Source organism: Micropterus salmoides, unplaced genomic scaffold (genome assembly GCF_014851395.1).
Source record: "Micropterus salmoides isolate LMB-PRFRI ecotype aquatic unplaced genomic scaffold, ASM1485139v1 Ms_hic_scaffold_20, whole genome shotgun sequence".
NCBI classification, from domain to species: domain Eukaryota; kingdom Metazoa; phylum Chordata; class Actinopteri; order Centrarchiformes; family Centrarchidae; genus Micropterus; species Micropterus salmoides.
The window spans coordinates 6,403,425-6,506,141 of NW_024041151.1; the positions used below are offsets into that span (position 1 = coordinate 6,403,425).

General features: G+C 39.1%; 1 protein-coding gene across 1 annotated transcript; it reads right to left on the minus strand.

The window, feature by feature from the left end:
• Positions 1–39,149: 39,149 nt before the first annotated feature.
• On the minus strand, positions 39,150–89,132 carry zswim6 (zinc finger, SWIM-type containing 6). The gene is made up of 14 exons (XM_038734037.1): positions 88,616–89,132; positions 61,578–61,934; positions 58,926–59,074; positions 58,692–58,842; positions 55,740–55,919; positions 54,008–54,184; positions 53,327–53,473; positions 52,280–52,426; positions 50,210–50,470; positions 47,293–47,428; positions 45,665–45,822; positions 44,354–44,517; positions 44,193–44,274; positions 39,150–41,934 (listed from the first exon to the last, which is right to left on the minus strand). Exons 1-14 carry the CDS (start codon positions 89,040–89,042, stop codon positions 41,072–41,074), a joined length of 3,399 nt encoding a protein of 1,132 aa, XP_038589965.1. The 5' UTR covers positions 89,043–89,132; the 3' UTR covers positions 39,150–41,071.
• Positions 89,133–102,717: the final 13,585 nt, after the last annotated feature.

The following is a 102,717-nucleotide window of genomic DNA, read 5'->3' on the forward strand; positions in this document are numbered from 1 at the left end:
ATTATTCATGTTGACTAGTAAGAATGTGTTGGTATTTATGTTTCTGACGACAAGATATAACAGAAGCTTGTGTGAGTGGCAGTTCAAAATGTGTGAAAAGTCACAGTTGAGACTCAATTCAATAAATATTGTCCCCCAGAAGAGCAATTCTGGTGCAGCAAAAAACACAGGAGCATAAAACATAAAAACATATTGTAAATCCGGCAGCAACAACTCATCTAGTTAGTTACAGACTATGCAGTTTTACTATGACATTGTGTTATTATTCCAATAATTATTCCTTTATTTATATTATTACATAGTTGAAAAGTTAAAATGACTTTTTCTCAATATATGATGTACATATGAAACTTAAAGGTGTCTTCACTGCTTCATTTAAAAGTTTAATATGAGTTTAAGAGTAAAATTTGCCTCAAGCAACAACTAAATCACTCAAAGTTTGCTGAAATTTCCCTTGTGAGTGTTTTATTATTGTATATTGGATTATTATTACTAATGCGTTCATGTGTAATTTACATTTTACTGTTGGTCGTGGTGGAGCTGATTTGATTTTTTTTTAATACTGTGGTCATTTCACAGACTGTAAAACTTAAATTAAGAGCCTAGTCCCAATTAGAAGCCTGGTCTTGTTTTTATAGAACATGTATAAAACCTCTCAAAGCCCACCGGGTCACCTGCTTGAGCCAGTTCATATATATCTTTTGTCAGTATGGTTTTCTTTCTATCACAATGGAGATGCTACACATCGTAAGATCAGTTAGATATTCCACAATACAATCATTCAGTTAATTTTATGGAAACAATGAGCACCAAAGTATAATGCATTAAGATTTACCGGTAAACGTGAGTGACCAAATTTTTAAAAAGCGATGACTCCCGACCTTTGAAGAGGTCTTTCAGTCCGAATATGTGTCCATTCCTTGATCATTTACACTCCTTTAGTCGGTAAGGATCCACCAATCAAAAGAATCTAAATGGTTTTTCATAAACATTATAACAAGTTTAAATAACTACAGTAACCTTTGGCTTTCATCCTTTCTATGGTAGGCTACCATAGCTATCTCTCACTCTTTATCTCCTAATTTTAATGTTCATACAGGTTGAAATAAACAGTTTGATAGTAGCCTACTGCCAGTCTTTGCTGAGCAAGAGTTTTGTATGAAAGGATTTAAAGGCCTGTTGTCATGTCTTATTAGTTCTTCATATATTTTGTACCGAAAATCTTAGTCTGCAAAGTAGTAGGGGAGACCGGGCATGGTTGTAACACTTCTTTCTTCAGCAGTTATAACTGGCTGAATTTTGTAGCTAGAGTTCTCAAATTCTTATACAAAGTACCCACATTTGTTCACTACAAATCACAGACCTCGTGAATTGATGTCAAATGCATTGTGTTTTCTTGTTACAACCTACCCAAAAAGGTTGTAACACATACTGGGGTAATTTGTAACAATAAGACAAAAGCAGAAACAATAGATGCCACACTATATGATATGCTTCAAAAATATAAAAGAATAGTTATATAAAAGTTATATAAAAGAATAATGTTTCTCTCTCACTGTAACAGATTATGTCTGACTCGCACGCATGTACAGTATGTGTATGTAAATGTATCTATAGAATAAACTTACTTAACAGTGTACTGTAAATACTACTAAAATGTACTTAATTAAACATTTCTGTCCTTAGTTCTAACAAATAAGAGGTGTGTGTCTGTGTGTATTGTATTGTACTATATAGAGTTATGCCGCATTCAGACCAACCACAAATTTTGGCCTTGTGATGCTTTCCTCACATGAGTACATTTGTTGCAAGTGTTCACACACAACGTGAGAAGGCGATTTTAATGCGATAATGTGAATAAACACAACTCGCCATTACTACAACTGTATGAACCCAAAGTAAACATTTTGCTATGATTAAATAGCAAAAACAGATTAAACTGATGCCGAAATAACTACAACATGATGCAGATTTTTTAAACATATGAATTCATGCTTTGTCAGGTCTGTCAGCAAGACAGCAGGACAACAACTTAAAATGTTTGTTTTCTGAATGGAGTTTGGATCGGGGCTATGCTATGCTAACTTGGTCACAGTAAAGTACAATGATAGCTGGAATAAAGTTACAGACACATGTTTTCTGAATTCACCAGGTAGTTCAACCTCCTCGCTTTCTTTTCTCCCAGCAATGTCCAGTTTTGTCCGGTTTTTACATAAATATGAAGTCATAGTCCGACAGAGCTAACGACGCTAACAATAACACTGGAACCGGATATGCACGGAAGCTAGCTGCTGAGAAGCTCCGGTGAAGATAAATCAACGTTGAAATCCCAAAAACTAAAGTAAAAAAGCTAATCTAATAAAAGCAGTTAACTCCGAGCTCCTCCCGCGAGTAAACAGCGTAGTTGTCAGAGCAGAATCTGACCGACTACAGGTGTTTATTTGTCCAATGGTTGCAGCGCTGCTCCCTGCTCCTCATTCGTAGTAATCGTACAGGAGTGAAAAGGTTGATTGTTATCGTAAACGGGTCCCTGCTTTTGCAAATTGTTATTATTTAGCTCCAATGGTTCAAGAAGTATTCAGAAGTAAAAGTAACAATACAAAACATTGTAAAAATACTCAATTTCAAGGAAAAGTGTTTCATACAAATAAAAGTATTAGTGTCAAAGTAAAGTAGGTACCTCTTTGAGCATTGAACAATTAATGAAATGCCTAATGAAGTGTCTGAGCAGTTTATAGAGAAAACGTCTGGTGGTGATTATACAAATATTGTTAAAAATGAAAAATAATGATAATAATATTAGGACTGATAATAATAATTGTAGCAGCAGCTGTTGAGCAGGAACATCGGGTCAGCAGGGAGCCTGCAACCACAGATCCAGACCCCACTGCTCCAGAGGCAGAAACACCTGCAGAAAGCGACAGAAGGAGAGAGGAGAGGCACGAGGAAGCACAAAACTACAGGAGAGGGAAGAAGTGTTGTTAGTAACATGTAATCATTGTCAAATCTGAAGAAGCAGGACTGAAAGGTCTGAGCGGTGCACTGTGAGGACAAAGGAGGCAATCAAATTACCGTCCATTTTACTGATTTCATTTCCATGGTGGAGGCCGTGGCAGTGGAGCGGCTTCAGCGGGTAATGGTTTCTGGCAACGATGGGGCCCTTAGTCCTGCTCACTGGAGCTGCAACATCCCCCCAGGGCTTCATTGGCAGTTAGGGCTATCGTTTCTCTTCTCTTGATGTAATTTAATGAAAGAAAAAAAGTTATGCCTGTCGTTAACCCCATACACTGTTCTTTTTATGCATAAAAAAAATGGAGGCTTTTGTACATCTACTCGGCTGTCCTTCTGTAACAGCGTAGGTCAATCGAATGTGAAATTAGATCATTTAGAATTCATATATGAGAGCTGTGTCTTTGTTTAGGCTACAAATAAACGGAAAAGCTGCAGGACATTCCTGTGATTGTCAGGGAAGAGGCTGGAGATCTTTAATTGGAGGGGCAGAAACTGAGAGGAGGAGGAGAAAGAAGAAGAAGGCAGGAGAGGGAGGATGCTGCTGCAGTATTTCAGGGTGAGAGACTTCTCCGGAGATTGGGTGCTTTACTTTGAAGTGTGTGGTGGGACTGTGCTGCACAACCCCCCCCCCAATCTTTCGTCTATCAGGCTTTCTTCGCTGCCATGTTTGCTCATTATGTTTTCATGGGCTGATTCTAGACGCTGGAGTCAAATCTTTTGGCCCAGGAGAGACAAACTCCGGGGGAATAGGAATGAGGCAGAGATGCTCGTGTATTTTCAGGTCGGCTGTCGACATGGATTGATGTGGTTGACATCAAGAATACTCCTTTGAATCCAGTTGATACCTTGACATGCTAAGAATGTGTTATTGTGATTCTTTGATTGACAAGTCATGGAGGGCTGGCTTATGTGGAGCAAGCTACCTGAATTCAGTCTGTTCTCTTTAAACCTCTCTTTGACTTTGAAAAAGCTCCACATTATATTTCCTCATGTTCATTTTCCCACATTAAATGTTTCTTCTTGGGTCTTCCTGACAAGAGCACTCCTGCCTACTCCTTATTCAAATTATATCAAGCAAATGACAAATGATTAGAAGACGTTTGAAGTTCTCAAACAGTTTTGGACATGGTCTTGATTCTTTGTCTTTAAGTCACCTTTTGGACATGCACAGCGTAATGAGACACAAAGATGTCATAAGATACAGGGTCATTAGGTAATACGCAATAATAACCTAACATCAGAAACTATTACAATAATAATAATAATAATAATAGATTGTTATATGGTATTAAGGGATTTTTAATGGTTTAAGGGATTTTTTTCTTAAAAAAACACTGAAACCGTGCATCACATTATAAATACCATAATATATTGCAATCCATTTATCTATCCATTAATTATGCTGATGTTTGCTGCCCATGTGTGAACCCCTGAATTTGTCCCTGAATAGAAAAATTAGGACTATGAGAACTTTGAAAATAAAGTCCTCATAAGGTACCAATTAAAGGGTTCGTGTTACGTAATTTAAGGGGTAAAAAACACTTAGACTGTACCTATATTCAGTAAAAATTGCCCTCAGGTTTTTTACTGGGCTACTTAGAATGCTGCCTTAGCATTAGCCTCAGACACAAGGGTGGACATTTTATGACAATAAAACATCCTTTAAGTCGCTGAGGGTCTTAAAAAGGTGTATGCTCTGGACCAAACCAATGTGAGGCATTTTGGGGGGGGGCATAGACTTTCAAAACTTAAAAAACACAGTAGACTAGTTAGAGAATGAGAGCTGTTAACCGTTTGTGTGTGTTTGTGTTTTGTTGTTTTTTTAGGTATATATATATTTATTCATAATATAATTTGGAATAGGCCTACAGTTGTTAAATTTAAGTGCTTGCAAGAAGAAGTCACTGTAAATGGAGTTTATTTTGAAGTCAGATACACTGGCTGCTGATGGGTCCCTCTAATGCATTTCTTTCTGACCCGAAACTCACTCTAAACCAAATGTATCTGGACTAACTCTGTAATGAGATGCATTAGAGTCGTGTGGCACAGAAATCCAATACTCCCAGCCATCCTCTCTCCACCAATCCACTATCAACAAGGCCATAAACTGGGTTAAAGTTAGTGGAGTCTTTTGTCTCTGGCAGCTATGAAATCTTATAGTTCTTACTTCTCAGACTTCAACACGTTGAAAATTGATGTCTCGTCAGATGATGTTCGTGCTGTTTTAAGCGTGATTCCATCGATTCCTCTCGGTTATCTGTGGCTTGTGTGCCCTTCCTGTTGCCACCGCTTGTCACTTATTTCAATATGGCTGTTTCATGGCGAGATGATAAAGCCATTATCTAGCCTATTCAAAAACTGTCACACGCTGTCGCCGAGTGGGTAACAATTAATTTTCTCCAGTGACAATGGCTCAGCCGCTCCTTGAATAGAGATTACATATCTTTGTCAATTTTTATTTGAAAATGTATATTTCACAAACGGGTGTGTGCCTTTCACTTGGCACACATCGCTGTGCTCACAACCCATTTGATTCCCCTCAGTGGGGCCCAGAGCTGTCAGCCGGAGAGTCAGCGGGAAGCTATGGATTGTGACAAACAGCAGCAGATGACAGTTGAAAGATGACGGGGAGCGATTGTGCTGCGCTGCTGGCAGATAGAAATTTACCATTACCTGAGTTCTGCGTCACATTTCACAGACATTTAAATGTGTGCATATTTAGGCAAAAGTGAGTTAAGACCTGGATTGGACTTTTTGACATGTTTCTTTTTTATAGTACATTTTATTTCATCCTAACACACAGAACAGTGCAGCAACCACAATTTCAAAGTGATGATCATACAAGATCAAACACAAATAATTAGTACAAGCATTGAGACAGCAAAATGCATTTTAGCATCAAGGAGTACAAAGTAATGTACATATATAGGCCTACTGTTAATAAATAGAATAGTAAGGGGTAGATATGACTACTCATATACTAAGATATTATGAACATTATGAACAGCAGCAGTTATAGTAGGCTAAACATATATTGCAGTTATAGACATTAGAATAAATATTTTTCATATTTCAATAATAAATAAAGAGCATTTTATTTTGTATCATGTGCTGCTTTTGGTTAAGAAGGGTTTTCTACGCAAACAAGCACTTATACCCTTGAAAGTAAGTTTTCATGGCCTGCAGGAAAGCAATCTTGAAAAGGTGACAAACAAACAACAACCCATCATTCCTTTTTAAAAGTGCTTCCTTCATGAGGGTGTTGAAGATTTCTCTGTGTGGTGTTAACACTAAGTGGGGAATCTTTTATCCAATTAGGAGCTTATCAAGACTGTTTATAGTGTGGATGAGTATCCAGAATCTTTTTTAATTTTCACCTTAAATATCCCACTGAGAAATAAATGCACTGAATCCATAAATAATTTTTCATTCCCAGAAGCAGTTTGGTGTCTGGTTCATCATATAACAAGAGACTCTATAGGCATGCCAGCGGCTCTGTGATGTTATGTATGAAGTAAATGTTCACATAAATATTTTAACATGCGCATGTTGATGTTCAGCTGTTTTCCGTTGCCTGATATCAGACAGAAAGTCTGACCCAGGCAAAGTTTAGCATGTTAGCATGCTAACATTTACTAATTGCTTCTAAACAAATTGTAGCCTACAGCTTAACTTAAATTAACATTTAGGACATAATGAAATTCAGACCAGATAATGACACGAGAATTAAACAATCAGGGGATTAAAGTTATTACACATATTCTACACATTTTATGGCAATCCGTCCAATAAGGTATGTAGATCAGTCTGGACAAAAGTAGTGAATCGACCAATAGACGGACATCCTTTGAGCCCTGCCGCTGGCAAGGTTAAAACCCTATATGCCACAGACATCTTCTTGTGAAAACAGGATTAAAATTTTAAGTAACTATAAAACTGAGTTAACAACCAAGCCAAACCACAGTATTTGCAGTCAACTTCACTTCTTGGTAGTCTGTGACATAAAAACAGAAAACCTGGTCAAGTTAAAGCTAGTTACTGAAATATCCACGGTTTGCATTAGCAGAAGCTAAAACTACATTTACTCACTGATTTACCTAACATGCAGTTTGTTATACGTACAATAGAGAGGGCATCAAAGAGCTAAACTAGCTAAAACTAGCTAGTCATGCTAAATATAACTAGCTTAGCAGAGTAGCAGTGATTGATGCAGTTTGGTTTTGTTAAGTTCCCTTAATGTATTAAACAGTATATTAATTTATTATATTGATTCCTACATTAATATTGTACACTTAAAGAAATAATATTTCTCTTTAAATATAATCTTTTAATGATGAAAATTTTATTTTTTTAAACAAACTGATTAAAATTGACAAGAAAACTGTTTGCATTGACAGTTTTCCCCCTGACATTCCCCAAAGATTGTTGAAGTGCAATAACTGGTGCATTTACGCTTAATGTATGAATTATGGCAATGATTTATTACGGGTCGGGTAAATAAACAGCCTAAAAAAACATAAAATCAAGACATTACAACCTTTCTATCAGGCCAGCCTTAAACTTTAAAAAGCTTCTCAAGTTTTAAGAGCTTCTACTCTCTGCCTTTATCGGGTAGTAGCCTACAGTATTCTGCTTATTATAGTTTATGGAAATGTGGGTATAATAATAATAAAATACTGTAAGCTAATGGGATATTCTTTCTGGCAGTGTGATTTAAGCCGACTATGATTAAGTTTATTATTTATGTATAAAAACAAATACTTAACAATAGCAACTCAGATGAATACCTCCGCTTGCTCAAATTTCAACAGATCTCAGTCCCCCTCGAATCCTCAGAGTCCGTACATTGACAAAGCTGGTGGTAAGAAAAACGTTCATTATGAAATATGCATGGTGTAGCCTACACAAAATATGTCACTGCTATCTCACTCAGAATTGGTTTCCATGATCTGTATTTTATGAAAAATGCATGTGTTGTTGTGCCTGAGAACTTGAGCGCAGCCAAACTTCAGTTCGATTAGGGAGAAATCAAAGCGTTGCTCCTCAGTGAGGAATAATTCATCTTCATTGATGTGCGTTTGGATTCCAAAAAAACGCACACATGACATTGAATGAAGTAGAGGATTCCTCTCTTGTGTGAGCAGCCTCCCACATCGTCACGCTCAGCATGAAGATACACAAAACAGGAGCCACAAGCCACAATAAATCTCCCTCAACACTAATAAATCTATAATTACAACACATAGCTAAGGGATAAAAAGTTTGCAGAAGAGCTTTGTAAAGCAAAAACACATACTTCATAGTGTGATTGATAGATATAACTTTAGACAGCGATGCATCCGGATGCTGTGTCCGTCTTTCCTTGAGAAAGCGTAGATTTATAGTGTTAGACCTGCTGAAGGCCTCGTCCTCCACCTCTCAGACAACTATTAATCACCTACACCTGGATTAGAGATGCCTGAATTACTATAATTAATAACCATAAACCTCTGGGAATTTTAAGCAGCCAGTCACATTTGTTTCAGGGGAGACGTTTGGACACTGATGGACAACCACACCTGTAAGACCCTGAGCCAGCCAGTCGCTCTTAATAAATTATCAAACGGTGATGCTTTTCCTCTTTCTTGGCTGCAAGAAACTTATTCCACACACATCTTAAGAAGCAGGTAAAGAAGCGAGACGCTCAACACGCAACTTGTTGCATTTACAGCTTTAAACCTGTGTGTGGTGCTGCCAGCCACTGAACATCCATGAATTAAGAAGCTCTCTGTGTATTCATTCATGCTGACCCCCCAACCCCCTCCCAGCAGACACATACACTGTCCTCCTACAATACATTTCATTCCCTTTATCTGTATTTATTGCATATATCTTTCTCCCAATAATCTTCTTTTAAAAAACAAACAGAAACCACAAATGTAAATAGAATAAATAAGAGCAGAATAACGCTGTCTTGAACCGCAGCTTAATACGTGTTTGCAGAATATTATAGAAAATTGGAATCATACATGGAAATTGAGGTTGTTTTCTGTTATTGTTGCTCTTACAAAGTCCTCTGTTAACTGTGCATACATCCCTGTATTCTACATACCTGTACATAACTGTGAGGATATACAGACTCAAGGTATATATATATCAATAAAAGATAATATGCAGTATCTGCTAAACTTGGACTAACCATGTGCAGAGTATTACCTGCTGTCGTTGGAGTTAGAGTATGGTCCCAGTACTTAGTGTTACTTAGCGTTAAGTTACCATTATGTTGTTATATTGTTCTTTATGTATGGGGGTATTTTCATATCTACCTTTGAATGTTTTGAAAGTATCAGTAAAATGTTCATTAACAACATATTTCATTTGCTTTGCATCAAAATATCTGATCTTGCAATATAACATCTGCTCGTAGTGACTACAGCAGGATTACATTTTTTATGTTTATATTTAGGTAGAGTGCTTGGTAAGGGAAATATTATGGTCTGATTTAATATAGCAAATGTCTGCTGTGAATTGAGACATGTCTTTATTAGCATGTATTGTGAAACCCTTTGTACTCCTACTATCCACCTCGATCTCCTTCCTGCGGGTCTGGTGAGGTGCATAAATATAGCGCTTCATTTAAAACTGCAATAAGTCCGGGCTTTTCTTTGCTTCAATCACTGCACTCACCCTGACTTTTTTTGGGACAGGCTTTTAAATCGTTTTACACAAAACTATCGTTCTTAAAAATTGGAAACAGGCTACCATCAAATTGTTTATTTCAACCAGTATGAATAGTACTTGTAGAAAAACAAGTTGGTTTTTTTTTTGTCTCTCTTGTTACCGGTAAATCTGAATTGTTTCCGTAAAATGAATTGAACGACTGAATTGTGGAGAATCTAACTGATCTTACGATGTGTAGCATCTCCACATTGACAAAGATTTTAACATTTATATTTGTATGCATGTTTTAAGCAGCTTAGAACCAGTTTGAGCAGGTGACCCAGTGCGTTTTAAGAGGTTTTATAGATCCAAAAACCATATCGGGCATCTAATTGAGACCTGCGTTTATTTGTCAAAACATGTAGCCACACCAGGCCAGTAGAAGGTACAGGCGCCTAACTGGGACTCTGCGTTTAACTGAAGTTTTATGGTACACACACACAAAAAAACCCTGTTGCCTCTGAACTTAATCCAGGCAGCGATTTTTTTTTCAGCACAACATAATTAGGAAAACAATATAATACTGAATAAATGTAATTTCTGATACTTCTGAGTTCCTCACAATGACAATGCTAGCATGCTTATGTTTAGCAGGGACTGTAAAAAGGTTCTTCATCATAATTTAGCACACTAACTAAGTAATTAGCATTAAACACAAAGTACAGCTGAGGCTCATAGGAATGCAGGTAAATGTCAGCAAATGCAAATGTAGTTTTGCAGGTATTTGGTCATCAACCAAGGTACTAGACAAATTAGATGAAATTTTGACCTGATGGTGGCTCCAGATGAAAAGTCAGTGGATTAGCTAAGTTAATACAAGTCATGTAGTTGTCAGGACATTTCACAAAAAAATACCTTACATTTAGCTGACGCTTTTATCCAACGCAACTTACAATTGCTATGCACGTCAGAGGTCACACGCCTCTGGAGCAACAAGGGGTTAAGTGTCTTGCTCAGGGATGGGGATTGAACCCAGATCTCTCACACCAAAGGCATGTGTCTTATCCATTGCGCCACCTTAAATGTTGACCTCAAGGTGGCACTGGAGAAAAAGTATGAGGATCGCCAGAATTAGGCTTCTCCGGGGAAAAATTTCATGGTAATCCATTTATCAGTTAGATATTTCAGTCAGGAGCGGACTGGTGGACCGACCGACTTTTCTTTGCAGTATATTACATAATTTTTTGTTACTAGTAACTATTTTTCAGTCACTGATTGCAGATTTTTGCCAATGAAATCAATGGGCCTCTGCAATTCAGATATTACCTATTTATTAGTAACTAGTCACTCTTCGAATAATGACTAGTAACAATTTCCATTTTACTAGTATTTATTATTTAGATACTAGTGCTTATTTTTTAGTTACTAGTAACAATTACATTAGTTACTATTAAAATGTTGCCATCAACAAGCCATTTTATTAGTTAATGAATGACTAATAACCAAAGAAAATTTACTAGTAAGAATTTTAACATTACTCGTATCTTTTGGAATAGTTACTAGGAACTAAAAAATAGTTACCAGTAATTAATGGAGTAGTTAATAGTAACTAAAAATGAAGCACTAGTATCTAATCAATTGTTACTAGTAAAACGGGAATACTAGGAGGTAATTAATAAGTAGCTTTTGAATCGCAACTAGTAAGTTTTAAAGACTAAATGTTAAAATGGCTTGCCATACACATGGTGTTGTTTTCACGTTTAATGTCGCTCTTTGCATAATCAGGAAAAGCTCACAAAACATCCGTGTGCTGCACAGTAAGCCTTTGTTGCGCAGAAATCTCACTGCACTCACAAAAAGCTTTCAAAAAACTGGAGTCACATTCCAGCTTTGTGTTGTTTTGCTTCTGGCCTGCAAACATATGCATGTGACTGCTCCCTGCCGCTTCCTCAGACATTCATTTTTATCTTCTGGCAGCTTTGGCAGCAATCACTGGAATGACCCGGTCTAATGTAGCGAGGAGATCAGTAGACCACGGTGACAATCATCCCTCCCTCACACACATGCGCACGGAGGCAGAAACATCTGCACCAGACTAAACAAAGGACCAGAGAGCTGAGTGTCCAAACGGGATCATCAGCACACTGAGCCAAAACCTGCATGTTTGCTTACAACTGGGCAGCTATCTCTAAATGTTCGCTGTACTGCAGTCCCGTTGTCTTTCTCAATGTGGAATATGGTTCATTAGGAGCCTGTTTGCACGTTCACCCCTCAGACGCTGCTTTGATTTGATGGTAGATGACTGATGCTGTGAAAAGAGCCTGGGGCAGTGTTCTTGTAAGCATTAAATTGTGTGTTTCATCATGACAGCACTCTCCCAGATGAATATTGCAGGCAGAAGGTGGGAAGGCAGCAGGATCTGGTGTTAAAAACAGTAGTCATGGAAGGAGGAGGGAAATGCTTTTTCAGTATGGTGGCCCTGAGAGCTCAATCCACTGCAACTAAAAACACATAATCCTGCTGCCTATTGACAGAAAACAAAACCCGATTAGCTAGAGACTAAGTGTGAGATATAACCTATGGATCTAACGCTCTTTAGTTATGTGTATTTCATCAGTTTATTTGAAACTGACGGCTTATGAGGCTAATGCAAAGTGTGTAGCAAATGTTAGCTATAATATCTGAATCAGAATGTTAAATCAAACTAAATCATTAGCTCATTTTCCAACACCATTAATGTAGTCAACTTCAGTCACACCACAAGTGTCTGTAAATGTAGCGGGTTTCTCTGTGTGGTTGTATTTTCTTTTGTTTTGTGTATTTGTCTATGTTTCTGCATTTGTTTGTGATTCCTTTATGTGGTTGTGGTTTCTGTATTTGATTCTGTTTTGTGTATTTGTTTGTGTTTTATTCTGTTTTGTGTATTTGTTTTGCATATTTGTTTGTGTTTCTGTATTTAGTTGTATTTTATGTATGTGGCTGTGATTCCTGTATTTGCTGCATGTTTCTTTATTTTGTTGTGTTTTCTCTGCAGCACATATATTTTGTAGTTCTGGCTCATGTAATATTGCAACGCATTAAAATTATATAAAATCCGACTAAATGTGAAAATCTATTATTACTACTGCTGAGAAGATATCTGAAAAACGACTGCAAGGCATTTTTTAAAATTTTACCTTACTGTACGACCTTTTGTGAAGCTTCATAATATTAAATTAGAGGATCAAGAGTCCTTTACACAATTCATATCCATTGACATTTTGTGTGCTCACAGGTTGCGCATTGAGCCCCTGTGGAGAAAACAATCGATGGCCTCAGCATTTCTCTGTGGACCGACAGTATTGTGCAGTACAGGGAGTGTGTATTTGCCACACATGACTGGATCGTGTTCCTGTGCAGCCCATGGGAGAGCTGTGCACACAACTCTGTAGATTCACACAAGGTGAAAAGGTGGCCAGGACGCTGCTTATTCTGCTCACGCTTGGACCAAGAAGGCAGCCAGATAAGGAGTGGAGGGGGGGGGGGGGGGGGTCCATCCTGCACAGCTGAACCTCCAAATGTTGTCATGGAGGGGGCGGCACATTATTGCCATGGAAACCCAGCCTCAGTAATATTTGATTTTGATCAGCAGCAAGGCTCTGCTGAGGTCCCTCTCACCTGCTTTCTGCTCTCCAGGTGACTGGATTTTCAAACTTGGGAAGCAACCTGCAACGGATTGAAGTCATTCAGCTGGGATTAGTTTTAACTCTGGTGATAATTGGATTGGGGAAAAGAGGACTCCATCTTCGTGTTCTCTCATTCTCTTTTCCACATGGAGTTCCTCTTAGTCTACACGTTTGTCCCAAGTATCTGTCCATGCAGAAATGCCACAACGAACGGCACAACGAACCTGCTCTCAACCCACAGAAACAAACAGTCCTCAAATGTGCTACTAAATTACATCATTTCCCATCAGCTGAGATACACAAAACAACACACCTGAGTCATGAACCGCATCAGGGTTACTTTATCTAATACCACACAGTCCTGACTGCCTGCAATATGAACCCCCCTGTCTAGACACCCATTACCCGCCTGCACCTAAAACAGTGGAATCAATACCATCGCAGGGAGTCATAATGGCCCAATTACTGTTTGTAGGTTTGTCAATGCCACGTCTCTGAGGACGCCTGCGAAAGGCCACACAAACACGCCGACTGTGTGCAGGAGCAATGCCATACATTGGTAATAACGTGTGTGTGTGTGTTATATATTCTAGCCTGCACCGCGGTGACATTTAAGAGAAAAGCGTGATCGAGCTACGATGTGTTCCGACTTGTGTTTATGTTGTGATGCTGGGTTTGAAACGGCAGCCCAGTTTGGTGCATTTTAATATACGAGCACGTAAGATAAGATAAAGAGTTAGCATTGTGTCATCAGCAAATTGTGTTAACTGGGCAATTAGTAGATTCTATTAATATCTATGTACTTTATACATCATTATTATAAGGTTGTATAATGATAAGAACAGAATTAAATGTATTTTAAAATATGGTAACATAAAATAAATAAAATAAAAATATAACTATGTATTATTTATATACATACAGATATACAAAAATCTGCTATTATACTCGACCCGCTGTGCTTGCTCTATCTTTCTTATATCTTTATGTTTATTTAAGCACCAAAACACCAAAGCAGACGTGTAAAACTACTCAGCAATAAATCTGAGTCTGTGTCTGATATTTAATTAAAGCTGCTATAATCAATATTTTTATACTAACAATGGGTCAAATGATTAGGTGGAATGTAAAAGGAAAAACACAGAAGATTATCAACTGACTATGCAGCTGTTTGTTTGCTCTGTACTGTACGTTTACCTGCTCAGCACACAGACACAGTTAACAAGCAGCTGGTGAACATAGAGGGGAATTTAGCAGCTGAAGAGGTAGATATTTCATGAGTGGCCAAAATAAACTACTACTGCTGTACTTACATCTACTGTGTACATTTTAGGCACATATTGCACCGTCCTCCTGCTCTTCTTGAGATTTCTCGCTCCGCTGCCTCAGAAGGCATCACTTTCAAGTGAAGGCATCTCTGTTGACATTGCTTTCAAACAGCCTTCTAGGGCAGCACTTCCGCCTAATGCTGCGTTCCAGGCAAATTGGAACTGGGAAATTTCCGCCCTCCAACTAGAAAAAGTACTACTAAGTCGGATTTCCTACTTGTTATCTCAGAGAAAATATTTGTACACAGACTTCACGAGTAGCAGCCGAAAGATGTCACACAACAATGGCAGCTCCCATGGAGGCACACATTGTAAATGGTAAACAATAAACTGTTTATATTAATATTATAGTATTAAATTAAAATAATACTTTCTAGTATCAAATAGTGAAACTTGGTCTGCATGTAAATTGATGTAGAAATATTTTGTCAATGTTATTAGTAAACAATCTCTGAAAGCCATCTTCTCTGCCCAAAAGTTAATCAGAAAAATTTTAAAAATGCCCAGAAATGTGAAAACATTTGGAAATATAGCCTCCAACTTTGTCTGACTTTTGAGGATTACCAACTGATGTAGCAAGAAGGATCGAGTAACGTATATTTATCACTTGTTTTTAATAAAATGGCCATCCTTGTAATTAACACCAAGTGCACTGCTGAGGGTTTAACTCTGCATCAACTTGCCAACGAAACATAAGTTTGTCATGGTCAGCCATTTAAATTTCCCAGTTCTGAGCATGTCTGGAACGCGGCATTAGTATCTGCTAACTAGCTATTGAAAAGGCAAACGGCTAACTGACGCCTCAGAGATCACACTGAACAAACTTGGTTGGTTACAGTCACGGGCTGATATGATAGTTCAGTGTTTAGTTCTCACTAGCTTTTCAAAACTCGAGCTGAGAAAACTACTAAAAACTTATATTTGTTCACTTAAAAATGTATATTTGTTTACAAATACGGCTTATTTGTTCTTCATCTTGACCAGTTTTTGAAAGCTGCCGCTGCCGCAGCCGCAGCCGCTCTGGTTTATGGGTAGTAGGCAGCATCAAGTCACCATCGATGCTGACTTCAAAACAGGCATCATACGAGACAGAAAGAGATAGTTCGAGCCGATTAGACACCTTCTGAGACAGCAGTTTAGTTCGTTTCACAGCCAAAGTGTTTTTTAAAGTGTGTGGGCTTGTGATACCTCAGAATCAGTAACACTTATTTATGCTGAACAAGGAATTAAAGAGAAGTGTAATGAAAAAATAGTTGTAATAATAAAGCATAATGTTGGGAGCTGGAATAGATTTAAATCTAAAAATTGCATTATTGAGTGGGTGGGAGACAAGATGTATATACATTCTTAACTGGTCTGACAGTATTGTTGATTTTAGTATGTCACAGATACATAAGTATTGCAATATGTGTTGTATGGAAAGTAAAACAAAATTGCAGTCAAATATATGTTCTGAAAAGACATTTTAATTGGAATTCAATCTGCTGACATGTTATCCTCTAGCTTACATTACAAAGACAGAAACAAAGGCATTTTAGTTTAAACATAAGGAAGAATTAGTCACTGGTGACAGGCTAAATTAAAATCAAGGTACAAATTACAAACTTGTCCATATCAAACTTTTGACATGTAATTTTATGAGCTGCAATTTTACATATTTACTTTACATTTTTGTTGTTGTTGTTCTTTGTTGATATTATTTAATTTGTTGTGATTTGTGGTTTAAAATTAAAGTTAAATTTGCTAGTATTGTTGTGGTAAGTTTATTTCAGGTGCTCCTTGTGAACATTTTATGGGTCCTTATATAAAGTATATATATTCTGTACATCATATTAGCATCAGTATCCATCGGACTCTACTACATATAAAACTGACTTGACTTGATTTATTGATTTGCCAAGCTCACGCTGAATAAGGAGCACACCGGCCATTTTCCATCCATCCACCGAGGCCTTCACCTGACTTCCTCCCGCCCATCTACACATCCATATTACTTCCTCAGAGCCGTTTACTGCCATTCCCTACCTGTCCACCAGATGCCCTCAGACTTCTTCACCAGACCTGCTCACCTGTTCTCACTTCCCTCATCAGTCACTCACTACATATACCAGCCCAGAAGCTTTGTTCCTCTGTCAGGTTATCTTACTTGCAATGTTTTTGCTTTTGCGCTTCTGCCACCTCTGCCTACCTGAACCTGCCTGTAAGCTATTTTGGTCATTAAACCACTCAGCTAATCCTGCTTTTTAACTGTCTGCATGTTGATTCTTCCCCTGTTGCCCCACTCCCTCCCCACCATGACGCAGAGGCAAATATCGTACTTTTTACTCCACTACTTTTTGTCTGATGGCTTTCTATTTTTTTCCTGTCCACTGAAAACTATTTAAACTTCACAGTACAGGCTGTTTTTCTGAGCTCATGAAAAGTTGAACCAGAAACAGCTGTTGTGTCGCTCTCCTCAAAGCTTCCAGATTCCCTTGACAAAAATAGTAATTTTACCTCTCAGTCTACCACTGCCTGGATTGGTTAGTTTGTGTTATTGTGTGACTTTGGTGTATTTAATGCTTTCAAACACCAAAGTCACACAATAAAACAAACAAAAACAAAATCACACAATAATACAAACAAACTAACGAGCCCAGGCAGCTGTATACCAGCAACACGCTAAAATTAATGTTTTTATCAATGGAATTTGGTGGCTATGACGAGAGCGCTATAGCTACTGTTTCTTGTTTAACAAAAAGGATATTTTTTAAGAAACAGGTCTATCTCAGTAGGATTAACATTGTTTCGCTGCTGTTGACCACATACTAGACCAATTTTTAATAACTTCTCCTGGTTAGTCACATAGACACAAACGCATAAACAGGACTGAGGTTGAAAAAATACCGAAGTTACCCTTTAAGTAGTTTTTAGATGCAGGACTTTTTGCAGTGTGGTATAAGTACTTTTACTCAAGTAAAGGATCTGAGTACTCATTCCACCTCTGAGTTTTGTAACATAAAAGCAACTTCTCAGAAGGTCATTGTGAATGTCTTTATAATAGCTGCTATAATAATATATGAATCAGTCATTTTATTTTGTACAGTGCCATTAATTAATGTGTGTGTTTGTGAATTGCTTTCTTTGTATTAGCACTTTCCTGCCCTCCATCCCTCATCAGGACCTTGTTCTCCACCTCCTCCTTCAACCTGCCTGTGAAGAATGGCTCCGTGCGAACTGCATAAATCAGCAGCCTCTGAACAGGTACACACCTCCAACTGAGAGACACAGTAACTAAAGGTGAAACGGATGTAAAGGGGAAAAAGAAAAAAAGCACGCTTCAGTTGAACATATCATTCCCTAAATGTTTCGCGTGCACGTATCTCACCTGTATTTGAGTGACAGCGAGGTTTGGCTGATTTCAAAGGCCCGACCTACGTTGCCCTCCCACCCTGCCAGCCTCTCTCTGGAGGTCTCTGTCACACTGAGGTAAGGGAATTCAATAGGCAGGCTGTAAGAGGCTCCTTTTTGAGACCATTAGTCAAAGGCGAGGACACTATCAGGGCTTTGATTACAATGGTGTGGAGTATTCCCTCTGGGTCCTCTCTCTTCTTCATTCATATTCTGCTCTTTAAACATCCCATTCATCAATTACCACCTCTGCAGCCACATGGTCGCCATTGTTCATGTGCATGTAGACACACTGTGGGTGCACACACATTATGCAGAGTATGCATAAACACCCCCAAACATGCAAGTACATTATCATTTACACAGATGCACCCTTGCATGCACACACACGCAAATGACACATTTAATGATGTAGCTACTTGGGTCCTAACACAAAGAATGTATAGATCTTCAGACCTATGCAGGATTTTTGTGTTTGTTTCCTCTCGCCTTAGTTTTGGGGAATTTAAACATGTTTTAACCATTTTTATCCATGTTTGAGGCGGCTCTTATTGTTCCAGATGGAAATATCTCAACAAATGTTCAATGTATTGGCGCCACATTTTGTACAGACAGACATGGTCCCCAGGGGATGAATGCTGCTGACTTTGGTGATCCCCTACTTTTCCTATAGCGTTGACTTTTTTGCTTTTTCAGTTAAATATCTCATCAGCTATTGAATGGATCATGAAATTTGGTTCAGATATTCATGATCTCCTCAGGGATGAATTGTAATGTCTCTTAAAACACATTTTTTTTTATTCTTAACATAACTGAGAAACAAACACGCCAAGTTTTGACAGAACTTATTTGCAAAATGTTAGCTGACAACAAAACATTTTTATTTACTTTCCTTAAAATATCTGCTGTCGTTATTTGTTTTTTTTTAATGGTTGTGTTTAGACACTTGCAGCACTTGGTCAAAGTTAGTGAAAGATTTCTTGGTTAAGAGTTAAAAGTGAGTTAAAGCACAATAAGACGTTTTACCTTTAATTAACATCCAACCTGACTGTGGATTTTAATATTCTCGGAAAGTAAATCTACAAATATGTGTTTCACATCTGACTCAGAAGGAGCGTGATTATTGATGCAAATTGAGTGCTAACAGTTTTAAAGTACCTTAATAGTCTCTATTAGCTGTGTGTCTATATCTGCTGCTGTTGCAACAACTGCTGCTGCAATAACTCGCTTCCTGTTTTTACAACACCAGCGTGCACCTGCCCCTTTCCCCTCAAACATTATCTCTGCCTCACCTCTCTCCGTCTGCAGCTCCCTTCAGCTTTCCCATGTCCCCCCGGGGGGAGGTGCACCTCACATTTTGAAAACCTCTGGGCTGGATGGATAGAAGGGGAGAGAGACAGACAAAGGCTAACAGACAAGAGATAATCATCACTATTGGGTGCAGACTGGGTCCAGATGGCGACCAAAAGGCGTGCATGGCTGTAGACTCTCGTTACTGCACTCTCATGTGTTTCTCCTCCTCTGTGACTTCCTGTGGTGATCTCGGTATTGGTTCTTCTTCCTCTTTCTAGCCTAATCTGTTGACGGACACCCTCTCATGTCTTCATTTTTAGTTTATTATCAGTCTACATGGCCTCTCGTTCCAACTGCTCGTTCTGATCTTTCACAACCTCCTGTCTGTATCTGCAGTTTCTCTGATTGCATGCATGCAACAGAGCCTTTTTCAGCACCACATCCTCATCTGTCTGTCATAGCCTCCCCTTAGCCTTTCATCCGCTCTGTCCTTCATCTTTTTTTTCTCCCCCCTTGGTGCCTCATTCTCCCCTTGTGCTCTGTTTGTTTGCTATTCAGGTGGGTTGGATCTCAGCAAGTCTCAGCCTGCTCTTTGGAGCTTTGTCTGTGGAGCAGAGATAAGGTTTAGGGTCAGGACTAATTTAGAGTAATAACACAGAGGCTACCTTTGGAAATAGTGTGAGTGCTTGTGTTATCTGCCATGACTATAAAGCCACATTTAAGCCACAACTCACAGCTGATTGACCAGAACTCTATAGAAACTGTTGTTTTGTTGGGTACAGTATATAAATGGCAAAACATGGTGACAATTTCAAAACTGCTTTGCAAATGGTGCTAGCAACAATGTTTATGATGTAGATTCATAAAAGATTTTTGTCTTGTGTGAAGGCATCTCCTCTGTCTGCTAATTTGCGTCCAATCACACCCACTCCCGTCTTTTTTGCAGTCGCACCACTTCTAAACTTTCTCAACACATATTTTAGGATCTGTGCAGGTCGACTGCATTTTGGATCGGATCGTCTTTGGGTGTGTTCAGATCGGGTCTGACTTTGACTCCGGTCTTTTAAAAAATTACTAGATAAAGAAAACATAAAGCAGTTAATGCACGTCAGATTCAGGTGGGTTTTCCAGAGGTATGTTTCAAATCAGGTCCCAGCTCTTGAAGACCTTCAGTTGGTGATAATACTCCTTTCACAACACATATGGCAATTTGACCATAGACTGTATGAAAGAAGAAAATAGCCATTGAGACATCACCCATTGGTTTGTGGACTGCTGTTTTAAAGCCACGTGTTTGGCATTTTGGCCGTCGCCATCTTGGTTTTTTGGAACCAAAAGTGACGATATTTGGATGAGAGGGTGGAGCTCGCTAGCTTGTTTAGTAAGATACATCCGTAATTCACATTAACTGTCATATTTATTGGGATGCAAATTTTCGCTAGTGAATCAAAGGCTTAAAACTAAATTAACTTACCAGAAAAATTAACAACCGACTCAGAATTTGACACATTATCCATTATAAAAATATTGATTAAAGCTGCTTTGAACACAGATCTTTGCGAAACATATTCAGCACCATGTTAAATCCAGAATTTGTTGGACTAATTCACAGTTTACAGTAATATAATATCTACAGTACAACTAATCAACACTTTCTCTTCCGCTTACGTGTCTTCAACAGGAGCTTAATGTCCCCTGCCACGCTTTTAATTAAACTGTCACAGGATAGTTAATCAGTGTGAAAACAGTGACGGAAAACAAAAGCAGAACATCTTGTTTAGTATTTTAGAATTTAGAGTCATGGAGATACAAATGGCACGGTGAATCCACTGAGCAGGTTTTATTTATTGCAGCATAACTTTGTTTATATATCATGAAAAGACAGGCTGAGTAAACCAGTTGAAAGTGCTCATGTGGGTCTATAGGCCAGAAAGACACTTTATAACTTTGAATTATAAATATTTTATAATCATGGAAGACTGAAGAGGGGATGAAATCACATGAAATGTAAATATACTTTATTAAAGTTATAGTTGTTACATTTTTCTGCTGTGTTTGTGTGTATTACTATAATATTTTAATTAATTACTTGTATTGGTCACTTCTCTTGTATTTTGGGTTCCTGGCAGCTCTAAACTTTTGTCAAATTGACAAAATAATAGGTCAGACTTTAAAAATTAAATCATGCAGATGCGGTTCGGAGAGTAAAATCTGCTAAAGATTAATGCACAGAAAGTCAAAATCAAGCAGGGCTTCAGAGGGTTTTAAAGACCTATCACGTTGTATCCATGCTCCCGTCCACCACACCTCTCTTTCATGTCACTGCTCCAAGCCCTCAGGTTCAGGCTGAGTGTCCGATGTTGAGAGGCTCAGAGGGGTTTGAATCACTCCTGAAGGCGGCATCTCATCTTTTGTCTTCTCCCCTGTCACCTTGGCCTTCGTCTCTTCCTCACTTCTCCACATCTGACAGGCTGACACCAAAGCCTTGTTTTATCCCTGCTTCTCGAGCTGCGGATGACACTTCATTCAGGAACATGTAGTGAGCGACGCGTTACTGCTGGAGAACAGAGGACGCCAGTATATGATATGTCATCCTGAGGCAGAGACGTGGCTCAAGGGAGACCGATCAAGACTGGTAGTCGTAAGGTGCAATATAACCAAGCTTAAGATTCCCCAGCAGCAGTGGTGGAATCGAACAGAATATTTACTCAAGTAATTTTACTTAAGAACAAATTTGAGGTACTTTCTACTTCTACTCCACTTGAAAATTAATTGGTAACTATTCTGATAATTGATTTAATCAGTTTTTCATGTTAAAATGGATCCAGCTTCACCAAATGTTAAGATTTTCAGCTTTTTATTAAATTTGTTACATTATTATATTGATTTATTTTTTAAATAATGTTGGTTTGGACTATTTTGGACAAAACAAGCATTGTGACTTTGGGCTCTGGGTAACTGTGACAGCATCTCTTACTATTACTAATTTTTTTATAAACATACAAAATAATCAGCAGATTAATCCATATTGAAAATCATTTGCTGCAGTACAATTCAAAATTCTTCAAACTGAGCAACAGTAAAATGCTGCTTTTACATTTATGCATAAAGAAGAATAATGATATAAGTGCAACAGTCTCATGAGACATTTCTCTTTCTGCATTGAGTACCTTTAGACTTTAAGGATTTTCCTAATTATACTTACTTTTACTTAAGTAGCATTTTGAATCAAGGACATTTACTTGCAACAGAGTATTTTAACAGTGTATAGTTACAGATTTTCTAAGTGCTGCTGCTAATTTGAAAATAATTATAAATGTCTGATTAAGTGGGAAAATACAAAATAACCAGATTTTATGTAAAGCCAAACTATTTGCACTTTTAAAACCTCGTTTGCTGCAACTTTAGATACACATTTGATTTGAATATCAAATATAAAGGCAATGTATTTTAAGACAGAATTTAAAATTATGAAAAACAAATTGACATTTGATAGTTTGACAATGAAGTCAAAATATTTCAAGATAATGTACTATATTGAGAACAAAGTTGTAATTTTACATGAAAAAGTCATATTTTCAGAAAGGAATTATGTTACACTGTATGTTGAGTTGTAATTTGGAAAACTAATTGCAATACAGCAAAAATGAACTAATTATACTTTATACAACAATAAAAGTGTTATATTTTGAAAAAAATGAAATCTTTCAAGAATGACGTAATATTTAGATTATATTTTCAGAATGGAAAAAAAAAAATAGAATAATTTTATAATTTTACAATAATCATTGTGCAGTACCACGTAAAAAGAGGTGGCCATGGTGGATGGCGGGAATGCAAAGTGCAGGTTTATGCAAAAAAAGCTCTTTCACTTTCTTGAGTCTGATAAGAGGATTTATATTTGGGGAAAAGCCTTCAGACGTGGGTGGACAACATGTTGTAAGAACTAGTTCATTTCATGCATACCCTACCTTGGCTTATTATTCTAATTTAATCTCTTTGTCCACTTTATTGTGCTTTTAAATGTGGTTCTAATACATTCCTTTGACTTTTGAAGGGTAGCAAGTTTATGTTTGATTATTTGGAAATCGCTCTACATGCCGATGTAGCCTCTTGCCTGGTTTATTTTATGGCGGGGGCAGACAGACTAGTGGGTGATTTGGTCAAAGAGCAGAAGCAAAGGTCAGACAGCACGACTGGACTTATTAAAACATGCATAAAGGTGAATTTTGGCATGCAGACAAAAACCAGGAAGGCCTTTACTGTACACAGGTAATTACATGGTCAAACATCCGCACCAATCAGCCCAATAAGTTTGAGATAGCAGATATAGTCTGGTAAAACACGTTAATTAACTGCTCCTCACACTCTAATACAATATAAAGGTAATAAATGCCCTCAGGTGAAATTTAACAAAGGCATATCAATTAACTTTAATTTATACATTTTTTCTTTATCGTAAATCTCATACGGTTGCATCGGGTGGTGAGGAATTATTCCAGAAAGGTTATCAGGAGGAGCAATTCTGATATTAAATTCAGGCTGCTTCTGCTCAGGTTGTAATGAGTTTGAGTGAAATGATCGGTTTAATTCTACTGAAAGCTGGGTTTGGGGGCTTGTTAGGTAAGTGAATAAATGGCGACTATTAATCATCTGACAGGGATGATGTGGAAGACACCGCTGAGGCGTAAGCTCTGGAGGTATTAAGTATTTAATTATAAACCCTGGTCATAAATATCAATAAAAGCTTTCACAGATTTTCTCTTGGGAACAGATTCATACTAATCTCTCTGGGAGCCTGCGTCGTGTTTCAGCACCTGGAAATGTCAACGTAATAATTACAATAACTTGACCACACTTCTGTTAAAGACGTCGATCAAACTTTTCAAGCTTTCCCAACTTGTATGAAAATATAAATAAACTGTTTCTTATTCATACACTTATTTTAACTGTTTGTATTATGCTTTAGGACCATTGAATTTTAAAATGTCCTTGTGTGTTTTGAAAGGTGTCCCCCAAATAACATGTATTATTGTTATTAATTTATCTATTTCAACCATCGATCCAATACATTACTTTTCTTTCAACGATTACATACTTTAAGCTAACCATACGATACATTTATTTATTTCAACAAATTATCCGATACTTTAGCTAACTACTCCAACCAAAGACTGTATATAAAGACGGATGACTCGACAGCTCCTTCACAGTAAATTCAAAACATCTGGATTGCCCTCTGGTGGCTAAATGCAGTACAGGTCAGCCAGGTGTATGAGCGGTACTTTGATCCCGCTGCTCAAACCCTATCGGGCGTTCACTACTGCGCAGATGCAAAATGATGTTACCGGCGCAAGATGGCAGCGTCTGTATCCAGGATATTTGGGCTTTTAAATATTTGTACAGTGGGTGAAAATGAAGACACGTTGTCCATTTTTATATACAGTCTTTGGATGCGGTCGAGATGACTGCAGATAACTTTTTCTGCTGATGACTGCAGGGGTGGAGTATAAAAACACTGCAGTCAAGTCGGACACATTCTACTTCCCATAGAGATCGGGCGCTCAGACCAATGACTGACCTGCCTAAGCAAAACTGCGAAATCAGGGAAAATCTGGTTCCACTTGGTGAAGCTCAAGGTGCAAGGTTTTAATGTTATCTGACATAGTGACATTTTGCAACAGCGCCAACATTTCTAACCTGCATGCATCCCGTTAAGTTAGCACTGCGAGACGCCCTTAACGCACCTGGCTGTTCCAATTCTTTATCCTTTTAGTTTACTAGTTTAGTTTTTTAGACTTTTAGAAAACTAGTTTTCATGAGAGGATTTTTTAAGGTGTGACTTTAATTTAATTTCCACCAAAATCAGTTTGCTGGTGAATCATACTTAGTTATCAGCTAGCGCTAACTAGCTAGCTTGGAGTCACCCCCTGCAGGCCATTAGAAATAATGCAGGTTTATGGCACTTCCACATTGGCTTCACTTTTCAGACCCGGAGGTTCTCATTGGGTGTTTTCAGATGATACAGCTCACTCAATATGTGGTTATTTATGTACCTTATGTGGATATTTTCTTATTAAAGTGTAATTTTTATTGGTTCGACCACCAGGTGGTGCCAAAGTACAAATTATTGAAATTCTACGCATAGTGGCTTTAATTACAATTATCAAACTATCACGGTTACCTACTTCACTGTGACTCCGGAAGTGTAATATTAAATACAAGTTAATATAGCACAAAGAAATGATATGGGTTTGTTTTATTTATTTGTTTTTAATTAGTTGTTGCAGGAAAGAACAATGAAAACAAGGGAGAGGAAGCAAGACTTTATTTCTTTCATTTCTTCACTGGCGTTTTCCTGCCACAACTCGCCTCTCACAGGATTTCAGAGCGAAAATTGTCCTCGAGCGAGACTTCAGTTTCTTGTAAAGAACAAAGGGTGTCACCAGGAGTCACTTGTAGGGATCCTTTCCATGATGTTGTCAGACACCTGTTGTAACAGTCTGAGCCAAAAAGAAGCACTTTTTGTGGACGTAATTTTGGCGGGTATAATTGCCTTGAGGGAATACGTTAAAGCCACTGCAGCCGGTTCAGCTGCCGGCTAAAGCATCTACTGCACGGATTCAAAACATTTGAACATACGTAAAAATATGGCCCTGATTTAAAATTACATTTAAAAACACATATGTTTAGCAGTTATACTTATATATGGTATATAGGGTTTATTAGTGTATTTGTCAACAATGATAACTCCTCCTGTGGGCACCCATAATACTGTATATTAGTAAACACTTGAAATGTCCTTACTGCTGCTCAAAACGACATTATTAAATGTGTATTTTATTAAATTGACCACACTTTCACGTTTTATATCTGCAGCACTTGTTAATGCCAATCAACGGGCAGAGAGGCCCCTCTCTGTTTCTAGGCGACTGGGGAAGATATTTTCAATTGGTCCATCTTGAGAGTCTTGATTGGACTGTCATTAGTGGCCGATGGTGTAACTGAGCGTGAGTGTGATTACTCAAGTTTCGTCTTGAGAGTAGCCAATTTTGAATTATGTGAAAGAAGCTGAATAAATTCAGTCTGTACATCAAGAGAAAATATCTTACGGTAATTACACTAATTGCTGAATTGGAAATCATGTAAACCATTATGTTAATTAAGTTGCTGTACCAGTGTTACCAGTTTCTCTCTCCCTGTGTTTCAGTTGTTATGAAGAGGAGGCCTTTCAGGAAACATCTCATTGCTATTGGCTATTTCGTTGGCTGTGACATTTATGAAAACTTTATGGACAGCAATCGCTCCAGCTTGTGACATTTTGGATTCCCTTTAAAGCTGTGAATATGAAGGTTTTGCTACTTTACGGGCCACGGGACTAAAAATGAAAACAACAGCGGCTCCCACACGGAGTCTGGTTGGCACAGATGAAAGAGCGATGACAGAAAAGAGAGCGACGGTGTTTTCATCCTGTAAGAAAAGGTCATAAATATGATGCACCTTGATAGAGACAAAGGTCTTATTTGGTTTGAAAGTGAATCCTATCACAGGTTGTTGAACTCTGCAGGTAATTGAAATGATGAAATAATAAACGGATGTACCAACTCTCAAATCGAAGACACACCTGCTACAGTGAGTGTGATGCTACCTGGCTTATGTTTTGATTTGGATGTGTGAAAAGACATCAGCTCCAGTGAACTGCCCATAGGAAAGCAAAATCCAAGATGAGATCTCATAGTTGTTTCCTTCTTTTCTCCTAGACACAAATGAGCTGCTTTTAATACCAAGGTGAGACCAAAGGCCTTTTCTCCCACTTCTCAAATTCATCTCAGGAGAAACAACCATATAAAACCTCATTTTTGTCTGACTATGATCAAAACAAGAGATCTATAACTGATCTTAAATAATTCTTATGTAAGTGTCATTGCCATGAAATCAGAGAAAGAGCTCAAAGAAAACTCAGCTATGACTCCTAGGATCTCATGATTCTTCTCAAATATGTCTGTTTTCTCATATTGGCCTCAGGAGCAAAAACTAATCTCTATCTTACTCTGATCAAAACAAGAGATCTCTAACTGATCTTAAATAAGTGTAATTTCAGTCTCCAGAGTGTATCAGAGAAAAAGCTCCAAGATATTTCTCAGTTTTGTCTTAGTGACCCCACTTAGGGGTTATTTTACTAAAGTACTTTACTTACGTCAAATGTTGAGGTTGAGTATTTTCTTTTTATGGGGGTTTGTACTTTTTCTTCCCTTAATTTCAAATCCTCATTGTATTTATTGTTAATTATCTGTTACTACAAGTTACTGAGAAAAATAAAATAAATTTTGACATTGAAAATAATGCACTTTCAAATGTAATATTTTCCAATTTGGTAAGGTCACAGCCAGCACCCAATACTTTGACCTGATGTTTACAGATTAATTCATTAAGGACCGAATGGACACAAGAACTGAGATACAACATGTATCTGTCATACAGAATGAATACTTTTACTTTTGATACTTAAGTACATTCACTATGGAAATACTTTTATACCTTTTACTTCAGTAGAATTTTGAGGACTTTAATTGTGGATACGGTTTTTCTCCTCTTTTAAGTAAAGGAAAATTGTGTTCGATTTAAAAACAATCAGTCCTCCATTGTTAATTTTAGCTGGATGGCGCAGCGGCAGTGTTGTTGCCGTTTGAACAACAGGAGCTAGGTTCAAATTCAGCCCAGAGCAAGCCTCTAGCATGGTTCTCCAAGCATAGACAGTAATGTAATACAAACATCTCCTCAGAGCTCCCAACTGCTTTTTAGGAGTAATAAGCAAGACATTAATGAACTCAAAAAGATACATAATGAGATTCAATTCAGTATCCATTTGTCTTACCCAAGTCTCAAAACATCAATCTCTCTTCATCTCATCCTTTTCTCCTAAGGGCTTTTAGGAGCAACAATTCAGATTGGAGTGATCTAAAAAAGATATACTATTAAGATCTTAGTCTTTTCTCAAGAGTTAAAGAAAAATACTTTTCTGAGCAAAAGCTTTTTCCTCTGGGTGGCTTCAGTTTGTCCAATCAAATTTTTCTGCTAGCATGATTCAAATTTTTGCTTGTACAAAAATGAGACAATAACGGTACTTGAATAATGGTATGTTTATGTAACAATACTGTATGCATACATGGATTGACTCACTAGTATGGACAGTATGGTACAGACATTCAGCAGATGAAGCCTACTGAGTTTGGTGGTACCCTGACGTCTCCTCTAGCACCACCATGAGGTTTTTGGATTTGAGAGAAAAATACCTATTGGATTGATAACATTTTAGAGTGGGTTATGTAATTCATGAGAAATCCAATACAATTACAATATATATGATAGAGTGAATAAGCACACAGCAGGTAATGCTAACTACCGTTAAATTGTGGGCATATAGACTCCATAAAAGAAGTGGATGTAGCCACCGTGAAGTCACCCATTGGTTTTGTGGACTACCGTTCTGAAGCCTCAAGTTTGGCATTTTGGACAAGAGGGTGGAGCTAGCTGGCTGGGTTAGCAAAGTGCATCCGCAGTTTCTGTTAACTGTGATTTGGCAAACAAGAAACGGGTTTAAAACAAAATGTATTCACTGGAAAAAATTAACAACCATAATTTACAACAACCAACGATCATTTACTAAAAGAACATCATGCTGTATTAAAGAAGACTTGATTGAGCGATTGAGACCATGAACTCATAAGGAAAGTGTTGAAATGAGGTAATAAATCAGGCGAGTAGGGTCATTTTGCAATACAAGACTCGGAGGTTGCCGCTAGTTGTTGGTTAGCAAACTGTGGCTGCAGTTGCTGCTGCGAAGCTAACATGCAGAGATGACGAGACAAGTCCCAGAGCCAGCACACCGGCTCCAGACAGCGATACTCACAACTTTCCTGGTACTATAGCTAACATCACAACAGCAGCATGTCTTGGCAAAGTAGAAAGTAAGCTGAAAGCCCGTAGGCAAGTCAGTTCATGTTAACTGGCGCACAGATCATTGCTGGAATAGTGATGTGTGGCTCCGTGTGGGCCATGACAAAAATACATGTACTGGATTAGAATCGCTAACCCTACCTTTGAATTTTGTGCAGACTTTCATGGTCATCACAGGATGAATCCCAATGACTTTGGTGATCCACTGAACTTCATGGTGACTTTCTGGTGTCACCATGTGATTTACATTTTTGGTCTTGTTGGTGGTTTTGAGTGGAGGTGGAAGGATTCATCAAAGAAACCTGTCATTTAGTTGATGGTTTGTCATTTTCATTAGGGAGTAGAAACTCTTTTCTGTCACTCACTCTGCAGCACATAGTGAATGACCATAATAGATTTAATCAGTAGTTTATATTTTGGTTGGTCTCATCCCACAAAAATAATTGCTGTGGTCTTTATATAATATATACTAGTACAGAGGAGAAGCAATTTAAAATAAATAGGTTTTCTCTCATTTTATTTATTTTTGGCAGTCAGTTAGCTTAGCTTAGGCAAAATACTTTAAAGCTAAGCTATCTGGCTGCTGGCTGTAGTTTCATATTTAACCAACATGACATGAGAGTGGTATCGAGCTTCTCATCTAACTCCTGGCAGGAAAGGGAATATTTCTCAAAATATTATCTTCTCCAAAGACACACAAAAGAAAGCTAAAGTCGGATGAAGGGCTCTTTGACAGTCATCTTTTTGTGATATTTATTATGCAGATTTATGTGTGGTGTCAATGGGAATCACACAAAATGGCTTCCAGACATCGCCCACATGAGGATTTCCCATGACAACATCAACATCTCTGCATGTGTCTGCATGTGTGTGCTGAAATGGTCTTACTAGTGCCAGACGCCCCGTCTAATTACCTAAGTTGGCGTGACAGTCGTGGTGCATTAAATCAATGGGATTGCGCATAAACCGTCTCTGAGATGGATTAGAAATAGAGCTGCTGAAACCACAACATTTCTCACCGCACCGAAAACTGTGTGGTGACAAACTGGTTAAAGTACTGTTATTCTAATAAGGAAGCTAAATCACTTGTTACCTACCTGCAAATTATGTTGTTGGTCATCAAATTTGACTACACAAACAAATGCCTTTTAAACCCAATTGTTCCAGTTTACATTGCTCTCAGCTGTGTAGCCACTGAGGGCTGTAATCTGACAGCTGATCTGTAGACTGGGACTACTTGTGTTATGGGACAGGTGGACTGCTCTCCCCGCAGTCAACCCACTGTGCCTTTATTTGCATACTGGATCAGATTATCATTACATTATGTATTCCAAGGACGAGCCTCAGCGTGATGGATGATTGGTGCAGCGTAATCTTCACCAAGGTGCTTTGTCCAACCTCGTATTTCTGCCTCGAATCCGAGCAGCAGTGATCGACTGCTCTGCTGCTCCAGGGTCAGACTCTTAGTCCACGGCTCAATTCAGGGATACCTTCAGATAATATCTAAAAACATTGTGCACGGTTTTTAATTTAATTATTTTACAGAATAGATCGCTGTATATGTTTGCACTCACGTTCGTCTTCAGTGGAAACAGTAGATGATGATTGTGCCTGTGAATGGGTGTGTAAAAATAAACTTTTCCTGAAGAACTTTAAAAAAGTACTGTAAAGATAAATTATTAAAAGTAACTCAACTATCTACCAACTAACTAGCCTACAGCTTACAGGATGCTAACAACTTGCTCCACAAGTTTACAACTATCTCAAGCCTGATTTATACTTTGTCGAGTTTACGCCGTAGCCTATGGCGTAAATTACGCACGTACCCATGCATTGGTGTTTGTGTTGTATAATAATCGTGCGGCTCTTATAAACGTTATCAACCAAATTACATTTTATATGATTAAAGCTGACAATGGCATGCTTAAATTGGTAGTCTATTAAGATAAACACATAAAAGAGTAGCTTCTTATTGTATATACTAAAAGTGCTGCATGGGTGTAAAAAGATTAATTGAAAAGATAAAAACTAAACATACAGAGTAGAAAAATGATCTGCATTAGGAATAAATTGTTTTGTCTAAGAAAAAATCCACAGATAACGCAACAGGATTAAAATTTTATGTAGGCTTATATCAGTTTTGGGCACATTGGATTGTTTTTGTATCTGGATTTCCTCAGAGCTCTGACTGAATTTATGTTTATCATCATGAAGCTCTGGTAGCTCTGAGTAACTGGAGATTCTTCCACCTGAAACAAGTATACAGGTCTTTATTTTCCAGATTATTCCCATACAAAAGCGTCCAACATGGCAAGAGTTCTTTTTATTAAAAAATAGAATTACCTCTGGAAAGGTAGTTGTGATATGATGATATAATGTGATATAAGGCAGCCCTGCTAGTAGCCTAATAACACCATGTCCCTTAATCAGAAAGATATCTGTAATTTTACAGCATTTAACGGCACTTTCCTCCTGCCTTTTCTCTTTCTCCTGTGCATTATTTCTCCACACTGGTCGGCCACGCACACTCACGCACTGACTGAACGCTGTCATACTATCAGGTTTAAAGCGACCAGGAGGCCTACAGGTCTACAGGTCTATGGGACTGTTGCTGCCCTCTGACAGATTAAACTTTTATATTCTCTTTGACAAAAGTCTAGATGTCATATATGGCCCGTGCACCCTCATGAGAGATGTTGTGTGGTTTCACCTGCTATTAAAACAAGCTTGCTTTGTCATCCCTGCCACAGGTTAATTTAACGGCAGGCCGAAACAGCACTCAGGCTTCTGACTTCCACTAGTTTAATCTCCACAACTTCTTCTTGTTTACAGAGTCGTTCGTCAGTAGCACGCCAGACAATAGGCTTCACTATTGGACCAATGAGCAAACACTATGTGCAGGTAGTACTCATGGGAGTTGTAGTGTCGTAGTGTCACACTGCAATTTGTTTGTTATTTATGCCAAAGTCCTTATAGGCTAAAATGTCTCTGTTTATGCCCAAGCTGGACGTGAATCCAACGCAGAAGTCCCTTAAACCTGCATTCTATCGAACGGCCAGCAGGGGGCGACTCTTCTGGTTGCAAAAAGAAGTCCGGTTCCATTAGAAATAATGGTAAAATGAGGCTACTTCTCAGCTGATTTATTACCTCAGTAAACACTTTCCTGATGAGTTTATGGTCTCATTCGGTGATTTCATGTCTTCTTCAATACAACATGATGTTCATTTAGTTTATTAAATTATGGTCCCATTTAGAGGAAAATGGACCATAAAGCAGATGCTTCAGGGTGGGATTATCTATGATTGACAAGTTGTTACTGGGGAGTACATTTAGTTTTAAGCCTGTTGTTCGCTAGACAAAGTTATCAGCCCTGTTAAAATGACAGTTAACGTGAATTACAGCAAGCTAGCTAGCTCCACACACGGCCGTTAGCTCCATCTTGTCCAAATATGGTCACGTCCGGTGCCGCTGGTTGCAAAAACTCAACATGATGGCAAACCAACGGGTGACGTCACGATGACTACGTCCACTTCTTATATACAGTGTATGTTTATGCCTTTTTGACAAGAATACAATTTTTCAACACGACAAAGTGTCTAGTGGGAGCGACTGTGATACCTGCCACAGCTGAAATCCACCCACATTCGGCGGGTTGGCGGGTGTTCATGTCAAGCCCTGGTTGTAACGCTCAAAGAAATTGATCCAGCATGTTACAGCTGCTGGCTTGGCCGCTAGTAAAATGAACTTCTACGCACTTGGAGGAAATGCGTGGCTACAGCCGACCAATCACAGTTCTTGCGGAAGTTACATATTTGGGGAGCTGCACGTCAGGCTACGGGGTAGGGTAAGGGGCTACGCGTAGGCTACACTTAGGCTCCGCCTTAGATTTGATGCAGCAGTATAGACGGGTTTCTGTTCAAGGTCATCACAGAGATGCGTATGCAACCAGGGGGCAAAAAGCACCACTCTGTCTCCACGGCAGCAGTGTTGGGCAAATTACTTAGAAATTGTAAGAAGTCACTTTTTACTTATTACTCATTTAAAAAGGTTTAGGGGTTCCTTTACTTATTACTGGGTATTTAAAAGTAAATAGTCACGTTACTCTTTCCGTTACAATTACTTTCAACCACTGCACCCTATCCTTTAAAAGTGACGGGAAACTGAAACAGCGCATTTTAGATATGAATTCACTTTACTGGAACAATAATTAACCAGAGGAGTCAACAACCAGCCGAACTGAAAACACTACAGCCTCTCAGACTAGAGGATGCTGGATCATATAGGCTGTGGATATAGGCTATTTAAAAATAACAAAGCAGGTCCCTCTCGACATTTTCACTAATCGTGTATTCATAACAGCATCAAGGAGTATGATTTTTACGAAACATATAAAGTTTTTTAACACCACTGTCTGAGATATAAAAAATCAAGAAAGTGTCTCAGCTTTTGAACTAACGTTACTGTTTTGCACATGAGTTTCACAAGAGAAGTACTTAGCTGCCAGAGTTTCTTTCTAAGTTTCACATAGCTGTGCTGCTTCAGCAGATGCTTCAATACAAAATTGTTTGCTGTTGAAAGCTTTTTTTTTGCTGGTTGCACAAAGTTTTCAACAGATGACAATGTTATTTGCATCTCTGAGTGACACAGCTAGGCCTAATGGCAGAACTTACAGCTGTGGACACAACGGCTCTCTCCATCGTTCCCCATTCTTCCTTTAGCTTTTTGGCTAGCAGCAGACTTATATGTGAAATTACTTACTTTGTGAAATGAAACACAAACAAACCGATCTGACTCTGAAATGGCAGTTTATTATTAACTCAACAAGAATTTACAAACGAGGCGTTATCTACATTGATTACAGTGTTGACTACATTCTTCTGACCACTTCTACTGAAGTGCTTTTGCCCCCTGGCTGCGCACGCATCCAGTGTTTGTATACAAGAAACCCGTCTGTAAAGCAGACTTTACAACTAACTCAGCTATCTAAGAACTAGCAGTATAATTTCCAAAGATAAAAAGGTTAGAGAAACATCCAGCATAGAAAATACCATTCAGAACAATAGAGCTATTCTTAACAGTTGGCTTCAAAGAGACTTAGGCCTGTTTTTGGATGCATTTTACTTACTAAAATGCAAAGCTTGTCAAGACTTACCTTTCCAGCCAACTCATTGGATATACCCGACAAATTAATTAAGATCAATCAAGATAATTTCAATTTTATATGGAAAAATAAATATCATTATGTAAATAAAAGCGATACAGTGACACCTGCCGAAGAAGGGGGGTTAAAAGCCATTGACTTTGACCCAATGAATGGTACCATCAAATTAAAATGGTTACAAAATTTTATTATAAAATGCGATAATTTCTGATCCCTTCAAAATCTTCAAAACGTTTGGTGGCATACATTTCTTATTAAGATGTGATTGTAACATTTCCAAACTACCTATTAAGCTTTAAACTTTCCATCAACAGGTTCTCCACTCCTGGAAACTCATATACAAACATAACTTTACTCCCAATATGGAATAACAGAAGTATTTTAATTAAGAGAAAATCTTTTTTCTACAGTGAATGGATGGAAAAAGGTGTCTGGTTGATTGTTCATTTATTAGATAATTGTGGTAACTTCTTAACATATGATGTCTTCATTTGGAAATACAGTTTGATGTGCACTGAGAGGCAATTTAAAACCGTAATTAAGGCAATCCCACAAGCTCTGATCACTTTAGTAAAAGGTATGTTAACTCTGTGGTTATTCCTCAAGAGCCCACGTTAATCATAGATGCATATAATTTCTTAGATAAAAATAAATGTAATAATACATTTTTAAGATATGTCCTCACTTCGATCTGCCTCCCTTCGCCACTCAGGAGAAAACATATCTTCCAGAAATTTACCAGCAATTGTATAGTGAAGATCCAGTTACCTTTCTTTTCCTGTTTCACCGAAGGTAAAAGAAGTTGTCTTCAAAGTGATGAATGAGATTTATCCATGTAACAACTTCCTGCATCAAAGATTTAATATGGATTTGAATGTTTGTACTTTCTGTAATTTTGACATTGAAACCGCAGAACATCTCTCTTTCTCTTGATGTGTAACCCAGACCTTCTGGGATGCTTTCCAGTACTGGATCATGTACAATACACAAATTTTAACATATGAATACATGAAATTTGGACTTCAAATGGAGAACAAAACAACTGAATTTGGAATGAATAATCTGATTTTATATAAAATACTTCATACACAAATGTCGATTTCTTAAAACATCCCCCGTCTTTAATGCCTTTCTAAATTATATAATTCTGTATAAACAATCCCTGAAATGTTGCAAAACAAAAAAAGCCCTACTTTTTCATGAATACTTATACAAACTCATTTCCTAGTGTCTACTGCTGAGTCCCTTGGTCTCTTCCCTTTATTTATCCTTGTTATTTATTTTTTCTTTCTCTTTGTTTTTTTTTGGAATATTATCAATATGGTACTCCATGTTCAATACTCCATGTATTTTATTAAAAATAAAAAAAATCTAAGAACTAGCTTACAGCTAGCTTACAACTAGCCTACTACTAACTCAACTATCTTACAAATATTTTACAACTTACTCAACCAACTTAAAACTAGCCTACACCTACCTTACACCTCTATGTTTAACTCAGAGGGTGATGAAATAATCAATTTGGTTCAATTGCCTGTTGGATTTGAAATATTTTCATGAAAGAGATTAAGTAATAGAAAAATAAATTCTGAGACGTGATATTGTGAGACAAACCATCTTTGCAGTTTCCACCACAGATAATACACCTTTAATGAAACTGCAGCAGGATTAACAGGCAAACACAGGATGTGATTAAAAGTGATAAGATTTATCTGTGGTGCCAGTTATACTGATGGGGTTACCAAAGTAAGCAGCTGCCTGATTACAGGATATGTTCTGATTGATGATTGGGGTGTGTTTGGTCCAAGAAATAGCCAGAAGTAGCAACGGCATCCAGGCCTGAGAGCAGATACAATATAAGAGTTTGGAGTTTTATTGTATTAGTACTAAATTGATAAAACTAATTTCACAATTAACAAAAAGAGGCAAAGCATAAATAATTTAAGATAGCCAGATCAAATTTAAACCTTGATGGAGGAAGTTTTCAGATAATTTACTTAAAAGTAAAAATACTCCAGTACAAGGAAAAGTCCTGCATCAGGAAAATGTACTTAAAGATCCAGACAACACAAAATATAATCAACAAATTAATTATTATGGGTTATAATGGATTAAGATAAAACCTTTTATCGATCCCTTAAGGGAAAAATTTGTTATTATGCCAGCTTAACATGACGACACATATATTGAAAAGAAAAATATTACAAAACTTGTAAACTTGTGTTTGTGTTGGAGTCTGTGTTGTGCTGGGATCTTGTCGTTTGTTGGTGTTGGCGGACTCCATTTTGTTAGCTGTGGTGTTGTCATAGTAGGCGAGAGGCTCGGGAGCGCACATGCAGAAAATCCCACCCGATTTCATCACATAATTAGCAGCGTTGTGGCTGTTCCAAGCGAACGAGAAAGCAGGCATGTGGTTCACTTTTATTTGAGGTTACAACCAGTTTACCAACAGGCAAGTGATTAATTTCAACTAACAAACAAACGAGATATAGCCTCTTTAAACATTCAACAGCAGCTGAAAGGAAGAAAGATGTGTAGAAATACATGCCAAACTCAATGGCCTTTGAACCCCCCCCCCCCAACTTGACACCAATTTAGTCAACTAAAATGTGTACTTACCTTTTAGTTTGGACCATATATCCATCAGCTAATGGTCCTTTGGTTTCCTCAACAAAACTTCCTTTTTGAAAGACCTTCCTGCCTATAACAGGCCCCTGACTGCTGTTGACAAGAGACAGGAAGGGGGATAAGGAAAGCTTAAAATTCCCAAATTATCTTAGCAGGAAGTAAAATGAGCATGAAGAGAAATTATAACTTCCCCCTTGAGGGCATTAATCCGTGAGTCGTCTACCCTGGTCTGTGGTGTGACTGTTCACCCTCAGACCAAATCCAATGTTAAAACCTTATATAAATAAGGGATAAACATCTGTGTCAACATCCTGCGTCTGGCAACTTTTACATACTGGTATCAACACTTTAATAGGATACTTACAACCCAGTGACCCTAACAAACTTTTTTTTTTATCGAAATAGCTTTTATGTCTGACATTTTCACAAGTCATGATGAGACTTGGACATCAGGGAGTTCCTGTCCGACCCTGTCAGACCACACCGGACCAGCATGACAATTATTTAAGGCATCGACAAAAGTTTGTTCTGAAAACTTTCACCATTTAATTCAGTAAACTAACTGACGAAGTCTGAAACGAGCAGATTAGAGGGCGAGTGAGATCCAAATAATCCATCGTCTCATACTTCTCTCTCTTCACACATAAATAAATAACTCCTGCAGTCATCCTCTCACACATCAGTTTTCTTCTCCACTTACTGAATTGATAACTGTTCTCCAATATAGATCAATAGCCATGAAGCTTTAGCTGAGAGTGAAAGTTGAGTGGGTTAACGTGTACAAGTATTCTGGTTATGATCGGGTCAGGGTAAACATAATAATCTGGTTTTGAGAAACCTCGGTATGCAAGATGGAGTTTTCCCATAGAAACCAGATTACTGTGGCATATAGGATGGAGCATTAAACCCTGCGTGTATCTTGTCCTATATATAAATGCCCACCTTAATTTTTACATTTGCATGCTCAAAAAGTTTTAATTTGTGTTTTTTTTCTCTTTAATTTCATTGCTTTCCACAAACAAGTGAAATTTCTTGATAAAACACTTTTCAGACAAATTATACAATGAAATATCTGCAGTCATAAACTGTCACACAAATTAAGGCAAGACATTACAGTTTTTTTTAATGCACTGATAAATTTTTGTATTTTTGCTTCCATAAGATGTCTTTTAGACTAAATTGGAAAAAAAAACACCCAAAATAGACATTTAGGTTTTTATTTTAATACACTTTGTTTGCGTCTGTAGATTTCTCCTAAATTTACCAAAAGTTAGCATTTGATAATGCCTCAGTTGCATTTTTAATATTACAATTTCAGAAAACTTGTAATTAGAGCCCGACCGATGTGGGATTTAAAAAAAAACGATACTGATTTTTGAGTGTTCTTTTCATAAACACATAACATGAACAAAGATTATCCCTAATATTTGTTATGTGTAGTTATGAGTCCTCACCAAGATAAAATTACATAATGTATTTTGAACAAAAGTACAGCTAGATTTGTGACATTCCAGTCGTGTTTTGCCTACAGGAGAGCTGCACAGCGCTGTCTGGTATACAAAATATGCAATGACATTACTCATAGCATGACTGAAGGAAGCTGTTTCTCCCTTTCATTTTTTTATTGTCATTTATCAGCTGTTATAAAGGGGTGGTGATGGCGCATAGATAAGACGCATGCCTTTGGTGTGGGAGACCTGGGTTCGATTCACTTAACTCCTCGTTGCTCCAGAGGCGTGTGACCTCTGCCATGTATAACAATTGTAAGATGATGAAAGCATCAGCTATGTAAATAAACACCAATAACCAATTTATCGTCAATTACCTCATATTGGCAGATAATATTGACATGCTGATTTTTAAATCAGGCTCTACTTGTAATGCAAAAAAAGTCTTAATGTAAGTAATCAGCTGACAAGTTTAATGTTAATATCTATTAGTATCACCTCTAGTGTCTGGCCTTGCATTAAGATTATTTCGTCAAAACTACTTAATTTCCAAAATCAAGAATAAACTTTCCCACTGAACCATTTTGTTATTCTCAGAGCTTAAATAATTAAAAACACAAACACTTCGTCCTCTCAAAAAATGAATTTAATCAAAACAAAATGTTGTTTCATTAACAAGTTTATAAAACAGTGATTTTTAGTTACATAAATAAATCGATCAGTGTATCAAATCTTAGTTTCAACTTCATGAGCATGTTGACATGGTTGTACAATCATTTACCTAACGTAATAAATAAAAAGGGAGCATATTTCATTTCTAAACAAAAAAGAAGCTACTTACAAGAGACGACACTGAAAAACAGATGAGCTTTTAAAGCACAAGAATACAGAGCCGGACCAGCTACAAATTAAAGGACACTAAAACAAAACAAAAAAAGTTTGTAACCAAAGTCAGTTGGCGTATGAAAAAAGTTTGGTAGTAAGAACTCCCATTTGGTTATTTTAAAGCATTAAGACAAGGCAAGAAAGAAGGCTGTTCTTGTGTGAGGAATTCTAGAGAGAAATGAAAGCAAACTGAATTTAAGAGGAGGAAAAAATACACAGTGTGTAAAAAGGAAAAAACAGTCAAGACCTACAGTATAGAGCAACTTTCTGTCCTGCACAAAGTCGAGATGTCAGAAGAAGTGGCAAGGACGCGTGACTGAATCACTGCAGGAGGAGACGCAAGGGCAGATTTCACTCCACTGCAACGTCACAGCAGTTTTGTCTCTTCCTCCGACTCCTACAATCCTCGATACGCTTCTGTGTTCAGGAAGACTGTACACTTCTTGCACGTCCACTTCCTGTCTTACAAACTGGCCAGTTTCTGCAGGTCATTACATGTCTGCAGAGCCAAACCAACCGGCGTGTACTTACCGACTGAATTGGCCCCTGATGGCAATGCAAGGCGAAAGATTTGAAGTCCTTCTGATATGTTTTTTTTTTCTTGTTTGTTTCTAAAACCAAAAGTACTGCAGCTTCAAGTATTGTGCCTTACATAGAATATTCTGTCATAAATTAGTTAACATATACATTTTTTTTTCAATATTCAGACATATACTTTTATATATATACACAGGACAATAAAATGCTTTTGTTCGCTTGTGTGTTTTCTTTTTTTTTGTTGTCTGCTTTTTTCTTTTTAGAGAAATCCCTGAGAATGTATGTTGACAGTTGCCAAGTTTCCACAAGAGCAAGCACTGTGACAGTTTGTTTTTGTGTTTCTGTGACAAATGTGTCCGTAGAATAAGCACGCTGAATGTTTGAGACGACGCCACAAAGCCAAAACAATCAGCCTGGAGATGGCAGAGACAAAATATCGACCCAGTAAATGAATTCTGATAGTGAATTTGGAGTTTTTCCTGTCACGTCGCTGAGAACATGGGTGTGGACTCGGGGAGGGGGAGAGTAAAGCTGGATCCTTAAAAAGAGGTACTAGTCACTTCAGATAGAATTTCTCCATTTGGTTTAAAGCCGTTTTGTCTTCTCTTTGAGGCTGTGAACGTTAGCTGAGGGAAGTAGGAGGAGTGCAAGGTGGACATTTTGCCACTGGACAATACAGTTTATACTCAGTGTAAAACTCTTAACCTCTCGCTTTCATACGTATAAAGGGAAACACAAACTTCCACAGTTCTCTCCTTCTGCAAACTTAATGGTTTTATACACATCAACGCCTGCTTTTATAGTTTACAGTGTTTTTGTTTTCCTTCAATGTCAATCTTGTCATTTTTAGCAGAAAATGTACCCTAAAACATATTTCATATATCATTCCTATCATCTTTAGACTGTCCAATCCCAAAACACAACCCAGAGTCCGTCTATGCGCATGCTTGGTACAACTCACAATGAAACTGAAATATTCACTGTGAATGAAATTGTCTTTATATCATTCGACCCCGCCACGCTAAATCATAGGAATAAGATTTGCATGAATGTTGTTTTAGGAGGATTTTCACTTCAAGTTAGAAAAGACTTTTAAAAAAGGGAGACTCAAGTAAATTTGATGCTCTTTCAACCAAATCTCTCTCGAACGAGCATCATGAGTTTCTTCTTGCCCTTGTATATCTGTTTCAGGTTGTCTATGAACTGTGTGAACTGGATGTGCCCGTCGTGCGCCATGAGAAATGTCTCTCTGGCTTTACTGAGGAACTCTATGAACTCGCTGTAGTGGCGCGGGCTGATGTGCGTCAGCCGAGAGTGCGTTGTGTTGATGTAGGCCCCGATCGTGGCGTCCAGTAGCTGCCTGAGAGGAGCCTTGTCCAGAGGCATCAGCTTCCCAGAGTTCCTACGACTGTGCAGCGCCACCATGCCCGGCGTCGTTAACGTGCACCGCCGCAAAATGTCCGACAAGACGGTGGCACATTTGACGCTCTTCACCACCAGGGGGATGACGGATGCCAGTTCATTTTTACCCAAGGAGTGGCTGAGAGCGCACGCCCAGAGCACGTCATTGATTGCCGGGTGTGTGTCTTGGTTGTAGCTGAGGTTCAGGTGAGTCATGGCTAGCGTCGCCAGTTTGTACGCCCTCATAGGATAACCGCGGTGCTCCATGTAGCGTGCTATTGTAAACAGCTGTGTGTAGTTCATTCCCGTGGCGGCTGCGTCCAGTACAATCTGATAGGCTGTCTCGAAGGCAATGTGGTCCTTCTCGCAGAGTGTCAGAGCTGAGAGGGCACAGTTTTGGGGGTCCTTCATGGCACACTGCAGAGCCAGGGTGCGGGCGGAGTTGGCGAGGTTTTCCTGCTGATGGCAGTCCAAATGCAGGCGGACGATGGTGCTGTTGGACATGACTGTGCTCGCCACGACGCTGGTGGCTTCGGTGGGTGTGAAGAGGGTGAACCAGTTCTGCATGATGCTGTCCAGCGCAAACACACCTAGACAGAGAGGAAAAGAAATGTTAATGCTAGTTTTGGTGTCCCCCAAGGTTCAATCTTAGGGCCTCTTTTTTTTAGAAGTCTGGTGAGACTCAAAATAAACTACACAGTTTATTTTGACTCAATCACTGCTGTAAATACTCATTAGAAAACCGATTGTGTATTAATACGCCAGTGAAAATAGTCCCCAGCAGCCTTTAAAGATGAAACTGTATATTGGTTAGCTGTTTTTTTTAAGATTTAAGTCATCTGTAAGAGTAGACAGGTTGGGGAAGTGGAAAAATATGTTGTTTTTTTAGGTCTTTGCATGGGATTTGTTGACAACAGCAAATCTAAAATGTCACCAGCCTTAACCTTTAAATGCTGCAGTCTAGATGATATAAAATCCATTAAAAAGACATTTAAATCAATTTACAAATAAAAATGTACAAGTCATAGTACTAAACTTTTATTTTAAACCTTAACCTCTATTTGATTAACTGATGCAATATCCAAAACTGCATTTTTCATTTAAGAAAAAGTCTACAGGACTCCAGCTGCTGCACTAGAGTATCGCTGCCCCGACTCTGCACTCAAAATAATTAAATGTTGTCCATAATTCCAATTTAAAAACATACGTCACCAGCCTCACAAAGGCTTTTTACCTTCTAATTGGATATTCTATTTCTAATTCTCTGACATTATAGGGCCTGGCCCCGCTCTACATCACCAACTGGCATGTTCTCAATGGATCCATTCAAACTCTGCTCGCAGAAACAGGGACTCGTTGTCACCCCCTCTACATTCACAAGAAATCATCTGTGAGGGGTGGGGGGTTTCCCCTACAGAGCGCCGTCCCTCTGGACACAGCTTCCTGTCCACTTCAGGGAAAATCAGGCACTGGGTTTCAATATTCAAGTCCAAACACGAGGCCCACAATCTTCTATAACTACCACCCTGCCAGTCATTCCTTTCCCCTCCCGCTGAGAGCCTTCCCAAATCCACTTTTCACGGCTTGTTAAGTTTGTCCTGGTTCACTAAAGACCCCTCCCCTAAACAGAAAACATCCAATCCTATCTTAGTCTGGATGGTGGTGATGTTTTTTAATCCCCTGGAACCAAAATCCAGCCGTGAAAATAACTAATTACATTCACTTGTGTACGGACATTTGAGGTACTTTATACTTCACTAAATTTCAGAGGCAAATATTCTTATTTTCACAAAAAAAAACAAGGCGCATAATTGTTATCTATAATCTAAAACTTACAATTCCATATATACAATTAAAGGTAGTGGGGAAAAAATGTAGCTCCATTTTGACCAGCATCATTAAAATGCTGCTTACGTGTTAATGCATCAATAATATCAGCATAATAATCAAATTAAAATATATTATAAAAAGGGCCCCCTTGTTATACTTCAAGTGCATTTTGCTGATAATAATTTTGTACTTTTACTGAAGTATAATTGTGACAGCAGTCCTTTCAGTATTTTTACATGTTGCTGCTTCTTAACTTCAACAACTGTTAGCATGCTCAGCTAACTAGCTTACGTTTGTTTCCTAAAGCAGTGACCAAGCTTAACTTCCAAAGCCAAACAGCATATAATGAGCAAACTATTATGTTATTATGTGGGGTCGCAGGTTACGTTAGAAGAAGTTGTGTTTAGAGTTTGTTGTAGCTTTAGCAGCTCTGTCCTGCTCGTTATTTGGGGACCAACAAATCAAAAATTCAGTCAGTCCTCATCATCCTAAAAGCGTTTAAAAATACAAACAAGACAACATTTTCTGTGTTGATTCTCAAATTCAGATCCACAAATGTTTTTCTATAGTTAGCGTTCCAAACAGGGTCACGTTATAAATGATAATGTAACTAAAGTGTTGTTTCGTTCTAATACTGTACAATATTACTTGGGCTGATTTGATTTACACTGTAAAAACATTACTGGCGAGAAGCTGACTTTTTGACTGGAACCTGTTGGCTTCAGCTTAATCTATAATATCATGTATGAAGCCATTAAGTGCACATTTAAGACCTTTAAAATGGCCCTTATTGTAAATAAAACAATTCAGCTGCCAACTTGCAGAGTCGGCATTAATTAGCTAGCTCTAGCTCATTTAATTAACTAGATTAAATTTAAATAGAAAGGAGAAGCTACTTTTGTTTTTTTTTTATCAAGGACTAATTACTTCAAAAATAACTCTACCACCGTTGGCATCGTATGCTGTTATCTGTGCCGTGCAAGGGTCAATAACTTTTTGTTGCGAGACACAAACTCACCAGCCTCAGTAGCACAAGTGACCAGCCACCGAACCATCTCTCTCCTCCGCCAGTTCAAGGTAGACAGCGTCATTCTCATCACCTGTAAGAAACACGGGATTAGCTCTGAATCTGCATTACACACGGTATGAAATGTGTTTGTCTCTGTGTGTTTTGTTTACCTGAAGACCCAGCTCCAGGGAGACTTTGAGCAGCGTGATGTCCGGCAGACTGTCCATGAGGGTGGCGATTTTGAAGGCATCCTGGGCCAGTTTGAAGATGTGGGATGCGGAGTGGATGTTCTTCTGGATGGACTCTAACACCGTTTCTAGCTTACGAGCATCTCCTGGTAACACGGCAAACAAAACAGAGAAGCAAAGTCAGTCTTGTATTTCTCTCTATACAAACCCATTTTATCAGATATTTATTTACAAAGTCACACACAATTAGAAAAAGAAAAGAAACCCTGTCTTTAAAAGCCCTCGTGTTTAGCTCTTCTAGAGTTTGTAACTGAATTTCTGTGGTTTTTTAGTTTAGTTTCAATCGTGTGCTTATGTTCACACATCCAAATATCAGCCTTATTTTACTTATTGCTTTCAGTCATATCAGAGCTGCGTTTGGTTACTTCTGAAACCCACATTTCCTGCTGCTGCTGCTGCTGCACAATGAGGAAAAACAAACATTTTATTGTGAAGCAGATTGCAAATGTGAAGCTTATGTCATTTGAGTTAGAGTAACTTTGTTAGAGTTGAAATTTCTCAATAAAAGTTGGTCAACCCCAACTCATAATCACAGGAAACAACTTGTTTTCCTTTGGCCCAGAGTATGCAAGTCTCCAAATGTCTTTAAAAATGCACTAAATTCAGTTCCATCAACAACCAAAAAAGGCCAGAGAAGGGTCTTTTTTTCTTGCCGGCTGTAGTCACTACCATTAGTTTAATTCTGTTTGTATGTGGTTGTCAGCTGTTGGGAGACGTTAAATACAACTATAAACTAGACGGATTGTGCCGCAGGAGTCTGTTTAATTAATCAATTTATCCTTTTAGTGGGCACCATCAGACCTGTGGCGTCACTACTGCTAGCTACGGTGGCTAGGAGGCTCATCCACCCGTAACAGACAATTAATTAATTAAATTTTTATCAAAATCATTTTTAATTGGTTAATCCATCCTTCAGCTTTCTATCACACGCTGGGTCCAGGTCACGTTATTGATAATTATAGAACTTGAAATTGTTATATAGAGCTGGGAAGTCCTGAGAAAATAATTTTGATAAATTTGAATTAATAATTTTATTGTGCTTAATAAATTATTTTAGGCCTTATTGTTGCCACTGGTTCTTTCTTAAAAAAGGTAATTAACTACTTTATGCACAGTACCACCTAAAAACAATTCACAATGGCCGGCGTTACACCCCCCTCCTTTGAACACTGTTTCTCCTTAGACGTGCACTGTAAAAATAATTCTCCCGGGCTTTTAAATATGTGTGTGTACCTTTAGCAGCAGTGAGCATGGTGGAGGCCAGTTCACACTGTTGGGTCTCTATGTGGCTGAGAGTGAACCAGCGAGGGAGGCGGTTGGGCATCACTGACACTATATGGTGAGGCCGAGACAAGTCACCGGAAGGGGCCGTGGACTCCAGGACCGGCAGCCTGAGCACACAGGAGAAAAACTTTATTAGCTCTTTATTAGACATCACCAGGAACGTATCTGTCCAATCAGGAAAAACATTTCATGGGAGGTAAAGAAGTTATCAAAGAGCAAAGCTCCTTTTATAGAATCAATCAATAGTTTTGCTCCACACCTCAACTCAGGTGGATGTTCGCCTCAGGCCACGGACACTGAGAATAAGGAAGAGTTTAAAAATAACAGCTCAATTCTTTTCTCCCCAAACGCCCTCCTGTTATGTCCTGTTACAGCTGCAGTGATACCACATTTCTGTAGTCTAATATTCCTCTTTTGTAATTCAAGTCTGGGATTAAAAAAATATATAATAATTTACATATCATAAAAATCAAAGGCGGTTTAATTTGGGTGAGAAGAAATCAAGTTTCGTAACACCCGTGGCGGTGAGGGGAGGCCAACAGCGTGCATTTATTATTCACACATTTTATAAAACTCGTTTTCAGCAGCTTTGAATTATTTAGTGAATATTCCAGCAAAAGGAGGTTTTGTCATTAAACAGTGCCCCAGATCCAGCCCCTAAATCTGCCTCTCCTTTTTCTCCGTCTATCTCCGTCACACACAAACCAAACGAGACTTAAAGGAGACGAGGAGTGGGTCACATGCAAAGGTTTTGTCCGATCCAGGGCCGTAACTCCCCGTCTTACTTCTGTTCATCATATGCCGGGTTCAGACTGCATGATTACAGCCCGACCAGACAGACGCAGGAAATGAAACTGGCTGTCAGACCTGTCAATTAATAATTTTATCCCGTGTATAAAATTTTTTATCTATCTGACACTTTGATACAAAGCGGCTTACAATTGCTATACATGTCAGAGGTCGCACGCCTCTGGAGCAACGGTGAGTTAAGTGTCTTGCTCAGGGACACACTGGTGGATGGGTCAATGTGGGAATCGAACCCGGGTCTCTCACACCAAAAACCTCTTGCCCTGCCTCCTCCTATTTCTCTCTCCCTGTATGTGTCTAATCAGCTGACTTTCCCCATCAGCAGTTTATTCTGTAAAGTCGCCGACAAGACAAAGACTCTGTTTTCACAGCAGCAAGTGCGGCGCTTGTGGGAGGAGCCTTATTAATGACATAGCCTATTAAAACCATTGAAACCAATGTGGTACCCAATGATATCTGCAGTGCTGCTTTACCGCGTCTTGTAGCTTAATAGATAACATCTCACTCTGTGTTTCTCTGCAATATGCTAAAATAGGTCGCTAAATATTCTTTGGCGGCCGTTTGGCGGCTAGCCCCAAGTCTATGTGGGACACACTGTACAGGTCAAACTCAGTAAGACTGCTGTCGTGACTTTGATGTAAAAGTGAGCAGGAGGCTTATTCACACGTGAGACTAACGTGTTAAATTGCCATCAGATGAAGGTAACGAGGTACACGTTTTAAAAGTTCTTTGAGTACACTCAACGGCTTTAAATGAGGGGGTCTACTCACCGCATGGCCCTCAGTGCAATTTTGTACGCCAGTTCGGCGTCATGAGGTAGCAGAGAGGTGAAGAGATACTTGGCAAAAGTGTGCATGGGGACACTTTCTCTGTAGAGTAATTCCCCCAGACCACTGTAAGGACCAGCTGGAAGAAACAGAAAAAGAGAGGTCGATGTAAAAAAGAGAGTTCTCAGCATGCAGAACGGAGCTGCATGATAGTTCCCGTATGACTGGACAGTGACCTTGTGTATGGGATTATTATTTTGCCTGATGTATCACTGATTTAAACACACAGGCTGTTTGGAAAAGTATGACTCAGCTGCTCCACATGTACAGACTTTTTCTTCTTACTTTAAAACAGCATCCCAGCACATCCAGAAACAACAACTCTCATGTAAAGCAAAGAGAAATTACATGACTCACAAATGAGCTGTCGTGTCCACCCTTTATTCCTCTGTACAGTTTTACTTAGTGCCAGAACATGTCGCAAAACAAAAAGGAATCAATAAAATTACTTCCATTATTGCTTTTCTTTAAGAAAAAAATTTGATTAAATGTAATCAGTTTAGCTGATCTCAAGATATATCAACCTTTTAAAGTATAAGGCTAGCGTCATTTTTTGTGAAACACTGTTAGTTTTGACTTCTCTACCCATTGGTTTCTTTTTTTTTAGTTATTTTTTGGGGAAAAAGCTAAATAAGTTTGATTAAAACTGCACACTTGTTTTTTAACAAATGTTACTCATACGGGTAATATTAGCTGCGGATGAATACACATGTAGTGCTCTAGTGAGTATTTCTGGCAGCCTCCTTCCAAATATAAGATGCATGAATAGTATGATATATATGAGCTGGTCAGATTACAAACGAACTGGGATGTAGGAAAAGGAGGGAGATGAAACATATGCAACTATTAGAAGTGTCTGAAGTGAAGTTATTGATGCATTAGTCTGAAAGAAGGAATCATTTTTCATCACAAATGTTGCACATCATTACAAATTTTGAAAGCGGGTTAAAGGATAAATATGGTGTTATTTACTGATTGTTAACAAATATCACAACACAACAATATGATCGTCAGTCTCTCAATACTCCAAAACCCATTTGATGACTTAAATCTTTAAACAGCTCACAAATATATAGTTTAATTTTAAAAAAGGCTGTAATTTCCTACAACAGCTGCTCACAGTTGTTTTTAATCAAACAGGAGGAAATAGTGCACTTATTTGGGAACCATTTTCAGCTGCGGATGAATCCATAATTGGTGCTCTAGTGAGTATTTGTGGCAGCAGGCCGGTGAATGTGATGAAGGAACAACACAGTGCAGCAGTGAGGCTCACTGATGTGTTTTTAATAGTTTTTGGACAACAACGGAGCTCTATGGGCCAGAGGAAGAGGAGATATTTGGCTGTGATAAACACACAGCACCTGTTAGTAAGGATGAAATAAATGTGGGGAAACTAAATTTATGGTTTTAAAATATAAAAACAAAAAGACATGTTATAACCGCTTGCCTCGATAAGATAACAACAATGACTTCCTATGGGCCTTTATAATCACAGCCAAACAGAGCCATATGTGAGAAGCCGACCGCCTCTATCATTAGTGGGTTTGAAGCGAAAAGCCTTGAACCATGATGAGCCACATCTTCCACATACACACGGTTTCATTATACCCCTCTGTACACACATGCGTTCACACAACGTCAGCAAACAGACTGACAATGCAAACAATACACTCTCACAACTGTGAATACAGAAGTGCAAACACGTTACACGTTCTGCACGGTTAACTCAACGCCACGCACACTTACCGTTGACAGACAATTAAAGTACAAAGAGCTGATTGTGGTTCAGAGTGTGAGACGGGAATCTTCCTGTGTCTGGATAATGTGTCGTTCCCGGGTCCAGTGGGGATTTAAGGATCGAAAACAAAACACTTAAAGGAATTCTCTTATTTGCTTTTTTTGCTGAGTGCTAGATGAGAAAATCAATACAACTCATGTCTGTATGAAGCTAACACGGTTAGCTTAGCTTAGCTCTGTCCATGTAAGATTCAACTCCCTTCCTGCCCCAATAGTTTTAATGCAGTCCCTGATTAATACGTCATCCACTGAATGTTGTTTGTTTAATCTTTGGCAGATTTTTGTTTCATACCTCTGGACAGACCTCCACTGGCCGTTTCGCCATGAAATGTTGTACAGATGTTCACAGCCCCCAGAAAATGAATCCAACTACTTGCAAACCTAATGACATTCCCAACAGCCTCAGCTGTATTTTGGTGCCAAGTTACCAACGTTAGCATGCTAACATGCTAAATTAAGCATGGTAAACATTTTACCTGCTAAACATCAGCATGTTAGCATTTTGAAGTTAGCATTTAGCACAAAGCACCACCGTGCTGAACTCGGTCTTGTACAGACATAAGCATCTACTTTTAAAAGTGATCAATTTAAGTTAAGATATCTACATTTACTCCTATTTATACTCATTGTATTCTGCTTATTTAAGTATTTTTAAGAGTTTTATTTTATTGTATTGGATTTTATTTCAACGTATGGTTCAATAATTTTTATTTGTGACATGATTCCCTTGTAAAAGACTGTCTCTGTGGGACTTTCCTGTTAAAATAAAGGTTAAATAAAAAATTAACAAATTAAATAAAAAGGAGTAAATGTGTTCATGTTAGGATAGGATTCATTTTAGGTTTTTGCTTCAGTTAAGAAGGTTTGCCAAGATAGTGAAAAACGCTTTCTTAAAGTGCAGGTGAAATCTTCAGATTTGTTTTGTCTGACCATCAGTGCAAAATATATTAAATTTAATATCATATAAGACAAAGAAAAGCAACAAATCCTCACATTTGAGAATCTAGAAACAGCAACTACTTTACATGTTTTGTAAAACCTGTAACGGTCGAGTCTCACTCACCCTCTAGCAGGAAAACAGCTTGCTTCCGGAAAATCTTCACCAACGTGTCGTCCAAATCAACTTCCTGGAGCTTGGCCAATAGCTGCTCTTCGTTGCGACACACTTTCTCCTGGGCGTAAAGGCCATCTGGCATCACCCTCTGCTGCCCTAAACCAATCAGAGCCGTCTCTACAGCCAGCGACATGAGCGACTCTCCTTCCTCCAGGAAACGCTGCGATGGGAAAACAGGATGCTCCGTCCTCCTACCTGAACCCAGAAACCCTGAGGGTGAACAAGAGAGAGAGGGGGGAAGGGGAGACGGGGTGAGAGACGACTTGGGCGGGGGTGGAAGGGCGTGGATTGAGCAGAGTATTGATAAATTTATTGATCTATTTGTTCACTCTGGTGTGAGTGTGTGTATTCTCCTGAGGATTGTAATCGTGTCTTTTAATGGCTTAATGATGTCTTGGCAGACCTCACCACTCATCCCGGGAGGGTTAACAGTCCCTAATGAATACACACACACACACACACGTATAAATAGCAGAGTGCTTGAAGTCTTAATTGAAAACTTTCACAACTTTTCCCGTGCAGCGGCTTCATCAGCTCACCAAGTTTAGAGGAGGAACAAACGGTAACTGAGGCCGGACGTGAGACCTTCCTTTCTGGCTAAAGTACGTAGAAATCCGTCTAACTGAGCTTCCTGCATAATTAATGTGTTTTAATTGGAGTGTTTTTCCTGCTGCATTTCTTATTCATGAGCTGTTATTGGAGGATGACTGGGGGCCAATCAGCACGTCTGTGTCATCACTGCTGATTGCAACCGGAGGGCCTGCAGCTCTGACAGGAAGACACAATCACTGCAGTGTAAATGTGTGCTGAATCTGCCAGTGGTGTACAGTAAGTACATTTACTAAGTTCTGCACGTAACAGACATTTTGAGGTATTTTACTTGAGTATTTTCATTTTGTGCTACTTTATACTTCATACTACTTTACTACATTTCAGAGGGGGATATTGTTTTTTTTACTCCACTGCAGTTTTTTTCTAAAGCTGTAGTTACTAGTTTACAGATTCACATTACACAAACATTAATTATACATATACATACACATATGTGTTTGAGGCCCAAAGAGGTGAAATGATTCAATATATTATATTTCACATAAAAGGAAAGATTTAAAAGTCCAAAAGTGTACATATATTTGTGTATAAGAACTTATTTGTTTTGTTTTCGCCATTAATCATCTCATGACCCCTCAGATTTATCTTGTGACCCTTTGGAGGGGCCCGAGCCCTAGGTTGTGAACCACTGGACTGAGATAGTTACCAATATATAAAGTAGTTAAAACTACATTTTTTAAAAGATAACTTTAGGGCTTCGTAGCCTTTACTCACGACAGAACAGCTTAAGATTGAGAGGAAATAAGGGAGAGAGAGAGTGGATGACATTCAGGAAAGGACTGCGAGTTGGACTCGATCCCGGGTCGCTGCGACAAGGTTTAAGCCTTTTGTACATGGGTCGCGTGCACGAGTGATAGCTAGCCAGTGCCCCAAGCATGTTTATGTTAAACACTTTTAATTTATGGTTTAATTCTCAGGAAAGAATACAATATACTTTGCCCCTCTGGTGTGAACTCTGCATTTACTCACTGAGGAGGACGAGTCACATGCACGCCAGGAAACGACATTTGGTGTAGCTGTATTGTTGTCCGAGTAGACTTTTAGAGTCGTATGGGCTTATACACTCTGTACAGTGCCAGAAACAGGTCGTGATAACGAAAAGGAAAAAAGGGAGGATTGTTAAACTGGGCGCGAGCAATGAATAACGCGATTCTCCGAGGAAAATGAGGAGGGTTGGCAAGCTCTAAAATTGATGCATCCATATTAAAAATCTAATAGTATCAGATAGAATCAGATATCAGTCACAGGAGACGTTTTCCTGCAGAGCAAGTACTTTTACTTTTGATACTTCAAGCACTTATTTGCTAATTTAATTCTGTGCTTTTACTTAAGTAGGATTTTGAGTGCAGCACTTAATGGAGTATTTTTTTAATGTTGTACTGGTACTTTAAGTATCTGTGTTTGTACCTGAGAAGTCGAGCATGGCCGTGGCGCTGTCCTCGCTGACCCGCCCCGTCTCCGTGAGGGTGCTGAACAGGGTGCCGATGGGGTCCAGAGGGTGGCCCACCCAACCCTCCAGGTTGGTGACTGATGTTATGCCTTTATGGAGCAGCTCTGAAGTCACACACACACACACACACACACACAGTTAATTTACTGTATATTTCTTGGTGTTACAATCAGGGTTTCTACAGTGTTAAATATTTTTTAATTTAAGGCTTTTTAAAGACCTTTTAACATCACACAGAAGACAAATTAATACTTGTTTCATGGTCAGACCAGTAAGTATGTACATTTATCTCATTTTTGTCAGTACTTCCCAGATGTATGATTAATAAAAAATAAATTAAATCACTTAACATGACCTGGACCCAGATACGATGCAGGTAAATTGATGGATGGATAAACCAATAAATTTATTTTATTTAAGCTTATGCTAAAATCAATAATTTGATATAATGAGCTTCGACGATGCTGTAGCTGCAGCAGTGACAGTGCAACAATCCTACTTTTAGTTTATAGATGTATAATGTCTTCCAGACACCGACACAATGGTCAATGAAGAAGTAAGTTTGAGTTCTTTTCTTCCATTGCTGTTAACTGTATTGCTGCTCTCAGCACACAGTGATTTATTTGCCATTTTCCTTCATTTTCATCGTAAGGAAGCAAATCCATGAAAGAATGCAACATTTTTGTGGCTGGTAAACAGGATGAAATCATCAATATATGAAAGCTTATAGACCAGTAAGTCCGGTTCTTTGGAGTCTTGAATGCGAGGGTTAAATTACTCAAATCATGCTGGAGTTCCCTTTGAACTTCTCCTGAATCACAGAAGCTTTGTTTACAAAAACTGTCCCACACCAAATTCATGCTTTTTATTCTTAAATCAGCCGTAAAATGTTTTATGGGCAAAAACATATAAAAGAGATTTAATAGCAACTGAAAAGCAAAGTAAGATGCATAATTGAAATGTAAAAATCTACACAACAAAAGACTGGAGCACGTTAAACTGACCTTTTTTGTGAGCTCGGAAGAACTCCAGCTGTTTCTGCTGTTGCCTCCGCAGCGTGTTGACTATAGCGATGGCCAGTCTGAGTGCTTCCTTGGGGTAACCGTGTGATCTCAGGGCATCTACTCGGGCACAGGCAGTCGGGACGTGCTCTGCGGGAGAAGAAAAGAACATATTTTGATGTAAATTTGCCTTCCCTTTTAAAATAGGTCATATGAGGCTTTTTCCTGCGTTATATTTCTTTTTTCTGCACGTAATAGGTTTGCAAAGTGAAAAAAGTCCACCCTAAAGGGAGTTCCCATCTCCCTCAGAAAACACTGCTCCTGAACTGCCTGAAAACAGCTTGTTCGTAGTCCAGCCTTTACTTCCGTAATCTATCTGCGTCACTTTTTTACACATGTCATAATGCTCGCCTAGCTGCTAGTGTGGCACGCCCTCACTCATTGAGCTGCAGCACACACAGACATCTGTTTGGCTAGTAGGTGGTAACTAGGTACTGTGCATGTGCAACTGCCAATATAGATCAAATAGAAGTGAGATGCTTCACTCGGTAGTTCAAACAGAGCGTTCAACACATAGGGTGAAAAGAGGAACCATGTAAACCTATTCTGGTTCAGCCCCTAAATAAAATAATGAACCTGAAAATGAGCATAATATCTATAAACCATGTGTCCCTGCTCTCTCACCGTGCCACATGGGCCACCCTCTGGCGTCGAAGAGGGAGCTGTCGAGGTTGCCGTGGTAGCAGTAGTTGGTGTAGTGGTCCTCTGTGATGATGTGCTGCAGGTGGGGGTCCTGCCAGTGCAGGTCACAGGCCTCGATCGCTCGAGTGAACACCGTCCGGTGAGGCCGAGTCAGTGAATCTGCGAGAGACAAACACGAGACGTCATGCGTTTTAAAAACCCACATCGTAAACTGTGAGGGGGAGACACGAGGCAAAGATACTGCTCGAGGTGCAAAGGTACAGGTGCATGCTGGGAGGTTAGTTGTTGTAGTTTGGCTGCTTAACAACAGTTAGCAGTTGTAGCGGGTAGCATTACTGTGACACATGGCTGATGGAGGCAATTAAAGCACGATTGCTGCAATTAGTGTGTCCTCAGAGTCATAACTCAGTCGAATATGATACACATATTTTTAGATTCAGTCTATCTTTAACTATCCAACAATATCGTTATCTCCAATGTCCATCATGAATGAACGTCAATAAATCCGCTTAGAAATCTTGGAAAATACTTTCAACACAAAGCCTATTTCTCTCCAGTATTGTTCACAATCAGTCAAAATCTGTGTTAGTGAGCACTTCTCCTTTGCATAGATAATCCATCCACCTCACAGGTGTGGCTTATCAAGATGCTGGTCAGACACGTGTGCCTTAGGCTGGCCACAATAAAAGGCCACTCTAAAATTTGCAGTTCCAGCAAAATGGATGTCGCAAGTTACGAGGGAGCGTGCAATTGGCATGCTGACTGCAGGAATGTCCTCCAGAGCTTTTACCCGTGAACTGAATGTTCATTTCTCTATCATAAGCCGTCTCTAAAGGCGTTCCAGAGAATTTGGCAGTACATCCAACCGGCCTCACAACTGCAGACCACGCGTAACCACACCAGTCCAGGACCTCCACATCCAGCATATAACTTGCCTAAGAATCGTCATGTTTTTAAGTTTTCTTCAGTTTCAGTTATGCGGTGATAGTGATACATCTATGGCTACGCTGCAATCGGCATACTTTTAAGAAGGTGCCAATTTGCAAATATAGGCAAGAAAATGGGGCTCAGGTTGTAGAACACAGCAATCACTGACTCATGACAACACAATTCTTCCTGTTTACATCCCCCAAAATATGGGAACTGTAGTTCTAAAAATAGTAAACATAATACAAAGAATAATAATAAGAGCGACAAAATACAATTATATGAACTTGTTTCACTATCATTATTTGTCTGGCTCAGAATGGCACTCTCTTCTGGGGGGGGGCAGTTGTCTTGATTCGAACCACGGTCGTTGCAGGATTAAAAAAACGTCGATAACGCGACAAATACAAGGCCATTACGGACAAAACTGCAGCAGTAATACCAGCGCCTGTCTTTTCATTCGAAACGGTTTTATTACCTCCTGACGTGTGTATTTTCTCTGATTTAGTGGAAAAGGCTGCAGGACATCAACTGTGTTATTAGGCTTATTCTATTAGCCACACTAAAAAGGTAATAAGGCTTGCAAGTACAGAGATTGAAGGAAGGAGACTTGATTAAAAGAGAGGGGGGAGGGTGCAGAAAGAAGACTTAACAGTGTTAATACAGGAGGAGGAGGAGATGCTGCAGGAGAGAAAGAAGAGCTCAGATGAGAAAAGACATACAGGAAAGATTTGGAAATAAAAAGGAAGTGAGGCGACGTCTCGCCTACAGCCAGGTGTCATCTCACCTGGAGCGCCAGGAGCGCCCTGGGGCAGAGCGTTGGTCAGATTGGTCAGCTCGCTGCCATGGTTACCGTCCTCCAAGGGGCAGACGTCCACGCTGTTCCACCTGCGAAGCTGTCGAAGCCAGAAACCCTTCTGCTCGGGCTTATAGTGGGGATTCAGCACGATGCACATCCACAGGGCCCCTGCACAGACACACACACATAGAGTTAAAACACTCACACGAAGAGCTGACAATTAACGTTCCTGTTGATTCACTAGGTAATTAAAATCAACTGATCGTTGCAGATCTATGAATTTGTGACACAGGCAAGCCCCGTAACTTGCGGAAATTAAAAAATCTACAACTTCCTGCAATGCTCTTTAGGTTTCTTGATCATTCACATGAAAGACAAGAAGGAAAACAATCACTATTTTTTTTGTAACTTATTAAAAAGATAACCAAAAGTAGTTTAATGATTTACTGCTCGTGCTAAAGTTTAATAAAAGTGTTATTTATTATTATGTAACTAGTCCGATTACTAGTGATATCAGTCTCAACAATAGTCTCAAAACAGCTTTGGAAAGGTGGTTAAACAAGTTAAAAATACCTGCCTAAACCCAAACAAAAGGGTATTTTTATTTAGATATGATATGTATTATATTATATTTATAAAGAAGTATGTTTGCAACTGACAATTCATTACAGGTTAATTTGCAGATTATTTATCTTTGTAAGAAATGATGAAAAATTATTATTTCAGAAATCATCTTCAGATGTCTCATTTTGTCTGACCAACATTAAAAAACCCAAAGATATTCCGTTTAAAATGATATGATACAAAGAAAAGCAGCAAACCCTCACTGCAAACAGAGAATACTTGGTAGTTTTTGCATAAAAATCTACTAAAACGATGAACAGAATATTATAATAGTTGCCGATTAATCAATTGAAATGTTCAAAAGTGAGCTGAGATTATTGTTAATCTCTAAAAACATGAAGACACTGGATACAGATTAGAAAAGGAAAACACATACGGAGAATGAAGGAGGGAACAATGAATATGGTGAGGGATAAATAAAGGATGACAGATGACAAAATGGAACAGGAGAAGAAAAGAAAGGAAGTGAAGTGAAGAAAAAAAAGGGAGGAGAGGTGAGAGGAGGGAAAGGGGGAAGTGAATGCAGGAGGAAGGGCTGGGGGGAGGGGACGGGAGGAGAGAGGCTTTATCCTCCTCCTCTTTGTTAGGGCTGCTTCAAGGACAACAGCAAGGGGGGAAACAGAGCGCTGAGAAGAGTGACGAAATGCAGAGCAAGAATCCACAACAGCAGGGGAGAAGAAAGCAAAAACACGAAGAGGAGAAGGTAGGAAAGAAGAGAACTGACATCACAGTTTGATTATAAACGAAGCCTGACATATTTTCTAGTTATTTTAATCACAAGCACATGAAAAAAAGTCATTTCTTCAGCTGCCGAGCGGCTGTTCAATCTCGTACCTGCAGGAAAGGTGCTTCTGCACAGGAACGATCATATATGCTAACATGCAGATGTTTTGCGGGTGGTATTAATAAATTAAAATTAATAAAATACAAATAAATAGAGTACAATAAAGTACGAAAATAGTGAGAATGACCCGTGACAAGAGGACATCACTGTCTGACACCACCTTTAGAAATTAAAAGGAGAAGGAGAAAAATGATTGAATTGCCAATATTTGTTGAAATATTATCCCTTAAAACCACAAATGTCAACCTTATAGCATTTGGATTCATCCTCTGGGAACCACGCAAACGTTGACCTGCTGGTGGCACTAGATAAAAAGTGACTGTTTAATAAAAGTCAGCGGGATTCATCCTCTGGCGATCATACACTCATAGCTGTCAACATTGGGATTTGAAAATAAGAGACCCCACCCCGCACGGGCTATCTCACCACCCACACAACGTTTACATTTAGACAAGGGTATACACACAGTGAATTCTAGGCAATCAATTGTTTTTAAACATCCCTGCATTATATAAATTAAAACACAAAAGGGCACATTACTCAGCACTTACACGTTCACTAATATTACTTGAACAAGGTTACATCACTCACACATGTATGCTTCAATTGTGACTGTGAGAGAGGTTACGAAAATGGATGGGAGAGGTGAGTGAGAGAAATTCCTCCCATTTGGTGAGATACTTTCACAAATTTTTGCCTTTTTGGCCATAAATCTTCACTCTGCCCATCACTTGATGTTGCAGCTAATGTTTTACATACTGCCACCTGCTTTACCGGAGGCCAAGGTAGAAAACACATCAAATACGCCTGGCGGGGTTTTTAGAAAGGTTTAAAAATACGGGAGAAATATGGGAAATATTTAGACGGGAAAGAATGGTAAAATACAGGGTTGACTGGTATGTAAATTTCATGGCAATACATCCAGGAACAGCTGTGATATTTCAGTTTGTGTTGAAGCGCCGAGACGTTAAAGCTTGATATTATCAAAACAAAGTGAAGCAAAAAGGTCTCAATTAAATCCACGTGCTGAATAATAATTATAAGATAATTATCAGTGGAGGGGGGGGGAGTGAGAAAACAGCAGGCTGTGGATTAATATTTTACCCCTGAAATGAAGAATGTTTTTGTACATCTTCCCCTTTCTTCTCAGGGAAGACAGATTAATTAAACCTTTACTGCTGCTATAGACAAAACTCTCCCCTTCTTTGATACATGCAGTAAAAATGTGAATATATTTTGCCTTGATTACATTTATGATCTACTCTTCCTGAGTTAAAACACATTTCTAAAGCTTTTTTATGCTTAAACTGCAGTTGTTGAATGAATCTACCAGGTCAGTGTTTACAACTATCCATAATTTAGAAGGACACGTTTTCAGTTCTTTTAAAAGATTTACAGTTAAGGTATTTCTGTTAAAGTACACAACAGTGATGCAGATGTGTATGCAGCTGTGAAATATGTTCACACAGTACCTAGTTCGTCCCACAGCTGCCGGTACTTGTCAGTCATGGTGGTGCCCTGTTGCCTCCACAGCGCCAGTCTGGGGTCACCCATGAACTGCTCTGTGATCAGCGTTAACATGCGAGCTCCGTTGGAGTCCCTCATTTTCAGCATCTCTCTCACCTGCAGAGACGGGGGGGGGCATGGTGGGTAAACGCTGCCGTACACGCGCGATACGAAGTTTTTGTTAGAAATTATCCTGTTACCTTGCCGAACAGTAAGTTGAGCTGCTTTCCCGAGCCGTGGTACCCGCCCTGGGAGAGAAAGAGCTTGACCTGTTCCTGAACTTGCTCCTCGTCCAGATGCCAGCAGTTCTCATCGTCCACGCTGGCGCCCGCCGTCGGATCCGGGGCTCCTGCGCCAAACAAAGTAAATGAGTCAGCAAAACCATTACAAGAGACAAAATGAAGCTGATTTTGATTTATTAGTTTTACTAGATTCAGAGGTTTGAAGAAGTACTGAAGTAAAAGTAGCAACGTTGTAGAAGTAGTAAAACTATTATGCAGAATAATGTATATTATTATACCTTTGGGTTATAATTAGTGGTGCATTCATGTGTACATGACCTTAATGTTGCAGCTGGTAAAGTGGAGCTGATTTTAATCACTTTATTTTCTGCAGGATTGCTTTTGAATTTCACCTTTCGGAATCAATAAAGTCTTATCTTAACGTGTATTTGTTGACTATTTTTTGTATTGTTTAACTTTAATCTGCAAAGTAACTAAAAATGTAATTTATCAATTAAATGTAGTGGAGTAAAAAGTACAATATTTGCCCCTGAGATGTAGCGTAATGGAAGTACAAAGTAGCAGAACATGCAGATACTACATCAAAATACTAATTAGTACAGTACTCTACTAAATGACTAAATGAAGTGACTGTCCACTACATGTAAACTGCGATCAAACAAATGCATCAGCATAAAGTTCACCTTTTGCATTAATGCATTGCTGGTTAAACTGATACCACAAACTCCGCAACAATAACCAGCCTACATGAAGTGAAGAACACAGCCAACATTTTCAACACGAGTTACCAGGGAGGATTAAATCCACGAGACACAGCGAACATGAAAACACTACAGAGAAAACAGAAAAACTACAGTCTAATCCAAGATACAACCACCAACCAAGAACCTGCAAAGCAAATATTCCTCTGACAGACCTACTAATATATATATATGACTGTACACAGTCATTAAACTAGTGTACACAATTAGATTTAAAATCATTTATGTTTTGCAGTAAAACTGTGTACATGTAAACAAAGTGGAATGAGGAATATTGCATGTAGCGCAAAGTAGCACATGTTTTACTACAATACGCATCCCAAAATATTACCATTTACTACACAATCAACCTTAAAGTATTCAAAAGTAACTGGGTGTGCTATAAAACACAACATATTATGCCACAGTATACAAAAATACAACATACTACAACATGTACCACAGAGAATTATGATGGACATTATTCACTATTTTCTAGCATTTTGTAAACAATTAGTCGAGAAAACAATCGGCAGATTAATCAATAATGTAAATAACGTTGTGTTGAGGGCCTAATGTACTGTACCCGGAGCCACAAAGTACAACAAAAAACATAAATTACCAGAAAATACCTGCAAGAACCACTAACCTTGTATTCCAAAAAAAAAAAACACCTAAAAATGTCACAAGTAAATTAATATATAGCCTACCAACTGGTACTACAGTAGTAGTAGTACAGTACAAGGTAAACCAACATACCACAAAGTCAACAACTTACACGTGATGTGTACCGCCTACATCCTTCAGATGATAAGCTCTGCAGTGCACAGAACATGGCTCGCACATAAACCTCTGACTGTATATTCACACTCAGTGGCCACTTTATTAGGAAATCAGGACGGCTGAGTCAGTGAACTCTTTTAAACGTACTTTTATAGAAAAGCCTTTCCTGATTTTGATTTTAATTATTTATTTTTCTTTTAACTGTATTTTAATTTCATAACTTTCTCTTGCTTTGCCATACATCTTATTTTGTTTTTTCTTGTGTTTTATTTTCTTTGCTCTTGAGAAAGCACTTGTTTTGAAAAGTGCTCTATAAATAAAATCATTATTATTATTATTATTATCATCATTAGGTACACCTGTACACGCTACTGCAATTCACAGCTCAGCCATAAATTCTATGTTTAAAACATTTATATTGCTCTTTTTTTGTTTACATAATTAGAAAATGTAAATCAAATTATATGTTTATTATTGTGGACAGAGTTAAAAGTGGTGTTGTCCTCCCTAATTAGATACACGAGCAGGTCTAAATATTGGAAACACCTCTGAATATAGCGCAGTGCAGTACAACACCAACAGTATGACCTCGACGCTAAAACACATAATTTAAATAACACAACAACATCACAGGCATCATAAAAGTAGACTTAACGGTTGTACTGGATTGTAAACAGAGCTGCTTACAGACACAGATAAAAATTATTCTTTGAGTAATTTAGTCTTTCAGGATATAATGTTCTACACACTGTGGTACTTCATGTTTCTGTAATGCCCAAAAGAGCAAATCTCCTCTCAAACTTTTCCCCATGTCATGCATTCGACTCAAAACTTGACCTGATTTAAGAGTGTGTGTGTGTGTGTGTGTGTGCGTTTCCCTCCTGTTCTCCTAAACAGCTTGTTTTTCATCTCCCAGGACGGCAGCCTCCAGCGGGACCTCCACTGGTGCGAGATGGTGAAAATCTAAAACAAGTACTTGGTGTATTTGTTGGTGTCTGTACTGCATTCATGTTAACGGGGGAAGTTAACAGCCTGTTCTGCCAATGAAATTACAAATACCCACCATTATTTCAGCCCCTTAACTCACCGTGAACCTGGTTGATCTCGGAGTTCTGCGACAGTATTTCATCCGCCAGTTTCTGTGCCGTCGGCAGCACCTCTGTGTGATGCACGGTGATCAGGTACTGGACAAACTTCTGCAGCTGATCTCTGTTCATTTGGAATAGAGTCTCTGAGATGGGCAGGCGCAGTTTGACCTGCTCGGGCGTCCGTACTCTGTACAGTGAGAGCGCCACCACATGGGCGCAGTAGAAGATGTCCTTGTTGCCGCAGCTGCATGTTACGGCTGTGATTTTGCAGCGGTCGAAGCTGACGCTCACATTGCAGACGAGCTCGGGCTCCGAGGACGTGGCAGGTTCCCTTACTGTGCCGCTGAGGTGAAAACCTGCAGAAAAACAGAGAACATATTTACTGTTAATCATCAGCAGTTTGTCGTCGTTCCAGTATTCTCTCTCTTTTAGCTCTGGTTTTGGTCTCCACCATCTCCTGAGTGAAATATCTGGTAGTGAACAGTGGGTTTTTAGAGCTTTTTCTTCTAATGACACTATGAGAGTGCTGAGGGTGAATTAATAGTGATTCTTTATAGCTTTAAATGCCCCAAAACAAAAAGGGCACTTGCACATAAACCACTTTTCTATCTGTGCATCTTTTTCTGACGGATTCTGTTTCCACTCTTGAATAAACATCAAACCAGATACTTCCTAGCAATGTGTGAACTTAACCTTTAAAGCTGGGGTTAGGCAAAGTCGAGAACTAACAAGAGACCGATAGATTTTGAAAGTATCCAAAAGATCCCATCCCTCCGAAGCCACTCCCCCAAAACACAGGCGTGCAGGTAGGCAGATAGGGCAGCCAATCATTCCAGTCATTCATGCTCATCACAGTCCTGCGACGCCACAGACACTGGAATGTTTTCTTTTTTGTTTCTTTATTGATTGCTGTCGGGATGTAAAGAGAATTTCAACAAATAAAACAAAAACATTCTTCTGAAATAAACCTTTAACCTAACTTTTATCTGATCAGGAAAGTGCTGGCAGGGTGAATAAAGTCAAACAAAGGCCGGTGAGTGAAAGGGCAGGGAGGCAAATCCAAAGACCCAAATATTCTCATTTGCTTTTAATTTCCCTTCCACAACACTTCCAGCGCTTACCTTAGCCTTAATACCTCCACCCTATGGCGTACTGAGGGGATCGTTTCACCACAGAGAGACCTTCTATTGACCTCTCACAAGCTAAAACCTATAGGCCTCTATGTGTGTCTGGGGAGGGTAAACGCAGACGGGGAAGCAGATCTTAGTGTGTATGGGACCTTCTTGAAAATATTTCTCGAAGCTTAGGTATTTGAGCCTGTGACAGGAAAATTAACCCAGATGCAAATGCTTTCTGATTTGAGGAGGAGGAAATATACCACACATGACAGGGCAACAAGTGTGCTGTCATTTTCCACATTAACAAAAACCCAATGACTAATATAGATTTGAAAACACAGCAGCTGCACGTGGGAGCTACAGTAGGTTTAAATCCAGATGAGACAGAGCAGATGGACATGTTTTGGCAAAAAAAAATGACTTTGCAGCAAATACTTAATGATAAAATTCTTCTGCAGTGACAAGAAGCAGACAATGTGAGTGTGTTAAAAGTACTTATCTGACAGGGTTAGTGGGCTACCAGTGATAACAGAGGGTGTCAGATGCTTGGTCAGCTAAAAACCGATGCAAACAGTCCAATTTTATCATCTGCGTATGTACATTTAGCAAAGTGAATGTACTGTTTTAGTTTCACTGCACTTTGTTCTTTATATCTCAAACACTCCGGTGGCGGAAGAAGTACTCAGATGAAGCACAAGTAGCAATACCCAAAGTGTAGAAATACTATAAATACATTTATTTAAGTAAAATGAAAAGTATTAGCATCAAGAAATAGTTATAGTAAAGTATTCATTATGCAGAATGGCCCATTTTAGGATGATTATATTTATTCAACTATATATATATACATATGTGTGTGTGTGTGTGTGTGTGTGTGTGTGTGTGTGTGTGTGTGTGTGTTTATGATTATTGATGCATTAATGTGTTCATCACTTTAATGTTATAGCTGGTAAACTTAGAGCTAGTTTTAATGTTTTGAATCTGTCCCTGGGGATCAATAAAGTCTTAATAATATATAATAATTTATATGTTGATTATAGTTGGTATTATTAATCTGAATCTTCAAAACAATAGGTAACTAAAGTTATCAGATAAATGTATTGGAGTTAATCTGAATTATAGTGGAGTACAGTTTAAATATATAGTATAAAGTAGCAGGAAATACTCAATAAAAGTACCATAAACCTGTAAATGTACTTACTTTCCACCACAATGACAGACAGCTACTCAAAAGTTTGACAAAATCATTTTGACATTTACCACAATGTTTTTGTTTTACAAGGCGAGACACACATCCAGATGTACTTGTTGCATCACGTTGCAAACAGAGAAACTTGGCCAACTGTGAGGCTGATGAAGCTGTGATCCCAGACAGCGACAGATGACAGACAGCATTTTTAGATGGTAGTTTGAACCAAAGAAAATGGAAAATGATCCATCAAAAAAACCTTCAGTCAAGTCCTGTCTGTGGGGGAGTTTAAACCAACTGGGAACCGACATGAAAAGACACTCTTTTTAGAAACTAGTGCTAATAACCACTTATCAAATAGCTGCTGTCACATGTCACAATAATGACTGAAGTACTGTTTACTTATTAAAATCGCTAGTTTATGGGGTAAAAAAAAAAAAAGTAGTCATAATAGTGTGACACATAGCCCAAATAAAACAGCAAATTCTCATCGTTACACAAGAGATTAAACAAACGAGACAGCTTCAGAGGGCTTGGTTACCTCTGGACAGATACAGGCTAGTTGTTCACCTCAGTTTCCAGTCTTTGTGCTATGCTAGGCTAAGCTAGGCTGGCTGCTAGCTCTGGCTACATATTTATGCTCCATTTGACATGGGAAGTCGGAATTTCCAAATTCCCAATCGGAAATTTCAACTGGAACGCCCCCTTTAGTTAAGACTCAGAAAGTTCGAAGGACATCACCAACCTGACATCAAAATCCAAGATGGCTGCTCCAACATCAACAGTTTTAGTGGCATTACATTTATTAATTTAGCGAATGCTTTTATCCAAAAGCGATTTACAATTGCTACACATGTCAGAGGTCGCACGCCTCTGAAGCAACGAGGGGTTAAGTGTCTTGCTCATGGACACATTGGTGGAGGGTCACAGTGGGGGATTGAACCTGGGTCTCTCACACCAAAAGCATAGTCTTATTCATTGCGCCATCACCACCCTCCTAGTGCCATCTAGTGGTGAGGGCTGCAAATTGCAACCAACCGCTCACCCCTCCGTTTGCAAGTGCATAGGAGACTCTTCAGTATTTTACGTATCTTCTTACTTCTAATGAACCAGGCAGCTACTACTACTACTATTACTACTACTACTACTACTACTACTACCACTACTTGTTATGTATTCAACATAGTGACAAAATGCGCTCTGTAGAGCAGTTTGGGCTACTGTAGAAACATGGCAACGTCCATGCAAGAGGACCCGCGGTGTGTGTAGAGAGAAATGTCTCATTCTAAGGTAATAAAAACATAATGGTTCATTATGTAAGGTTTTATACACCACTGAAAACGTAGTTATGTTTATTATAATGCATTTCTGTCAATAGATTCTCCTAAGTATTACAGACTTAACCTTTAATGTTTCTTGGTGTCAGATTATCTACAGTGTCAACTATCAAATAAATGCAAAAACATTGAGCTAACATTGAGGCTCGCAGTAGTTGTACAGACAGATCGACACACTGTGAGTCACAGCAATCGACATTTGCAGCCGTATCTAGAGTCCTTACATGGGGTCACATATCTTTACTACGTATGATAAGAGCTGTCAAAATACTGCATGTGACCATGATAAAAACGTTTGCAGTAGCAATATACTGTAGCTATTTTTTTTCATGTTATGTAAGTGTGACTAAGAGCTCAACATGTGCACAAAATACTATCAGTGCTCTTCGCCCTGGAACATAAGCTTGGAGAATTTAAATTCCACTTTGCTCAAATGTTCTCATACATGTGACAGACACCAGATAGCTGACACATATCACCCCTGCTGGGTGGAACAACGCTGTAAACAGAGTAGGTGTTTGCCTGCATATGTGGTGGGGCTGTGTGATAAAGAGCTGAGCGAAAACAAAAGAGGCGTCAGGACTACAAAAGAATAATGAAACCTGTATGACTGATACAGAAAAGGAGTGCCATTTATTGTGCTGGGAACCATACTAATACTTTGTTTAGTAAGAAAAAAAAACTGATTATCTGAACTGTTTTTCTTCAGTTTTTTATATATGTATTACCGGAAAATGCGTATTTCATGAAACAGCCGTGTCTTATAGTCCCATGTGGGATGGACCAGATGTTTTACACGACACAGAAACAAAAAAATAAACTAAACTGCACAGAAATAGAGGAAGTTCTTACTGCTGCGTTCCCTGCTGAGCAGACGCACACACACACACACGATCACACTTTACACAAACACGTCCACATCCTGTCTTTTAAAATACAAAACACACACAGATTGGTGCTCTCCGTTACGCAGCCCTGCCCCAGACATGCCTGGCCCACAGCTGAACTGCTGACGTAACAGAAAGAGAGAGCGACTCGAGGAGGAGGAGGAGACCGCTGGAAAAATCGGTATGCCCTCAGCTGAGTGTGTGTGCACATGCAGGAGTGTATGCTTGGCGGCGAGCCAAAGCCCTGAGCTCAGCATTCTGTAATGCACTTCCTCTCCCCGTGTCTGTGCTTCACAGCTTGCATAATACAGCTCTGTACACCGCATAGCAACCAAACTTAACTCTTTCGCCACCAACGCAGCATATCGGGGTTTCTGCAAGTCATATTCAGGAGTTTTTAGGGCCTTTTTACATACACAGGACGCATTTTCATTCCTGTTTAACGCTCCTACCGGCCAAAGTGTTAAAGTATGATGAACAACTAATGGAGATGGGATGGTGTCCCATTTCTGAAGCACGTCCAAGCATTTCTGTTTAACATTTTGGGAAATATTTGCTATTTACTTGGCATGAGTTAGATGAAAAGACACCACTGAGGCCCCATCCACACTAATGCGTTTTTGAATTAAAACGGAGACCTTTTGCTACGTTTGCACCTCCCGCTCAGACCAAAACGCCGAAAAAGAAGACGTAAAACACACAAGTTTGAAAACGGGCAAAAACGGAGGACTTTAGAAACGATGACGCAGATGGTCACGCTCAGCTCTCTTATTCAGTCATGCAAAGCAGAAACACAATGCTACTGACAGAGTTTTGAGTTGGTATTTTTATTAAAATATTCTATACCGTGCAAATAACACTCAGGCCTATCTGCGTACACTACTACTAGGCTACGCCGTTTACTTTGCAACGACTCCCTGTCTGTTCTGCCACCACAGTCCCGTGTTACATTCAGTAACAGTCCCAGCTTGTTATTGGTGCATGCAAAAACAATCTGGTCTGATTCTTCATCTGTATTTCTTTCGTATATTCTTTCGCCAAATGTTCTGTAACTACGGAATAGACCATCTGCTTCTTGTTTACACCGGCTCATGCATGCCAAGTGTACCTGAACGGCCAATAGATGCATTTTCAGTCGTTTTAGTATAGACGGAGATCAACTCTGATACGCAGCTAAAACGCTGGTGTGGACGGAGATCGTATTCGTTTTAATTCTCCGTTTGTAAACTGAAACAGAGTAGTGTGGATGGGGCCTGAGACACCACTCTCAAGGGTTAACCAGGAGATGGCTGGCTTAGCTTAGCATAAAGACTTGTAACAGGGGGAAAACAGCAAGCCTGGAAGGAAATCACTGCATCTGGCCAAGAAATAATCTGACACATAACCCCCAATAAAGCCATAACTGGTCGTCTTTATTCGTCCTTTTTGTACAGATTAAAGAAAAAAAATTACTGAAGTTTTAGAGGAACCAGAAGGTAGATTTTGTTCCTTTAGTTGTTTCCTTGTTTCAAGTCCTTGTGCTAAGCTAAGCTAAACGGCCGTACAGACACAATCTTTTCATCAAACTCAAAATGGAGTATTTCCAGGACCGAGTTGAGTGACAGAACATGGATGGATTGATGGATTAAACAATAGAAAATGATAACAGATACGTTTATGCAATGAGTTTTTAGAGCTACTGTAGCTCCAGTATTTGCTGCAGGTCTGTTGGTGCAGACTGAAACTCCACAAAAAAGGATTAAACAGCCTCCTGCAGCACAATCTGCTGTCATAACAACCCCACTTTTAGTTAACATCATATAACATCTCCCCGTAGGCTGCAATCGGATATGAAAACATTGCTATTTATGGTAGGCAAGAGAAAATATTTAAGATATTTATAAATTATTTAAGAGTTTTTTTAATACCTTCCAAGAAAAGTCCGTCTTAAGACCTTTTTGACAAAGCTGCATTCAATGCTTGTTCAGACTGTCAAAGACTCGCAGAAACCCTGAATACACTCGCCTGGAAACCGAGATTTAACACTTCACTCCCAATTAAGCCTGAGGTAAGAGAGACTTAAGCCTACAGAGCAGTCTCTGTAGGATTCAGAGAGGATGTCTCAGTGAGGAGGGGAAAAACAAGGCCAGGACGTTAGCCTGTGAAAGAGCAGTGGCTCAGCTCCCAGCAGAGTTCAGCCTGAGGAGACCATCATGCTGGAGGCTGTGTACAACGTCGCCCACTGAAACTGTGGCTGCAGGGGGTCACTCTCAGCTGTGTGGCCAAAGCCTTCATTTAACACGACCCCCCTTCCGCCCACCCTGCTACACACATCCCAGTCAACCAACCATTCAGTCAGCTCGGCCTCCAAAGCTAACCAGTCAGGCGTAAGTGAGAGCTTCTCAGCAAAGGTGTGTGTGTGAGTGAGTGAGTGTACTTCTGGTGACAATGGGGAACCTAATCTCTCACCCGTGGTGATGCAGAGGCACCTCTGGGGCTGTAGGAAGGAGAAGTAAACAACCAATCAATACTCACAGTGCACTGATTACCAGCTCTCCTTAAAGACTAGTTTCAGATCAGCGTCCCGTTACACTTTAACATTTGAAGAGAACATTTAGTGGATCATCGATCAAATTATGTAAAAAACTCAATAAGGAGGTTAGCCAGGTAGCCAACTGATCGTTTGCCAACCATTAGCCCTGTTCAGGACTAGCACATTAAACTGTGTGGAAGCTAGTCCTGGATGCTAATATATCAGGCTAACGTTAGCGGCTCTGTTCTGATCTCTATTAGATTTGGGGAAGCTTACACTATACCAGGCCAACCAGCCAGAATCGTTTTCAGACATCCTCCCCGAGCAATATATTAACACTGGTTAGTCCACATCCTAAAAGTCCTTTCTCTTGTAACGATCAAAACTAAAAAAAAGAACAATGAAGCCTCGGCCTGGCTTGTATGTAAAGTATGTAAGATAAGCAGCCAAAAACACAGCAAGAAAAGAAATGTGTTCTACATTCAACATGACCTGGACCTTTTTCAAACAATTCATAGAGCTAACATTAGCTTAATTAGCTTATGGTAAATGCTAGAGTGGTAAGTCTGCCACTGTAACCGTCGTAAACCAAGGGGGCAGGGCTTAGCAGAAGGTCACTTGGGAGAGCCAGCAGCTAACAAGGTAATGTGCTAAGGAGACGGGGGGATGCACCTCCATGCAAGCTCAAAATGAGGTCAATGAGGATTTGAGTTAACTGGGTCAATCTGTGTCCCTCTTAAGCTATCGCCCACGGCTTCTTATAGTACGAACATACTAATCAATGCTATTTGTGTGTGTGTGTGTGTGTGTGTGTGTGTGTGTGTGTGTGTGTGTGTGTGTGTGTGTACATGGTTGGGCTCTCACACAGACACCACCCGTGGCCCTTACTACACCTGACGCTAAGTATTTCAGCCAGTCATCTGCTACTTTGTCTAATCCAATCTCCTGCTTTTGAGACAGAACCCTAGAAATAGCAAACTGCACTGAAATACTACGAGGAGGAAAGAGTCCTCCTCGACCAAGTGGACTGAAATTCCTCAGCTCTGTCAGAAAAACAAGAGGGCGCCTTTACAACACATGCGAAATTGCAAACGGTCTCGTCACTCAGACAAGAAAACGACTCCTCCAGCAGATACAGCCGAAGCCGCTGGTTTATGGCTCCCATTTTGCCGTCCAATAAAAAAATGGGACCTCAGCTGAAATTTGTGTCTAATTGCTGCCATTCAGTCTGGCCGGCAGCGAGCACCGGGAAGAAACTGGAAACTCCTTGAAAAGGAGCTGATGCGCTAATAGAATGACTCTGCCAGCTTGTAGAAACCTCAGTTGCTCTCTTATCTGAGCAGATAGTGGCGGCCGAACAGTAATCAATTACTAAAGCAACCATCAAAGCACTCAGAGATGCTACACTCACCGCTGCTCGCATGTAATGCGAGATGGAAATTATAATTATAATGCAAGTCTAGGACTATACTATTCTTCATTTATTGTTGATTCATCTGGGAGTTATATTCTGGGTTATGTGGCTAATGGTGTGGTTTATAATATGTCCAAAAATAGTGTATACAATATATAATTTCTTACAACCCAAAGTGACGTCATCAAACGTCTTGTTTAATCCAACAAACAGTCCTAAACATCAAAGATATTCAGTTCACTATCATAGAATATGAAATAAATACACAGGTCCTCACATTTGAAAAGCTGGAACAAGCTAATAATAATAAAAAAAATTTAAATTATTATCAAAATAGTTGTCCATTAATTTCCTGTAAACTTCCTGCAGCTGACAGAAGTTAACTGTGATCAAAAGTATATTTTGCATCAATTAAAATGCTTTAAATTCTAAAAAATTATTGTTTCTTCCTTTATTTGTGGACTGTTTTGTTGTGGAGATGGCTGTTGATGGCTGATGTTCTATAAATTGTCAGTTTCTTAGTTACAAATAGCTAAAACTAATTACAGATGAATACAACAGGCCTGCAATAAATCCTTCCATAAAGTTATAATTTGTTATACGGTGTTAAGACAGGCTTTTCTATTCTCTTTTCACAAATAGATCTAGAATTGTATGAGTGAAATATTCAAAATTACAGTTTAATAGTATGGCCAAATAAATCTACTTGGGGGGCAAATTTAGGTGCTGGGCCCCTTTTAACCCTCCTGTTCCTCACACTTTGTGTACGATGGGTCCGGTTTTCCTATGCTGGAATACTACCTGGCCCCGGGTTGGATGTGTGGTAATTTTAACAATTCAATTAAAGGATGTCTTTTGACACAGGGACCCTCTTCAACATATGACCTCAACGTGTTATTAAGCGGGGACTTCTATTGCGTCAGTTCTCTGCTTTAGTGGTGCGTACTCCCAAATTTAAAAAACAACTAGCACAGACAGCAGCTTGTTTGTTTAATTGAATAAAATATTAGTTGCCAACTGTTAAATTAATCGCCGACTATTTTGATAATCGGTTTGTGTCGGTTTATAGACCAAACAACTAATCGATTAATTGAGAAATTAATTGACAGATGAATTGACAATAAAAATAATCATTACTTGCAGTCCTTATAGTACGTAATTATTATCCGAAGCTGAATACTTTAATTATAAAAAGTAAAAGAACTCATAATATGGAAAAACTACCCCGCAAGTATTTTACTGTTATATATTATATTACTGTTTTTCACTGTTGTTGATATGCTGGAGCTCTTTTTCTATACATTTTTGGTAGTTTAATATTTTTTATGCAAAACATATATTGCATTATTTTCATGTTTTATAAAGTCAGCATATGTTCTGTACGTAAAGTCTTAGTAAAAAGTATAGTATTTCCCTCTGAGCTGTAGTGCAGCAGAACTATAAAGTAGCACAAAATGGAAATACTGTAAAAATACAAGTATGTACTTGAATAAATATACTTAGTTAGAAGGTACAATCATACATGTACACGTGCACAAACACATAGGGGTACAGTGCATGTTAATGATGGAGTGACAGAAAACAACCACCAGTTCACATTCAGCTCCCTGATGAAACCGGCTTCTCCATGGAGGATCATGGACAGACAAACACATGCAATCTCACCAGCATATTTACGTCAGTTTGTCCTTGCTAAGATAAATAACAGCCATCAGAGGTTTGACAACAAGCTTCTAAAGGGACAGAAGAGGATTTTCTCCTCCCTGTCTTTCCCCATTTAAAAGCATTTGTTTGAGTGCTGTCTGTTCCCGACGTGCTCAGAGAAAGTCATTTGTTTAGCCTCTGAGGACCATCAGCAGACCAGCCAGTGCCTCTCTTCTCCAAATGCATTTGTTCCCACTCCTGAGATACAGCTCGATTTCCACAGAGATCCTTGCAGAGCTGCCCTGCTGCTGCTGCTAATGAGCACAGGAATCCCATGAAGACATGAATAAAATCAAATAAAAGCTTTTAGTGTTTGCTTACATGTTGATGTGATTGAAGTTTATTAAATGTTGTTTTCTTTTCAAGACGTGAGCTGTGTTTGCCATCATGTACATGAAAGGAATATCGATGAATATCGATACTAGTTTCATGTTTGTAACTTAGATATGAAGCTGAAAGCAGGAGGCAGAAATGCACTTATTTGCTTTCTTCTCAGAGAGTTAGATTGAGAGAATTAATAAAACGCTCATGACTATACGGTAAATATAAAGCTAGGGTCGGAAAACAGTTAGCTTAGCTTAGCATGAATACTGGAACGGTGACAGAGCTAGCCTGGCTCTGTCCAAAGGTAACAAAATCTACCAACCAGCACAAGCTATCTCGTTTGTTTAATCTGTACAAAAACCAAAGTGTAAAAACATGGTTTTGAAGGGATTATATGCCAGATTATTTCTTGTCCGGAGGCAGTGACTTGCTGCCAGGGAAGCTGTCCCCTGCTTCCAGTCTTTATGCAAAGCTAAGATAACTTTCTCCTGGTTCAAGCCTCATATTTAATAGACAGACTTGCCAGTTGTATCAATCTCATTATCCGACTCCTGGCAAGAAAGCAAATATTTGTTGAATCATTCCTTTAAACAGCTCCACAGATGTGATTAATTGAAGATTATATTAAGTGCCTTTGATTTATTTTGTAGCTTTCACGGGAACTGAATAAAAAATAAGTAAACAAATGTGAAACTATGCTCAATCCTCTAAATTATTAACATCACGTCTTTGATCACATCAGCTAGGATACTGATAAAAATAACCAGAAAGTAAAGGAAAAACTGGATGTGGGAATAGGCAGCACATGAGTGAAGCAGGCCAACAAAAGGCCAATGGGAGGAGTACACTCAGAGCGCTAGAAATCTGTGGGAACAAACGCGTTGGGAAACGTTGGGTCTCTGAGTGAAATTAACTCAGAGCAACCTGAACACTGCTTCTGCTCCTGTGGGAGTGTGGTGGTGCAACTCCAGCTGTTTCTGCATTTTGTTTCCCCCTTTAACGTCACCATTTCCTTCCACTGGATGAGATCTCACCATCTCCTGAGCTTGTCTCTTCTGCCACAGTGAAATTCAGATTACATGTTGGGTGGGAGAAGTACTCAGATCTTTTACTCAAGTAAAAATATCAGTATCGCAGTGTAGAAATACTTAAACGTAATGCTATCGAAAGTACATAAATATTAGCATCACTTATTATGCAAAATGGCCAATTTCAGAATAATATAGTATCAGATTATAGTGTGTTTTGAAATGTTCCCTGTGATGGATTACTCTCAAGTCTCTGCAGTGAAATTAATGGAAACTAGTGTCCGCCTGGAATGTAGAAAATAAATCAAAAAGTACTTGCAGTGTGCTCTGTCTAGAGTGTGCTTTGGAAAATAAGAATCTTAAAGCATTTATGATCAATATTTTGATAACAACAACATATCAAATGTGCCGCTTGTAGTAATAAACCTACAGAGAATTATCAGATGAGCGCCGCTCTGCTTTACGAGGCTTTATATGACTTTCAGCTCATCTTTTAGCTGTCGGGTCCACAACTTTACTAACTCTCGCCGCTCTCGTAGCATCGCAGTAGACAGCTGTTTTTTTAGAGTAGAGAAAAAAGCCACTGTACTCTACCTGACTCACTACTAAAGACAGACACAGTTGAACACAGTGGAGCATTTAGCAGCTGAAGAGCCAGATATTTCCCTCAGGTGCTGCTGAAGCGCAAAAACAGATATAAAAGAGAGAATCCTGGATTTACCTTCTCCGGGTGGACACAAACATGAATGATAATGTTTCTCTGCAATTGCTGGATGTGTAAATAAGTATCTGTTTGCTAACAAGTTCGTCATCGTGGGTTTAAATATGCAACCATCACTTTTGATTATTGTATCCTATCTTGTAAAGGCCATATAATGTGTGGGAAGAGCTATAAAATGTTAACTGAACCTACGATGTAGTGACACGTCATTCGAAATAACACAAAACAACCAGGAAGAAAAACTCTTCAGGATAGAAGCAAAGTCCAGTCTGCTATTCCGCATCTGTCCAAACAAACACACCTGCTGTGGACTTGCAGTACAAGCCAGCAAGAGCTGCTCCTCACGAGCACCAGTGTGGCCCTTTGACCTCTGAACAGTTGCTTCCTTGAGGTCACAAGCAGCCGGGTAACACCAGTGTGTGGTGTGTGTGTGTGTGTGTGTGTGTGTGTGTGTGTGTGTGTGGTGGTATGTGGGTGAAGTGGTGAAACTGCAGTTTAAGCATCTTACAGGGAGGATGGCAGATTATAAGAAATTTTAAAATCACATGTGAACATCATCAAACTTGCCACAAAAACTACGTTCACTGTTTTTCACATTTTAGAAACATTTGTACCCAGCTATTGAAGCAAAGCCACATACGGTAAAAATGACGTTACAGAAGTTGTGGTGTTAAAAACCAAACTGATCTGACTAGGCTAACCCTTTCCAGTAAGTGTGTTTTCATATTTCCACATTCACACACTACATTTGCATGTTTACATATATAAAAGTGAGAACCGAGATGTGATAAAGTAAGAACCAAAAGAGTACACTTCTTTCATGTTGTTGCATTAAAGTAAATTATAACTCAGAGCATCTGAGTGACTTATTAAGTCCTGGGTTCTTCTATTCTTCTAAACCAGATGTTATAAGGCTAAAATGACCCCGTCAGTTATAATCCAATTAATTTATTTCTTCAAACAAAGTTAAAGGATTGATTTGTTGTTGATTTGTTAGAGCAGCTACTAACATTTCATGATTAATGAAGCGCCTGATTATTTTCCTGATTAATGGTTTAGTGTATAAATATCCAATGGCACATGGCAACAGCATTAAATTTCTCAATTTGTCCGATTAACCAAAATATTATATTTTAATATAACAAAGAAATGTTGGAAATACTCTCATTTGAAAACGCTTGAATCGCAAAGTAGCCCATAAATTTTCTTACGATGAATTATTGACTACTCAGCAGCTCTGCTTTGAAGTAGCTAGTAACGATAGCTGTCATATACATGTAGTGGAGTGGAAAGTAGCATAAAGTAAGATATACTCAATATATACAGCATATTTAGCATTTTGTGCTTAAACAACTTTCAATTAATGATTAAATCGACTAATCTTTGTAGCTCTAATCATGACTGAGCTTACTGTGAATAAGCTGCACTTTTGCAGGTTTGTTCTTAAGGACTCTAAATCCTGGCTCTTGTCCAATCATCAGCAATGAGTGTGTATGTACCTGCTGTATATATTTTGTGTGTGTGCGCTGAACAGCTAGCCCAACAACATTATCTGGGCTTGTCTTTGTCTGTAGCCAACCGAGAGCAACCGTTAAACTGTCAGCGTAATGTCACAGCGGCTTGTCTGTAAGGCAAAAGGAATACTTTCCTACAGCGTCACAGAGAAGGAGGGGCCCCTCACTGTCAAAACAGGATGCAGGCCACGCCATATCATGGCAGTGCATCAAACCAGAATTACACACCCACAACCTCCTTTCTATTTGGGCTAAACAGACAACATAGCTTGCTCAACATTTCAGGTGAAAGAACCGCTTTGCTGGAACAGCAGGCGTGACTGGACTGGAAGATAAACACCACAATCCTTGTTCAACCTTCCTCATAATCAACCTGCTCTTTCTTGTTTGCAGTTATTTTGGTTTCTGTTGTCTCACGTTATCTGTCTGTTCCTGTTTGAGCGCCTACAACCAACCAGCTCTTCTCCTCACTGCATCTCATTTACCAGCTGGAGCTGCCTTCCTGTTCAGCTGCGATGTGATTCGTCATGTCACCTCGCAGTTTGTACACATCCTCTGTGTGACTGAGTGCTTCACACACACAAAACAGAGTGATGATCGTGTTTATACCAACTTGCTGCTCAAACTTACAGATATTAATCTTCCTTTCTCACTATGGTGGCATACAAAAGTCTGTCAGTGGTGGAGAGTCACTAAGTAGATGTACTCAAGCTAACTGTAAAGTATTTTAAACAAGCTAACTGTATATAAAGTATTTTAAACAAGCTAACTGTATATAAAGTGGATAAAACTAGCTGACTGTATGAAGTAGTTAAAACTAGCTAAATGAATATAAAGTAGTTCAAGCTAGTTAGCTGGTTTTAACTTATACTGTTAACTATAAAAAGTAGTTAAAACTAGCTAACTATATATACAGTAGTTAAAACTAGCTAACTTTGTGTAAAGTAGGTTAAGCTAGTTAACAGTATAAGTTAAAACTAGTTAACTGTATCTAAAGTAGTTCAAGATAGCTCCACTTTGAGCAGCTACGACACTAAAATGCTGCTCTAAATATAGCTTTTTCGAGAATATATTAACCACAGCCATTTTATTCAACAGAATGAGTACTTTACTTTTGATAGTTTAAATACATTTTGCTGATAATACTTTAGTTGTTTCACATTAGTAGGAGTTTGAATGCAGGACTTGAAACTTCCTTCATGCAGAGCGTTTTCTACTCCCTTAATTTTAAACTGCACATGATGCAGCCTCAATGCACATTCATCTGATCATCCTCGGTTAACCATCCACTTCTCTCACGGCCCCTCCCTGCCACAAACTGCATTAAAGCCCAGTCGATACACTTTTCAAATGCATCCCGTTTCCATCACACGTACTGACATTACTCATCTTTAACAGATGAAAACAATGACTCAACTTGTAGGCGCATGCCAGGCATACCCTGTTTGTGCGGAAACATACTTGTTGGGTTAGCAGGGCTTGTGGGAGCTTGTGTGTTCCCTGAAGTGTGTGAGTGTGCATGTGTGTGAGAGTATCGGCTGATTATTTTCTCCATTAAACTCCACTGATTTCATACATATAGTCTTCTCTGGATGTGGAAGGCGAGAAGTTTTTTTATACATAAAAACATCAGAGAAGGTACCTACAACCCCCGAGGTGCATTTTTGTAAGAAACATCACATCATAGAGCTTAAGGTTATTTTGTTTGTCACATAAATGCTGGTTTCAAATGTAAAAAACGTATCACTGATGAAACCATACCATCATGGGGAAACTGAGGAATCTTTCACGTGTGGCGACAGTTTGGCTGGAAGTGTTTAAACAATAGATACGTGATAAAAAGGTGCTGGTTTAGCTTGTCTTAATTTCAACACGCTGTACCTGCTGAAGCTTCAAGACACCCATCCGAAAGCAGCGACACATGTATGAGTCAGGGAGCTATGCTGAAGGTTGGAGAAAGGCCTGCAGCTACAGTAGGACCAGGTGAACTAGATCATTTGCTTATTATTACAGATACAGACGTGGGTGCAAAAGTGGAGCATAGAAAGAGGCAGAATAATAAACTGAAACCCGACAGGAGATCCCCATGTGAAGGCAGGAAGTGAATGGTTATTGGTCCCGTGACAACATTGCATGTGTCGTCTCACAGTGAATGTGTTTACATTATGTGACACGCAGTCTGGGCACTTGGTAAATTTGGCTAAGCAAACGCTATGATGATTTCTCTCCATGGGCTTGACAAGCACAGGCGTATAGATACTGGGAGCAGATGGCAGGGGAGTTTTCTGGCAGAGCAGGTTCACATGCAGGAGGGATCTGATATGTATTTAAAGTCAAACTTAAATTTGAATCCTCCACACTTCTTTTTGTTTAAGGAAATATAGAAACTAAAATCATACTGCATCTATTGCCGTGGTACTCAAAGTGGGGCCCGGGTACCACCAAGGGGTCCTTGAGAGGACTCCAGGGGGTCCCCGGCAGAAAGGTGAATTTATTTTCACTATAATTCCATCCATAAGTAACACAATGAAAGTATGAATATTTTAGTCATGGGTTTCATATACTTTCTGTAATAAAACATCTAAAAGCAAAAAATCCTATCAGATGGGCGATCCTGGGACAAAATCTTATCAAATGGGCGTCTGTGGACTCATTTGTGTCAGATCAGGCGTCCTTGACGTGAAAGATTTAGAGAAGAACTGATCTATTGTGCACAATTTTCTTTTTTTGAAGGAGAAACTTATTTGGATAGATTTGTGGAAACAGAGTCGAAGCTGTATGCCTCTGGGGGAGGAGGGGATTCCCATGGCAGTGTCATCTGAGGGTCTTTTTCCATAGTGATATAGTGTTATATACCGGTCCCTCATTTGGGAGAACCCACTGTGCTATTAAGGTCAATCAGTGTTTGTTTGTATAGAAAAGGGCAGAGCTAGCTAGCGTTAGCGATCTGTCTCTCATGGGTCCAGCTGCGGTGATGGCATGCTCTAATGTTTGGCTGTCACCTGGAAATGGGTTGAGCTAGCGAGCTAGGCTCACTGTTAGTCTAGCTTGCTAACGTTAGTATTGATTATTTCAGCAATAGCTGAGTCATCAGCAGCTCTCACACACCCAGTGTTGCGTTTGCCTGCATTATATAAAGGGGTGCAGCCACTGTTAGCTGTCTCTCTTTCATGTGTCCAGCTGCAAATAACCAGACCGTGAAAACTCACAGCAACAGCAGCAACAGGTAGTCCTGTAACCTCAGCACTCATTCGTTATTCCGTGATTATTATTCATTCTGTGAATCAAGGAGTAACGTGTGGCGTGCTCAAATCACAGATGGGACCAACACCATGAAGCACTGTACGATACGTGCTCAGTAGCAAACAGCAGACACACATACAATAAAACTATAATGTTGCTCCTAATCAGCTCAAAGTGTGTGTATATACACACACATATCAACTTAAAAATCAGATATTGCAGGTTTAAATGTATTGAGATTGGTAATTAGAATTTTGACTAAATGGTCAAAACAAACACACATCCAGGATTTATATCCTCTATAAAAAATAATTTTACTTTATTCAAATAACTAACTGCTATGATGTTTCTCTGGTCTGAGGAGAAGACGACCATCAGTCTTCATTAAGCATGCTGTGGCTGTGAGCTAAGGTAACAGCCTCTGATGGATGACACCTTTAAGTTCCCATTAAAAGGTAAGCAGTGCTCATAAGTAGTTTCAGATTTACACTCAGGCTGAGAGAGGTGAGCCGCCTGCTCTACAAAGACAAAAGCTTGTGCTTCTCAACACAGGCTCCCAGCAAACACTCAGTTATTTTTATATCCATCCTCTTTTTTCATGAGAATTGAAAAGATCAAGAACGCGGCGTTTGGGGACCTCAAAAAATCAAGAGCAGCGCTAATATGTTTGAAACGCTCGAAGCACTTCACCTGTTTGATTAACTGAAGCGTTGCTCTAGTTGCAGAGCTGCGGAGGTCCAAAGGTCCTCTTCGGAGACCAACCCATGAGGCCTGGGGTTCCCATGAGGCGAGGACAGCGGCAGGCTTTGACTGAGGATTGAATAAAACTCCCCAGACGCACCCAAGAATAAGAGGCCACTCCAATGTGTTCAACAAACTGAGAGGCAAATCCATCCATCCATCGTCAACCGCTTATCCTGCGTACAGGGGGCTGGAGCCAATCCCAGCTGACATCGGGCGAAAGGCGGGGTACACCCTGGACAGGTCGCCATTCCATCGCAGGGCCACACATAGACAAACAACCTAAGGTCAATTTTAGAGACACCAATTAACCTAGCCTGCATGTGTTTGGATGGTGGGAGGAAGCCACCCGGAGAGAACCCACGCAGACACGGGGAGAACATGCAAACGCCACACAGAAAGGTCGGGGCAACCGGGGTTTGAACCCACGACCTTCTTGCTGTGACCGCCGTGCCGCCCTCCGAGAGGCAAATGTATAAGGCAATTAATCAATTAGTTGATCAACAGAAAAATATCCAGCTGCTGTTTTCATAATCATTTAAGTAATTTTTCAAGAAAAAAAAACGTATTCCCCGACTTCAGACTATGACAGTAAACCTGAACAGGGCTGCAACTAACGATGATTTCTATTATTGATTACTGTGCTGATTACTTTCTGGATTGATCGATTAATCGTTTTGTCAATCAAACTTGAGAAAGTAGTGAAAAATGACCATTATAACATCCCGCAGCTCAAAAACATGTATTCAAATTGCTTGTTTATTTCAACCAACAGTCCAAACCCCAAAGATATTCAGTTTGCCGTCATCATTCATTTTTTATGTTGATTGACTAATTGATCAATGGAACAATTGTTGCAGCTCATAAACCTGATAATTTTTCTTGGAAACAACCAGCTATCTGAAGACAGCTTCAGTTTTCTGACATTACGATTTTATGGAACAAACCAATAATCAAGTAAATAATTGGAAGATTAACTGAACGTTTAAATGAGAGTAAGTTGCAGTTGTTTACGTTGGCAGCAGCAGCATTATGTGGTGTCCAAGAAGAAGTAAGATGAGAACAAAACGGGATTTATTAAAGCCGACTGAGGGCAGACGGAGGTAAACTAGTTCCACCCCTCCTCCACCCACCTCTCTGCTCCGCCACCTCTCCTCTCCCTCGAGTTGAAGGTTAATGATGAAGCGATACGGCAGAGGAATACAGATCAGGGAGACGTGGATGGATGTGGAAAGAGTGCTAAACCAGTCCGGAGCAGCTGTGGCGAGAGATTATGAGTAACTTTCAGCTACTAGCAAACCTCGGCCTTAAAGAATGAGGTTGATATATTTTTCCTGTTGTTAATAAATCCCATTAAAAACCAACAATTAATTGATCCTACTAACATACACCATTAGATTTATTATACCGTCTTGCTGCCCCAAATACAAAGTGTGGATTAATCCGCCGCTGAAAATAGTCCCCAACAAATGCACTATTTCCTACTGTCTGAGTAACGTTACGTCTTCAGTAGGAACCAATGGAGGAGAAGTCACAGAAATTTGAGAGATGGACAAAGGTATTTTAGATTTTGATCTTTTCATGGCATTTGTAGACAAAGAAAAATACAGAATAACACCAGCTTTATCCTTACTAGTCTTACTCTCCACTGGAATATGTGTTTTAAAAGTGTGTGTGTGCAACTGTGTGTCGATTGAGCTTCTTCTATCCATGTGGAAGGTGAAATGAAAAACGTAGCCACATTCCTCGCGGTGTCTAACACTGCTGACCTGGAAAATACCTGGGCAAAACTCCAAGGCTTCAACCAGCAACAACAGAAAAACAAAGACTGGCTCGGTTGTGGGACATTAACATCTACTTCCTCCGTTAATATTCACTTTGACTGGGTCTTAATTTTATTCAAGTGTGGCCACCGTAGTGTGAAACAATCTCTCAAAATGGCAGGTTTTGCCAGTGCCTGGTCTCTGTGAAACCCAGCCAAGCGTTCGTTTCAAAGCATGAGCACGATGTAGCTCCAATAAAAATTGATCTTGCAGAGCAGAAGCATATTGAGGTGCTATGCATACACCATTAATGCTGATCAACAACCTGCAAGGCTGAGCGTGGTGTGTGTGTGTGTCTATGTGCTTTCACTCCCTCACTGTACTTACAAAGCTTTGCATCATTCAATAAGCGTGCCCCAATTCATTGATTCTTCATAAAATTGCAGATGAGAGAGCCGGCCGCCAGTGATCAGTGTGCACAGAAGGCCTGAGGCTTTATGTATGCATCAGCATGTGTGTATAAGAGATAACACAACTTGTGCTTTGAAATGCTAAGCTCAAGTTTAATTCGATATAGTATGCTGAGTTTAGTGGATAAGTATGAACATATGTACTGTATCAAAATATCAGAGATTTAGTTAAAGCGGCTATAATCGATTTTCTTACAATAATAATATATCAGATAATAGGAGTCGGAGGTGATCTAAAACTAGGATAAAAGAATTGATATTGCTAATAATAAAGATTTTGTCTGATAAATACTCACACATGATAATGTAGCAGTACTATACAGTTACTTTTGATACTTTAAGTACAGTTTTGCAGACAATACTTTTATAATATTTCTGTATAACTTCTGTGTTTTAAACAGGACGTTTGCTTGCAATGAAGTATTTTTACACTGTGGAGTTTGTACTTTTACTTACGGATCTGAGTACTTTTTCCACCCCTGCAAATCATAAGTATGTAATGATGACTGCAGAGGGAGTAACACCGGATGATCGCCGAGCCAAATCGTTTCTGGGCAGAGCCGGCAAAGTATTGGCTGAACTCATTCCAGAGATGACAGAAGTTCACCAGAGAGACCTGGAGAGATTTCACTGTGTGGTGACAGTGCGCCACTCTGCCAGCAGAACCAAACCCTTTTAGATATCACGTGATGAAAACTATAGATACACAAGACTTGGTAGACCACAATCCACAGACTCCAGTGACAACAGACTATCGCTCTCCATCAGCCCTCTATTCTATGAAGCAACATGCCTGTGACAGACATGAGTACCCAGTCTCAAATTCTGCACGTCAGTGTACAAAATGACAGTAATGTTGATGTAAACTCACTAATAACCATGAGTTTTAATTGGCAGGGTTGTGCTAACACACACAGAAAAGACAGAATGTCCCTGTAAACGGATTAAACAGGATTTTAGGATTTTTCCATTCCCAAAATGAAAACATATTACTATTCACTGTCACTATTCTTAATTATATTGCTTAGTTTTGGATCTACAGTTCCCATTATTTGGTAGTTTTGGGGGCTGTAAACAGATAGTTTAACATTGTCATAGAGTCAGGGAGTCAAACAAACAAACAAAAAAAATGAAAAGATGCATTTTAGCCAATATTTATTTACATTTCGCCAAATTGGCACTATAAAAGTATGCTGAATAACCTATCAGCAGTCCCTGTTTGCAATGTACCCCTGGATGTACAGACAACTATTACTAAATTACTCTGATACTGAAGAAAACTTAAAAACGTGATGATTCTCAGTTTCTGCAGTTAAAAGGAACACATTTTGTCCATGATGTCTTTATGGATTTATTGACATTTAATCCCAATGAACTCCAAGAAGGAGTACACTTGCTAACGCAAATTGTGGCAATTGGATGCTAAAGTATTTAAAGTACCTTAGTAGCCTCCGCAAGCTGTGCGTCACAGCCACTGATGTAGCTCCAACTGCTGGCAAAGCTGATAAGCAGCCAAATCAGTGGGTCAAACTACAATAACTAAACATCTGTTGTTACCTTACAGTTTGAAAACCTCACTCTAGATGAATAAATAGCAATGGATCAACCAAACATCATTCTTTGATCACTGAGAAAGCTAGTAATCAACATTTACACTGCAGGTCATCTTTAAAGCTAAAAAACAAAATGGCAGACCTCCGCAACAGCACCTCCACGGTCGACAGGACATTGGGTGACCTTATCAGGGGAAGTTGATCTTCTCCAGGTCGAACACTGCGCATGTGCGTAGTCCCTCTCAACAAATGTACAGGTTTTGCTTTCTCAGATGTTTGATGGCTTTCTTAGTCTTCCACATTAGTAAAGTGAATATTGTTTATTTTGGACTGTTGGTTGAACAAAACAAACAATCAGTCTGGAAAATAATCTGCAAATCAATCAAAAAATGAAAATAACTGGTAGTTTCAGCCCAGTTACTTTAATTCCTGGCTGAGTAAGAAGAGTAATAAATGGAGGGTGGGATTCATGTTTTCCCATCAAAGACGAACACTGCATACTAACAGCATTGATGTTTTAATGACCTTTGACCTCACACAGCTCAACAAGAGATCAGACGAAGAGAGAAGGTATGAACTTGACCTCCTTGACCTAAAGTGCAAGCAGCTTAAATGTGACCTAATAACTGGGTAACAACCCCATTACATCATATGTTTTCCCACCATATATAGAAACCATGAATTTCCTTACTGAGGTCTGGTGTCCATTAGTTTACATCTTTAATTATCCCCCCTCCATTTTAAAGTTGTTTTGACGAAGTCAGTGCAGATTCTACGCCTGAAATAACCATGCTCAGCATACACATAAACACTGCAGCCTATACTTTAACGTGTCCCTGAAGCCTGCACTTCAGCCCAAACCTATACCTCAACACCCCCCGTGCGCTGACGTGTATGAGCAGAGACGGGCCGCTCAACATCCACGTCATGTTTAAAACCTTCAGTGTCCCGAAGAGGCTCATCGAGGCCTGAGATGAAGCTACTTCAGATGTAACTGAAGTAGTGTCACAATCAAAGTAAAATTGTTGGATTTCAAAAGTGTTCATGAATAAGCAGTTAAGCCTCTTATGTTGACCACAACGCTGGAGTTTTGTCTTAATGAGAACCATGCTCGTGTCGATCCACGAATTTGGTCCAGATTGAAATATCTCAACATCTATTTCATGGATTGCCGTTTCATTCATGTTCCCCGGTGAATGAATCCTAATTACTTTGGTGGACTTTTTTACTCTAGCGCCATCATCAAGTCAAAATGTTATTTTTACCTACTTAACATTTAGCTCAACCACACAGAGCCTCTAGCATTGCGGTGGACTAGCCTGGCTTTATATTAAGGCAGCGAATGCACCAGGAAATATTAGCTCATTTCCTTTACTATTGTCAAATCTTGCATGACCTGAGCTCAAACAGAAATAAACATATTGTAATTGCATATAAGATGTAAGCTATTGCTACATAGCTGTTTTTAGTAATAGTAAGTGGTAGTAAGTGCATTAACGTGTTCTGTCTTTTCTCAAGTCACATACGCACATGGATGACACGCCGACAAATCTCGGAGACAAATCTCGGAGCAGATCTCTACCTTCAATTTCAACTTTTGCTGTTTTATTCTGTTTGTGCATGTTTCATCCAATCATGTTTAATTTAGTGGCATCATCAAGTCAATTTTATTTTAACCTGTACAATACTTTGTTTTATGTCTAAATACGTTCCCATCAGCCTCAGCGGTACTTTGAGATAAATGCTAGTAGACAATGTGAGCGTGCTATCAAGCTAAACTGACACGGCTGTAGATTATTAGATTTATAGTGAGGTTGTTTGCATCTGTGCATAAACTGAAACCTGTTCAGATGCCAATAAAAGTTGATAAATGACATTTTGCACCACAAAAAGACACTGATACTGTCTAAAGCTTTTAATTCAGGCCCTATATCCAGCTGTTTTAGAGAAATTGTACTTAAAATAGTGGTTTTATTTGGGATATGTGTTTATGTCGTGTTATTAGTATTACACAATGTCATGACATTAATCTAAGTATTACAGTCTTATTATTGTATTAAATCAAGTATAACATGCTCCATTTTAATGGCCTGTAAATCTTTTTCCTTTTTTGCTTCATTGGTTTTGGATTTTCTTCTGTAATGAATCTAGAAATCTCAGTAGAAGCTACAGTTTCTGCACACAGGATGCATTTCTGCTTTATGACCCTGAGTGCAAACTGAATTAGACAAAAGGCTTTCATGTTCTCAGCTGCTTCTCTGCATGAAACCCACAGCAAAATGACTTCACACCAGAGAAGCTCGTCTTCCTCTGTGAGTTTAAAATGATAATGGGGGTTGATGAATTGGGCGCAATAAAGACGCTGTGTGTGTCTGGGATTTGTTTAGTGAAGATCTAGTTTTGGACCCTGTAAAATCTTTCTCTTTGTGATCATATAAAAGAAATCTTAATAATTTTGACTTTGAACTTATTCTGCTTATGTTGAACACACTTAATTACACTACAGTCAACATCACACAATTTATAAAAAAGCAGATTTTAATCTTCTTTCATGTATTAATCACTAATAGTCTTTCAATTTAATGAGCAAAAGGACTAACTTTCCCTTTCCCACTTTCAATTAGGCAATAAAACTGCTGATGGCAACCAGAGCAACACTAAATTACCAGTTTATGAAGTTTTAATTACTGGATAGGCTCTGCAGCAATAGTTTAAACTGCAAAAACTGCATGCATTGTTTTCTGCCTTTAATGTTTGAGTTTTTGTTGTTTTATGAAATGACAAATCAAAATACCCCTCATCCCAGGGTGATCTCTTAAAATAGCTTTTTGTGTGTTTGATAAACAGTCCAAAATCCAAAAATATTCCATTTACTATAACGTAAGACAAGGAAAAGCAGGACCATCTCACATTTGAGATCTGGAACCATTAAATTATTGGCATTTTGCTTCAAAAACTACATAAACCGATAAATTGCTCATTTCAGCTCTGTATTTATTATTGTTTGGTATTAAATTGCCTACAGCCTTAAGCGTAGTAGAGCACACTTTGTTTGGTGTTATTTGGTGTTTGGTGTAGCCCACCTTGCAGCTCAATAACATCACCACGAACTATGATATTGGCTACAACCTGGGGAGGGAGGTGGAGTATCCTTCAAGTCTAAACTGGAGAAGCTACAGTATTTACTCTTGTAAGAAAAAATGGCTTCCTTTATCTTTGCCCTGATTAACAGTGAGGGTTTGTTGTGGAGGACGAGGGTCCACAGCAAATGTGTGCCAATTCATTTCCTCAAGGTCTGCTGCGAGAAAACCTCCCTCCTCTGGTACGGCCCACACATGGGGAGATTACATCTTTTATTTATCACTTCTTGCCTCTATTTTTCCAGCAAATTCCAGGCTGGGGTGCAATCAGCCAAGAAAGAAACCCTCCCTGTGTGTGTGCATGAGCACTACTGTTATTCCTCTTTGTGAGCATGCAGATCGAGCCCCTTCACTCTCTGGCATAACAACCCAGATTCTGTTTCCTCCCTACAGAAGCATTTCCCAGTATCTGGGAATATATAGGCCTCTCATTTTGGCAGGACAGAGGCTGGCGTGTATTCCCTGTGGCCTCTCACAAAGCCCACATGAACCTCCTGCATTTAGCAGTGGGGGAAGAGGGACGACTCATGCAGAAACTCAAGTGTTCAGATTGCATTACAATTCAAATTAACCATGCAGGGTAATGGGATTACAGTCCTCAACGCTCCCTGAGAAGGTGTCCCGAGGCTGGTGAACTCACAGGTGACAGACGCTGCAACACAATCAAAGACTCCAGACTGACCATGTCATGATAAAGGCTGCGAACTGAAGTTCGTCTTCATTAAAATGAGCTATTTCGACACCACGTCTGCTTCCCTCACAGCCAAAGAGCTCTCTGTCGTCTTCTTTTCGATCACAGATACTCACAAAGACACAACCCTGAACCAATTGGCTGTGGACTTGTGTGAATCATGGCCCATTTAAAAGAATCGCTGTGCTCAATACGCTTCCTCCTTCCAAATCTCTTCTACTTAACAAGGGAGTGAAAAGATGCTTTTGTCTGCCTTCCTTTTGGAGGTGACGGGAAGCTTGAAAGACACAAATGAACATGAAAATAGGAACAAAGTGCCAAACTCACAATAGGAATGCTGGGCATTTGATATGCATGCTGCAGTAATTAAAATCTCAAAGAAGGCCATGATATAAGCACATAAAAAAAATGGTAAGAAAATTACAATAAATGACTAAATAAAATCAAATATTTCTGATTCGCTGGTTGGTGTTTGTGTGTGGAATAAAGTTGTCGGGCACAAGCAGCTGTCAGTTCAGCACACATGTGTCTGTTCCTGTTTCACTCAGGAAAAAAATGTGGGTTTTAAAGAAGCTGACATACAATAACTCCATTCTCGTTTTTGCCATTTGAAAAGAAAGCACACTCACTTAATAATGGTTATTCTGCACTAAAACAACCCACTGATAATAACACCGTGGATACACTAGATCTAAAAATAATAACAACATGTGAGACTGCATGTTTGGCTGCTTTCCAACTTAGTAATTCACATTTATCAACCACTCTTTGTGACGTGCTGATGTTTCATGTACAATTATTATACAACTTCTCAACTTTCCCACACAGAGCAACTCATTCAAATGTAATGTGTGTCAGTTGAGACCCAACCCAACACATGAGCACTTCCCTCATTACTCAATAGTTTATGTAATCTTTTAAGTGATTTTTTTTTTAAAAAAAGGTCATGCTGTTTTTAGTGGTTTCTAAATAGCAGAACTTGTGTGAGACATCAAGTAGAACATTTTATTACAAAATACAAAAAAAATTGCTTTAATGCGCCAAAAATGCGGTTTTTTTTAAGTCTATCAGCTCAATAAATTCAATTTATTATTGGGATTAAGGACACGTGAAGCACTTTTAGGTGCTTTCTGATGATAGTAGTCTCCCATGTTCTGACCCCCAACAACCACCTTCAAAAATCTTTGGGACTTTCGTGTCACGGGTGAATTTAACTAACATTTGCATACTTTGTTTTATGCCTCCACATCCAGCAGCAGACACCAGCAGTGGTTATTTATACTTATTCTGCGAAAGTGTCTCACTGAAGTCTGGTGGTGTCAAGAGATGTGGAAATGTGGGAATTCCTCTTTTTGTTAAAGCCACAGCTTGATTTTCAACGCAATTAGTGGATTTTTAAAGGCTTTGTACCCTCCATTTCACATTCAAACTGCCCCAAGCAAAACAGGATTTAAATGCCCCAGCCGCACATTCCCATTCAGGCACCCAGCAGCAGATTTAAAGCCCCATTGTAGCCTCTCCTCTGTCGCTTCACCCTTTGTTGTCACTTTATCTACCTACATTGTACGAGCCACTCACATTTAATCATTAATATAGGTCAATGCTGTTGTTCTTTTTCTGTGTGATTAATGTGTCAGGAGGCGCTTGTATTTGCACTCGGTGTGCCCCGGTCCCATCACACCACTCACCGACTTGCAGTACGTTGTCCACGCAGCCGCTCTCCAGCAGAGCGATGCCCCGTCGGAAAGGCAGCCGCGTCTCGTCGCTGCTCTCCCCGCTACTTCCGATCTCCTCCCCGCCGGTGTTGAACGACGAGTACATGCAGATCTCCCTCTCGCTCCTCGGGAAAGACCAGTAAACGATCCGTCTCTGGACTGGCTCCGGAATCCGCTCGAAACGCTCCTCTACCCGTTGAAACGGCCACTTCTCCGCGACTTTCCTCGCCGCGATGTCCAGGAGGGTCTCCGGGCTCTGGGTTTTGCTCGATTCGCCCTGGTTGGACGCCGAGCCGCCACACGGCGCCCCCGCGGCCCGCTGGCCTTGTCTACACGTCGCATTGTAGCCCGTCCGACAGCAGAGCCGTTTGGCTGGGGGCTGCTGTACGCGCTCCGCCATGATAGCTCCGCTTTAACGGCGACGGAGGAAGTCAACGCACCATATGAACGGGGGATAGGGAAGGGAAAAGGTTACCCACGGCTTGATTGTTGGCCGTGTATGGCCAAATCATCCTTTTATGGAAACATGGGGGCAGGGCTTCTCCGGGCTTGTCAAACCCCTTTGTTGACAAATGAAGGGGAGGCGGGGTCCGCCCGGTTAGCTCGGTGCTAAATAAGGACTGGAGGGCGGAATTCCCACACGGCCGCTAATCCTTTGTGAGCCACATTCAAGGCCAGAATGAAACGCTTTGGAAAAAAAAAAAGGGGGTTGTAAGAAGGACCGGCTCTGCTTTTAGGCTGTGGGTTTTAACCGGTGGGCGGGTTTTTTTTTATATATATATATATGTTACAGACGGAGAAGACGGAGCGAGCTGCTTTGTCTGGTGGTGAACTAGAAAAGCCGGACTGAGAATGGGCGGGCGGTGATTGGCCTGTCAACACAGGAGCCTCGTGGTTTTGGGGGAGGGGGCAGTGAACGCAGCACCGCCCTCCCCCGTGTGACGTTTAAAGGTCCGCTGGAATGTGGATCCGTTTAAAGAAAAATAAAAACGACCCGTTATGGGAAATGTAGTATAGTAGAGTGTGGAAAGAGAGAAACTGGAACAAAATATGTATGTGTGTAGCTTAATAGCTCGTACATCAAACAGTGGCTCTTATTTTCTTTAGAATTACAATCGCAAGAATATATATATATAACAATATGGTGGAAGAAGTAGCCTACTGAGTATGGCAAGCCGTTTTAACATTTATTTCTCAAAACTTAGGCCTACTGCTTGCTATTTAAAAGCTACACAATAGTACTTATTTATTTCTCACTAGTAACTATTCCCGTTTTACTAGTAACAATTGATTAGATACTTGTACTTAAATTTTACTTACTACTACTAGCAGCTACTACTACTGCTAATAATAATACATTTTATTTCTATAGCGCTTTTCAGGACACTCAAAGACAATTTACATGTAAAAGCAGAAGTTATGTACACTTAAAACCGATTAAAAACATAAACAGCATAGTATAAAATATACAAACAGTAGATAAAAACATGTGGTGCGACCATATAAATAACAAAACAACAAACAGCAGCAGGTGTAATATAACATTATTTAATGTTATAAGTCAATCTAAAAAGATGGGTTTTGATAAGTGATTTGTGAGTGAGTCCATGGTGCTGCAATCTTCGCTACTAGTAACTCTTTTTTAGTAACTAATTGCACATTTTGCCATTTAAATCTATGGGGCTTTGCAGTTCAGATATCACCTATTCATTATTTACTAGGAACTGATTGAATAGTTACCAGTAACCGTTTCCATTTTACTAGTATATATTATTTAGATACTATATTATTTAGATACAACATTTTTTTAGGGTACCAGTAAGAACGGAAATGTTGCTATCAACCAGCCATTTTACTAGTCATTAATTAATGAAAACTAAATTCACTAGTAAAAATGACTTGTGAAAATGTAGGCTACTAGTAGTCTATCTAAATAATAAAATAGTTCCTAGTAGCCTAACTAATGGAATAGTTACCAGTAATTACAAATTAAGTACCAGTATCTAATCAATTGTTACTAGTTAAACGGGAATAAGCCTTGTTACTAATAACTAATAAATAAGTAGCCTACTAGCTTTTAAATAGCAGCCAGTAAGTTTTAAGGAATAAATGTTAAAAAGGCTTGTGACATACTGAGAGCCTTTATTTAAAGGAACAGTAACATAATACTATCAGTGTTCAACAGACGGTGTTTGTTACCTTTGGAAAGAATCAGGCTATCTGTTCCTTCCTTTTTTTCCTCTCGTTATGCTAAGCTAAGCTAAATTTAGCAAAAAGCTGGCTGCTTAGCTTGGTTAGCTTACATTCACATTTACCCTATCAACATGAGAATGGTCTCAATCTTCCTTAACTCTCCATCAGAGTGGCTCTTATTTTGTAGTTAAATGGGGAAAATAATGCAATATAATATACATTAAAATATCTAACGATATCAATTGCTGAGCCAAGTTCTTGTTAACTTTTACAGAGGAGCAACTAAAAAGCATCCTGACTGAAAACATGACTAACTGGCATGGGATGTGCACGGCCCAGGACTGTAGGGCTCTGCAGCGGGTGATTAAAAGTGCTCAGAAGATCATCGGTACCCATCTCCTGAGCATCAGTGATATCGGTGAGGTGAGGTGCCTACGCAGAGCCCAAAGGATACTAAAGGACAGTACCCACCCAGCCACAGCCTGTTCACCCTGCTGCCTCCTGGGAAGACATATAGAAGTTTCTGCTGCCGCACCACCAGACTGCAGAGCAGCTTTTCCCCCCAAGCTATTAGACTTCATCCTCAGCTCTTCTCCATTGAGTATAGTTTATTTCTGTCTACCATTTTATCATTTGCTTTTGTGTATATTGTCTGCTACGTAGCAGAAGTGAGTTACAAACTTAATTTCACTTTACAGCCTGTTGTAAAATAAACCTACCTTGTACAATGTGGTGGAAGAAGTATTGAGATTCTTTACTTTTTAGTAACTTCCTCGAATCTCCACTGGTTGGCTGTCAACTACTCAAAGCCATATGGCTGTATTCAGAACTACCTACTAGATTCTACCGGTGACCTCAGTATGCAGTACGTACTACATAATACATGCTTTTTATAGTATTATGCAGTATAAAACTGTAAAATTGATTTATTTTGCGACATGCCAGGCCAGATTTCCGGAAAGTGGAAATAAACAATAGGAGGAATATAAATGTAAGGAAAACCCCTGTATCAAACATAACGGTCTAGCTAGCTGCATTTGTCCCACTGTTAAGGCCAAATCAGTACATACTGCTAGTACAGCCGTAGTCTGACACATACTGATACAAGATTTAACATGCTAATCAGTGAGCTTTAGATGTGCTACTAAGATTTTTAATCTGCAAAGTAACTTTAGCTCTTAAATAATTGCAGTGGAGTAAAAAGTGTATTTATTACCTCCAAAATGTTCTATGCACTATATGTACGCCTTGCAATTGTACATAAGTAGAGTAAATACACTTAGTTCAGTCACTTATAATACAATGCAACACACAATGTGGGCTTGTTCTTGTTTCTTTGACCCTGATTACTACATGAACGTTCTCACCTCAGGCCAACTGGACACAGTTCAATAGTCAGGTTGTATTTGCCCAGTTGCCCTTGGGGCCCAACTGCTGGATTTTTGTTTTACCAGCTGGTTAATTGCATTCCCCTGTCTCAGGTGTTAACTAGTCCTTGAACAGTGAGCTATTGTTGAAACAATACGTCCAATATGAAAACATTTTGCACCGTTTTTCATGTTGAACTGGCGTGTGTGACACCAAGCAGTAGTTCTTTGGTCTCTGACAGGTGATTAAGACAATTTAGTACGATGAGAATTATGATTCTGTCACTCATGTGACTACTTATGACCTTAAAGGAATAGTTCATTTTATGGTGGAGAGTTCAAAGAAGTGAAGACTGATACCACGCTCATGTCTGTATGTTAAATTTGACAGACTGGAAACAGAGTGGTATCAATCTTCTGCATAAATGTTATTCAGCCAACCAGTAATTGAACAACCACAAGTCAGTTTCACAGCAGCTCGAAACATGATTTGTCTGCAAACATTGTAGATAAACTGGAGCTTTTTGTTTTTGTTATTTTACCTCCAGGTGCTTCTGATGCAGTGCTGTCACAGAGCATATTCTGTCTGTCATTTAATTAGAAGCAGAGTCTAACAAATGAGTCAGTCTGCTGTTATATTTCTGCTGCACTACAATTCAGACGGAAATATATTATTTATTAGTTTATTTGACAGGGACAGTGTACATTAATTATCATTGCTGCAAATGCACCAGAATTAGCCAAAAGGCTATTTTTCATCCGTTGTCCCTGGACAGATCTTAAAATTTTCTACCTAAAAAAAAAACAACAATAAGAAGATTACAGTGAACAATACAAATATAAAAGAGCAGTAAAACAGATATAACTCTAACTTTAGATATGGTTACTTTGCAAACTAAGCATGATGTATTAGAAGTTCATCATATTTTCTTTACAGAAAACATATTAAACTAGCCTATAAGATGTTCAAATCGGCTTTACCTTGACCAACTACAAGTGATTAACAGTAAAATGTTAATTACACGTGAATGCATCAGTGATAATAATCTAATATATTATAGTAAAACACTCACAGGGGTAATTTTTAAAGTACAGTTTTGCGGATAACACTTGGTAAGTAATGTTTTAAAAGCCGCACTTTTTCTTGTAGTGGAGTATTTTCACAGTCTGATATTGCTATTTATCTTAAATACAGGATCTGAACACTTCTTCCACCCCTGCATTAGCATTCATTTAGACAAATTCAAGGCCAGTATTCGCTCTACTTTTAGCTCTGGTTTGATCTCCACCAACATGTGAGAAAAATATCTGGCTTTTTAGCAGCTTGATGTTCGACTCCTTTCACAAGCTAGTAGCTAACTTTGTGTGTCAGCTGCTTGGTTATGTACAGTGGGTTAATTAGAATAATTTTGACAATTAATTGGATAAAACAAGCATTGTGAAGGTGTCACTTCAATCAATCGTTTAATCAAAAAACTAATCATCAAATGAATTTACAACAGTAAAATTCTGCTTTTACATTGATGCATGAGGATTAATAATCTAATGATAGAATATATAATAGTATAAAAGTCACAGGGGAAATCTTTTTAGCCTCAAGTACTTTTAATACTTTAAGTATATTTTCCTGGTTAAACTTTCACAGTGTTGTATTAGTACTTTTACTTTTATTTACTTAAGTAAATTTTCTGAATACTTTCTACACCGCTGGAAGTTAGACTGCACTTATAGATGCACTACAAACCTTAATTTCTTCAAACATCCCATCCACACAACAATACTTTGTTTATTTCAAACAGTAAAACTTGTGGTATTTTGTCATTCAGTGACAAAATAATTTAAGGAGTCCCAGCAGCCTCAGCTAACGATGTTTCAAAGCTTCTTTTGATCAGCACCAGGGGAACATTTCAGCCCTGATTTTAAACCGTTTTATTCATGCAAAAACACACTGTTTGTCACAGTAATGGGTTTATCTGTCTTGCTTCATCCCATTGTTTTTCCAGTTACAGTACCACCTGCTGCTCCTGCAGGACAGAGTTATCAGCAGCCTCATTTCAACACACTTGCTCCATGCTGTGTAAATGATCTAGCCCCCCTGGTTGAAAATCTTTACTATTGTCTCATTTTACCCTGCAGACAGCGCAGTTGAAGCTCTGTAATGACTGAGCCTATTCACTCAGCGTGGTAGTAACAGTAGGTGGGCTGAGAGAGGAAGACAGCAATATAGACACACATGACACTCTGTCCTGAATAAGATACAGCCACTTTCTAACTGTGTTTATTCTCATGTTTTAGGCATTTGGTTGCATTTCTCTTTAACTGTATTACATTTAAATTTCAGACCCTCATTATGTTAATATGGTTCTCTTTGCTGAGAGTACATACATTTCATCAAGACACCTCATTTATTATTCCATGCTGCTGCTGTCTTTTAATTGTTTTAGCCATGCAAGTGGCGTGGCTCCACGGACGGCAATGTCAGTCTGTCAACCGACGACTGTTTGATCTTTCAGGATCCCCAGGGGATGAATCCTAATGACTTTGGTGATCCCCCGAGTTTTCCTCCAGCGCCACCCTGAGGTTGACATGTGTGGTTTTCTAATAACATTTTGTGATCCTTTAGCCTTTTATCTAGCGCCATCATCGGGTCAAAATCTGAATGATATGTGCAATACTTTGGCTTATGACCAAATACCAGTCTATTTATAATATTTGGAGTGCAATGTTTTGACAGTGACAAAAAGCAGTACTTCTTTGCTCTATGACTGGTAATAAAATATTTACAATGTTGGGCAATCACAGATAAATTGGTTCCTTTCTTGTTATTGGTACTTTGCCTCTATACTTCTGATGCAGTGGTGTCACAAAGAAGATTCTGTGTGTAATTTAATTTAAAAGGTAGCAGAGTATAATAACTTAAGTGAAATACATACATGCAGACTTTGAAAACCTACCAACTCAAAAATAATTAGTCATTTGTTTACATTATTATTTAGCTCAAAGTCCTGCTGTGCCTCTTAGGCCCCATCCATAATACTCCGGACACCTTTTGCTACATTTGCACCTCCCGTCCAAACTAAAACGGCGAAAACGAAGACCTAAAACGGAGAAGTTTGAAAACACTGAACACCAACCCCATTTTTGTTTTAAAAGCGTTTTAGTGAAAACGGGCAAAAACTGAGAATTTTAGAAACGATGACGCAGACGCTCACGTGTTGCTCTCCGATTGGGGTTCATAGCCAAAGTCATGCAAAGCAGAAACACAATGCTAGTGACAGAGTTTTAGATTTGGTATTTTTATTAAAATATATTGTACCGTGCAAATAACACTTATAGCCTATACTTGTATCTACTGTGCATGTGGCCGTATTTACTTTGCGAAGACTCCCAGTCTGTTTTCCGCCGCCCCAGCTGCTTTTAACTCCTGTGTTACATTCAGTAACAGTCCCAGCTCATTATTGTTCCATGCAAAATAAAATCTGGTGTGACTCTTCGTCTGTAGCACTTTATTCTTTCACCAAATCTTCTATAACTGCGGCGTAGACCATCTGCTTTACACCGGTACGCGTATGCCCAGTGTACCTGAACGGCCACTAGATGTGAGTTTTCAGTCATTTTAGTATAGAAGGAGATCAACTCGGATACGCAGCTAAAACGCTGATGTGAACGGAGATTGTATTCGTTTTAATTCTCCATTACTAAACTAAAATGGAGTTGTGCAGATGTGACCTTAGAGCTGCTAGCATGACTGTAAACCCTTACCGGTCGTTCACACATACGGACCCAACAGCTGGGAGAGTGAAAGGCTGAATGGGACCTGGTGTTACAGCCTGGCGCCACCCGCTGAGCTACAGAGATTTAAAAAAGTTGAAAAAAGCTCTACTTCACACAAATTCAAAGTCCTTTAACAGGATGCGTTTGATGTGTGTTTTAATGCCCACAGAAACAGAAGCACAGAGTTGTTTACGACAGTGCTCCACAAGTGGAATGAGCATTGCTTCCAGCGTAGATACAGGTCGCAGTGCAGATCAGTCCTGCTCAATTGGGCGCCATTGTTGTATTAAAAGTGTTTCAACCATGTGTACTGCGAAAAAAGCTATTCTGTATTCAGGGAAACAGAACATGAACTACATTTACTCATTCTCTGGTTCATGGATAGCTTGAACTAAACTCGAACGGAAATAAATATACTGTATAGTTGCATTGAAGTAATTGCTCCAAAGCTGCTTTTTTAATCTCACTGACATGTTCTTTTTACTTTTTATGTTCATTTTTTACACCACATAGCTAGAATTTTCATGGCATGCCTTCAAATCTTGTAACAGATATCCATGCTTAACCTTTAATTTCAACTCTTTCTTTTTTCAGTTTTATTTTGTATGGGCGTCTCTTAAGAATGCATGTGTACCTGAATTTATTGTACCTAACTTAATAAAGCCCATGCAGCATTTCTTGCAACATGCAGCGTAATATGTTAAATACTATTCAGATAATCAGGCCTAAAGAATGCTTTAAGACTCCCATAAACATGATTTCTATGGATGGACTCTCTCCGCTCAGCTAAGACGGCTAGTACGGGTGATAATGACACTCTGGCTCACTCCTGGGGATAATCACACACACACACACACACACACACACACACACATGCACAACACAAACCGTAGTATCCTTTCACGCTGGGTTCATTTGCATTCTCATCAGTATGCATGAAATTTCTCGCTGAACTTTAATACCCTAACTGCTGCATAATACACTTTAATGAGCATAAAAGTGAGCATGACAATTAAAACTGGCATTAATCACTAAACGCTAAGGGGTGGGGATAAGGGGATGAGATGAGAGACAGAGAAGGGAGGGAGGGAGGGGAGGATACTGAGGACTGGGGGATAAAGAGCACTCCTGAGAGGATGGGACGGGGATGGGACTGAGGGAATTAAAGTAAAAACTGAAGAACGGATGGTTAGTATAAAAAGTATAAAAAAGAAGGAGGGGAGAAAGAAAGAGGGGATTGAGGTGAGAGCTCTAATATTTAAGTGTTGGGGAGCTGGCAGGGGCGTCACCACAGGAAACAGAGGATGAATGATGTGTTTTTATCTCACAAGTGTCTGGACGAAGCGTAGCCCCGCTTTTTCCTCCTTCTGCTTTTTTTCCCATTATCATTTCCTGTTTCCTCACTTTCCCCCTTTGTTCCCCTTCCTCTTCAAAGACTGACAGGGAGCACGAGCACCTTTCACAAAGAGGATTATGTTCCCTGATAATGAAAACCGAGCGGTTCTTCCTGCACCTTCCCCCAACCGAGCTTCTTCCCCTCTTCGACACAGATGATTTGAGGGGGGTTATGAATATTCAGCTCAAAGAAACAAATGCACATATGATCTCATTAGGATTTATAACCCCTCCGATCCCCCCTCATAAATGCACTAACAAGGTCAGCTGTAAATTGAAGTCTCCCCATTTTTATTGTTGCATGCGATTCCAGATTTTTGCCGCCAATATTAGACGTGCCGTTGTATGAAATCAAACACAACAAAGAAACATTATGAAACACTGATAAACATGTGCACACATAGAAAAACAGTGGTTAAAGTATCCAAGTACATTTACCCAAGCACTGTACTTGAGTAAGTAAGTGTAATTATTTGAGATATTTCCATTTCATGCTACTTTATACTGCTACTTCACTACATTTTAGAGGGAACGACTGTATCTTTTACTCCACTACATTTATCCGACGGATTAATAAGATAAGATAAATAAGATTTTACATTAAAAACATATGTTAAGCTTATAAAATAACACTTTTTTTATAGATTACATCAGTGGTTTACAAACTTTTCTTGTGGTCACTCCTCTTGTCATGTTTCAGATGTCTATGAGTTGTTTTAAGGTCCCCGAATAGGTTAATAACTTTTTTTTAAAAGTCCAAAATATAAATAGGTGTGTCAGAACGTTTTTCTTCTTCTTTACTCTCCCATGATTCATCTCAAGTCTCATCTTCTGACCCTTTAAAAGGAGCCCCCATTGGTCTAAAATACTGTATATAAAGTCGTTGAAACTAGCTACACCTCGAGCAGCACAATTAGTAGTTTGTCTGTTTGTTTATTAAAAAATTCTTACAAATAACAGTGAAAACTTAATGTTCAGGAACAGAAAAAAACAAGTACTAAACAAGAACTAAATACTTTAACCTAATAAACTGTTCTTCTTCACCTTGTTATCTTTTATAAAACAGACTTGATATAAAATATGTTTTGTGAGACTAAGGAAGAGGACATTTTAACCAAATGAGGATAATTGTTCCATAAATTAGCATCTGATTATCTGATTGAAAATTGACCTCTGATTATCAGATGCTTGAGAAGACGATTGTCTTGTTGAGTAAGTGTGAATCTGTGAATAGATTTTAAAATATGACCTGATATGATCTGGCAGATTTCCCCTCTTTGATGTATGTATAAAAGCACGCATATGGAAAACATTAATATCATACAATGTGGGTACAATTAATAATTTCAGCAATTACATAATAATTACAGCAATTAAATATCAAAATGTCTTTATGCATAGACCCAACACACACACACACACACACACACACACACACACACTTCTTGGTTCAGCTAAAAGGAGGACAAAGGAGGTCAAACACTGTAAGAAATGTGTCAACTCGGCAGTGAAAATGATGATTAGATCATGGTGTGTATGTGTGCGTGAGCGCGCATGGGTGTTAGGAGGAGGCGTAATAAAAACTCCATCTGCATTTCCATAAATCAGACCGGCAGGTTTGTTGTCACCCAGTTGAGAAGCTTGAGACTAAGGCCCCGGTGCCTGTAGGGATTTTAAGACAGTCTGTGTGTGTGTCTGTGTGTGTGTGTGTGTGTGTGTGTGTGTGTGTGTGTGTAACTGTACCCACAATTCATATTCTGCCCTCTGTGTATGTCTCCTTCCTGTTTCTGCCCTCCACCTGCAGATCTCTGCTGCCCACGTCTTTATGCAGCTCATAAAGCTTTGCCCTCTAATATCTCCAGAATATATACCAAAGATTTAAATATATACTGTATGTATATATAATTCTATTATATATACACATATTCTATTCTTTATAAGTGCAATGTTAGGAAAAAGTGGCTTCAACCATAAAAAGGAAAAGAGAAGAAGAAGCAACTTTGCAAGGGGGATAACCATGGAGGAGCCAGAAGGAAAAAGGAGGAGGAGGTCTGATATTAGATTAAAAATTCTCAAAACAAAGTAGGTTGTGATGGCAGCTAATGAGGTACAAGGTAATGCTTATTGAGTTTACTTTTAGAAGTGTTGTTTGCAAGATTGATAACTAATCTTAATGTTGACTGCACAAAATTAGGCTAATTTAGCAGCAGCTGTCCAAAGACAAGACACGGAACAAATATTTAAAGGTATATATGGATATGCACATTTGTATATTGCTTGCATTTGTACATGAACAAACCACATACCATGAATCAATTTAATATAGTTTGAATATTTTAAAACTACATATAAGTATACATGTTATTTTCTGTTAACATGAACTAATAAAAAGTTTTTCACAAAATAAAATATCTTGCCCACATGCACATATGCACAAATAACACCCTCAATAAAGAGTTTAAATGTGGTCCAGGTTTATACATTTGAGATAGAATTAGATTAATTAATAAATAAATAAACATCAACACTAGTGCACTCAATGATTTGTTTTCATTCCAAGTATTTGAAAATCAGAGCATTTGTGCAGCAGAGTTTGTGTGATTCTGCTCAGTCAATTAGTACGAGCTCCTCTTCTATTTATGTAACTTTGTTACTGACTGTAACCATAATCCTTAATAATTCATGCAGGAATGCTAATATAAGACTATTAATCAAATAATAATGTAAGCTACGTGCCAGACATGGTTTTTAAAATGAGCTGTCCAAGTGAATAATTTATTGCATGAAGCTGGTTAATAAATGTTTCAATAATCTGTCTGCTTTCAAAATCTATTAGTGTAACAGATGAACGCAGCTGAATGTTTTCATTCACATCGCACAACCTCAACAACCTTTGTTGTGTGTCCATCTTCTAGCATTTAACATTTCAAGCTTGACCAAGCTGTCACACTGGCTCACTGGGAAATGAAATAAAATATGTTTCTCTCCGTTTATTGCACAGTTTACAGTGTTTAAAACTCATTTTAGAGTTTAGTTTATATTCTGATATAGGGCTGAATATCGTGGAAAGAGGGCTTGTCGTACAGTCCTCACACCATCCAGTGAAAATATTCAAAAGCTTGACCAGTATTACATGGGTAACACTTTATAACACAGACAGCCAGTCATTTATAGTGTTATTTTGTTGCACAAATCAGGTACCAGTAAAATACTTACTAGTTCCTATTGGTACTTAAATGTAGGAACAGTGAAAGTAAACAAGACCAGGGGGGAACAAGGTTCCATCTGGGTGTTTTAGAGACAGTGAGAGTTACGATATGCTACCAAATCTCTAGAAACTCTGGTAGATGGGTTATTAAAGAACATAAATTACTTTAAGTAACCCTTTGCTTCGAGCTTCTTGGCATTGCTGGACCCGACATTGGTGAGTACCGGTCATCATTTTGGGAACATAAACCACATCTTTTACATGTTCATCAGTGATAATAGTTTTACATGTTACTGCATGTTTAGTACACATCATATTTAACTTTTGACCATGAATACAGGTGTGTTTCATACAATTTTGAGCCTTTATTGTTTCATCTGAAATATTTTCTGTGTCTGGTTTGGTTGTGGAGTCTTTTTTTTCCTCTAGAGAACGCTATTTGATATTTCAGACTAATCCTTTTTAAGCTGCACTATTCAATATTTCTATACTAACAATGTGTTAAATGACTGTGTTAAATGACTGTGTGTAATAAAAGTGCAACAGATCTGATACTTTTTCAGATCAGCAAAAACGTTAGGGGGTAAATTCATTTTGAAAAGCAGTACTTTGGCTCTGATGTAGCCACCTCTCTCTGTCTGTAGTCACCACCCTGTATGCGTCCACAGCTCTATCTGATTGGTGACACATCATGAGTAACGGCCTATCAACACTGAAGGCTGCTTGTCCACAGATGAGCAAAGAGACTGGAGCTGCTCCGGTGAGCGAGCGGAGCTGTGTGGCGAAGGGAAGGCAATATGATTGAACCTGCAAAAAACATCACAATCTTATGATCTATTTCAATGATAGCAAGCAGCCCGGTGTCCCGGTTATAGACCATAGACTGAAAAGTCACAGCCTACGGGGTTTCACTCAATGGAAGCGAGAGCGAAGGCTTTTAAATCAGTCCCTCTCCCCTAACCCAATCACTGCGTCTGTCTTTTCTTTCGATTTATGGAATAATTACTTTAAAAAGTATCAGCAGCAGTAAAACTGTTGATGGTTAATCTTTGCAATGAATCTGCGGTTCACCAGCGTGCAGACCATGAATCAACTATGATCTGTTAAACTCACTATGTAGCTCTCCTCAGCACTATGAAGCATTTTAGCTTCTTTATGCAAATTGTTTTGGTTTTCCAGCAAGCAACTTTACTGTTTTGGTCTTGCTGTTTCAATCAGAGGCAGGAAGCTGTTTTCAGATAAAAAGCTCTAAAAAAAATCTACTGCACACGACCTGCTTAGCACCAGACAGCAGACAGACACAGTTAGCATTAGCATTTAGCAGCTTAGCAGCCAGACATCTCTTTCAGCAGTTGGCGGAGACCAAAACAGAGCTAAAGGAGAGAGAAAATTGGATTGATAGCCAGAAGCACGACTCTAAATAAATGGTGTGCTGATCATGTTAAAGGCGTAGCATTGTGCCGTTTCATACGGACGCTGAACAGTATCTTTAGCATCAAATATCTATGCTTTGTCACACTGTCTGAAAGAGTCGGTAATATGACTGTAAAAACAACAAAGCACAGATAATACATGTGTCACTTAAGGTCACTTAAGACTTTGTTCACTCCATCTGATGATTAAGTGAGAGACTTGCACACAGTTCTGCAATCGAGCATTTGAGCATTATACTGATGAATCTTACATCAGCACGTGTATTTAAAGCAAATGCGCTGGTTTTTATCTTTTTTTAAAGGCCCTGAAAACCTATTTTCTCAATCAGCTTCTTACTGTGAGCGATGGGATTAGACATGAAAACACAATTTACTACCAAAGTTTGGACTGTTTTGGAGTCAATTAACAGAGTTTTTGAGCGTTAAACTCTAAATAAATAATGACCAAGGATGTTTTCCCTCAAACTTTAACTGTGATTGTTAATGAAGTTAATCATGAATATTTTATAAGAGAAATACTTTGCATATTCAGGGTCTTCCAGTCACCTTTTCTTATTTATATCCCAAACTTCTTAAATACTACTTTTTCTTAGTGCTGATAGATGTAGTACTGTATCTACTCAAAAATGAGGCTCAGTATTGCACTTATAGCTTTATCTTTTAGTACACCTCAATGCTTAAATAATTTAACATTTTAGGAGAGCC

Excerpts from the sequence above, each read along its gene's own strand:
- zswim6 (XM_038734037.1), bottom strand. The coding sequence starts at position 89,042 with ATGGCGGAGCGCGTACAGCAGCCCCCAGCCAAACGGCTCTGCTGTCGG. Across the intron at positions 53,474-54,007 it reads AGGGTGGCCCATGTGGCACG|AGCACGTCCCGACTGCCTGT; the intron begins GTGAGAGAGCAG and ends CTTCTCCCGCAG. Across the intron at positions 44,518-45,664 it reads CATGCTCACTGCTGCTAAAG|GAGATGCTCGTAAGCTAGAA; the intron begins GTACACACACAT and ends CCGTGTTACCAG.